General features: G+C 47.2%; 1 protein-coding gene and 2 long non-coding RNA genes across 12 annotated transcripts in view; 1 reads left to right on the top strand and 2 right to left on the bottom strand.

Annotated features, from left to right (window-relative positions):
* Positions 1-18087: 18087 nt before the first annotated feature.
* On the bottom strand, positions 18088-80428 carry GPAM (glycerol-3-phosphate acyltransferase, mitochondrial). 8 transcript variants are annotated; one of them, XM_008270506.3, is made up of 22 exons: positions 53076-53236; positions 52316-52417; positions 51241-51371; positions 49975-50097; positions 47111-47184; positions 44455-44568; positions 42602-42748; positions 41829-41925; positions 41094-41230; positions 37803-37902; positions 36954-37166; positions 34100-34213; positions 33696-33781; positions 32480-32595; positions 30169-30239; positions 28989-29253; positions 28299-28441; positions 26629-26706; positions 25900-26040; positions 23729-23918; positions 22413-22471; positions 18088-21712 (listed from the first exon to the last, which is right to left on the bottom strand). In XM_008270506.3, exons 3-22 carry the CDS (start codon positions 51340-51342, stop codon positions 21596-21598), a joined length of 2487 nt encoding a protein of 828 aa, XP_008268728.2. In that variant the 5' UTR covers positions 51343-51371; positions 52316-52417; positions 53076-53236; the 3' UTR covers positions 18088-21595. The 8 variants fall into 8 exon arrangements, 6 of the variants coding, with proteins under 6 accessions (XP_008268728.2, XP_008268726.2, XP_051680138.1 ...); XM_008270504.4 differs by lacking the exons at positions 52316-52417; positions 53076-53236 and adding an exon at positions 80289-80428; XM_051824178.2 differs by lacking the exons at positions 52316-52417; positions 53076-53236 and adding an exon at positions 57886-58013.
* On the top strand, positions 53229-55270 carry LOC138845303 (uncharacterized). The gene is made up of 3 exons (XR_011382263.1): positions 53229-53343; positions 53938-53987; positions 54777-55270. It is a non-coding gene; the product is annotated as an uncharacterized lncRNA (long non-coding RNA).
* A 6390-nt stretch (positions 80429-86818) lies between the features above and the next one.
* The window catches only part of LOC138845302 (uncharacterized), a 67960-nt gene continuing 15331 nt past the window's right edge, over positions 86819-139447 (bottom strand). Inside the window, exons 2-5 of one of the 3 annotated variants that reach the window (XR_011382260.1) lie at positions 107886-107957; positions 90629-90683; positions 89236-89374; positions 86819-87643 (exon numbers count right to left, since the gene is read on the bottom strand). This is a non-coding gene — a long non-coding RNA (uncharacterized lncRNA). Of the gene's footprint in view, positions 87644-89235; positions 90153-90628; positions 90684-107885; positions 108217-139447 lie in introns of those variants that run through there. The other 2 variants (XR_011382259.1, XR_011382258.1) reach the window with 2 other exon arrangements.

Below are 139447 nucleotides of genomic sequence, written 5' to 3'. Positions count from 1 at the left end.
AATGCAAGGCAGGGCCCCCCCCCCCCCGAGGAAAAAAGAGGTAATGCCAATGGCAAAATTCAGTTCATAGTTACAAAATACAATCCTCTCTCTAGCTGAGCACCTGGGGCTCAGAGACAGCTGGCATCCAGGCCAAGGACACAGAGCTTGTGAAACAACAGGAACCAGAAACTAGCATCAGGAATCGGAGATACAGGAGAGAACGTGGAGAATTTCTGGTCCATGGGGGCTCATGGTGAGTCACGTCACCTGGTCTTCCACGGGAATCTGCCTTTAACAAGAGCCCCAGGAAATTGTGCAAGGGGTCATTCTTGGCTCTTTGGAAGCAATTTTCCAGATGGAGTCACAAAGGCGTGGAGAGAATGTGCTCTCACAAGTTATAATTTCTAGTCTGCCTGCTTACAATGAAACTGAGACCATTTGTAACTACCCCGCGGCAGCAAGACCAGAGCACAATGCCCCACAAGGGTTCCCAGTTCTAGGAACCACTCTGTGGTCCGCCTTCCATCCTGGCCTCCCTCCCTCCAAAGGAAACATTTTGTCCACTATTTTACCACCCGGAACCCATCCAGGCTCTAAAAATCATGCAGGAAGCCAAGACGGTGGGGAGGGAAACCCAAGTAGAAGAGCCTGTGCCTAGGTGTGACTGCCATGGACGAGAAGCAATGGGAACACCTGGCTTATTCTGGCCGAGCATAAATAATCCAAAGATCCTGATCTGACCAGTAAGGACTCTTTTAGTCCCAGCAAACTATCAGGTGAAACCTGAATGTTGTGGTTTGTTTAACAAATAATGACCAGGTGCCTCCGGTATTCCCACCGCCTTCCTCCCACTGCAGACACAGGTAGAAATGTCTCGAACAACCCTGCCCTTACTGAAGACAGGAACAAAAGGAGAAAACAAAAAAATATATAAAATAATGTTTACTGCCCGTGAAAAAAGGCCACAAAGAATGCTAACAAGAGGCTGAGCTTGCACACGGATTGGCAGACCTTGTGGACCATACGGTCTCTGTCGCAGCTTCCCAGCTCTGCCACTATAACCCAGAGACAGCCAAAGCCAGTGGGAAAGGGGACGGCTGTGGCCGTGGCCCCAGTCAACTTGACTTAGCAAAGCAAGCTGTGGTCAGAGGTGGCCATGGAGTGTGCAGACCCCTGAGCACAGCAAAGAGGACCACAGTCCATGGGTGGTCACAGAGGACTTCCCTGGGGCGGTGATGGGGCAGTGAGGACAGGAGGAGGCACCGCCCCACGAGAGAAGGGAGGGGTGAGCTTGGTGCAAGTGCAAGGGTAAGTCACTGAAGTGATGAGCTGGCATCATTTGAGTGACTTTTTTTTTTTTTTTGACAGGCAGAGTGGACAGTGAGACAGAGAGAAAGGTCTTCATTTGCCGTTGGTTCACCCTCCAATGGCCATCGCGGCCGGCGCACCGCGCTGATCCGATGGCAGGAGCAAGGTACTTATCCTGGTCTCCCATGGGGTACAGGGCCCAAGAACTTGGGCCATCCTCCACTGTACTTCCCTGGCCACAGCAGAGAGCTGGCCTGGAAGAGGGGCAACCAGGACAGAATCCGGCGCCCCAACCAGGACTAGAACCCGGTGTGCCGGCGCCGCAAGGTGGAGGATTAGCCTAGTGAGCTGTGGCGCCGGCTTTGAGTGACTTTCATCTTGGAAGTATCATGCCTTTGAAAGCTGCTTTGTCAAATATGGGTCTGATGTGGGAGACACGGAGGCAGCTGGCACAGGTTCTCAAGCTTCTTCATTGGGCAGCTGGGTGTGGCAGTCGGTACCAGGACAGGGAAAAGCGACATCTGAGATGGGCTAGAGGCAAAGGATGGAGTTGGAAGGGGAAGGAAAACGAGGCTCAAGGACCACAGCCAGGTGATCTGCTGAGCAGATGAGCAGGGGCAGGGACTCCAAGGTCCCCAAAACCTGCCACACTGCAGTTCTCTGAAAGGGGGGAGGGGGCAACGGTGCCACAGCAGGTAGAAGAAGCCATGGAAAGGATCAGCTGAGCCTCAGGCTGTTCGCTGCTTCGGTGAGCTTTAATTAAGCACCAGCTGTGTGCCTGGCACAGAGCTGGAGCGTACAACCCCAGCCTTGATGGCATGGGCAGGGTAATGAGGAGCAGGACAGGTAAGCCAGATGGCACGTCTCCTCTCTGCCTGGCCCCCACAAGCATGTCTCAGGTTCCCAGACATCACAAGGGCAGTAGAGGCTGGGGAAGCCTAGCAGCGACCTCTCCAGGTGTTGGAAAGAGCCAGAAAGCTTCTACAAGTTCACTGTTACCCTTATGTGCCTTAAAGAAAAGCTGGGCTGGATCAGGTTATTTAAATGTCAGCCTGGCACAGAGCACAGAGCATGTGGGTTGGTGGGGGGGGTTGGGTTGTCTCTGCTTGGATGTCACTGTTTTTCTAAAAGGAAAGTCCTCCGAGGAGACCTGGACAGCCCAAGGAGATCTAGGCTTTGGTCCTGTGCCACCTCAGAGACAACACCCATGGGTGACCTTGGGAAAGCCACATGCCCCTTCCTGGCCTTGGGGACCAATCTGTAAACTTGGAGTGGGATCGGGTGCTCCCAAGGCCCATGTTACCCTGACCCATGATGCCTGGAGTCCTGCCTTTACTGTGAATTTTCTGCACTGAGCAATGTCATTCCCCAGTGTCGCTGGCCCCGAGGGTCGGTGGCACCTGACTCATGATCACTGCCGCCCTGTGTGGGATCTGTGGAACACAGGCCAGAGAACGGGGAGCCCTTCTCACCAGAGGTCAGAGCCAAGTTTAACCTCTGTTAAACTTGTTTACACATGGTGATGACACGGAGCACCCCTAAGTTTGCAGTGAAACACAGCCGGCACCGACCCTCCCTCACCACGGGCCTCGCGGGGACCTGCATGGAGCCATTTCTGATCTCCCCGAACTGACCACCACCCCACACCCCAACTCTGCATCTGACCTTCTGCACAGCCTCATCCCATGGGTTCTGTCACTTTGCGCATGTTGAGGTCACTGACTCAGCAACTGTGTAGGAAGCACCCACTCCGTGGCAGACGCAGCACGGAGAGCTACAGACACAGGACAAGCAAGACAGACCCAGGCGCACCCAGAGAGCCCTGCATCTGCTGGAGGAGTGAGCCTCGCAAGTGAGTCAGAACCCTAACTGTACTGAGCGCGCCACAGAAGGGAAAAGCAGAGTGATGTGACAGAGCGGGGCAGGGGCCTGACTCCACTTAGATGGGGTTAGGGGTGCATGGGGTGGTCAGGGAAGGCCCCTCTGTGGAGAGCTCTTTTTCTTTTTCAAAGATTTATTTATTTATTTGGGGCAGTGTTACAGAGAGGCAGAGGCCGAGGCAGAGAGAGAGAGAGAATCTTCCATCCGCTGGTTCACTCCCCAATTGGCTGCAACGGCCAGAGCTGCACCGATCAGAAGCCAGGAGCCTACTCCAGGTCTCCCACATGGGTGCAGGTGCCCAAGGACTTGGGCCATCCTCCACTGCTTTACCAGGCCATAGCAGAGAGTTGGATTGGAAGTGGAGCAGCTGGGACTTGAACTGGCACCCATATGGGATGCCAGCACTGCAGGCAGCAGCTTTACCTGCTACACCACAGCACTGGCCCCAAAGCTGAGTTTAAAAGGGATATCTATGGAAGGGTTAGGAGGAGTACCTGTGAGGCATGGAGAGAACATAGACCCCAGGTCACAGGGCAGAAGGAACCAGACTGTTCCAGGCCTGGCAGGCCATGTGAATGGAGTTGGATGTTTTTTTCCAGATGTAACATTCAGGGTCTCTGTTGGATTCCTAGAGCTATCATAACAAAGTATCAACTAGGTTTCTCAAAGCAGCAAAAATTTAGGGCCAATGTTGTGATGCCAGCATCTGATATGAGCACCAATCTGAGTTCTGGCTGCGCTGCTTCTGATCCAGCTCCCAGCTAATGGGCCTGAGAAAGTAGCAGAGGATGGCCCAAGTCCTTTGGTTCCTGCCACCCATGTGGGAGGACCTGGATGGAGTGCCAGGCTCCAAGCTTGAGCCTGCTCCAACTCCAGCTGCTATGGCCATTTATCTGGGGAGTGAACCAGCGGATGGAAAACATTCTCTCTCGCTCTCTCACTCTGCCTTTCAATTAAATAAATATTTTCTAAAAGGCAACAGAAATTTATCCCCTCACAGCTCTGAAGGGTGCAAGTCAGACATCAGGAAGCTGGCAGGCTGGTGGGCATTTGGCCCAGTGGTTAAGGGGCAGACTCCAATGCCCACGCCCCCTGCCATTAAAATGCCTGGGCTCAAGTCCCAGCTCCAGCCCCCAACTCCAGCTTCCTGCTGAGGCAGATCCTGGGAGGAACCATGATGGCTGCAGTAACTAGGTCCCTGATACCCACGCGGGAGACATGGATTGATTGAGTTCCCAGCTCCTGGCTTCAGGCCAGCCCACTCCTAGCTGTTGCAGGTACCTGGGGAGTAGCCCAGAAAATGAGAGATCTCCTTGTCTGTTGATCAGTTTCTCTGTGTCTCTCTGCCTCTCTGCCCCTCAAACAAATAATCTATAAGAATAAAATGTGTCTGCATCACCACACTCCCAACATAAGCTCAAGGGAAGACTCCTTCCACATCTCTTCCTGGCTGCCGGCACAGCCCATCACTGCTGGCATTCTTTGGCTTGTAGACACATGGCTCAGACCTCTGCCTCTGTCTTCCTCTGGGCTTCTACTCTCTGTGTCTCTGTATCATCTTCTTTTCTTGGGATACCAGTCATTGGATTTAAGACCCACCCTAACCCAGCATGACTTCATCTTAACTTAATGATGTCTGTAAAGACTCTTATTCCAAATAAGGTCACATTCAAGGTTCTGGGTAAACATGGATCCTGGGGAGGCACAATTCAACCCATTGAAAGATTTCAGTCAGCAGGGGGATCTGATGGGATTTATGTCTCAGAAATAGGACCCTGGCTGCCATGTGAAAAATGGATCAGAGTGAGCATGGGAGAAAGCAGGCGCCAGTGAGGGGCCGAGGGGAGATGGAGAGGAGGGGATGGATCTGAGATCTGTTAGGAGGTTCAGTGGACACCACAGGCCATGGGCCGGAAGTGAGGGATCAAAGAGAGGGGCTAAGACAGGCGCCCAGTGGCTTGGACACCAGATGTGCTTTGCAGGATGAGACAAGCCCCTTTTTCCTCCTGCTGAGATGTTGCCTCCTGCTGAATGAGGCACTCAGTAATGCCAGCACACTGACGGGTGGCTCAGAGCATCCTTGTGCCAGGGCAGGCATCTGCTGGATGCACAGCTCTTTCTCCACTTTGCAGCTGATGCCTCCAAGCTCAGTCTCTGGTTTGGACAGCATTTTCCTACCTGAATTCCTGATCTTCCCCCACCCCCATTCTGTTTCCAGGGCACTTGGTGAATTGCTGCCATTGCTATTTGCTCATCAACCTCTCATCAGGCCACAGGGCCTTTGCAGGAGACGCAGAGCTCACACCTAATTTCTCTAATGCAGCACAGCCAGCCTGTGGCTGTGTCATCATTAAGTGGGTACCAAGGGACAGGATGGAGGAGGATGAAAATGCTGGTTCTCAACCCTCCTACAGTTCCCAGCAGGAATGACCCCAATGTCAAAATACAGGCAACAGAGGGAGGCTGCTGGACGAAACTGCAGTGCAGACAACACCAGGAACTCTGTCTCCACCAATGGCTTCCACAAGCAGCATCCTAGGCACTGGCTCTGACCAAGGGCAAAGCTTTTGATTTGCACCTTGCCTGCTTTTTGACAAGGAACCTGGAAGCAGTTCTGTAAGCTTGAGAGGAGCCTGTGACCACTGGAGGACAAAGATGTCTGCAAAGTGGTCAGACATAGAAGAGAATATCCCATGGGCACATGCATGGGCATGCACATGTGTGCATGCACACAGGCACACACATGCAAACATACATACATAGGTATGTATGCATAAGTGTACACACACTGAGACATGTGTATGCACACACACATGGACACAGGTGTGCGTACACAGAGGCATGTACGTGCACACACATCTGGACACACATGTGTGCATAAACACATGGGCACACACAGGCACTGGTATGTGTGCAGATGTGGACACGCATGCACATACTGTTCAGCGGGCCGTCTTTTTATTTGTGCTTTAAAAATGCTGGCACTACAAAAATATGAATCTGACTCTGATCAAGCCTCCAGATTCAAGTTGCAGGCTAAACAGAGGACAGAGGAACATGTTATACAGGCCCCCAGGGATGCAACAGTAAGCACCAGGTATGGGAAACAAAGAAAAGACAACCAGATTTCTTCATAAATATGTCACAAGGGGAAAAGAGGAAGAGAGAAACAACAGCTCAAAAGAAAGTTAAAAGACTTAATTCTTAATTGCATGCAATGTGTGGATCTTGAGCAAATGAATTGCAAATCTAAGACCCTATAACATCAAAATACTAGAGAACATTGGAGAAACTCTGAAAGACAAAGATTTCTTGGAAATGACTCCAGAAGCACAGGCAATCAAAGCCAAAATTGACAAATGGGAATTATATCAAGCTGAGAAGCTTCTGCACTGCAAAAGAAACACTCAGCAAAGTGAAGAGGCAACTGACAGAATGGGAGAAAATATTTGCAATCTACACAACTGATAAAGGGCTAACATCCAGAATCTATAAAAAGCTCAAGAAATTAAACAATACAAGCAATCCAGTTAAGAAATGGCCAAAGGACTTGAACGCATTTTTCAAGAGAGGAAATCCAAATGGCCAACAGACACTAGAAAAAAAATGCTCAAGATCACTAGCCAGCAGAGAAATCTAAATCAAAACCACAATGAGGTTTCACTTCACTCCAGTTAGAATGGCTCTCATCAACAAACAATAAATGCTGGTCAGGATGTGGGGGAAAAGGTACCCTATTCCACTGTTAGTGGGAATGCCAACTGGTACAGCCACTGTGGAAGACAGTATGGAGATATCTCAAAAAGCTGAATGTAGACTTCCCATGATACAGCCATCCCACTCCTGGGAATTTACCCAAACCAAAAGAAATCATCTGAAAAAGTTATCTGTACCCCTATGTTCATTGCAGCATAATTCACAAAAGTGAAGAAATGGAATCAACCCAGCTGTTCATCAACTGTTCACTGGATAAAGAAATTATGGTACATAAACACTATGGACTACTACTCAGCAGAAAGAAGGAAGAAGGAGGAAGGAGGAAGGAAGAAGGAGGAAGGAGGAAGGAAGGGAGGGAGGGAAAAAATCCTGTCTTTCCCAACAAGATGGATGCAGCTGGAAACAATTATACAATTATATAAGCAATATATATAATATATAAACAATTATATAAGCCAGTCCCAAAAAGACAGATATCACATGTTTCCCCTGATCCAGGGTAACTAAGAGAGTACCTAGAATGTAATGTATTGGAGTGAAATAGACGTCGTGCGATTGTTCACAGCCCTTGTCTCTTCCATTGAGGAACAGTGGGTTTTTTTTTTTTTTCTTCATACTATTTGTTGAACTCTTTTACTTGGTGTAGAGTTATCTATGCAATCATTAGTAAACTGAAAATAGATCTCTGTAAAAATTAAGTGTGGGGGCGGCGCTGTGGCTCACTTGGTTAATCCTCCGCCTGCGGCACCGGTATCCCATATGGGTGCCAGTTCTAGTCCCAGCTGCTCCTCTTCCAGTCCAGCTCTCTGCTGTGGCCCAGGAAGGCAGTGGAGGATGGCCCAAGTGCTTGGGCCCTGCACCCGCATGGGAGACCAGGAGGAAGCACCTGGCTCCTGGCTTCAGATTGGTGCAGCACACCGGCCGTGGCGGCCATTTGGGGGTGAACCAACAGAAGGAACACCTTTGTCTCTGTCTCTCTCGCTCTCTGTCTATAACTCTACCTGTCAAATAAAAAAAAAAATTTAAAGTGGGAATGTGAGAAAGAGGAGGAAGAAGGGTTGGAGCGTGAGTAGAAGGGAGGGTGGGGGGAAGTGTCACTATGTTCCTAAATCTGTATATACGAAATACATGAAACATGTATAACTTAAATAAATTTTTTAAACATTTTTAAAAAAGAAAAAAAACAAGTTGAGGCCATTGAACATGGACTGGAATTACTGCTGATGTTTTTAGGTGTTAAAATGGGATGGTGGTTACACTTTTTGAAAGAGCCCTGGAGCCACCATTGAGGTGTAGTAGGCCAAGTCTCCACTTGCAACGGCAACATCCCATATGAGCACCAGTTTGTGTCCTGGCTGCTCCACTTCCAACCCAGCTCCCTGCTAATGCACCAGGGAAAGCAGTAGAAGATGGCCCAAATCCCCTGCACCCACATGGGAGACCTGGAAGAAGCTCCTGGCTTTGGATTGGCTCAGCTCTGGCCATTGCAGCCATCTGGGGAGCGAACCAGCAGATGGAAGACCTCTCTGTCTCTCTCTGTGTCTATAACTATGCCTCTAAAATAAATAAATGAAATCCAAGGAAGGAAGGAAGAAAAGAAAATAAAGACTCCTTGTGCTTTAGGGCTGCCTAGTGAAGCACTTATGGTTGAAATGGCCTGACCCAAGAGAGCTGCTCTGACATAGTCCGGTGGTGCAGGGGCGTGTTGGACGGAGCTGGAACAGAGTCAACCCCGTGTTGGCAGTTGTTGAGCTGGACGATGGGAATGCAGGTCTTTATGATTCTGCTTTTCTGCAAGTCTGGGAATCTCCTCTGTGACTAGAAAAAATTTTAAGGGAAGGAAAATAAAGACTTCTGTCTAGGAGACTCTCCTCTTCACCCCTGGCCAACTGCGACCCTCCAGAACATTCTGGATTCTCCCCAAGGCCCACCTTCCCCTGGGGTGAGCATCCCTACCCTACATAGAGACTCTTTGGTGTTAGTTACCTCCCTTCTCCTGGGACATTTCAACAAGGCATCAGATTGATGGGCTGTCCAACCATGGGACCCATATATATATATATATATATATATATATATATATATATATATATATATATTTTGCTCCCCCAAGGAGGATTGCTTGAAACCCCAGCTGGCTACAGGGGGCCTCTCCTCTGGGTCACGCTGACAGTCAGGGCTGACCACGCTGCCTGGGCATCCCTCATGAGACTCCGAGCCGTCCTCAGACCTCGCACGCAGTAAATGTGCAGGGACTACGATCAGGCCGACTCAAGGAGCGAGCTCTGGGTCCCAGCCCTTCGGGGCCCTTTCTTCAGAGAGCTCTCTGACGCACCGGCATGGGGGTGCAGCAGGCTAAGCCAGGGCTTGCAACAATGGCACCGTGTCAGAGTGCATTTTCCAGACCCGGCTGCTCCACTTCTGATTGAGCTCCCTGCTAACGAGCCTGGGCAGGCAGCAGAAGGTGGCCCAAGTCCTTGGGTTCCTGGCATGCACATGGGAGACCCAGATGGAGCTCCTGGCTCCTGACTTCAGCCTGGCTCAGCCTTGGCAGTGGGGGGCATTTAGAGAATGAACCAGCAGATGGAAGAACTCTGTGTGTGTGTGTGTGTGTGTGTGTGTGTGTCTTTCCCTCTTTGTCAGTCTGCATTTTAAATAAATAAATGTCAAAACAAAAGACTCAAAGTTACAATGCAGAAGCCTCCTTTGAAAGCTTGCTCTGTCTCTGCTCTGCAGTGGGGCCCTGGGCAGCAGTCTCAGCCTTTTTGAGCTTCCCCCTCTATACACAATAGTGATGGCTCAGGTGGTACAGAAAGGGTGGCCACTGCCCACCGCCTACCGGCTTCAAAGCCAGCTCCGTGACACCACTCTTCAGTTGAGAGCTGCACTGATGGGAATGCCCCAAAGCTCCAGCCCAAAGCAGTTCCCCCAGCAGTCCTGGCAGCCCATGGCCTGGTGACATCACCACGTGCACCCCACCAGTGTCCCCACGTCATCCCCTCCAGCACTGCACAGAGTCCTCAGACTCTGCCCGACCTTCACCTCCAAGGCGCTCATCACGATGGAGGTCTTCACCCAGATCCCTGACCAACGAATACCCTAGCCTTTCAGACAAGCCCGTGGCTGGACGACCCCAGCAGGTGGCTCTTTTCAGATGGGAGGAATGGTTGCTGGGACAGGAGCATCCCCACGAGGAGAAGACCAACAGGGCAAGCAGGCCCAGCACTCAGTGAGTGAGGCTGAAACCCCGACAAGAACTCTGCACCCAGCCCTGTCTAGCAAGTCCAGAGATATGGGAGGGATCAGTGGCACCAACCGCCACTTCCACCAAACTGACACCTCCGCCTGGGGACGCTGTGGGCACACAAGCTGCAGCAGGACCCACAGGAGAAGCCTGGCCCAAGGCCATGCCTGAACGCACCTGCCCCGGGGCCACATGACACTCGCTGGCTCCTCCTGTGGGCGGTGGGAGCCCAGCCCAAAGCCAGAGTGGGATGTGGAGATAGTCCCCCCAGAAACCTGGCCCAGAAGCACCTAGAGGAGGGAGCCAGGCCTAGAGCCAGCCTCCTGGGTGGCTTTGCTGCTCCTGGAGCACACACGCCCTGTGGTTTAAGTGAGCTCCAACTGCGCGCAGGGCCACGCCAGCCCCCCACATCCCCTGGGGGGGGGGGCGGAGGTGCGGGGAGGGGGACAAGGACAAGAGCAAACGCACGGAGAAACCCACCCTGTAGGGAGGGTGCCAAGGCGACCCGAGGTGCCTGTGCAGGCAGACACACGCTGGGGCCGCTAGACGGGTCCCCCAGGGCTCACACTGGCAACAGCTGGGGCAACAGTTGGTCTGCGAGTACCCAAGCAAACAGCGGCCACACCTGAGGGGCGGCGCAGAACAGGGGGCTGCAGGGGTCCAGGCTGCGGGAAGCTCAGGCTCGCAGCAGCCTGGGAAGCCCGCACCCGCGACTGGCGGCCGTTTGCGGGGTGCTGGCGCCCTCTAGTGGACGACACGGCTGCCAGCTCCCACCCGACTCCGCCCGACTCCACCCTGCACAAAGTTTGCAGGGCCCAGTTGTGCGGCCAAGCCAGCACGGTAGCGTGTAGGATGCCTGTCTTCCCATAGACCCCAGACACAAGGCGACCCTCTCCCCGGCTTGCCCCGCTGGTCCGTTTTACAGGTGTGGAGCCGGCGTCTTGAGCAACCATCAGACCCGGTGCGCGGCCTCCCTGGGAGCAAGCGAGCCTAGAGTCGGCGAAATGGGCCGAAAAGCCCTGGCCGGACACCCCGCCGTCCGCGGCCACGGCCAGTATCCCTGCGCGCTCCGCAGACGCCTGGCCACACCCACTCCGACCCCTTCTGCCCTCTGTCCGTTCCGTCATAGGTCCCGTCCCGGGGATGAAGTCCCGGCGCCCCCTGGTGGACGCAGCCAGAATGCCCTGCTGCCTGGTGCGGGCATAGCCTGGGTTCCGCTCTGGAAGACAGAGCGGGCTGGCGGGTGCCAAGGCATTCGTCCGTAGGCTCCTGTCCCTGCTTACAGGGTGGCTCGAGAGGCCATCCGGAAAGGGGCAGACCCCTTGGCGGAGCCCACATCTAAAAAGCATTTCCGCTGCCCCAGGCTGGAGCAGACGCTTGGTGCATGTCCCTTACCCCATTGCACAATCCCTGTTCGGGAGGGCGGTTAAGGCAGACGCAAGCACAGGTCGCACAGCTGGGAGGGGCAGAGCCGCAGGCAACCTCAGCCAGATCCCAGGCACAGAATCAGGGAGCTACAAAAACCCTGGGCCACATGCGCAGACAATGCAATTGTACCGGAGCAGCCCCAGGCCAGGCCCTGCCTTGGCTGTTCAGGGCTCCGCAGAGAGAAAGTTGCGAAATGGCCTCGCAGGTCACAGCCTTCTTTCCTGCGTCACCCGAGGCAGGGCGGTGAGCCTGGCCAGTCCGCCACTACCAGCGCATCCCCGCCCCGCCCCCCGCCTCTCCCCCGCCTCCCCCGTCCTGGCCTGGGGGACTGGGGGGAGGGGGCCACTCCTGAAGCTGACAAGGGGCCTGGGAAAGGCTTGACCTGTTTTTTGGCAATGATTAAATCCCCTGCCTAGTACAAGCCTCCCTTCTATCTCCCCTCACTCATCCCCGACGCCACCCCCACACGTGGTGACAGCAGGGACTCAGCACATCCAAGGTCAAGGAAACCCGGGACTCTCCCGGCCAGGCCTGGGTTTGAGCACCTGCTGCTCACCCTGCCCTGACCCTTGGGCGGCTGGCAAGACTTTCCGCACGCCCACCTGCTCACCTGCTCAGGAGCCAGCAGCGGCGTGGCCACCTGTGAGGCCGACAGCTCCGCCCCTGCGCTCAGGCGTTTCTCCCCTGAAACAAATCAGTCTGCCCACTGCGAGCTCAAATGGCTGCTGCTTTTCCGTTTTAAAGAAACACATGTGTGTAGAGCCATTGCGTTCCATGGTGTGTAAGAAGGGGGGAGACGTGCACCCCATGATTACATGACCCTTGACCCTTGACCTCTGCGCCAGGGGATCATCCAGGAGGCCTGAGCATGGCAAACAGCCAGGCGGGCTGTCCGAATGCTCCCCCTCCATTGCTGCCTCCTCGCTCTGTGCAGGGGCGCAGGTCCACTGCTGCCAGCCCTTCCAACGGCTCTAGCAAAAGCTGGCACTGTGCAGAAAAAAAAACTGCTGACATCTTTCATATGAACTCCATTTCTCAGGCAAACTTAACCAAACTGGGCAGGTTACAGGCCGCAAACTGAGTGGCCAAACGAGGCAGGCCTGCCTGTGGCGGCCCAGGCGGGTCTCACCTGCGAACACTCCCCTGGTTTGGTTGAACTGAATCGCCAGATGAGACGTCAGATTCCTGTCCCCGCCACCTGCTCCTGCCCCACTTTCGAGGCTCAGGGAGACTGTGCCGTGAGACTCCCCCACTCAGCCACCACCCGGCTGTCCCCCTGCAGGCCCCAGATGGGCCCCAACGGAGCACAGCCTAGGGAAGGAGCTTCCTGGATACAACTCAGTCCCCTGGTGCTGGAGGGGGCCGAGTGCCTGGGCTCTGTCCACGTGGGTTATCCAGAGCTGTCACGTTCCCTGGGTACCAACAGGGCCGAGACTGACCTTTCTCCTCCAAACCTGCAAGTGGCCGGCCAGTGTGCCGGATCTGACCTCGTCCCCCTCCTCCTCCTCTCCTAAGGCGTTGTCAAACGGAGTCACTAGTGTTGAGTCCTTTTGGCTGCAGGAGCACGGACAGGTCCCCCACGTGAGCGTGCCTGGCACATTGTTTTGCTGGAGCTAACATATTCCCCTCCAGTTCCACACCTCCATGCAGTTTGCCAAGTCCCTCTCAAGTTCACGCACGGTCTCCACTTCCCCGGAGAGACGCTGGGTCATTTTGCTCACGTGTGCCCATTCTGTTTGCCTGCTGGTGTTCACAGGACTGAGATAGGACAGCGCTTTGACCTAGATTCTTTCAACCTGGGGTTGAAGCTTGGGCAACCTGGCTGCAAGATGTGGGCCTGAATATGAGAGAATGCCAGGTTGCCTTTCCAGAACTAGAGTTTCTGCCTCGTGATGTCTTCAGCCTCTTAAGAAACCTTCCTGGGAAGAAACTGCCCCTCCCAGGGCTGACCACCTCTCAGCCAGCCTGGAGCACACCTGTGGCATGCAAACCAAGCCATCCAGAGCCCACCTCCTCCGCCTGGCCTGTTCACTCAGGAGCCAACATTCCACCACCTTCATCAACCCAGAGCACAGCGCCAGATGGCTAGGGGTCACCCCATGGTGTAGATCCCCCAAAATGACCCAGACTCTGCAGCCCTGAGCTCTTTACCACGCCTTGTCCTGCCTTTCCCATAGAAACCAAAAAAAAAAAAAAAAAAAAAAAGCTTCTGGCCTAAACCTATGTCGTGCTCCTGTTGTCTCCTGGCCACTCCTGTGGCCTCCCTGTGGCTCTGCACAGCAGCTCCCAACCCCCATCTCCACCTGTGCTGTACCCCGTGCTGCAGGCTGGGCACAGCTGACGGACATCACATGAACACAAACAACCCCCAGCTGCATAGTGCTTTCCTCTGCACTCACCACAGCTGATTTCATCCTCAGACATCCACTGTGACAGGTGAGGGTTTGTCCCAGCACTCAAACATGGCCGGCCCCGCCCATGCCCCAGGTGGACGTGCCTGGGCTGTGTCCCCTGTTCCAGCTTCCTGCTCTGCTCACCCTGGGAGGCAGCAGGTGATGGATCTCATCGTTGGGTCTCTGTGACCCCCATGGGAGGCCTGGATTGAATTCTGGGTTCCTGACTTCAGCTTCCGCCCAGCCCCGAATGTTGTGGGCATCTGGGGAGTGATCCTCTGCTCTCCCCTGTTCTCTCTCTCTCTCTCTCTCTCTCTCTCTCTGCCTAATAAATATAAAAAACATATTGTTTTGAAAAGAAAAAAAGAGGACTATTTAAATTAAAAAATCCTGGGAGACTGCCCCTGTGCTATACTGGGGACACCCATGCTCACCGCAGCAACTGTGCAGAGGCCAGAGCTCAGTCCCAGACTGGCTGGCTGCTCCCCAACTCCAGACCCTTTCTGCCATCTTCATTATCTCAGAAACAACAAAAACTGATGGAGGGGCTGCATGAAACACACTCCAAGCTGCCCTTGGGCAAGCCTTGATTTCTGACCGAGGGCTGAGAGGCACCCGCCCGCCATGCGTGGTGATGCCCGAGCACCTACAGAACTAAGCAGCCACGAGGCCCGATGCAGAAGCACCTGACATGCCCCCGTGCCCAGTTCTGCCGAGTTTATTCAATGGCCTCCCACCTCTCGTAGGAGAAGCCATTCTGGAAAGCGGGGTACTATCCTCCCCCAGCCCTGCTCCTTGTTGTCACGACCTGACCACCCCGTGCAAATCCCTGGGAAGCGGAGTTTTGTGTAAACCATGTGTCTAGAGCAGGGGCCTCAGAGTCCCCTTGCAGCAGAAACCTGGGTGGGATTTTGCACCAAGGTGTGTTTGCATTCCCAACAAGCTGGGTGTCCGGCAACCACCCATGACACAGCTGGTGTAGACAGAGCAGCCACACCTCCTGCTGTTCAACTTTGTCCTAGCCAGGGAAATGGAGTCGGCAGCTGTCCTCCCCGTCGGCCCAGCGATGGAGGGAAAGTCGAGCACGTGAACTGGGCTTGAAATCCTTCCAAGAAAGCAGAGGTGGGCTGCGTGGGGTCCTGGAGAGCGACTGGAGATTACGTGGGGACGTCTGGGCTATTTCTCTGCTCTCTCCAAGTGCCAAGATTGGCTCCAGAGGCAGCTGTTAGATATTCATCACTGCAGTACAGGTAGACTCAAGATCATTAAAACTCTCAGGTAATACAAACCTGAGCCTATTGAAAAAAAAAAAAAGGCTCTCAGCTTCTTTCTCCAACACAGCAGTGTCCCTGTAACTGGCAAATGCCATGTTCCATAGACACGATGGTCATAACCTCTATCATTCCCACCAAGACTCTTCTGAGGGCAAGCAGAGGCCTTATTAATGATTATAAAGAGAACATTGGAGCCGGCGCTGTGGCTCACGTGGTTAATCCTCCTCCTGCAGTGCCGCCATCCCATATGGGCCCCGGGTTCTAGTCCTGGTTGCTCCTCTTCCAGTCCAGCTCTCTGCTGTGGCCCAGGAGGGCAGTGGAGGATGGCCCAAGTGCTTGGGCCCCTGCACCTGGATGGGAGACCAGGAAGAAGCACCTGGCTCCTGGCTTCAGATTGGTGGAGTGCACCAGCCGTAGCAGCCATTTGGGAGGTGAACCAATTTCTCTGTCTCTCTCTCTAACTCTGCCTGTCAAATAAATTTAAAAAAAAAAAAAAGAACATTGGAGGCAAAGAAGGTGGTGGAGAATCCCACCAATAAGGGACAAGAAGCAAGGACAAAGGTATATTGGAGACGCCACACCTGCTCTTGCCTTTTCTAACCACCTCAATTCAAGGAAGTTCTGCATGTTGGCTGTGACAGTTGGGAACTTCCAGCCAGCATTTCAGAGTGTGTGTGTTTCTTTTCCCTCCACGTCTCAACCAAGCTGCGAGCCACACCTGCTCTTGCCTTTTCTAACCACCTCAATTCAAGGAAGTTCTGCATGTTGGCTGTGACAGTTGGGAACTTCCAGCCAGCATTTCAGAGTGTGTGTGTTTCTTTTCCCTCCACGTCTCAACCAAGCTGCGAGACAAGGGGGCAAGATGTTTCCTCAGAAGTCTGGAAACCGAGTTTGTCCCAGTCGCCTCGGGTCGTAGGAGGCCTCCGCACCAGCACCAGGCTCAGGGACAGCAACACACACTGCTCAGCTCCGAGCACAACAGTCAGTTAGACACCCAGGTAGACGAAGACGTTCAAGGCCTCGTTAAGCATCGCCTGGGCCTCATCAAAGGCTTGTCCATGGCTGCTTAATGCACATGACCCAGGGCGGCCTCCTCTGCCCTGGGACTTGCTTCGCAAGCGGTTCCTCAGACTGCCACTTTCAGGGCCATTTTTCCTAGGCCAGAAGACACAGGCCAGCAGCTAGTGAGTGGGGAATGGCCCAAAGGGGCAATTTACTTGATCCACAGAGCTGGCTGCACCAACACAGAAAAACTGAGTGCTTTCACATGAAGAAATAATACAAATTACAGGCCAGCGCAGCAGCTCACTAGGCTAATCTTCCACCTGTGGCACCGGCACACGGGGTTCTAGTCCTGGTCAGGGTGCCGGATTCCGTCCCAGTTGCTCCTCTTCCTGTCCAGCTCTCTGCTGTGGCCCGGGAGTGCAGTGGAGGATGGCCCAAGTACTTGGGCCGTGCACCTGCGTGGGAGACCAGGAAGAAGCACCTGGCTCCTGGCTTCGGATCAGCGCAGTGCGCCAGCCGCAGCGGCCATTTGGGGGGTGAACCAACAGAAAAGGAAGACCTTTCTCCCTGTCTCTCTCATTATCCACTCTTTCTGTCAAAAAAAAAAAAAGAAGAAAAAAGAAAAAAAAAAGAAAAAGAAAAAAAGAAAAGAAATAATACGAATTACAGATAAAATGGATTTTTTTTTTTTTTAAATCAGAGGTTTCAGCCACAGCACACAGGGTGGGAGTTTACCGGCCAGACGTGTAAAAGACTCCAGGGCTACAGAAGGGCACGTGCAGGACTACAGTCCGTCCATCAACTAAGCATCAGGAGAACATTTCCAACATTCACAGCCCCCGAGAGGCCCAGTGGCTGGGAAGGCAGCAGTGAGCCGTGACGCAGGGCGAGCCACATGCCCCGGCCTCCAGGGAGTTGCTACTGCAAAGGAAAATGAACGTACCAGAGCCAGGGCACGGCCGCGGCAGCCTCCTGGCCTCCGAGGTCGGCAGGGAAAGCACAGTGCTCAGAGGGCGGGGTGGCCCTGCTGTCCATCACACACCCCTGGGGTGCAGACCAAGGCTTTCCCACTGTTTCCAGAGGCCACGCTGGATCAAGGCTTTCACAGGGCCCACAAAACATAGCATACCTGTGTTCTGATAAAAGAAATGCTGCTCTTATCTTAAACAACTATTGCAAAACAGGCAGGAAAACCCAGTACCTCAGTGCATGCGTTTTGTGAGCTCGAGTACATAAATACATACCAGAACAGACCCGAGACTCCTCGCAAGCAATCTTCACGGGGGCACCTACCCGCGGTTACGTCACCCGCACCCCGCGCTGGAGCACCTGGGTCAGAGGCAGCCTCCGGCCCCAGTCAGCCTCCCACAGGCTCAGACCCTAAGAGGCAGCAGTGAGCCCTCGAAGCACTGGGTCCCAGCCAGACCTGGGTGGAATTCCCCCCTCCCCACTCCAGCCGTGGCTCCATCTGGCCATTGTAGGCCTTCGGGGAGAGAGCAGCAGACGGGAGAGCCCTCTCCCCACCACCCCCACTACCTAACTAAACTTTTTACACGCCAAGCATCAATACATAAAACTGAAAAGGAATCTTTAGAGAAACCCAAAGACTATCTCTATGATGTGAATATTCACTGAAGGACAACAACTGCTGAAATGCAGGTATCGGATTTCCAAATGCTTGATCAAACCTGAAGTGATGTGTGTCTGTCATAAAAGCCTTACCTGTAGGTTCATAAGCTGATCTAAGACTCTATCAAGAATTTTAATAAAATTGTATGCAAAATCAAACAAGACAATTGTTTGCATAATGAATTACATAAGGAAAGTTTTAACTACAAATCAAAGGCAACAAGTATCTGTTCACTTTCTGGTTTATTAAAACAAAACTACAGTTCTGTGCTTCTCACAATACATTATCAGGCATAAAAATCAACCGGCACTTCCAAGAAAGTTTTGCTCACAAAATCACGCAGTGTTATTTTACAGTACTTTAGAGTAATTCTTTTTACAAGTTCACATTGCTTCGTAACAGGCGAGCGCTTTCACCCCTCCCACTATGACATTTCAGAACTCCAGCTGTTTAGATGAAGTCAAGCCCCTCTCGAATGCAATCACTCGTCTGTGTTAAATGACCGTGCAAAGGCCAACTCTCAGGTCCCTAAAAAGAGTGTTTTAAAAAACAGGTTGACATCCCATAGTAAGTCTTATAAGTGTCAATGATAGGGCAGATTTCTAAGTGTGAGAACTATCTGTGGCTAAAAATCTGCATTCAATCGACCAACATTTTCCTCTAGATCTGAATGAAAACCCTAATTACATACCCCAATTAATCCTTGTATTAATTCTGCTACTTTCAGCGAAAAGGCCAGGATCACGGGTGACTGGCCCTTCCATCAAAGAAAAGAGCCCTGACCACCTCCAGTACAGTCTTCTGCACTCATGCTGCCCAGAAGAGGAACAGCCACCCATCCAGTGCAGCACTGGGCGCCCCAGCACGCACGCAAGCCCTGCCTTGGTGCCCGCTGCCGCTGCTGTCTTCTCAGACAACCATCGCGTGTAGGGTCGCCCAGAGTGGCCTCCGGGAGACCCCAGTGAGAGCCCCAGGGGTGCCCCCAGGGAAAAAGGATACTAGTGTCCACAGTGTGGGGGATGCTGGGTCAAACAGGCTTTTCTGCAGGACGCTGGGCCTCACTGCCCAGTGCACTGGGTCCTTCCACAGGCAAACGGAGTTCCCTGACAAGGAAGCAGCGAGCATCGCAGAGCACCGGACTACCCAGAGCACTGTGGGAGCAGCTCTGCCATCCCGGCTGCCGAAGGTTCCAGTCAGAGCTCCCGCCGGTGCGGGCTCAGATGTACGGCATTTCTTCCCTCCCCCGTCACTTGCGTAGCTCTGAGAAGGAAGACAGTGCGTTCCTGGTTCTTTGTTCTCCGCACCTCACATCAGTTTTTGCCTTTTTTTTTTTCCTTGACATCCTGAGAGCGCCAAATGCCTTCTCTTCTGAGTGACACAGGACAGTCTCATTTTCAAAACCAAGTGCAGTGTCGTATTGCTGATGGCTGTTGGTGTGGTCTACGCGGACTCACAGTCTCCCCGGAAGGGCATGCATTTCGGTTTCACAGAAATGCAAGAGTAAACGGTAAGAAATTAGGTACAAGCACCTAGTTTGTCTAACCTTCCAAGGATGCCATTCACTGATGGGAAACAATGAGAACAATCTGGAAGCCTTCGTGGGATGAGTTTTTTTTTCCAGTAATGAGGCACTGAAGAATGAGTTGTGCTAAAATTAACTCAAGGGTCAGCTTGTCTGGATGAGCGTAACTTTGGTTGAGATTTTTCTTCCGTAGAAAAGGTTTTTAAAGCACCAGTTAATTACCAGAAGCATGCGCATTCATCCTCACAGTGAGTGAAGTGGCAACACGGCCAGCAAATCACACTCTGCGTTCCCCAAAGCATCCGATCCGTTGCTGGGAAGCAGATCAGCCCGAGGGGAAGGGCAAGCCAAAGCTGCTGCCGCTCCGCTCGGCTGGCCAAGCGGCAGGCAGGGCCGCGGCCTGCACGGGGCGGGCGTCCCCACCCCAGCTTTCCAGCCGGCTCTCAGAGCGCGTAAACAAGCCTTGACTTGCAGTCTAGAGGAAGACAAAAGAGACACGAGGGAAATGAGGGGCTCCCCAGACAAGGACCATCCAGAGGGATAAATAAATAGACTCCCAGGGTTCTTCTACCCGGGAGTAACGGGGAAGGCCGAGTTAAGGTGAGCATCGCATTCCAGAGAGCAGCCGCAGCTGATGATGAGTTCCGGTAAGGAAAACGCGTTTCAAACACAGACCGTGAGAAGAGTGAAGAGGGGGCCACACAGCACAGCGCCACTGCTACATGTGTCGAACAAGACATTTCACACAAGCCAAACACCAAGCAGTCTCCCTCCCTCTCCCAACACACACAGAAAATTCACGAGATTCTAGTAGTGTCAAAAATCCAAGCTTAGCAAAGTACAAACAGAATTCTTGTTACTTTTATATTAAATTCAAAAGAATCTATGCAACATTTATCAGGAAAAAAACTTGATTCCATAATATTCATAATACTGTGGAGCTAGGGGACAATAAATTCTTAGAAAAACTTTCAACATTACATGATCTTTAAGAAATCATCATAATTACCACAACTAACAATTATGTTCCCTGTCACAAAAAGGCACCTACCCATTAGGAACAATCTGTCATAGTATGGTCACTACGTGGCATCGGGGCTTAGGCAGACAACCTACATAAATCTCTAAAGAACCATGGTTTTCTTCTTGAAGCTAACAATCCATCAATGCTTCTGACTATTTACCACTGGGTAGGGCCGGCACATTTGTTGCACAGGTTGTACACTGCGCAACTGGCTGGACGCTCTTGACCTTGACTAGGGTGCAGTGTCGAATCCGTGTGCCATCCAAAGGAGCCCTGGGTCTGCGGCGTACAGGCCAGGCCAACCTGACCACATTAGGACAGCAGCTATGTGGTTTCAGGAGCTCCAACAAACAGCTACAAACTGTGGGGCAGATTCCCCATCGTGGACCAGGAAGGGACACAGACATAAACCTGGAGTCTCTAAATACTTGCTGGTCTTTTAAAATGAAATGGCACTTCTTTTCATGACCAAGTTTCCCGATTTTCTGGCCAGGGTTACCTTGAGTTCTACCAGCCAAATTTACCTCCCGCTGTTCGCTGTATGAGCCCAACACCTCGACTCCTGACCTCCACTAACTAGTGTCTGCTTCCTAACTCTGACGGCACAGGACAGCACGGGGGTTCCTGGGTGTGCGGGATGTCGGCCCATTCTTCGTAGCACACTCGGGGAAGAAAGGTGCCCCACTGGAAACACAGCTGCTAGCGACACAGCCCAGACGAGGGGCTGGGTGAGTCGGGGAGGTTTAAAGAAAGCACTACCCATCAACTCGAAAGCGTACCAGGGAACAACCCGACGGCATCACAGTTCTCACACACAATTCAGTTCTAGAGCACAACTACATTTCTGTATGCATCACAGGAATTAGTCCTTAAAAGTTGTAATGAAAATGTAAATCTTTAATAAATTCCGAAATAAGTTACTGAGATTTCATCTAGCCGTCTACTGAGCAGGAGTCGCAGGTGGAGGCCAAGGGCCGCCAAGTGCCACCTGCAGGCCGCCGTGCTGCACCAGCGTGGGGCAGGTCGCGGGTGCTCGGAGGAGAAGGCACTTGTCTTCCGGGAGGCCACCATGGGACGGGCAGGCCTGACCACGCGCCGGCGCCCGCAGCTCTGCAGTCCTCGAGTCGGGGCTGGAGCCTACCGTGAACTCGTGCTGTGCCCTTCACCGGCCAGAGGAGCCGCGCTGCCTACAGCACCACGAAACTCAGGATGTACTCTAGGAGTTTTTGCCGGTTGCCTTGAGGTAGAAACGTGCTGCTCAGCTCCAAAACAGACACTCTCTTTTGTTTGGTCTCTTTGAAAACCTGAAGAGAAAGTTTCGATTAAATTAAAGGTTTAAGGGTTGGGGGGGGGGGGGGGCGAGGGAGAGCATTTCCGTCTACAACCCAGACCTGCGGGTCCCAGGACCCTGGAAAGGCGTGGGAAACCACATCCTTAACTAAGTCCATCTCTGTGCGGGGTGTGCACAAGGTAGGGGTTGGGGGGAAGGCCTGGTGTTGTCTGGAGAGAACTCAGCCAGTGTACTGCACGTTCAGATTTATGTTCCAGGAAAATCACAAACAGTCCCTTGCAAAGAGGCCACGGAACTCACATTCTACGGACTCTACAGGAAGGTAAAGGGACCTGAGGATATTTCTAGCAAGACTGGCAAAAATACCCCAAAAAAGACCCAAGAAACACAGCCTTCCGCACAAATTGAAAATCAAGCGGAATGAAGTAAAGCCGGAAGTGTAGCAGCATCGTGACACACGCTGGCACCTACTGCCTGTCACCAGCTGGGGAATGAGTGTGCAACAGGCAACATCCCAGAACGTTCAACTAACTGCCCTGCGTGGCCTCGCCTTCATCCTGCCACTACCCTCACCCCACTCCCAGAAACGCCTTCACGGGTCACCGCTCAAAACTGCTTCCCTTGGGGCCCGGCCAGCTGCCAAGCTCAAGTGGACGAGGTGTAGAAACAAGACACTGACAGGGGCCTCTGTCCCGGAGACGGCGGGCACCTACCCCGATGTCCTTGAACATCTTCACGGCATTCTTCACGAGACAGAACGTGGCACTCTCAGCTGCAGAGACAGAACAGGGCCCCATCAGATGCCCAGGCCCAGCCAGATGGGAAAGCCCCCGCCACAAACGAGGAAGAAAGCACGGGAGGTGGGGGAGAGGGTGTGACAAGTCCCTGGACCTGGGCAGGTCCACTTCTGCTGCTGGCAACCTAGGGGGTCGCTAATGACGTGCTGGTTTTCAACTGACCTTGTCAACAGTTAAATGAAGAAAGAGGGTCGGGAGAGACAGAAGGGAGGGGAGAGAAGAGGAAGGGAGAAGAAACAAAACACCCATCTTGCAGGGCTTTTACGAGAACTAAATGACACAGTGAATGAATATTCTTTTAAACTACACAATGGGGGCCAGCACAGTGGTGCAGTAGGTTAATCCTCCGCCTTCAGTGCCCCTGCACCTGCATGGGAGACTGGGAAGAAGCTCCTGGCTCCTGGCTTCGGATCGGCACAGCTCTGGCCGTTGTGGCCATTTTGCGAGTGAACCAACGGAAGGAAGACCTTTCTCTCTGTCTCTCCCTCTCACTATCTGTAACTCTACCTCTCAAATAAATAGATAAAATCTTTTTAAAAAAATAAATAAATTGCACAGTGACATGCATCCTGGGAACCAGAAAGCGCACAGGCTCAGGGACCAGAAGGAAGCGTTCTGACTCCAGGTTCGCCGTTACAGAAGCTACTCCACCCCAATCACCTCTTATTAAAAGATGGGTTAGCAGACAACACCAGGTGCTGGTCAGGATGCGGAGCAACTGCGATCACACCATTGGTGGGAGTGCAAATGGGTTCAACCACCTGGACTCTGCTGGGCAGGGTCCACTAGAGCTGAACAGACCCACAGCCCATGACTGGGCAGTTCCATCTCTACAGATACCCACGCACGGGAACACAGACGTTCACCCCAAGACATTCCAACGTGTTCACAGCAGCACTGTGCCAGGTTGCTCTGAAGGGCAAACCCCCTCCACATCCGTCAGTGGCAGCCGAATCAGTAAATGTGGAACAGTACACAGCAACCAGAACAACTACATGCAACACGCATGAGTCTTACAAACACCAGTAAGTGAAAAGAGCCAGACACAACAGTATATGAGTAGGCTACCATTCCATTTACATAACATACCAAAGCAGATAATAGCAATAATCTATGGAGTTAGAGGTCATGATAATTTTGCCTTTTTCCAATTTTCCACAATTAGCAGATTTCTGTAATCAAAAAAAAAAAAAAAAACTCTTTAAAGAAATCAAAATGGTGACTTGACATACCATACACTGCAACATTTCTTTCTGTTCTGGTTATTAGGTATTTGTGCAACTTTTGCAGGTATTCAGGCTCCGAAACAGGGCCACTGAAGTTGTGAACAAAGATGGCGGCAGAGCTGTAGGCCTCCAGCAGAGGCCCCAGGAGTCTCTGTAAGAAGCTGATGAACTGCTGGTGCTCCTTGGACTGGCTCACCTGAGTGCAAGAGCAGGAGAGGAAGTCACGCGGCAGTCACGGGCAAGGACAGCAAAGCAAGCTCCTGAGGCTTCCTTTGGAGGCCAGGAACTTGGGGGATGGGCACTCCCAGCAGCACAGCATAAAACGTGGCCTAGTACTCCTCGTGCAGACTCCCTACTGGAAACAGCCGGCTCAGAAACACGCCCTTTATTCTAATCATGCCCTTCTACAGTATGTGAGACTTGCATTCACAGAACAGCTGCCTGGGAGAGATTTTCATGGCTCAATGACACATAATCACCACCAGAAATAGCAGGTCCTCGGGCTGCACCCTTCAGGGCTTGCAGTGTGGGCTTAAGTGAGCAAAAAGGCTGTAGGCTGGACTGCATGGATCAGCTCTGTCCTCCCTCAGCTCCTCCCGGATCAGCTCTGTCCTCCCTCAGCTCCTCCCGGATCAGCTCTGTCCTCCCTCAGCTCCTCCTGGATCAGCTCTGTCCTCCCTCAGCTCCTCCTGGATCAGCTCAGTCCTCCCTCAGCTCCTCCTGGATCAGCTCAGTCCTCCCTCAGCTCCTCCTGAATCAGCTCAGTCCTCCCTTCTGGATCAGCTCCATCCTCACTCAGCTCCTCCAGGATCAGCTCAGTCCTCCCTCAGCTCCTCCAGGATCAGCTCAGTCCTCCCTCAGCTCCTCCTGGATCAGCTCCGTCCTCCCTCAGCTCCTCCTGGATCAGCTCCATCCTCCCTCAGCTCCTCCTGAATCAGCTCAGTCCTCCCTCCTGGATCAGCTCCATCTTCCCTCAGCTCCTCCTGGATCAGCTCAGTCCTCCCTCAGCTCCTCCTGGATCAGCTCAGTCCTCCCTCAGCTCCTCCTGGATCAGCTCCATCCTCCCTCAGCTCCTCCTGGATCAGCTCCGTCCTCCCTCAGCCCCTCCTGGATCAGCTCTGTCCTCCCTCAGCTCCTCCTGGATCAGCTCCATCCTCCCTCAGCTCCTCCTGGATCAGCTCAGTCCTCCCTCAGCTCCTCCTGGATCAGCTCTGTCCTCCCTCAGCTCCTCCTGGATTAGCTTTATCCTCCCTCAGCCCCTCCTGGATCAGCTCAGTCCTCCCTCATCTCCCTCCTGGATCAGCTCAGTCCTCCATCAGCTCCTCCCGGATCGGCTCGGTCCTCCCTAAGCTCCCACACTCTGCCTCCCTGACCTGGCCTTCACCCTTGGCCCAACACTGTGAGGAATGACGGCCACACTACACCACCTATAACCTGCAGGTTCGTGTAAGTACCTGTGCCATGGGGAAGCAAGATGACACCCAATCTCAATGCTAGTAACTTCCAAATGGAAACAGGAATCTCAAAGTCACTGGAATCTCTAGCGACCACACCCTCTAACTGGCTGACCGTGAGTGTAACCCGGATGTGCTAGCCATTGTGAGCAGAGCCATCCACCCACAGTCTTCAGAACAGATGGGGCATCATTACTAATTTCTAAAACTACAATTAGACAAAATTGATTTTTCTATGAGTTAATGACAACTGATCTTTGGACAATCAGAATTTTCTCCTATAACAGGATGTTTTAGTTTAAGGCAGAGGGTTCGATGTATCAAATTTTGGGAGCGGTGGCAAGGCTGAGAATGACTCAGCAAGAATAACCAGGGCCAGTGGCTGACACTACAGAGAGACTGCCTCATAGGCGGAGGTCCAGCGGAGGGGAGGCACCTGTGAATCCCATGAGAGCACGCTGCGAGACGCCACCAATGACACACCAATGAAGTCCACCTGCCTGACTTGCTACTTCCATTTCCTTTTCCATTTGCCCATCCCCAAAGGGGACAGTTTAGAGGCATCACCATAACCCAAATAGTCTGAGCATCCTTCCCCCACAGAAGGTACCAGAGCTGGCTGGTGGGTTATTTAGATATGCGTCACCAGTCCCAGATTAGCTATTTGTGACATACATCTCAGCTGAGCATTATAATGTCCACCAGAATTCTGCACCGAAGTACCTTCAAGTAGCAATCTCGCTGCTCCTCACCAAAATCACTGTCTTCATCTTCTTCATCACTTCTCCATGACAAAGGTTCTGGAAGTTTCTTATCCCACTGTTGCTCACCAAGACCGGGACTGATATCTTCCTGTTCATCTTGCTATCCCAAGGAAATGACCAGTAATGAATAAATAACACATAAACACTTGCCCAACTGGCCCTAAGACAGAGCAGCCCTCTTCCCAGCGTCTCTCCGACTCGCCCACCTAGCCATTCATGGGGCAGTCCACTTCCCTCTCGAAACTCACATTTAGATGCAGGGAAGGAACAGGGCACAGCTGCCAGGTAGATTAAGTCAGACTGGCCTCGCATCTTCTCAATTGCTCTCTGCTCTCAAAGTCACACCCCACACACACACAGCAGATCCACCAAAATCAAAACAAGATCTCAAGAGAAAGACGAATGTGTACGAATGCCAAGGACACTGACATAGGAAACGGTGCCCTCTTAGAACGCAAACTTACGGATGCCACAGACCGAAGTCAAGGTATGACTTACAAACCACTGAGACAAAAGGAAGAAAACAAGGCACTCATTCTCCCCATTCTTGCTTTTCTGCTCTCTTCATCTGGACATGATTAAGCAGCAAACGTCACTGCTTGCTAACATAAATGATACTCATAGAAATACAGGAACTGAAGAGCAAGAAACTAAACGAGGACAAGCACAGGCAAGGGCTTGCTCTTACCTCCGCCACAGTGAGAATGCCGTACTGGATGAACTTTCCCACTGTCTCATGGCAAACTTGGTAAAACGTCTGGCAGGGCTGAAAAGAGAAGTTACTCAGCTGTAAATGTCACTCTTCAGTATTTCATTTTTTAAAAACAAAAAGGAAAAAAAGCTGTGCAAGGGACCTGCTAAAAACAAGGAGACTTTAAAAGACTCATGGAGAAAGGAAACGTAAGTCTACTTTAATACAAAGTGTCTAGGCAGAGTGCTTTCATAATACACATTTTCCATGAATTCTCTTGAAGATCCCTTGTATTTATTCCCCTGGGCAAGCCCTAGGATTGCCGACATCCACCTTCTTGATAAGTACTCAGTCACAGGCACAGCCCAAGAGCAGACCTCTCTCCATGACTGCCCAGGGAGTGCTGGGGCTCCATTCTGTCCCCACGCAGAGCAAGCCCACTGAAGAGCTGTGTGTCAAGCCCCAACCACCTGTTCCTTTTTCTTTGTAAGACAATTCCTAGGGGCCAGGGCTGTGGTGCAGCGGGTTAACGCCCAGGCCTGAAGCGCCAGCATCCCATATGGGCGCTGGTTCTAGTTCTGGCTGCTCCACTTCCGATCTGGCTGTCTGCTATGGCCTGAGAAAGCAGTAGAGGATGGCCCAAGTCCTTGGGCCCCCGCACCCACATGGGAGACCTGGAAGAAGCTCCTGGCTCCTGGTTTCGGATAGGTGCAGCTCTGACCGTTGAGGCCAGTTGGGGTGTGAACCATCGGATGGAAGACCTCTCTCTCTCTTTTTCTTTCTCTCTCTCTCTCTCCTCTCTCTGTGTAACTCTTTCAAATAAATAAATAAATCTTTTTTTAAAAAAAAAGACAATTCCTAGGCAAAAGCGATCTTACAGTACTTACCATACAAAAAGTGGTGAATGAGAAGCACAACATTCAAATAACTCAAAAAAGACCCAGGGAAAGGATGAGGTCCACGTGAGGAGCCGTGTCAGCCCCCATCCGGCCCACCCAGGCAGCCAAGGCTCATGCAGAACAGACTCTCCAACGGGACCACCAGCAAACCAGAATCAAGGAAGCCCCGGAGGAGGGCTAGACTCACACACATTCATAAACATCCCAAACACATTCACAAGGATGGGAAGAGAATATCAGAATCCACAGAAAATACCAATTCTACAGGGGAGGGGAAATCAATTACATAATGCATATGCCTCATTATAAATATCTAAAAGTCTGGGATGTAATATAAAGGCTCGCTAGCACTCCTGGGCTTTAGTCTCCTCATTTATAGATTAACAGGAGGCTGAAGTAGTGATTTTCCCATCAGTAGTTCCATCCTCCACAGGCTGGACTGTTGATTATTTACAAGCTACTGACCCAGTGCTTTCTGCACAGTGAAAGCTCTGTGACTCTGGCTCTGACCTCTGGGAACACTGGGCGATTGGTCCTGTCACACCTCATGGCTGCAGGTGGGACTCACTGGTACAGCGAGCCAGAAAGCAAAGCGAGGTAGGAAATGGCACGTGGCTTTGGTAGTCACAGAAACCTACAGAACTTTATGTTCAGTAGGAGTAGAACCTGAAGCTTCAGTAACAGACCAGTGATTCTTAGACAGATACACGAGCAGTTTCCATCTTCACTCAGGGGAGAGAACGCACACAGGGAAGAGCCTCCACTCACGAGAGAGATGCTGCCCTCATTGGAGAGCAGGTAGCACAGGCTGGCGGCCTTCCGCACCAGCTGCTCCTGGCTGACCAGGCCGGCAGGGACGCCCACAGGCCCTCCAGAGCCCCTCTTGTTCAGGACCGCGTAAAGACTGCAGGCTGCGGATGCAAGCAACAAAGAGTCACCAGCTATGGTCTCCAGGGAATGCTTCCTCTGGCTCAGATAACTCGTATTACCTGGTCGTTGATACACCAGAACCAGTGCTCTGTGGATGCTGGGGAAATTTCAGTAAAGCCCAACAGGATCCAATTCTCATGAGACCACGTGACCCAAACTCCCTCAAAGTTGCCAAGAATTTTAGTCCCTTCTGCCTCCTTCATCTGCATTCTCTTAACTACAAGATAATTGGTTCTCTTTACTGCCCTGCCTATGTTTCACCTCAACTAAGTTTTCAGCTCCCGCATAGCAAGGCATAGCAAGGCATAGCAAGGCACAACAAGGCATTGTCTCTCAGGAAGTGTAACACTAGGCAACAGTAACCCATTAACTATTCCTTGTAGATGTAACTAGTGACAAAGCAGATTGCATTTCCGTCAGAAAGCTAAAAATATAGCAATGTGTTCCATCCATGGAGGCACTACCATCCAAAGTGAAGTAGCCACCACTATGGGCTGCCACCCTTGTATTCTCCAGGGCCCGACGTACCTATGATGGCCTCCATGATAAAAACATGGAGGACACCGTTGCTGTAGAAGTTGAGCTCAAAGACGGAGGGGATAGTTGTGCTGGGAGTGATAAAGAACTCATCGTTCCTGCTGGTGGGGGTGATGGCAACACAATTTCCCAGCAGCTGGATGGCATGCATGACGACGTCTTCGGAATTTCCTGAGAACCCCAGGTCAAAATCACGGGCCAGAACTTCCTCCTTCATCACAAAGAAGTCTTCCACCAACGTGGAGAGATCAATTCCCTGAAGAAGAGACACGAGTGATCTGCGACAGCAGAGCACCTATTTCCTCAAGGCCGAGAGGCCAGAATCCCAAGGATTTTCTTCTTGCCTTGGTTTCCTGCAGCTCGATGTTGGCACTTACAGAAACAGGGCCTGAGCACTCATGCAGAACAAGCCAGAAAACATCTTACAAGGCTGGTCCTACCGGAATGTCAAAATATTCCACACTCCAAAGACCACTCAAGCCAGGACACATGACATGAGCATGGAAGACCAAAAGAGGGGAAAAGACAGCTCACAGCAAGAAGTGCTAGGTTTTAGCAAGACATTCCTGTATTTTAAATATTTATCTGACAAATATTTACTCGGTGCCTACAAATACTGGCACTATGTTTGGTGTTGAGAACATGACTATGCACCAGATATGGTGTCCCCCATCACATACATTAGACAAGTGGATTGTGGGAGGGTAGACAACGGGTTCTAAAACATACACCAATCACTTAGAAATGGGTTCCTCGTGGGGAACCTGGCGCTAAACCAATCGTAGAGGACCTGCTTCTGGGTCGGGGTTTCGTATGTAGCAGAGCAGCTCCCTCACTGCGATCTATTGAAAGTCAGCCCTCGACACAAGGGTTAAAAAAAAAAAAAAAAAGAAAGAAAGAAAGAAATGGGTTCCTATCACGACACATACCTCAAGTCAGAAATATACTTTATTTACATTAATCAAAGAATGTCTTATTACTATATTTATAAAGCAGTCGCATTTGTTTTTCATGCAGATTCCCTCCTCCATCAGACCTACAAGCTCCTCTGAGCAGGGTCCTTAGCTTATTTTGTGGTTTATCTCACAGTACTAATCAGGAGGGGCCAAACTGCTCCCTGAATAAGTCTTGAACAGCCAGCACTGAACTTCAGGGGACACTGTAGACGTACCTGCCTGTGTCGGTAGAGCAGCAGGCAGGCCACGATGTGGGTGGACATGATGGCACAGGACTTGCTAGCAGCTGCAAGGCAAACACACAGCTTTATTTGCATGTTCTCTTAATACAGCTCACACTTCTAAGCTAGTTACTTGAAACACAGTATAATAACTATAGAATTCCTTTGCCACAGTTCCCAAAACCTAGATTCACCAAAAGGCAGTGATAACATCACAGAGCTCCGGTCTAATGGAACCTCATCAGAGATCACGGTTCATTATGTCACAGTCTAAGACTGGTCCACCTTCACTCCGGGCTGAGATTAACAGAACGAACATCCAAGAGACACCTTCATTAAAAAACCAGCATCCAAAGAGGGAGGCTGTTCTGGGAATGTGCTCCAGGCTACCCATTTTCGTGTGTCTGAACTTGTTCCTGTCTGCAGCTGATACCTGCAACACTGCCTCACTCTTCTAGTAGCTACTCATCCCATTAAAATGAAGGTGTAAAAGTCAGAAAAAAGGCAGATCTGAAGTCAGCCAAGTCTGGGCTCAAATCCTAATCTCTACACTAATTAATTTCATGACTTGGGCAAATGACTTAAATTTCTGAGGTTTGGTTTCCTCATGGGTACAATGAAAACACCAGCCAGCTCAGTGAGCTGAGAGGGAAATGATGGCCTGGCACAAAGCTTCTAGGACTAGGTGCTCAATATATTTGCAGTTCCTCTTTCCAACCTGGCCCAGAGGTAAGGAAAGACAGGGAAAAACATATTTAAGAATGATGGTAGGGCATAATGCAACACTTTGAATTCACAGAAAATGATAATCGTAGAAATCAAGTATGAGCTCATCCATGGAATAATCGGAATTAAAGGTATTGTTTGTGACTTTACTGAGAGATGACAATGAATCCATGAAAACTGCACTCTTTTTTCTTTTTTTAACTTATTTGACAGGTAGAGTTATAGACAGTGAGAGAGAGACAGAGAGAAAGGTCTCCGTTCCGTTGGTTCACTCCCCAGATGACCACTACAGCCAATCCGAAGCTAGGAGCCACATGCTTCTTCCTGGTCTCCCATGCGGGTGCAGGGCCCAAGGACTTGGACCATCCTCCACTGCCCTCCCAGGCCACAGTACAGAGATGGACTGGAAGAGGAGCAATCGGGACTAGAACCTGGCACCCATATGGATGCCAGTGCTGCAGGCGGAGGATTAACCAAGTGAGCCACAGCACCGGCCCGAAAACTGCACTCTTAACTGAAGTTGTCTTCAGCGTACTAAAAAAAATCCAGGACTGTATTTATAACCATTAAAAGGAAATGTTATATTTAGTTTCTTAAAGCATTTGTGTTATAAGTGGAACACACTTATAAAACTGTATAAAATGTTTTTGGAGACCAGGGAGCAATGATGCTGGTTATTTAAGTACTTGCTACCTGTTTCATCTTTTGACAATCAGGAAGTATTATTTTTCACATCCAGATTTTAGGCCGGGGAGAGACACAAACAGATGTGATAGGAAAGAATCTTCCAGTCTAGAGGCAGGAGGGAGAGGGAGCAGCCAGAGCAGAAGCAGCAAGAAGAGGGAAGGAAGCCCACACCACAGCATGGGCAGGAAGTGGGAAATCTGACCACGACCGGGGCCCAGGGGCCTGGAAGAGACCCCCATCCCCTGCAGCTGACCGCCAAGGGACCACGGTGCTGCCTCAGCATCTTACAGCAACCTCTCCCACAGGACACACGGCTGCGACTTGGAACTCAATGAAGGTTAGCCTTGCATTCAACCCCACTTGGCGCTGGGCCTCTCCCACTTGAGTCATTTGTGTACGACTACTTCACTAAGAACAGAAGCTCTTGGCGTGCAGAACCACTCATATCCAATCTGCAGTCCCAACAGCTAAAACAAAGCTTTACCCATAAGAGCCACTCAATATTTGCTGAATAAAAGCACTCCTGGCGTCAAAGGAGAAAGGAATATGCAACTGTAAATCTAGATATTGTAGCACAAATTAGCTCAAAACACATCTTCATTAGCAAAAGAGGCCATGAGGCATTTTGATAATAATAGTTTACAAAACACAAGAAACACAAGAATATTGGCACCTTCTAATGAGCAGAAACCAGGTAAGATATTTTATGAATATCCTCTCAAATCCTCACAATATCCCCTTCTGTCTAATATCCTAAGTATCACCACTGGGGAATATTGGTAATAGAACTGGGCGTGGAAAGCAACCTCAGCGGATTCCAAAAGCTGTGTGGGGTGGACTGCACCGCTCTGCCCACGAGCTGTGAGATCACAGGATGGGGTCCTCCACTCACTGAACAGAATGTGCTCGGCCAGATTTGCAATCAGCCTCCTGCGGAAGGACTCATCGGCGACGTTTCTGGACTCACTCACGGACCCATCGACACCTTCATCGGCAGCATCGTTGGGTCTGAAAAGGTTTTGGAAATTAGCCTTGAACAATTCCACTCTATTACACAGTAAATCATGTGGGATTAATCCACAAAGGTATGAGGTACTGCCAATTAGGAGATTTTAAATCTGAACAATAAATAAATTATTCCTATAGACTGTTCTCCTCCATAACATACTTTATTATGCTTGAAACACTCTCCTGGCCAAATTATGCTCTTTAGTTGTGAATAAATTAACTGTTGGTGTATCACTTCCAAAATCTACAGGCAGAAAGAATGCATAAAGGATGATGCCTCCTTTTATAGCACATCCAAAATGTCACCACTTTCATGGAGCCGGCATTGTGGCCCAGGAGGTGGGACCCATTGCCTATGACCCCAGCATCCCATATGTCAGTGCCAGTTCCCAGTCTGGCAGCTCTACCTCTGATCCAGCTTCATGCTAATGCAACTGTAAAAGCAGCATATGAGGCCCTAAGTGCTTGACCCCTGCCACCCCTGTGGGACGCCTAGATGGAGTTCTAGCAATCAGCCTGGGCCAGCCCTGGCCATTGCAGCCATCTAGGGAATGAACCACCAGATCGAAGACCTCTCTCTCTCATTCTCTCTCTCTCTCTCTCTCTCTGTATATGTGTGTCTTTCTCTCCCTTTTTCTTTCACTCTGCCTTTCAAATATATCTTTAAAAAAAAAAGTTAACATTTCCACACATTAAAAGAAAAGCTTCATATTGAACTTCTCTAGATGATGATTCAATTTGAATTATGGAAAATTCAAATAGCAAAACTCTTTTATGTTCCATTTATGTACAATTTGTATAACCTAAGCTACCACCAAAAATAATTCAACTCAAACACTCAGAAGCATAAATCAAATAAGAACTCCTACATGAGCCATAAAAATGATAAAGATTTCACATGTGAATAGTGAAAAGTTTCCAAACTCATACAAAAACAGATCATTTCAATATCCTTGATCAAATCAAGAGAAAAGTTACTCCCATGAGGAAGGGAATGAGAAGATGCATATTCTTCATAAAGTTAACCACGCTTTGGTGCAGTGAAACAATAATAAGATATTTGATAGCTTAGTTGGTATAAAAATTTCTGCAAATCTTACCTGGAAGGAAGTATAGCTGGTAGCAGGGCTTGTTCCAGAGAAAGTGGAGCCGTCACAGGTTTCAGACTTTGGCTTTCTAAATACTCCTGGAAAAACAATATATAACATGATCAGTACTCTCACTGTCTGTTGCTAAATATGACATTCAAGAACTGAACACATAAAGAATAGAATGATGCTTAAACAAAATTACTGAAGCCTCCATAACATACATTATTATGCTTAAAACACTCGCCCCGGTCTAGAGCCGTGTGTTGGTGGGAGACTCAGGGAGCCCCACTTTGGGCTCAGGCCTCTTTGGCAGGGCAGGAAACAGAGGCCCCAAGTCACACAAAGAGGTGGCGCTTGAGCCACCTGACTGCAGGCTGAGTTTGGGATGCAGCTGCATGCCTGCAAACACTCACCTTTAAGGAAAACGGCTGTGCAAAATCCACACGGACGTAGCCGTAGTTTTTCCGTAACATCCTAATGACACCTCTGGCTACACTCCAAAGGCTCTCGTTCTTCTTAGGTTTGCCCTAAATACCAACGTGAAAAAAATAACAGTGACAAACAAAGCTAACATACACAAACACTCTGCTATCCAAGAATAATTTTTTTCCAATTTTATTAATTTTGAGAGGCAGAGAGACAGAGACAGAGAGAGAGATCTCCCATCCACTGGTTTATTCCCAGTACCCACAGCAGTGGGGATTCAGCAAGGCAAAGCCAGGAGCTGGGAATTCAATCAGGTCTCCCACATGAAGACTAGGAACCCAAGGACTGGAAGACCTCATCTCTGTCTCCTAGGGTACCCATTAGCAGGAAACTGGAATCAAGAACCAAGTTGGGCCTGAAACCCAGACACACTGATATAGGATGTGTCCCAAGCACCATCTTACACCACCATGCCAATGGCCCACCCCCTAACTTTTTTTTAATGAAAACTGAGGGTTCATTGAGAAAAAGACAAGAGTGAATGAAAGGGGAAAAGAAGTGTTAGTAACTGAGGCTGTCAGGCAATGTCCAGTATTCAGAGATGCTAGGAAATGTAACGTCATTATGAGCGGTAATTCAGTCAAGATGCATGTGGCACTAGTGCATCAGTATAATGTTCACATAATTTTAAAAAATGCAACTGTAACTGGTGAACAGCCTGGAAAACTGTTCTGCAGTTCTCAGACAAAAACAAGATGTCAAATGGGTCCCTTATCTGAGATCTGATCATCAACATAAAGCAACTAATTCAACGCCAAATCCAAGCTCACAGTGGACTTTGTGTGAATTACCCATCCCAGAAACGTGACTGAGCACTGGTTATGCTACACATGCAGCATGATGACAGGCTACAGAATGGACACAAGGTCTCAGACATGACCTCATGAGACAGGATGGACTGGGTACACAAGACCAATCCTCCAACAGAAGAGAGTGCCAGCTGGCGCCGCGGCTCACTAGGCTAATCCTCCGCCTTGTGGCACCGGCACACCGGGTTCTAGTCCTGGTGGGATGCCGGATTCTGTCGCGGTTGCCCCTCTTCCAGGCCAGCTCTCTGCTGTGGCCAGGGAGTGCAGTGGAGGATGGCCCAAGTGCTTGGGCCCTGCACCCCATAGGAGACCAAGAGAAGCACCTGGCTCCTGGCTTCGGATCAGCGCAGTGCGCCGGCTGCAGCGCACTGGCTGCGGCAGCCATTGGAGGGTGAACCAACGGCAAAAGGAAGACTTTCTGTCTCTCTCACTGTCCACTCTGCCTGTCAAAAATAAATAAATAAATAAAAAATAAAAAAAAAAAAAAGAGGAGAATGCCTGCAGAAAACAGCCCTCATCCATCACATCCATCACTTGGGTTTTAAAGGCTCTCGTTGTCAGAGCAGGTGTTTAGCCTAGTGGTTAAGGGACCTGCATCCCACATGGGAGTACCTGGGTTCAATTCCTGCTCTGGCTCCTGACTCCAGCTTCCTTTAATGCAGATACTGGGGACAACATTGATAGCTCAACTTAACTGGATTCCTGAGACCTGGATTGTGCTCCTGGCTCCCAGCTTCAGTTCTGGCCCTGCCTCAGCCATTGTAAGCATCTGGGGAGTAAACCAGAGGATGGGACCTCCATCTGTGTCTCTGTTTCTGTTTCTCTACCTTCCCGCATAACTATCTATACTCCTCAAATAATTTTTTTTAAGTTTCCAATTGTTATGTATTCTTGAACTTGTGACACATTTTAACAGTAAGCTTCAAACAAGTATCTTGCCCAAGACTTCCTCTTAAATAAGAACAGAACTAAATTTCACTAGAAGTCTCATGCTGCTGGTAAGTGGTAAGTTGGTAAGACCATTTTGGTAAAGCGTTCGACAGTGTTTACTAAAGCTGAGCGCACATATACTTTGTGACTCGCTAGTTCCACTCCTAGGCACATACCAACAAAATGTGGTATGTGGCCATTAAGAGAGAAACACGTCCCACTGCTCATGGCCAAACTTGTTTTCAAACAGCATGAAAAGCAGATTGAGACATACTCAAGCACTGGAATACTGTGCTGCTGCAGAGTAAGTGAACCACAACCACACATAACAACATGGGTGACAGCTCAAAAAAATCTCCTTGAGCAAAGGAAATCGGACACAGAGAGACCATACTGCACATATTCCATTTATAGAAAGTTCAAAAATTGGCAAAATTAGTCCAATAAGTGGCTCTCTATGAGGGACTGCTGATAGAAGCAGAGAGGTTTGCTAGGCTCCTAGGACTATTGCTTCATCTGGGTGCTGGTTACACAGGGACCGTCACACCGTAACCACTCAAGCTCCATGCAAGGGATCTGCACGCTCCTGTTACTACTATACATCCATCCAAAGTTTACTGGAAAAAAAACACTGCCACTTTAAAAATTACTCTAGCGGCTGTAATGATATAACCCACCAGTTCTTCAGGTTTCACTCAAAATTTGCACAGAAATAATAAGCTCTGGGGAGAAAGACTCAAGGATAATCCCCACAATAGACACGGAAACTCAGGAGCAAGCGTTCCTTCATTCCCAGCCCCATGACCGAGGCTGGCATGGATTAATCCAATCACACCGCTCTCTCCAAGCACAGGGAAAACCAGCAGAGCACTGAGCACCTCACCGTGCCCACCGACCACATCCCATGCAGCGCTTTCAAACTAGACGCTACCAAAACCAGCAAGCCTTAGTGGATTCTAAAAGCAAATGCAAACTACAAAAGCTAAATTGAAACCTAAGGCTGGAAAAGAGAAGCGGACTTCCGTGTAGGCAGTGCCCTTACCAGTTGTTCCCCGTTGTAATGACCTTCAATGATGCGATCGTAGGAGATCCCCACAGGGATTATCAGGATATCTGGGATGGTATTGGTAGACAGAGTGTCAACCACAACTGACAGAAGTCCTGCCCGAGCACAGGATGTTTTTCCACTCCGGGAGCGTGTGCCTTCCAGAAAAATCTCCAGGAACTGCTGCTGGCGGAGTAGTTCTACTATATGCTGGGAGACAAGGAGAAAGTGAAATACGAATTTGAACCTGAAACAAGACTGTCCAAACTAAAATGAGCTCTGGGAAATTAAATCTTAAAACCCTGTTCACTATGGACAGAATATTTTCTCTTCACCCATAACTGCAAAGCATCTTGTCCTACACTATGTTTTGATAAAAAAAAAAAAAAAAAAAACCTCATGGGATCTGGCACTGTGGTGTGGCAGGTGAGGCCATGCCTGCAGTGCCAGCATCCCATGTGGACACTGGTTCAAGACCCGGCTGCTCCACTTCTGATCCAGCTCTCTGTTGTGGCCTGGGAAGGCAGTAGAAGATGGCCCAAGTCCTTGGGCTCCTGAACCCAAGCCAGGGACCTGGAGGAGGCTCCTGGCTTTGAACCAGTGCAGCTCCAGCAGTTGAGGCCAACTGGGGAGTAAACCAGCAGATGAAAGACCTCTCTTTCTCTCTCTATGTAACTCTGACTTTCAAATAAATCAATAAATCTTTCAAAAAAAAAAAAAAAAAAAAAAACAAAAACTCATGACTCATGAAACAGTCACTTAGAAATCTCAACTCCACTGAGTCTCCGTTTCCTTCCATTGTGACAACCAACACGATGGCCATGGGGTTGTAGGGACCATACGTACCCCGTGCAGCAGGGCTCTGTAAAGGATATCTTTCCGTCCGTCTGGTGTTTCATCTAGCCTCCGGCGTATGAAAAAACCCCCGAGCTTATGGATCAAAGTACTAGAAATTCAAGAATGCATGAATTATTCACAAAGAAAAATGTAAAAAGGATGCTCAAATTCCAAGGTACTCCAAAACATCTGTCATTCGAATATAAACCATATGTGTCATTTGAGATGCTGACAGTGAAAACAGATATTTTTCCATTTTCCACACTATTGAACTATTTTACCCATTTACATTATTCATAAGCTTTTGGAAAATGGCTGCACATAAATAAGTTCTATTTCATCTCTTCCAAGTCAAAAGGAATTGGCATGATGTACTACCCCACAGGGATGACGATACAGATTCCAAAAGGATTAGGAGATACTTCTAGATTTTAAAACCCTGGAGTGTCAAGACACCAGCTCTTAGACCAGCTGAAGAGTGTCCCCAGCATGTGTACCACAAAATGAACATGCTACAAAAGCTCCTTGGAGGAAATCTTCCCAAAGAATTGCTTAGAGAAGGCCCCTGTGAAATAAGGATGATCCTGTCAAACTGAAACCAAGAATAACCATCTTTCCAGACCACAAACTCAAAATCTGCTTCATCTACCCAAACACAGCAATAAATTAATTCTTTTCACAACCCCATGCCTCTTTTTACAACACTGATGAATTTTTATTTCAGATTGAGATTTTCTAAGTCAACTTTAACAAACTCACAACCTCTTCCTATTCTTTTCAAATACAGGGATATTAACATAAAGCTTAATTTATAATTTTGGTTTCCTCTACAGTCAGTTTAAGGAAACCTCAGTAAGACATGCACAAAACTTAAGAGCACTCTGTCAGTAAAATGCTGCAGAATAAATTCACAGTGCATGAGAGGCGCCATCCACAAAAATAGCACACCCTGAGAAGTGGAGAGTGTGTGGACCAGAAAGGAAGCTCCTGAACAGGCCAGGTACCTACAGCGGGCTGTGTCTGAAGGAAAGGAGCTACGCAATCACTGCACAGAGTTCACAGGAGAGAACCTGGATCACGGGAAGATGCTGGTATTTACTATGCACTTCCAAGAGATCCTAGCCGTGGGGAGAATGAGTAATGGGGTATTCTGATGACGAGGGGCCAGCTTCTCCAGAGCCTCTGCTCTTCTCTCCAGAGCACTGCTCCTCACTTGAAGTCTACCAGCGACTTACTGATGAACCTGTAATTCAGCTTCCCAGGCTCCCTGAAGAGGTTTCTTAGGAGGAGGTGACTTGGAGAGTAAACAAAGATATTCTAACCCCTAGAAAGCACTTCTACCCTGTATATTCATGTCACTTTGTAGTATCACGATACTCCATTAGATTCTGCGCTATTTGAAGGCAGGTATGATGTATATTTTCCATTCTTATCTACATCACAGTTGGATAAGTATCATTGACTATGGTGGCAGCATTGTGGCACAGCAGGTAAAGCCACCACCTGCAATGCTAGCATCCCATATGGGTGCTGGTTCGAGACCCAGCTGCTCCACTTCTGATCCAGTTCTCTGTATATGGCCTGGGAAAGCAGCAAGGACTGCCCAAGTGTTTAGGCCCCTGCACCCATGTGGGAGACCTGGAAGAAGCTCTGGGCTCCTGGCTTTGGCTTCACTCAACCCTGGCTGTTGTGGCCATTTGAGAAGTGAACCAGCAGATGGAAGATCTCTCTCACTGTGTCTCTCCCTCTTGCTCTGTAACTATGCCTTCCAAATAAATAAATAAATCTTAAAGAAAAAAAAAATCACTGACTGCACAAACGGTTTCCCTGAAGCTGGCTGGCACACACTCTGAAATCCTACAGAACCCTGAGCCAAGAGATTTGCAAGGAGCTTCTTGGATTGCGAGGCTGGGGGCCAGTCTTTGCAAAGGTGATGAGCGCCACCCTGTGAGGCCTACCTGAATAACCTGCCAGCCCACTGCCCTCTCAATCTCTCTCCAGATTCATGCTGCTTATTGCCTCTCTATTTGAAGATCTGACCTTAAAGGTGACTTTTGCTTTTAAGTCTGAAATGTCAGTTTCCAAAGCCAACTCAACCTACTTCTCACCAACCCCTTGTTGGGGATCAGATCCACTACTTACCCTGTTTCCTATACGGTGAGCATCTGGGTGTCTTCCCTACACCTCTCCCCATCTTGTGAGCCTCACAAGACTAGCACTGCATCTTACAAGTTCAACTTATCAAACACATTTCAAATCTACAACCTCCTCTCCAACAGTATTACTATACTTTTAACTGAAGACCTATACTCTTGAGGAACAGTGATTTTTCTACTTACTACTTAGTGAATTCTTTATGTAATAGAGTATTAAGCTTGTGATTATAAAGAAAATTCCAAGTGTGTCATTGCAAAAATTAAAAGAAAAATAATAAAAGAAGCAAGAGGGAGGGTAGGATGGGAAGTATCACTATATTCTTAAAACTGTACTATGAAATACATGAGATTTGCTCCTTTTATATAAATTTTTGAAAGGAAAAAAAAAGACCTCATTAGCCTTTTCCTGGACTTCTGTAACAGAATCAGAATTAATCCAGCATCTTCTGAAATGATCATTCATAATGGAAATCTGAACCTGTCATTTCTCAAGCACAGGGCAGACTAAACTCTTGGCTTAGCAAGTGCTTTGTTCTGCTGCTCCCCACCAATGTAGCAACCCCTGTGACCTCTGACCCTTCCCAATGCTCTCCACATTCTGACTGCCTAACTTCTCCCCACTTCCTAACCATACTGCGCTCCTGAAGCTGTGCCTTTGCCCTTACTATTTCCTCTGAATGGAATGCGCTGCATTTTCCTGAAAACTGCTAAGAACCCTTCATGTTATAGCGTGGTTTTTACTTGCTTCTAGCTCTAGGAAAGGTGAGACGGTTACTCTGAATTTCCTTTATACCACCACCACCACACCCCTCACCCTCATCATGCCTCCCTCCTGCCAAGCTTAGTAATTTGCTATCTTTCCTTTCCAACTGCCTTTTATCCACTTGATAGATACTCATCATGCCCATACAGTTCACAAACTCATAGTTTACCAAGAATTCCACATAAAATACATAGATAAGGATGATAGTCTTAATGCTCTTCTTACTTTCCAAATTGTATACAATAAACATTCATTGCTTTTATAACAAAAGAAAAAAAGGCTAACAGTAATAGCATATATCACAGGGTGTATATTAAAAAAAACAAAAATTCAAAGCACAATCTTTCTCATACCTTAAATTTCAAAATAAGCTGATCTTACCTGAAGATTGGAATGTTGAGATTATTGCCCGAGGCAATGTATGGTGCTTTGATGTTATGGCAGAAGAGGATGAAAGTGAGCAGCAGATAGTCAATATGGGATCTATGGACCGGCAGAAATATAAGCGGCAAATTCGTCTAGCAAAGAGAAGAGCACCAAACTTAACATTCCAGTGTAAAGTTCAATCACGCTTTGCAACTGTCTGTTTGGTTTGAATCACTCAGACTGCTAGCCCATCGGTTACTAACGCTTTAAAAAACACAGTATTATGAATTCATTTCAATGTAATACTTATCTACCTAAAGACAAGAACTCTAACAACAAAAGTGAGTGGAGGAAGGAGAAGGGTGACCGAGAGTTCAAGCCGATCCCATGCCTCCCCTGAGGGGCAGCCCTGACTATATGAAAGACTCTGAACTCAGCCTGGTCTGCTTTGGAATCCTGGTGACTTGGGACCATTTCTCCATCTGTCTGCGCCTCTATGTCATTACCAATAAAGTGGAGATTGTTCTACTTGATTTTCAAGGTTGTTACAAGGTAATTTACACCAGGAATCCTGCCTGAGGCCTTCCTTATCTCACTCCTCCTCCCCAAGTACACACTGCAAAAGGGGGAGCCTCCCCAGCTGGCCGAAATGCACAACAGTGTGTGTACAAGAGAACATCTGCGAAAGAACTCTCAAAACCACGCTGCAGACGTGGGGGAACGGAAAGGCAGGTTCACAGAAATTCTTGCCTCAGTCGCAGCTTTCACCATCTCCAGCTGGCCCTTGTGAATCTGAATGTTCCAGAAGAAGCTGTTGAACAGTTTTAGCAGCACCCACCCAGTCAGTCTGGAAGGAAATAAAAACAAGAGAACAGTATGATACACATATAATGCAGGCTTATGTGTATATGTAAATACAAGTAGTTAACTTGTGTCTACTGAAGCTTCTGAGCTTAACCCAAGAGTACCTGTAGACGACTTCGTGTGTGTGTGTGTGTGTGCACACATGTATAGGTAAATGACTTGTGTGTGTACACGCATGGGCATATCTCAATTGTGGAATCACACAGCTAACCTTATATAGTGACTCATATATGCCACACACAGAAGTATCTACTTCTGATGGACTCACACTTCACTCAGGTAACACTTCATACGTCAGAAGTGAACGTCCAGGCAAACATCTAGGGAACAGAATGACCCTTCTGGTGCACACAGGCCAGTCCTTTCAAGACAGGGACACGTGAAACCTGACTCACAGCAGTCTAGGAGGACAAACGTTAGCAGGAAGCCAGTGGCTGCTACCAACCAGCAGAGCCTGAAGCACCTCAAAGCCTACCCCAGGGCTACTGCACATGGGTGCTGAATAATAACAGAAGGAAGATCGGAACTTAACATCGAGTACATCAACACAAGTGTGGAACAGAGGGCGTCGTGCTAGGAGAAGGCAGTCCAGTGAGTCGGTCCTGCTTGCTCAAGACAGGAAGGTGCTTGCCAACCGTCTTGCGCCTCACTTTTAATACCTGATCATCCCGGGCGAGACAGTGGCAACCATTTCTTGAAGAATCTTTTTGGCCTTCTTTTTCACCTTATTGACGGCTTTTGATTGCTGCTGGGCAGAACCGTCAGGGTTTAATTCAGCAGCCACTTCTGCAATTGCTTCTTGTACTCTGATTTGAACACAGAAAGACAAAGGAACTGGCTTTACACTACATTTTGTATTCAGCATTTTCTAAACGGCACTGTAAGTCACAAAACAAAATGTACGTTCTCTTTAATACGTGGTAATACGAGAGAATAAACTCAAGCTGGAAGCACTCTTTCTGGCTGTCCATGAAATATCCAGAGATGCTAACTGATTTGGGAGCATTCCTAAATCAATGGCTCTCTGAGGCATCTGGAAGGTAGACTGAAGAATTTGACCCAATTCACTGGGGGACAACTGCATGCATTTAAAATTTCTGGCTGTGATGGGAGAGTCACAAAGAGGAATTCCACAAAGGAAAAAAAGATTATTCCTTTAGTCATATAATTCAGAAGCATTCAAACATCCACTGCCAAAGTAATTTATGATTTCTCTTTCTAAAGACCTAAATTACTATTGATGTATATCATGACCCCATTAAAACTATATGCAAATCTCTCTGGGAAGGATCAAAGGGGGACATAAATATTTATCACGCTTTCATTTTTTTCCCAAATCAATCCAGTAATTAAAAAAAATGGTTCAAGATAAAAATAGCACAAAGCAATAAGCAGTGAGGAAAAATGCAAATTTTATTATGCTTTTGTTAACTTTTTAACTTTCATTAACTTAGGAGAGAAACCTAAGTAGGGTTTAACCACTTCTAACACTGCAGTTAGCACTCAAAACTGGATGGAATGAAACACACTTGCAGATTTGACTAGAAAATAGAATACATAATAATCCAATAGAGCTTCAAGTTTTCTCCCACTAGTGCTACTAATTTTAGACTAATGAAGTCTGGCAAAACTCCACATGGTCCTCTAATTCACTAATATGAAAAGACTCATTCCATAGGACAGGGGTACACCCAAGTGTACTCCCTGAGAGATGTTTCCCACATTCCGGCCAGGAATCTTTTCACAAGGAATTGACGCTTTAATTGTTACATTTCCATTATCAACTATTCACTTGTTCTTTCAATAAACATTTCTTGAGTACCTACTATGCACCCTCTCCCAGCACTGTTCAAGCCTTAACAACTACCCACCTACAAAAAACCCTTGTGTATTCAAAGCAGCCTTTCAATTCGTCCTCATCTCCCTCTCCCCAATGAAGCAAATCTCTGAAGCGGGCCCCAGCAATGAGACAGAACAGAACAACTCCTGCTCAGGAGTATCTATTGCAGCATCCCATCTGGGCTAAAGTCAGTTGCTGTCCCCAGCAAGCAAGCGCCTCTGAGAGCAAGGTCAGAATCTTACCAAGATTGTTCTGACAACTTTCTAGCACCAGAGTATGTACGGGGGCACTCAGTAACTATCTGACAGACAGCAAAGCCACATCCCTTGTGGCTATAAAATAGGAAGTGCAGTGTCTCCAACATTGGTATCACAGAAAACTGGAAATATGTGCATCTCTAAACCTTCCTTTCATGTGGGATTAGAAACCCATCCAATTGCTAATCCATAAAACAAGTGTGTGACTCCCACATGGCACTGTTCACCAAAACCATCTGTTCTGCCCTTCTGCAGTTTCCTTCAGAGCTTAACATTTAATGTTTGGGAATACAAACCCTTCTTGAAATAGTGTTCCCGAGACACCGCGGATTAACAGAGGGGATTACTGGCCCACCCCCACTCCTGCCACTCCCTCCTGCCTCTCCCCACCTTGGCAACCGTGCTCCCGCCTTACCTAGTACTGTTCAGCACATTCTCGCTCACGTTGGTGGCAAACATGCCATTATGGACATCTCGCTCTTGAACAAAAAGAACATAGGAAAGCCGTCTTGCCAGCCATCCTCGGTGCCTGCAACATGAAGGTGAGTTAGCAGGGAAGAGAAAGGTCTGAAACCAGTGGCTTCATCTATGCAGTGGCTTCCTCCTGTGAAAACAAGCCTGATGGCATCTGCTCCCAAGACCCAGAGGATCTCCTACAGCAGCCAATTCTCCTTAGGAGTACAGGATGCTGGGCAGCCCACTTTAGTCAGTTTTTCTCCTGTTCTCAGCTACAACGGAAACTTGGAAACTTTGCTAAATAATAACCCTTCTACAGTAACAAAAGAACAAAAATGTCTTACTTTGTTAATGCCATTAAGAAGGCAACTATGTTAAATGTTGTATTATATGTAGGATATACATAACATACATGTATCATATATGTGTGTGTGAGCATGCATGCACACGGAGTCATCCCTTAGCATCTGAAGGGACTGATTCCAGAACTCCCACAGGCAACAAAATGTGGGGGTGCTCACGCCCCTTATGTAAACTGGTATAGTAGCAGCATGTAATCTACTGCACAGCCTCCTACACACTTTAATTGTCTCTGGATTACATGTAAGACCTCTTACAAGGTAAACTGACTTAATCGTTGTTGTAATATGCTTTTTAGGAAATAATAAAAATCAAAATTATACATTTTCAGTTCAGGTGCAATTTTTTTTCCCAAAAATATTTGATCTACTGTTGGTCAAATCCATAGATGTGGAACCAAGGAACAAGGAGCACTAACTGTATACAGATAAGCTATGCAGCTTACAATCATAGCTATGGGCCATAAAAAGATAAATTTGAAAATATTCTTAGCTAATATTAAGCCAGCTCTTAGCTACTCCTTTATTATCACAGTACTTCTTTCAAGGCAATCACTGGCTTTCCAGTTGAATCCATAAGGATGCTCAGTTGAGAGAGTCAAGTAGAACAGGCCAATGAACTGAATATCTGGATTCTGGATTCATGAAGCCCCTTTGCTTAGGCTGTTTCTTTAAAATGTTTTATTTTATATTTTATTTTAATGCAAACCCACAGTCACCTTACCTAAGAGATAGGGCGTGGTCCCAGCAGTGACAGTGACGTGTGGTGTTTACATGGGGGGATGGGGAGACTGATGTTGTAACCAGAATGCCAAACCTTCCTTAGGTAACCACTTGACATCATTTCTAATGATTATACAATGCTTTGCTACTATTTCCTTTTAATGACAGAGACAGGGGAAGAGTTTAAGCATAAGTTCACTCACTCTGAAAGGATCCAGAAGGCACCACCCTGAGGAACGTAACTCGAGAAAGCACTGTGCACGAACCACTTGCTCCTCCATCTCTCCTTCCTGCCCCCTTTGCCTCAATCGCTTGAAAATGTGTCCCATTATGTCACAGGTTCCCCCTAAACTCTTCAGTGAATGTTTTCAGAGCTACTACTGTAATATACAAAGTCTACGCTCCCTATGAAACCCCTTGGCGGCTGACTAGAAGCATTGTACATGTCAATATAGTAAATGTTATCTTTCCTAATTGCTTCCTAGGGCAACAAGAGCAACTTTTGGCTTTACTCATAAAATGTCTAGTTATGTAAAGAATAAAAGGCTTTCTCTTTTCTTAGGATTTTAATCATGTCAACCATGAGTAAAAAGGACAACAACAATTAAAAAAAAAAAAAAAAAAAAAAAAAAAAAAAACCTCAATGGACCACACAGCCCCTCCCTGTTTTAAATTTAGAGAGAGAGGGAAAAGAATAGCCTGGCAGTAGGAAACAATACATCCCTTGACTTTGACTGCAGTTCTATTAAAAAAAAAAAATGAAAACTTTAGTACATGCAGAATTATGCTTGTGTGTGACCTCATTATCCATTATGAATACTAACATCAGAAAGCCTTCAAATTTAAGTATGCAACTTCTTGGGTCAATTTTTCATACAATTGCACCCCAGTTACCTACCGCAGGCATCTACTTCTGGAACTGGGAGCCTGTCTGGCCACTGCTTCTCTTGCATCAATGACACTAACACAACCTGCCAACCCTCCTTCCTTAGCCATTGGCCTGGATGCCTATCAAACAAAGGCCCCTTACTCGTACTGCAATGCTTACTAGCCCATCCCCATATGCCTGGAACTTGTAAGAATTCTAAGAAAAGTATTAGACAAATAATAAGTCAAAGAAAGTTTCCTTAATAGCAGAAAATATCTACTAAAACCCTATAGATGGGGCAGATTTTAGGCACTTGGACATTTTTGAATAATAAAATAGCCATAACAGACTACAAGACATCCAAACCTATACTAGTCATCAAATATTTCTTACATTTTGGCACCCTTTATATGCAAAACCATTATATGGATAAAGTACCATCCGTAACATCTGCACTATCACAGACTTAAGTCTAGCACTGGTGACAGTAAGAAGTTTCTGTCGTATCTGTACTGCTTCTAATCTTTAGATTAAAACTCTCATGTCAGACGCCCATGCTCTATTAACTCTCAAAAAACATAAAGAGATCCACCTTTAAGTGTATTAATTGGCTATCATGAATTTTTTTTTGACATTTATTAGAAGTGTAAGAAGTTTCTTTTTACCTTGTGTGAGTTTCATTGATATAAATAACATTCCGCAAACCCAAAGACGGGATACTGGGGTTGAAAAACTTTTCCTATACAAAACAAAATAAACGGAAACATAAATACACAACTGGATGGTGGCCAAGAGCTCAGATTAAGAATTCTTGATGACTCTGAAAATTCAAGCACGATGTAAAGGCATAGCCCCAAAACTCTGTGTGATGAAGATCAGCTATGCCTTACTGAAAAGAACTTTCAGGTCACAAACTCCAAATTAATCCTTAAAACCAAAGGAAACCCTGTCTCGCTCTTCATGCCCCACAAGGCTATCACCAAATTAAAACTACAGGTAGCATGAAACACTGAGAGAGTTCCCAGAATACAGCAATACTGTGCTAAGTAAGCACCATGCAGCTATTGTTAGATCACTAAATCTCTCAATAATCCTCACACATAAGAATTGTGAGAAAATGGAGACTGGTGAGGGTTTAGGAGTCAGTCTCAGAATCTGCTCCAAAGAGCATGGTCTTTCTCTCCCTGTATAATGACTGCCCACTTAATGAGAAAATGTGCAGCCTCAAGCCACCCTCTTTGTAGGTAGCCTCGAAAGATAATCCAGAGAGCCGTGCTGAAAAGACCAAGTCTACAGCTTTACCAGTCTGGGCTGAAAGAGAAATGTTCCACAAATAAAGGACCAAAAAGCATTGCCTACCCTCAAAAAAGATGTAAAACATATAGAAGTGAAATCTTTTTTCAGAAAAGAAAAATAATATTTCAGCCAAATAAAAAAATCACTACCAACATATTTTCAAACAATTTTTTTTTTAAAGAACATGCCATGGGAGAAATTTAAGACTAAGTTCAGTTCCATCAGGTTCTGCATGTAGGCAAAATATCATTATGTGATATCATCTATCCCCACTCCAAACCATCACCACTACCAATAATTTCTTATATTCTCTTCCAACTTAAGAATACACTGTAACATTACATTTAAGATACTGTTTTGGCTTGATATTGTAGCTAAAGTATTGTTTTGAGGTAAAAGACCAGATCAAAAAGGAAAAGCCACACAGCCTTCTGTTTACATCTTTATTTCTTTTGGCCTGTTCTGAGCTGGCCTACTCCCAGCCCAGAACTTTCCATATCTTTCAATTCCACCAAATTCTTGCAGTAAGGCACCTGTGGTTTCAAAGAAGCAATATTTATGACAAAGCACCTTTAAGCAGACCTGAACAGTTCGTGGAAATAGCTCGGGCTCCACAAAAATCTATCTCGGGTTAGTAAATCACTTTATTTTAGACTCAGAATTCTACTTCCTGCCAAGACAACCGAAATAGAAAATTCACACAGCACAGTTACCTATTCACACAGGTTATAAGGAACCTCTATAAATGGCAGATCTCCTACATCCTAACAACTGGCTCACCCCTCACAGAGCTTAACATCAAGAAAAATATTTTAAAAAGTGAATCAGCTGGGTTGGCACTGTGGCACAGCAGGTAGAGCTGCTGCCTGTGGTGCCAGCATCCTATCTGGGCACGAGTTCATGTCCCAACTGCTCCTCTTCCAATCCAGCTCTCTGTTATGGCCTAGGACAGCAGCAGAAGAGGGCCCAAGTCCTTGGGCCCCTGCACCCATGTGGGAGACCCGGAAGAATCTCCTGGCTCTTGGCTTCAGATCAGCTCAGTTCCGGCTGTTGCAGCCATTTGGGGAGTGAACCAGCAGATGGAAGACCTCTCTCTGTCTCTCCCTCTCTCTGTAACTCTACCTCTCAAATAAATAAATCCATATAAAAAAAAATGCATCAGCTATTTCAGGACACAGCCACAAGAAATCCTACGTTTCTGTGCTAATGTGGCCCACGCCAGCTGCCCTAAGCAGCACCTCTCACCCAGTCGAGTCTTCTAAACCACTGCACTGGACAGTGGAAGACACTGCATAGCTTCGTTTTATATCAAAATACAAACAAACCTACCCACGTTCTTTCATCAACTTTTCCCCTAACGTTTTAGTGACTTTTCTTCAATATCGCAGCAACAGACAATCCGGGAACAGAAATGTGACACAAGCTAAGAGTGAAGTCACAGCTTTAACTCTTCTTCCGTCCCACTGTCTTCCTCCCATCGGTCTAGGATTCGAACGTTAAGTGCCGATGTCCAGCATCTGGGGTGGGCATTGTGGTGCAGCCGATCAAGCTGCTGCTTGGAAGGCCTGCATCCCACAGTGGAGTGCCGGCTGCAGTCCCAGGGCCTCTGTTTCCAACTGCGCATTGCTGATAACGCATCTTGGAAGGCAGCAGAAGGTGACGCAAGTGCCTGGGTCCCTGTCACCCACACGGGAGACCCAGATGGCTTCCAGGCTCTTTGCCTTAGGCTGGTCCAGCCCTGACTGTTCTGGGCATTTGGGAAGTGAAGCAGCAGATGAATGATCTCTCTCTCTCTCTCTCTCTCTATCCTTCCTTCCTCTCTTCTGCTCTCTCTCCCTCCCTCTCAGGCTCTGCCTTTTAAGTAGACAAAAATAAATATTTTTTAAATATGAGGGTTTACAGACATAAAACAATAAAATTCAACATCTAGAAGTTACATGAAGGTTCCCAGTAACTCTCTAGAAGAGAAACTGAAAATAAGATCTATTCTAAAAAAAAGAAAATCACACTAAAACTACAAAAGAATCAGAATATTATCAAGTATTGATTATGAGACTAATATTTGTTGTTGAATAAAACAACAGAAAGAAAAATCAAATCAACACTTTTACGGGGGATACTGGCTAAATTTATAAATGTGGGTCTCAGAAAATATGAACTCACACAAAGTGAGAACCCTGGGTCACATATTTCACCCTGGGCACTAAAGATCCCCACGCAGCACCATGCTTACCCAGCTCTGGGGGGTGCAGGAATAGCAACATCTTCCGACAAACGGCCTCTTGCGGCTCATCAGGCTTTCTTTCCATTTTAAGGTTGCAGATCTGAAGACGGTAGGTCTGAAACCATATTCACCCTAATAAATATTAAGCAAGAAAAACTGCCTAAGTGGCAAGAAAATGATACTTGTCCATTTGATCTCTACAAGGAAGACATTTCTGTAGCAGAGAATTCTGCGGACGTGTTTGTCTTCGGTGGTACAACCACGTCTGTTTCACAGGGTGGGTTTTTACTGGCCAGCCACCTCCACGATCAACACTCAGACACAAGCTTGGGACATAAACAAGAAGTCAATGCCTGAGAACAGCAATCACTAATAACAACTGCAGCACACGCAAGGCGGGGTTCAAAGCCTAGTGAGTTGTGGAAGTCAAATGGGCTTCTACGGAGGAAGAATTTCCAAATCCTGGACCCCAAGGCTGACTGTTAACCTTTCCTCCTTTCAAGCCACTCCCACGACAGAACTACAAAGACCTTAGGTGGTAAGAAGTTGTCAGGCTACAGCTAAAAATATTTAACTTTGTATGAAAACAAAGTAAACTCATGTAACATTCCTGTATCTTTTCAAGAAATTTTAAAAGCTGGACTTTAAATTATATTATAGTTGTAGTGTTCAATTAGGGTCAAACCCAGCTCTTCTGCTCTAACAATTTTTCTTTTGACTTTGATCGAAGTAGCTGTTCAAATCTCACAGAAATAACAATCTCAAAATAAGCAAAGAAAAAATATTTACATAAAGCAGAGAGTGTTTGAGATAAGATTTAAAACATGTCATGTTCTGCTGAAATAAGGAAAACAAGACAAGCAAAGCCATGTCCTTTGTAATGGATCCACACTAGAGTTTTCTGTTTGAAGCTCACGTCCATTATAAAATCTGTGCTTATTAAATACAACTATGGGAAGTACATGATGAGAGAAAGGAAAAAAGGAAATTCCGCCCAAAACAACGACGAGGGTTTCTTGTTTCCCATGCAAGAGTTCTGCTTTTTGACATAATCACTGCACTTACATTTTCCACCAGATTGCTTTTTTCCCAATTAATGCTAATACCAAAAAATTTTAAATATTGTGAGACTTCATGAACACACGCAACACTTGGAGACTTTTTCCACAGCTGTCAACCTACATTATGCCCACTGCTGCCAACCTCTCCACCCCCGCCAGAACACTGAAACGGACAGTCTCGACTGAATTCTTTTAATTCTTATCTGACACTTACCCACTCCTCACTGGCGTGCTTGCATCGACCAAGGCTGTAGTCCGAGGAATTCGGAAGATAAGAAACATCTATTGTGCCAAGGGTCAGTGCAGATTCATCCATGTCACAAAGTGTAACTCCCAAATCATGTGCTATAAAAAATATATACATGTATCAGGCCGATGAAGAACCCAGACAGTAAATATCAGAACTCAAAATCCTGACTTCTCTATTATTTTGCTCTATAATAGGATAGCAATTGAACTAACTGTATACTTTACCATATTAAGTCATAATGTAAAAACAGGCTTTATGTGTTTAGATAAACTCAAACTGCCCTTATTCAAAAAATAAAAATGAGCATTTGTATCAGAAATCTCCCTGAATATATAAGGATATACTTGTATCCTTAGATCTCCTGAAAAAAAAAAATTCCTATGAAAAGTTATTTGCAAACGTGAGAGTTTGTTTCAGATAGGCAAAAAAGGCTTATTTCATTTTTGTTAATAACTGAATAGTTTGAAGGAGGATGAAGACATGTGTCTATTTAATTAAACATTTGTATGCCCACAAATGACTATTTTTTTAAGATACTGGGAATTTTCCCTCGTACATATTTATGCAAGGCAAAATACCGAAAAGCGAATAGAGTACTTCTAAAGTTTCCCACTGAAACTGATTTAAGCTTGATTTTCTCATGATACCTTAAAAGAAACAATGTTTGCACTCTTACCTACAAAGACGGAAAAGAAAAACACATTATTACGCAGCATGAGTTTTATCCACTTGCACCTTTCTCCAGGAGCCTTTCCTACTCTGAGGTTAGAGTGCACTCCCAGAATACACGGAAATTACCCTAAAATACAAACGCTTCTTAACAGAATCGCCATCCTCAAATTATTTTAGCTTTTGGCCCTTTCTCACTTGGCTTTCAAGGATTGCTTTCAAATCGGAGCGGCCGGGGGCAGGGCGCTCCTGTGGGGCTATCCTGATGTCTGCACAACCCCCGCAGGCGCCAGCCTCTGCCCGCTGACACGGGTCCTCCACCACGCAGCACCCGTAGCAATGGGACAGTAACTGAGGGCAGGCGATGCACCTGGCAGGAAGGGCGTTCCTCCGAATTCTAAAGCAAAGATTCAGCACCCGGCTCTCCGCTCCGGGTGGAGGACGGCCATTCAACACGGGGAGCCGCTGCCGCCTGGGAAAGAGGAGACCAAAGGGAGACTCGCGCCAATAGGAAGTCCGCGCTGTGCTCCTCCTCCCTCCGCGCAGGGTTTACCCAAGGTCAAGGGGTGGGGGGAACCCCATCCCGCAGGCTCCACGTGGGCCGAGAGGAGCGGACCGCGAGCTCCGACAGGGGCAGAGGCAGGGGCCGCTCTGAAGTCTAAATCCTCCACCGTGATAACTGTGCCTCGGCTTCCCCGTCTGGAAAATGGGCACACGACCGATCTCACCTCCCGGATGGGCGCGGGGACTGACCGAGGGGTACAAGGCGTCCAGCGCAGCGCGGAACACGCAGTGAGCGCCCAGTGCAACCCACGGCGGCCGCTGTCACCGGATTATCCCCAGCACCAGCTGCTCTGAGAGCCCCCGCGGCACGAACCGGCCGGCAGCGCCCTCGCCCCTTCGGGCGCTGGGGGCACTGCGTCCACAGGACACCCCCTCCTCCGCAGGGGAACCCATCCCGCCGCCTGGTCTCCCCGGCGAGAGAACAAGGCTGGCTCCCACGCCAGCACGAGCCCGGCCCATTTCTCAGGGGGAACCCCCGGGCTCGGGGGAGGGGGCCAGGGGGACACGGACAGCCCGGCAACTTGCAGGAGTCGCGCCAGGTCCGGGGACGAGGGGCGACGACGCACCTGCCGCGGCGCTCGCCTGTGCCGCCTCCCGCAGCCTGCAACAGCCCTCGCGTCTCCGCCCGGCAGCTCCGGCTTCGGCTGCAGCCGCTGCCAGCGCTTCACGTCTCAGCCAGCGCCTGCTGCAGTGTCGCGCCCTGATGACGCCATGGGCGCGCTGGAGTGATGAGGCGGGGGCGGGGCCCTGCGCGGGACGCCGGCCGGGTGGCCTGCGTGTCGTGCGTGGGCCCGACAGCGGTGGGCGTGCACGCGCGTGGAGGAGGGTGCTGAGGTTGGTTTGTGCGTGCTGTCCACACGGAGGGCTGCGCTGCCTGGGCCGTGCGAGTGGGCGTCTGTGTGTGTGTGTGTGTGTGTAAGTCCGCACCGTGGGGATGTGGGTCCGGCCGGGCCGTGGTGCGCGTGCGTGGGCTGTCGGTAGATGTGTAGACGTGTGCTGTTTTACGGGCTTTGTAAGACCGCGTAGAAGGCACTCAGGACGGGAGAGGCGGGGCTTGCGGATGGTCCTGCTGTGTGATTTTTCAAAGACTGGCTGAGTGCGTTTTTTGTTTAAGGAGGAAAATGCACCCTATAAAGTGCAACTACGATTTATGAGAAAAAATAAAATTCTGTAAAAAGCCTGAAGGAGGCTGAGTCCAGATTAGCCCTTCACACCAAATAATACGGTGCGAGGAGGTTCTTTCACGATGCTTGTCAATAGCATGAATTTGCAATGTCTCTTCTAAACCCATCCCAAAATGTAAACATACTTTTCTTTTGAAACAACCAAAAATAATAGGAGTGGGTATTCATAAATGTCTAAGAAAATGCTCTCCTTTGAGTTCAAAGGTCCTGTGTTGATTCAACCTCACACATACTTTCCCAACAGGCACGCACACGGACGGATGGACTCGGGGACTATATGCTGACTAGAACCAAGTGAGCTCTGATCCCAAACACCCTGAAAACGTTTAGAGGCCCCTGCCAAAGATGGTCATCAAAAGCATTAGTGAATTAGAAGGAAAAGGATCATTAAGACATGATCCCTGCCCTTAAGTCCCTGGTTCCAGTCCTTGTCCCTTCTACACACAGTAACCCTAATCCCCTGAGACATTCATGCATGTCCACACAGCTCCTCAAAATCTGAACTCCCAAGTCTGGCACAGGAGATCCCCACCCAGTCTTGTTCAGGAGTGTCTGTCTGTCTCTCTCTCTCTCTCTCCCCCTTGGTCTGGACAGCTCACGGGCACTCACATCCCTAATTCTGTTCACGCCATCCTCTGTGAAATTCTATAATTCTATAGCTCCTTCCTAAACTAGTTCTACAACCTTTCCCAAAATGGCTCCAGCCCTGGATAATCACACTCTCCTGTGAAATCGTGACCGATCTATCAAGGTGCCACACTCAGAGTGTTTAATCAGCTCGTGTCCGTCTTCCACATGATTGCAAACTCATCCCATCAGGGGCTTGCTTCATCTGCTAAACACCACAATGCCTTGTTATAGTAAACAATAATATTTGCTGAAGGGAAGAAACAAGAAAAGCAAGAATCCTTTCTCCTGAATTTGCAATGTCTCTTTCTAAACCCATCCCAAAATGTAAACATACTTTTCTTTTGAAACAACCAAAAATAATAGGAGTGAGTATTCATAAATGTTTAAGAAAATGCTCTCCTTTGAGTTCAAAGGTCCTGTGTTGATTCAACCTCACACATACTTTCCCAACAGGCACACACACAGACGGATGGACTCCGGGACTATATGCTGACTAGAACCAAGTGAGCTCTGATCCCAAACACCCTGAAAACGTTTAGAGGCCCCTGCCAAAGATAAAGACAGAGAGGAGAAAACAGAGAAACCTCAGGATCTAAAGTCACTGCTGAAGTCACTGGAAGAAATGGAGTTAGGGACAGTGTCACAGGAAGCTTATGATGTGAGCCCGAGTGGGCAATCAGAGTGTCTTACGCTGAGTTCATTGGTAGGCAGGTCTTCTGTAACAGTCATTGTGTAAGGGTTACTGCACTTTTGGAGGAGGTGGATTACAATGGCAGATGTTTCAGGTTCCTCCATTGTTTTGGAAACAGATGACACCCTCAGCATGAGAATTACTAATTTATAGTAATCCAATCTAGCCCGCCAAGATGGGAGAGACAGAACTGAATTCACTCTCCTGCCCAAAAACAACTAAAAGCAAAATGCAAATAAACAGGCAAATATAAAAATGGCTTTCACGTATTGGACATGGGGGCCGGCACTGTGGCATAGCAGAAAAAGCCAGGAAGTCCATCCAGGACTCCCTTGTGGGTGGCAGGGACAAGCAGAGCAACGGAGACTAGAACCAGCATGCTAATAGGGGATGCCGGCGTTGGCGTCGCAAGCAGTGGCTTAACCTGGCCCTTCTGGGTCCCATCTTAAACTGGAATCGTTAGCACATTCATGTGAGAAAGCTAAGCAAAGCCAGAGAAAAAAAAACACATGTAAAGAGAAGTTCGAACAAGGGCTTGAGCTCGCACAGGCCAGGAAATTATTCCTATTTCAACAAGGCAGAGTGGAAGGCACTCAATGACATAGATGACCAAGGAGTAGTGCCTGATCCAGGCACCCAGACAGGAAACTTCCTACTTCATGACGAGAACAGTCTTGCCTCAGTGGTGGGGCAAAATTAGTCTTAGAGAAAATGCTACTGCATTTGCTAACAGATCTTATGAGCCAACCCCACAAGAATAAAAGTGTTTCCAAGAACAAAATAGCCCAAACAAAGCATAGAAATACTTACATCAAAAATGTCCAGCACTTAATGAGGTAAATGCACAATGTCTAAGATCTAATCAAAATTACCAGGCATGAGAAAAGAAGCAGGAGAAAATGACTCATAGAGAGGGGAAAACAAAAATCAATTGAAAGGGGCCAACATTGTGGCACACAAGGTTAGGCTGCCACTGGCAATGACAGCATCCCCTGTGAGTGTCAGTTCAAGACCTGGCTGCTCCACTTTTGATCCACCTCCCCAGTAAAGTGCCTGGGAAAGCAGCAGGAGATGTCTCAGGTACCTGGGCCCTTGACACACACACGCGGGACCCTTACAAAATTCCTGGCTTCTCCCTGGCCTAGCCCCAGCCCTTGCAGCCATCTGGGAAATGAACCAATGGATGGACGATCAATTGATCTCTCTCTCTCTCTCTCTCCAACTGCCTTTCAACTAAGTAAATCTTTTTAAGAAAATCTATTGACAAAATCCTAGAAATGACAAAGGTCATAGTAGAAAATGACATTAAGAAAGTAATCATAACTATATTCAATATGTCTAGAGAAGAAATTGAGCACGTTAAATAGGGATGTGGAAAATCTTCAGAAAAAATATCAGACCAAACAATGGATTATATGATCATTGAGTTTTCACTTGAGTACCTGCACACACACACACACTCACACACACACACACTCCTCTATAGGAACAGCAGATTCAACATTAACAAAAAATAGTCAAGAACCTTAACACGTTGTGATAGAAATTACCTAACATGAAACACTGAGTGGAAAAAGAAATCCTGCAAATCCAAATGAGCAGAGGACCGGGGAGCTCAGTAAACAGGTCATTGCAGTCCCTGACATGACAAGGAGAAACAGTGGCAGGAGAGGCTCAAGGAGGGCAGAAAACTAATTGTACAAATGCTGGATGGAAACTTCCAAATCTGATGACAACTATCAACTCCCAAATCCAAGAGCTCCAACAAACTCAGCAGAAGTGTGACAAAAACTATGCCAAAGAATATCACAATAAAACTGCCCGAAATCAGTAATGAAGGTAGAACCTTAAAAACAATTGGGATAAAACAGACATGACTGTACAGAGGGACAGAAATAGAAATGACAGTCAACTTCTCATCAGAGAGGAAGCAGCTTAAAGTAGTGAATGAAAATACTTTCAGAATTCGTTCTCTTAATCCTCATATGTATAATTGTAAAAAAAAAAAAACCTTTTGCACCAAAATAAATTTTTAATTCAATTTTTCATGAATTTTTTAAAGTCCCCCTGTATTTCAGCATAAGATAAGATAAAGATATTCTGACACGTAAGTGCTGAAAGAATTCATCACCAGTAGACTTGCACTACAATAGATAGTTATTCTTCAGGCAAAAAGAAAATGCTACCAAATAGAAATCTGAAGCTACACAAAGACATTAAGGGCTTAAAAAACCATAAATATGAGTACAGTGGTAAATAATTATTTTCTTTTTTTAAAAAAGAAAAGCCTTTAGAAAGCAGCTTATGGCAAAATTAAGAACAATACTTGTAGAGATGAAGTGTATCACAACGGCACAGAGTCCCCAGGAAGGACAGACGCAAGGTAGAGGGGCAGGGACTTGCATCTAAGCCACACAATCCCCACACTCCTGCCAATAACTCACACCGCCTTCCTGGTAGTCCCTGTTCAGTAGGCTTCCTTCCAGGGTGATCCACATTCATTAACCGAAACTTACCTGACAAACTGCTGTAGACACACCTAAGTAAACTAGTAATTCTCTGCATGAATATTGTGAGAACATTGCTAACTGACCCTCCAAAATCCAACGACCAAAATGCCTATGATATGCCCGATATAAAAATATAACAGTTACTCTATCCAAAACTTTTAAAGGGAATAGTTTGTTATGCCTTATTCCTTGTGCACCCATGCTGTTCTTTTATCTCCTTTTCTCCAGGCTCCTTGTGTTTATCTATTCAGTTAATATTTGTAGAACATCTACTTCATGCCAAATACTCTGTTGTAGTTCCAGCTTTGGACACCATAGCACAATACTTCTTCCCTTAGAGCTTACAGTCGAGTATACTTACTCTACTTCTGCTTAATTGTGAATCAGCATCAAGTTCATTGGTGTGTAGCTTCTAGGATTCTCTTGGTTGATTCGCAGCAGGCACTGAGACCTACCTGTCTTAGTATCTATTTGCTCTCTCTTACTCTGTTCAGAGTGATCTCTTGCTTAGCTCCGAGACAAGAATGAATCAAGGTATCTAAGTCAATTATGATAATCATGTTCCTTAACATGGCACTGCCCCTGCAGCCAGGTCAGTCGCATGACCCAGTTCTGGGCAGTGTGACCTGAGAGAGAGGGAAACTGAAGATTTCTGGAGCATGGCTTTCCCAATCCAAGAGAATGGATACAGCCCCACCCCTCCCATTTTCAGTGTAAAGTGTCCCAAGCCAGCACTGCCAATCACAGACCTCTGGATTTTGTCAACTCTTTTCCTGTTGAAACCACTGTAATCCTGTCTTCTGTGACTCTCAGGCAAATGGATTCCTGATGCATATTTAATTTTGAGTGCAGATCTCACTGCTAGAATGACTCAAGCATATGACAAAGTAAATAAATGAGAGAGTTTGGAAATAGCCTCTGCCAGGGTATCATGCTGAGAGATGGCAGTGGAGTTGACTTCAGAGTCTGCTTTTTAGAAAGGACCTTAGACGAGAAGAGAATGGAGACTTTTCAACATTGGTGTGACCGTGGGGCTGAAAACAGCTTCGTCAGGAAATCAATCAGCACACTAAACTTCAAATAAGAGACACCAAAGGATGGTTGGAATACTAAGTATGGTGATGATGGAAACAATCTAGAACTGCCCCTCACACCTGAACTGCGAATTGTACTGCCCATCACACGTGTGTGGGTTTATGGAGTTCATAATTCACAGTTGAATTTGGAGCAGCAAATGATGAATAGCCCACCAGTTTCTAGAGAAAGCAGGGTTCTCTCCACACTGCCGCACCAAGAAGAGTTAGGTGGTTTCAATCTGTTGCTCCCCAGCTAAAATATTATGATTTTTTTTAGTTTTTTAAAATTAAATTATTTATTTGAAAGTCAGAGTTACATAGAGAGAGGAGAGAGAGACAGACAGAGAGAGAGAGAGAGAGAGAGAGAGAGAGAGAGAGAAGGGGAGTTATCCATCCAATGGTTCACTCCCCAATTGGCCGCAGCGGCCAGAGCTGCACCGGTCCAAAGCCAGGCACCAGAAGCTTCCTCCGGGTCTCCCACACAGGTGCAGGGTCCCAAGGACTTGGACCTTCTTCCACTGCTTTACCAGGCCACAGCAGAGAGCTGGATCGGAAGTGGAGCAGCAGGGACTAGAATTGGCACCCATATGGGATGTCAGCGCTTCAGACCAGGGCATTAACCCATGACACCACAGTGCCGGCCCCTGTTTGCTCTTACATATAGAATTTTTTTGCCAAATTTTTTATTTATTTGTTTGTTTTGTTTTGTTTGTTTGCTTTTTCATTCACTGGTTCACTCTCCAAATGTGAACAACAGCTAGGGCCAGGCCAGGCTAGGAATCTAGAATTCCAGCTGCATTTCTTATGTGGGTGGCAGGAACCCAAGGACTTGAGCCATCACCATGCCTCCCAATGGGCACTGGGAGTAGGGGGGAGGGGTGGTGTTGTGGTGGCACAGCAAGTTAAGGCACAGCCTACCATACCAGCATCCCATATGACTGCCTGTTTGAATCCCAGCTGCTTCCCTTGTGACCCAGCTCCCCCCTAATGCACCTAGGAAAGTAGTGGAAGATTACCCAAGTACTTGGGCCCCTGCCACCCACATGGGAGACCCTGATGGAATTTCAGGCTCCTGGCTTTGGCCTAGCCCCAGGCTGTTGCAGTTGTTTGGAGAGTGAACCAGCGGATGAAAGATCTCTCTCTCTCTCTGTCTCTTGTGTCTCCCTCTCTCTCTGTAACCCTGCCTTTCAAATAAATAAAATAAATCTAAAGAAAAAAAAATAACAGAGCAGGGAATTGAACCCAAGCACTCCAATATGAGATGAAGGAAGTATACTAGGATTTCAGCCTGGGGAGGAGGGCAGAAACAAACAGAACGGAAAATGAAAAAATTTTTCCAAAGACCAAAGTCAGTTATAGTGAGACATAGTGTCTAAAGAAAGCAGGAAGCCCAGGTCCAAGTCAGACACCCACTGGGACTTGGGAGGTCCATGTGACAAAGACATTCAGGGCAATAGTCCCTCAGGACAGTCATTAACCATACCTGAGTCTGCACTCAGGCTTCTTGGAAGTCCATCGTGGAATCTCCTTGTGGATAGAGTGCATGACAAGGCTCAGCCCCCCAGGAAAGGGGCATGGCAGGAACTCGGATACTGGGCTTCAAGCCGCTGTGTCTCTGGGCTGGGCACCAGTTCTACAGGGCAACTGGGACTCAGAGAGAGTAACTAGCCGAGCAGGATAGTTAAGAAATTAGTTTGTATTTTTTTTAACAACTGTTGGCTTGTTCTCAAAGAATGGAAGGTATCTCCCAGCTCTCTCTAGGGTGTAGGCAGGTTCTGTGGTTTAAGTTCTCCAAGCCCTTGAGGGAGATGAGCAGTGGCAATTAGCAGCCTTTTTGTGATGGAAAGCCAAATGCCAGAAGCTGCATGGCTGGAGTTGGTAACCAAGTAGATAAAACCTAATGGGCATTTGCTTTTACCCTGCAGACCAGGTTATCTGAGAAGGGAGTTGGGGCCAGGATGGTCCAGGCAGGGAGAAGAGACAAGAGCTGAGGGGGATAAGTGTGAGGCGGCTCTGATGCAAGATGCTAGAGGTACAGGTCTTGGTGAAGGAGGGCCGAGTGTGACTAGTGAATGTACAGTCTTAGGATCCTCGGTGTGGGGCCCTGTGGCTGAGCAGACCACCAAGAAAATGGAGCTCCATGGACCTCGCAGAACCAGACCACAAGCAATGATGAAGGAGACCAGTCCAAACCAAACCCAGGCCTCCACTCACAACACAAACACTAGGCTGGGGGGTAAGGCGCAGAATCCCTGAAATGATCACCATCTGGCATCTGTGGAACCTTGAAATAAGCTTTGTAAAGACAGATTCGTTTGACATCTGTTCATTCCCTACACACTGACCGAGAGAGCCTGTCTACTGCTGGTATCTTGCTGAGTGTTGAAGATACACAGATGCCAATGTCACCCATAGACCCTACCATCTGGAATTAATAGTCTAAAGGGCTAGGGCAGGTGGGAGTGGGAATAGTAGGGGAAGCGATAATCAACAAATAGACAAAATAAGAAAAGTGCAATAAAAATCCAAACAGCATCTGTCACACAGAATAGCAGAGGTGATGGACGTTAGATGAGGGGGGTGATGGGGCCCTGGAAGGGAAGAGCAGCTACACGGAGATGGGGGTGTGCAGAGGACGTGACCATGATGGGAGTCTGGAGAAGACCTCTCCACCGAGAGGGGGCCAGGCACTCGGAAGCCTGGGGAGGACAGAGCAGAGCCCCAGTGTGGCCGGAGTGGAATCCAGGGAAAGGCCTGGATGGGCGAGGGTGGACCATCAGAGGGCCCTGGGAGAGCAGGGCCTTTTAGGCCACAGGGATAGGTTTGGGGCATTGAAATAAAGTTGTGACACAAAGTCCCTCATGAAGGTCATAGGGAATTCACATACCTTTTACCTTGTTAGCTAAAAGAAGGGTGACTCAAAATCAAAGCCCAGACCTCTGAACTTGATTAATTTGGAGACGAGCAGCAGGCAGTGTGTGACTCTGGAATCGTGGTGGATGCAGGAGCCTGCCTCGGGGGACAGGCTGGACATAGCATCTAGGCAAAGTACATCTTTTCAAGGTTTGCTTATTTGATAGGTAGAGTGACAGAGTCAGAAACAGAGACCAATCTTCCATCCTTTGCTTCACCCTCCAAATACCCACAACAGCTGAGGCTGGGCCAGGGACTCCATCTGGGTCTCTCATATGTGTGGCAGGGTCCCAAGGACTTGGCCCATCATCTGCTGCCTCCCAGGTGCATAAGCAGGAAGCTGGATTGGAAGTGCAGAGTAGCCAAGACTCAAACCCCTACTCTGATACAGGATGCGGGTGTCCCAAGTGGCTTAATCTGCTCTACCACAATGCTCATCCCAAGGTAGCGTCCATTTTGTAATCTGTCCTTTATTGAGCACTTACTATGTGCCAGGCACTGTTGTGAGTACTCTATAGGCATTGTCTCAAGCAGTTCTCTGTGGCACCTCTGGCACCAACAGGAAAACAGAACCCAGTTTAGTGGAACTTAACTATTGAGAGTGACTTAGAAAGGCCTGGGGGTTGCTGAAAGAATGAAAGAGCGTGGTGAGCAATCACACAGGTTGGCTGGGGTGGCAAAGCAAGGTGTTAACAGAGCCAGGAGCTGGAGCCACCTGGGGAACCACTGGGACAAAGAGAGGATGCCCGGGAGTGTGAGAAGCCCAAAGCTGTCACAACTGGGGAGTCCATCTGAGAAAGAGGGCAATACTTTGGTGTTGACTCCCTTTCTGCTCTCCTGGCACCTGCCAGCACCACCTGGTGTTAGAATCAAGCTGCAAGGGAGCCTGGGAAATGAGTTTGCAGAGGAGTCCCCTCAGGGACACAGCAGAGCTGGGAAGAATGGGGAATGGGTCTCAAGGCACAGAGGCAAAAGAGGGGCCCCATGGGATAGGAAGCATCGTTGTCCCATTTTTCAGACAAGGAAGCTGAGGCACAAGGAAATGTCAAGTGAAACTGCCAAGGAGCAGAACTCCAATTTGTATTCTGATCTATCTGATTCTAGACCCCGAGCCTGGAACTAAGATATTAATTAGCCAGCCTAGGTAGGAGCCTGGTAACCAGGGCTGGGGTACCACCTCTTGGGCTTGGGGGGAAAATCACATGTTAGGGATAAGGCTACTCTGCGGCAGAGCTGAGGGAGCTGATGCTCAGAGCGGGTTGCTTCTAAGCCGGGCTGCTAGTTGGGACATCAGAGGACTGACCCCAAGTCCTTCTGCCCCAGTGTCTGAGAGCTCTGCGAAGGCCACGCAGCCAGCCTGGTTTCCTGGCCTGAGTCTGCTCCTCCCTGGCTGGGTGGGCAAGCTCTGTAACCTCACCAAGCCCCAGTTTCCTCATTTTGAAAATGGGTTTATTGCCAGCACTGGGGCGCCTGTGATGCCCATATGCCATTTTAGGGTACCAGTTCAACTCCTGGCTGCTCTGCTTCCAATCCAGCTCCCTGCTAATGTACCTGGGAAATCAGTAGAAGATGGGCCAATCCTGGAGACCCTGCCAACCATGTGAGAGACCCGGATGGAGTTCTAGACTCATGGCTCATGGCTTCAGCCTGGTCCAGCCCTGGCTGGTGTGGCCATGTGGGGTGTGAACCAGCCTCAGTCTCTCTCTCTCTCTCTCTTTCTCTCTCCCTCTCTCCCTCTCTTTTTCTATCACTTCATCTTTCAAATAAATCAATCTTTAAAAAATAGGTTTACTAATGTCCATTTACATTTTGATTTATTTTGAAATAAAATTCAATCGTGTATATAAGATAGCACAGAGCCTGGAACATGGTAAGATGTCCTAAATTGTAGCTATCATTATCATTGGTGTAAGGATTTTCTGTGGAAGTGGCTGAAGTTGTTTGGCAGCCCTCATCTCGGGCCTGGGCCACCAAGATCTTGTGCTTGGAAAACATACATCTTGCAGAAATGATAGTTTGCAAATAAAAATGGGAACCCTGTTCCTCTGAGATTGAACCCTGGCAAAGAATCTTCTCCAAAACCTCTCAGACTCGTCTGAACCCTTCGGGTTACTTTGTCCTGGAAAGAGTGTCTATCAGTCAGGAGGGGCTAGGTTATGGTTCAGCAGCAAATGTCTCCCAGTTTTAAGACAGCAAAGCTTCTTTCTTATCTGTGCTCCATATAAAGGGCAGGTCGGTCAAGGGGCTCTGCTCTAATGGCCACGGGAGGCCGGGCATCATAGTGACACACACATCAGTGATTGCAGAGGCTAGGCAAGAGACGGTAGTGAGCTACTCGCTCACTCTGAATCCCACATGGCTTCTGTACACATTCCATAGCTAACGTAAGTCATGTGAAGCAAGTAGATAAAGACGTGCACTCCTACCCCAAGTCTGAAACCAGAGAATTAAACATTTGTGAACAACGAACTAACCTCAGTGACGCTTCTGTTTGACCTGAGATAAGGCAAACATCCTAGGAATGGAAGGAAGTGGTTAAGGAAGTTCTAAATAAGACAAAACACCTGAAAGGACATCATGAAAGGCCATCTTTGCTGTGCCGAGAGTTGCAGCTCTGAAGACAGCTTGTCTTTTTAGGAAAAGCCTTTGTTTCTAAATATTGCTGAAGACCACTTTCCTGGTTCTTGGAAGATATCATCAAGGTTTATGGAGCTGAGATGGTAGCAGGAATGATGTGTGAGAACGACGTGTCTTGTCTTGTGCAAAAGGAATCCTAGCGTGGTCTAGATGTGCATGCCCGGACTCACCCAGAACTTTCCAAATGTTGTATAACCTGATGTCAGATGACTGGGTACCGATGGCCTGTTGAGCAAGGTAAGCCTCGGGTGAAGGAGCAAGGTCTGTCCTCAGCTTTCACAACGCCAAGCTCAGCTGTATTTCTACCTGCCTAGATGGCTTTTACTGGCACACCTTGCTGGCTCCAGTACCTCCTCTGTTTTCATTCCATACTCCTTCCTTAGCATACCAGGAATGTAGGAATCGTTCTTAATGCCTTCCCACGTTCGACGCAGGACTAACTCCTAGCAATTATGCCTCCTAACTAGTTTTAAACCCATCACTCTCTTAACTCCCTGCCTACCTGCACCATCCTGATCCAAAACACCACCATCTCCCCTGGGAACGCTCCCAGTTTATTCCTGGGCTCCTCATCCTACTTCTGCCACCCACTACCCTTCTGTTTTTTGTTTGTTTGTTTGTTTGTTTGTTTGTTTTTTGACAGGCAGAGTGGACAGTGAGAGAGAGAGAGAGAGAAAGGTCTTCCTTTACCGTTGGTTCACCCTCCAAGGGCCGCCGCAGCCGGCACGCTGAGGCCGGATCACCACGCTGATCTGATGGCAGGAGCCAGGTGCTTCTCCTGGTCTCCCATAGGGTGCAGGGCCCAAGCACCTGGGCCATCCTCCACTGCACTCCCGGGCCACAGCAGAGAGCTGACCTGGAAGAGGGGCAACCGGGACAGAATCCGGCGCCCTGACCGGGACGAGAACCCGGTGTGCTGGCGCCGCAAGGCGGAGGATTAGCCTAGTGAGTCGTGGTGCCGGCACCCCACTACCCTTCTGAACGCCAATCCCATATCAGCCCAAGGGAACATTTGAAAGTGCAACACTGACCATATCAAATACCCTCGATGTCCTGCTCAACCGCACTCCAGCTGATTATAAACTTCTCCATTATTCCTCAAAAGTTTTAGAACAAAAACTAGTCTTCAATGTGCCGTAAAAGCCTAGTACATCCACTCTTGCTGATTGTATCAGCCTCATCTCCTCTCCCTTACTGCAGCCACCCTGGTTTACTTTCAGTTCCTCGACAAAGATAGGCTTAGCCCTTCACTGGTACGAGCTGCTTCCTCCGACTGATGGGGTCTCCCCCACGACCCTGCTTCTCTCCAATGCACACTTCATATGCAGCTCAAATCTCACCTCCTCATGCAAACATTTAAGTCAAGTCCCTTGGCATATACCGCTTTCCTATGAGACTTAGCAGAATTATAACTCAATCCTTCATCAAAGGTGCTTAGTATCTGCTTCATTCTTGACCTCTCCCATTTCTTTCCCCTGCACTCACAGATCCCATAGTACTTTGCACAAAACAGTTGCTCAGTACCTATTTGTTGAGTGTCTAAATACAAGGCAAGATTAAATATTTAATAAAGGAGAGCAGGAAAGGCTACTACAACTGTCAACAAGACAAGGACAGCCCTTGGACTGGAGATATTCAAGAAGAAATATGTGTGCCACAGTGTAGGGGCTCACCCCAGGGCTTCATGGGTCTTGGGCAAGAAGCCGATTTCCCATCTCACCCCAGCCCACTTCACTCTCTGGGTGATGTGGAGAAGAGAGGCTCAGGGTTCTAGCAGTGATCAGCAACACAGGCGGCTGGGGACAGGGGGTGAGGGTGGGGAGGCAGGTGTGCCCCACAGGACAGAGTGACACAAAGAAAGGCACAGTGGGGCTAGTAGGGAACCACACATATGCCCAATGCCCGTGAAGGAAGGATTTGAAAAGGCTATAAGGGGAGACCTGGCCGTGGCTGGAGATGGATTTATCATCATCTCTCCTCCCTAGGAATCAGTCTTTGCCCAAAAGGGAAGAATTTTCAAAGAGAGAAGAAGCAGAACTACTTTTTATTTGGATAATTATTTTCCTAATTAGTTCAAAGTAAGCTAGAACCTCACTCATTAAGTCTAATTGGGAGGAAGATCAATCGAAGTTCAACTAAGGCTCATTTTTAGAATACTTCCAAAGAAACTCAATGTTATTACTTTCAAGGACATAAAACAGCTCAAAGATTTTCTTTTGGGAAATTTATTCTCGCAGGTATTCTAAACATACTTTGTAACTGGCTTTAGATTTTGATCTACAGATTTCCCAAAAGAAAAGTTTTCCAAAGTAAAGGATTTTAACAACCCAGTTTCCAATTATCTAAATTGCCTAATAGAAAGCAAGCCCTGCATCAGTATTACACAGTTGACTATTTTTTTTTTCCTAGCTGGCAGTCATCATATTACTCAATAAAATATTTGAAGTTTAGTACAGAGATGATCTCCAACATAAAAAGAAGCTGCTAGAAAATAACTTTCCATAATCCAGAATCCCAGGTACAGTTTTCTCTTCCAGCTCATTTTGTTAGATTACTGGTCAGAGGATCGTGAAAGCCGACACTTCACTCACTCAAGGTGAATTATGTCTTGCCTCAACCCCATTATATGTCCAATTCTGCTTATGAGATGGCAAAACATTTTCCCTCCTTCTCAATAATATAGTTTTTCCTTCAAAGGTTCTCAGTTCCAATCCAGTGCTCCTAAATCACTTTATAAATCACTGGAGACATATGTAAATTAAGCATGCATTCTTGAATTGTCAAATTCCAAGTAACCACTGGACATAATGAAGAAGCTAAATAAATCTTGATTTCAATAGTGTTCATATTTCTCTATTTTATTTATAAATGATATTCTTGGAGGATAGTCATCTAAACTTCTAGGTCACCTGGTCATTAACTGTTGAATTAATACAATCTAGGTAAAGAGGGAATTATAGCTAAAGCCTCATCAATTTATCAAATATTGGGATGAAAGCAATTTTACCCTCCCAGAGATAAAGTTTAATTAACTTTAAGCTCTTTACAGTTGTGGCATACCTTATGTACATATGTGATTTTTTTTAGTAGTGATAATAATTATAAAAATAGAATTACCTGCTTGGTTAGAAATCCTATTTTATAAACCGCAGTGACTTTTTTTTTTTTTTTTTTTTTTTTTTTTTTTTTTTTTGCCAAATTCTAAGCAGAGCAATCAACTGGTTCTCCTCTCCATGTGATCTGGTGAGATTCTCATCCACAAACCAGAGGTGGCATGTATAGGAAGCCTGTTATTAATTAGGAATGTGCTCTCAAGATTACAACATGACCACCATCAGACAGGTCCCAAATGGCAATTATTCTGAACCATTAATTACAACTCAATAATCTGTATTACCCACTATTATGAAGGGTCTTGGAATGTTGAATTCAAACTCAATGTGTGGTTCTTATACCTCTGCTTCTCTTTTTCCCTTACCTATAAAACACGGCCAGTAATAGTCCCTATGTTAAAGTGTTGTCAGGATTAGAAGCTAAAATATGTAAGGCCCGAGATAGTGCCTGGAACACAGTGAGTATGAAAGAATGCCTACACTTATCCTAAGAGTGCCTAGGAAACTGGCCAGTCCTGTAAAATGCAGACTCACTTGATCTGAATGTTGCTCCACTTGCCTTTGCAGATCAAAATTGATAAATGGGGCTGGCGCCGCAGCTCACTAGGCTAATCCTCCGCCTTGCGGCGCCGGCACACCAGGTTCTAGTCCTGGTCTGGGCGCCGGATTCTGTCCCGGTTGCCCCTCTTCCAGGCCAGCTCTCTGCTGTGGCCAGGGAGTGCAGTGGAGGATGGCCCAAGTCCTTGGGCCCTGCACCCCATGGGAGACCAGGAGAAGCACCTGGCTCCTGCCTTCAGATCAGCGTGGTGCGCCGGCTGCAGCGCCCCGGCCGCGGCAGCCATTGGAGGGTGAACCAACGGCAAAGGAAGACCTTTCTCTCTGTCTCTCTCTCTCACTGTCCACTCTGCCTGTCAAAAAAATTAAAAAAAAATGAATAAATGGGGTCTTGTAGAATCACAGGCTCCCCACCTCTGGGAATTTCACCACATTTTCCTTTTTCAGTTGCAAACATGCACAGAGATTTCCTTTGATAACAGTACTGTTGATTAGGTCAGTGAAGTCTTGAAAGCAGGAGTATTTAACTTTTGGGCATCAAGAAAGACTTTGAGAATCTGATTCAACTCCATACTCTTTCCCCAGAAAAACAACAAAGTTTGCTCTGCATTGTCATGGGTCCATAACTCTCCCCCAAGGTCATTCAAGGACCTCAGATTGAGAATCAGTATTTGAGAACTGGTATGGCTCCTGGCCCCTGCTTGGCCCAGCCCTGGCCGTTGCAGCCATCTAGGGAGTGAACCAGTGGATGGAAGATCTCTCTCTGTCTCTCCTTCTCTTTCTGTAACTCTGCCTTTCAAATTATATTTTTTTTTATTTATTTATTTTTTTTTTTTGACAGGCAGGAGTGGACAGTGAGAGAGAGAGACAGAGAGAAAGGTCTTCTTTTGCCGTTGGTTCACCCTCCAATGGCCGCCACAGGCGCGCTGCAGCCGGCACACCGCGCTGATCCGAAGCCAGGAGCCAGGAGCCAGGTGCTTTTCCTGGTCTCCCATGGGGTGCAGGGCCCAAGCACCTGGGCCATCCGCCACTGCACTCCCTGGCCACAGCAGAGAGCTGGCCTGGAAGAGGGGCAACCGGGACAGAATCCGGCGCCCCGACCGGGACTAGAACCCGGTGTGCCGGCGCCGCTAGGCGGAGGATTAGCCTAGTGAGCCGCAGCGCCGGCCTGCCTTTCAAATTAAATAGATAAATATTTTAAAAAAGAAAGATGCCGGGGCCAGTGCTGTGGCATGGCAGGTGGAGCCATCGCCTTCAGTGTCAGCACCCTATATGGGCGCCGGTTCAAGTTCCAGCTGTTCCACTTCTGATCCAGCTCTCTGCTATGGACTAGGAAAGTGGTGGAGGATGGCCCAAGTCCTTGGGTCCCTGCAACCACATGGGAGAACCAGAGAAAGCTCCTGGCTCCTGGCTCCTGGCTCCTGGCTTCAGATAGGGCCAGCTCCGGCCACTGTGGCCATTTAGGGAATGAATTGGTGGGTGTAAAACCTCTGTCTCTTTCTCTCTCTCTCTGCCTCTGCCTCTCTGTAATTCCATCTTTCAAATAAATAAATAAATAAATATCTTAAAAAAAAGAAAGATGTAAAAAAAAAAAAGAATCCATATTTGAAATATAGCTGTAATGGAAAAAGGTCTGAAGAATTCTCCAAAAAATTAAAAATAAAACAACAATATGACCCAACAACCCTACTACTGGGTGTATATCCAAAGAAATGAAATTAATATGAGTAAGAGACATCTGTACTCCTATGTTTTTGTAGCACTATTCACAATAACCAAGACATGGACTCAACCCATGAGCCCATCCATGGCTGAAGGGAGAAAGAAAAAGCAGTACATACACACAAATGGAATGCTATTTAGCCAAACAGAAGGATGAAATCCTGTCTTTTGCAACAGCATAAGTGAATCTGGAGGACATTATGCTAAGTGAAATAAGCCAGGTGCAGAAAGACAAACATTGCATCATCTCACAAATGGAATTTAGAACTCTGCAACTCAGAGAAGTAGAGAGTAGAGTGGTGGTTATGATGGGATGGGGAGGGGGCAGCTATAGGAGCAGATGCTGATCAAAAGGCACAAACTTTCAGTTGGATGAGGCAATAAAATCTGGAATTCCATCATACAGCATTTGACTATAATTAAGAATAATGGATGTACACTTAAAAATTGCTAGGACAGTACTTACCACATGCACAAAAAAGTGAAGCATGTGAGGTGGATGTGTTAAGTAGCTTGATTAAATTGTATCATAATGTATACATGCATCAAAGCATCCCACTATATGCCATAAATATAAACAAAATTTTTGTCAATTAAAAAAAACAGTGTTTGAAAACATGGCTTGGAAGACAGCCATGTTTGGATCTTGCACTTTTAACAAGGGGTAAAGCAAGACAAGATAGAAACACAAACACACTGGGAGGGAAGTATTAACTACTATTAGTGACCTAAGGACTTTCAGCAAAGGGATCTGAGGATGCCGAAGACAACGAGTGGGGAGAGTGAAGAGAACAAGAGAAGTCATTGAAAATGGATGAAAGTAAACCAAAGGTGTACTTTTCCCTCTAAGTGAGCTGGGTGTACAGCGTGGCTTTGCGACTTTGATGTGCTTTGTGACAAGCACTAGCACCTCTGGAGACAGCTGCGTCTAAGACTTGCTTTTAAGCCTCAAACAAGTAAAATATTATCACCAAGGCTCTTCACGCCTGTTCAATGATTCAGACATAAAAGAAATGCTAATTATGGGAACTGAGCTGTGAATTCTGAATGACCCTAGGGACACAGTGCTTATCTGGTGGTCTTATGTTGCTGGAAATTTATTAGAGGGTTTTAAGATTACATTAACTGATTTTTACCTTAAGTGCTCTACCTGGAGAAGCATTCAAAGCCCCTGATAAGGAACCATTTCAAAGAGGTAATGGCATTGGCCAGAAGATCTGTCAGGTGAGTCAGAGGCATTGTGAGGAGAAAAGCCCACATGAGGCGGCTGGGTCCAGCTGGGCAGTCTGATGGGTTCACCGTGACCAAGAGTTGCTACCTTAACCAGAGCTCACAAGGGCCCTCACTCATTTCTGTTTCTAACAGCGGCCAATGCCAGAGACTGATGAGGAGAAGTAATAATACTATATGAAAGATCACAAAAGGAAGCCAGCCAACCATTTTCCAGAGTCTACAAGCATTGACATGCTTTTACCTTGCCTACCTCTGCTCTCTGGTCCTCAACCATTCTCCCTCCCTCCCTCTGCCCCAGTCCCCAAGACCATCTCACTGTTCCTGGACCATCCCAAGCTCATCCCTGGCTCAATGCCTCTGTGTTTGCGGTCTCTTTGCCAGGAACATTCCTTCTCTAGATGTTAGCTTGGGTGATTCATTCCTATTTTTAGCTCTTAGTTCAGTTAGCAACTTTCTGTCCCCTGCCTTGTCATTTTCCTCTGTATCACTCTATTTTGTTTTATTTATAGTATGTATCACTCTCTGCCAATAACCTGTCAATTCGGTTTCCTGATCATTGTCTATCTTGCCCATTAGAATGTAAACTCCATGACAATGGGGACTTTCTGCTGTCCCCCAACCCCCAGGCCTAGCACAGAGAAGTCACCAGATGTACACCTGCTGGAGAAAAGAATGGATGATCATCATTACAGGTCCCACTGAGCATTTACCCTGTGCCAGGCCCAGGGCTGTATATTTTTTTTTACAAATTCTCACTGAATTTCCACAGTACCCTTACAAGGTGGGTGTCTATCTATTATTCTTGAGGTAATACAATGTTCCCAGTGTCACGGCTAATGGGAAGCCAAACTTGATTTGACCTCAGACATGTTTGACTCCAACCCTCATACTCTAAGCCAGGAATCAGCCTTTTTGTTTTCCTGTAAAAGGTCAAATAGTAAAGATTTCAGATTTTGCAGGCCACTAGGTCACCTACTCAATCCCATTGTAGGGAGAAAGAGGCCATAGATGATACAGAACAAATCGCCGTTCCTATGTGCCAGTACAACTTGATTAGCCAAACAGGTTGTGGCCAGGATCTGGTCCAGGGGTCCCTGCTTACTGATCACTCCTCTAATTCATCATCCTATGACTGCTATACAAGAATGGGGCTAAAAATGGGGATGAGGGGATAAAAGAAAAGTATTAAAATGTGTGCTCTATGCATGATGAGCCCCTCTAATTAAGGAAGATAGCCAGAAAATAAACCATTAAATTAAAAAGGGCAAAACAAGGGGTATGATTCTGGTATAAATTGTGACTACCAGTTCAGCCTCTTGATTGAATTGTATCATTACCCAAGACTAGAGTAGAGTTTAATTGAAATAACTTATTTCTTTTAAACCAAGGTTCTGTTTGTGCTGTAATTATATGTGATTTCACATGCCAACACTCTAATAAACTTGCATCAACCTCCATCCCCAACAGGGCCCAAATACTCAGTCGTGAAGGAACGGTGTACCAAGTCACTGTGCAACTTTATTTTCCTCAACTTTGTGCAATTTTCTAAACATGGGCTTTCAAGTGTTGAGCAGGAAGGCAGCCCTAGCACTGGAACTAGTCTGAAGGTGACTTCAGAGATGTAACATCTCTCCCAGCTCTTCCCTTCCATAGTATCTAGGGCTTGGGGGCCATTTCTAAGCTTGTTTCCTTATCAGTAACAGAATGAACCAACCTCATACCTCTTCACCTACCCAACTTGCACTTGTCATCTGCTGTGCAACATCGGTTGTACTTATCATTACTATTGAAGGTGATGTCTAGGACTAGAACCATGCCTCGGTACTGAGCACTCCCATGTGCTTTCCATGCCTTCTGTTATTTAGCTGTCACAACTGCCTCCCAAGGGAGGGACTCTTGCAACCCAGGCTTCTCAGATGCAATGGACAGCTGAGGTTCAGAGAGGTGACAGAAGTTCCACTAGGTCCCCCAGAAGTAAGTGGGAGAACTGGGATTTGAGCCGGAGCCTTATTTTTTCAAGGACGACACTGTCTTCATGTGCCAATGTTCCTAGCCGGTGTTCAAACACAGAGGAAAGTCCAGCTGCAAACTCCCTCACCCTAAACTTCTCACCGTGTCATGCTGCCTCTCACCATGCCAGGCTATTAAATACCAAGAGGTTTTCCATGGAGGAGACGGTGCAGCAACTGCTGTGGCTCTCTAAGGGCTGATCTTTGCCCTTGAGATACTGAGAACTCAGAGGAGGTGATAAACCCATGGTTCAACCTGTGTTCCAGGAGGAGCAGTGTTGATAGCACACAGAGCAGCAGCTCTTTCATCCCTGACTCCTTATTGTCCGTGCATGTGCAAGAAGAGAGACGCTTTAATGGGGTCTACAAATCTCTAGTTGCTGCAGATTTTTTTTTTATTTGATGGGGAAGCATCACCTTCAAGGATGACCCAAACACCAATACTCGTGCTAAGACAGATGTGGCTCACAAAAAAAAAAAAAAAAAAAAAAAAAAAAAAAAAAAAAAAGAAGAGGGGTCGGTCCTGGGGAATTGTAAGATGATCTGCCGGGGAAGGAGTGGAGTGAAGTGTGGATTTCCAGTAACAGCAGGGCAAGACTGGCAAAGTTCATGGTTTTCACACATCCCATTCCTTCAGGAGTGGGAGGGAGAAAAGAGCAACCAATTTTATTTTATGAACTCTCTACTATGCTCTGGTTGCTTTCCTATATACTGAGCATTAGGTCCTGCCACCAATGTATAAAGCTCATGTTTTACAGATAAGGAAACTGAGATGAGTGACTGGAAAGCAGCCCAGAAGGGAATCTATCTTTCCTCCACTCCACCTCCATGCCTGTTCAGGTCTCCAGTTCAGATTTGCATCACATAGATGGCACTTTATCAATGGGTTATCTAGAAATACATATTAATCTGCAAAGCCTAACACAGTGCCTCACACATACTTGAAGCTCAATAACATAAGATGCATTCATACTTCTTAATGTGGTTTCTCAAATTGAGGTAGATATCAGATCCAATCATTCTCAACTCGGGGTGATTTTGCTCACCAAGGGACATTTGGAAATGTCTGGAGATATTTTTGGTTGAAGGGGGATATGCTATTGGCATCGAAGGGATAGAGACAAGAATACCACCAAACATTCTATAACGCACAGGACAGTCCCCACGGTGAAGAATTATCTGACCCAAAATATCCATAGTGCCAGAGAGATTCTGATCTAATTCAACGCACTGTACACAGGAGAAAAACAAGACCTAGAGAGAGAGAGTTATGCGCAAGGCTGCACAACCTGTTACTGGCAGAGCTGTGATGGTAAACACACCCTGAAGCCTTCTACAATGTTTTTGCCAGGACCTCAAACTACTGCCAGCCAGAGGGCTGTCTGCTACCAAAGGGCCAAGTGCAGCTGCTGTAAGCCTCAGACAGGTGAAGCATGATGATGTCAAGTTCAAGTGGACAGTGCCTGTCGCTCTTGGGTCTGGACCAGGCCCTGAATAAGCAGCCAGGACTAGTTGTAGATGAGGTGACCAAGCCTCAGAACACAGGGGCTGTTGCCACCGACAGCTTCATACTCCTGCCTTTTCTTAGGGTTGCAAACCCAACAAGTGATCAACTCAAAGTTTCCTTTTAATAGCTGAATAACTAAGTAGGCAAGTTAAGGATATTAACAATTGGCTGGTCATTGTAGGTCGAAATAGAAACTTCCAGACACTGATTCTCTATGAAATTTAGAGTCATTTGCATTATCACTGTCACCAACAACTAGTTTTTGTCTTCCCATGTGCCCAAGGGAGAATGAGAGAGAGAGAAGTTCCATCAGTATCAGACACAAGGCACACCCTTGACCTCAAAAAGCACTCAGTCCAAGCATGAGTTTCCTTTGCCGTTGCCATTACAGTGTGAAGCCAGCCTTGCAAACATGAGCACTACAAACCCTTGTTGCAGCTAAATATCTAAACTTAGCACGACTTGCTTATTTTAAACAACCTTTAACACAGAAACATTCGACTCCAGCCCAAGAACTTGTGCTCTACCACTTGGATTACTGGGATGTGGCCTGCCTGAATTTCTCCTATCCATCAAGTTTCTCCCCCATCACTCCACGCTCCCTCCCCCTCAATATATCCCAGACCACAATGGAAATGTCAGTTACCAGATGCAGTATCAGACAACATGAAACCAGAGCAGATCCTATGACTGCAAAATCCTCTAACCTGAGCATGTGAATACAGGGCCTGTAAAATCTGGCTACCCCAAACTAGGGGCCTGGCATCTTTTGTAACTGTCTCCAAGCTGTGTCTAAGGAGAAGCTGGTGACCTGGGTTAACACAACTCGGAAGATTAACTTTTATCTTTCAGTATCAATGAAAAATTAAACATCCTGATAACGCCGAGTACTAACGGCTTTTATTTCCACAGCAACTGCTCTCTGAGACAGATAATTCCCCTTTAGATTTTCATGAGTTTGGCCCAGAAAGCAGATACTTGAAGCATTAAACATACAAGAGCTTGAGACGCCAAGCAAACAAAAGTTTCTATTTAAGGATTCAGCTGCCGCAACTAGCTAAGTGTCCTGGGGGTGAGTGAGTGGAATTTGAATATATCAGTCTGGGTATTCTGCTACAGACTGGGACATCAGAAACTAAGAGAAACACCCCAGGGGCTCCTGCCGGGGTTTGGGCATGGGTGTTTGTCTCGGTTATAACTAGTTGATTGGACAATGCTTCCTAGACTTTGAACTACCATATTAAAATTAAACTGAACATAAATTGCTTACTGACAAATACCATCATTTAATAAAAGAAGCTTTTCACATCTCAACAAGCAGAAAGAACCACAGAAAGTCCCTCAAATTGAATATATATAGTTTTATTAAAGATCAGCAACTTTAGGTTTTTTTAAAGATTCTATTTTATTTATTTTAAAGGCAGAGTTGAAGAGAGAGAGAGAGGAGGGAGGGAGGGAGGGAGAGAGGGAGGGAGAAAGAAAGAGAGAGAGAGAATCTTCCATCTGCTGGTTCACTCCCCAAATGGTTGCAACAGCTGGAGCTTGGCCAGGCTGAAACCAGGAGCCAGGCGCTTCTTCTGGGTCTCCCACATGGGTACAGGAGCCCAAAGACTTGGGCCATCTTCCACTGCTCTCCTAGGCACATTAGTAGGGAGCTGGATCAGAAGTAGAGCAGCCATGACTCGAACCAGTGCCCATATGGGATGCTGGCATCGCAGGAGGTAGCTTTACCTGCTACGCCACAATGCTGGCACCTTGCCCTTAGTTTTTATGTCACCCTAGACTGTTAAATGCATCATAGATCAACATCCATCTGCAGTCAAGAATATGGGGCCCACGAGCAACAAGGAACCAATGGAGCTGACTGCAGAAGAGTTAGAGTGAAGCCAAATTGGAATGGAAAGGGTGTTGTCCAGTGAGGGTAGGAAGGGCAAGGTAGGCCTAGGGGTTGCCCTGTGGCCACACTGCCCTGCTGTAGGGTTGCACTCTCCACTCTGCAAGGCTGCACTCTGGTTCCTGTTTAACTCCCTATCTTTTCCACTGGGCTATGGGCTCCGTGAGAGCAGCCACTGTGCTCTGTTGCCCTGAGTCACAGAGCTAATTAGATGTGAGGCAGGGAAGCTGGCGTGGCATGTGGGCACTGAAGGAGCAGTGGCGAGGCACCAGGGACACACAGTGCCGCTTCACAGCCCTGTGTGCACTGAGCGTTGGAGGGCACACCCTCTGTTACCCACCAGTGCGTGCTGTTCTGCCTGCTACAGCAGACAGGCCACCCCCACCTCGCCAACAGCCTCAGCCTGAGCAGTATCCCACAAGATAATTAAAATGCACCCCAAGGGGAGCTTGATGGGAGGGTCAGGACCGTGGCTGCCCTGGAGAGGTGCCTGGGGACTCTGATCAAAAACTCAGCTTCTCCCTGGTCCATGGTCCCTGCGGCAGTACTGGGGGGGTGGGGGGAGACAAGGCTGAGGCTGGGGAGAAGCCAGTCCCTTGACTGCTGCTGCTGCCACCTGGTCCTGTGGCCTTCCCACTGCCAAGTCCTAGAGAGCTTTCCATCGCAGAATTCCCCATTTTCCCAGGCCCTGTTCCTCACAGTTACTGTCTTGGAGTTGACTCAAAAGTGAAGCAAAACAAAACCCAACACAGTTACCAGCAGCCCTCAGGGTCAAGTTCCACAGCAACGGCCCCTTCCCTGTAGAGAAAAGTCCAGCCCTTGGGGACGCGGTTGCTGCTTGCTTTCGAGACTCATTTTGGGTGCCTGTTTCATTTTGTTTTTCTGATTCCTGGTGCGACACTCAAGGCCAAGGCTCAGCCACACTTCCGGCCAGCCCTGGACAGCTGAAAAATACAGTCGGCAAGAGCACTGGGACAAGGGGGGGTGGCAACGGGGCGGCAGGCTGCCTGCTTCCTGCTGCTGGCATGCCCACGGTACTGATGGAGTGTTTTAATTAGCACTAGCTCTGCCTGACACCAGGGAGTCCATTCTATATCTGAAATGCCGCCAGCAGTTACAGACCCTGGTCCCACCATGGTGGTGAAATTAACAAGGCTGAGGGTTCCGGGAGAGGAGTTGTGAAGCTAAACTTTGCACTGCAGCTCTGCTGTCGCATTCCTCACCTGACCTGTGTCATGGCAGGGTTGTGCCTCGGGCTACACGCTGCCACTCAAAGTCTCTCTAGGACTGGGGTTTGATGCCAGAAGATCTCTGGTGCTCTCTCAAGCCCCCAAACCTCTGCAACCGCCCCATCAATCAGGGAGTTTTCAAATTCAGAATTCCCATGTTGAAGGGAGGTGCATCAGGAAGTCCCACTGCCACTGCCTGCTCCAACACTGATGCCCTGGGAAGTCCCACTAGGCCCTGAGAGCCATGAGCCACGGGCAGGGATTGATTCCCAGATGCTGACGGCAAGAGCAAGGCACCAGGCAGAGAAGAGGAGAGGGACAGAGACTTGTTATGACCCTGAAGGTCAAAGGGGCAAAGTCTCCCTCTGCCCACCCCACAGCAGGAAGGCAGGGCAGAATTACAGACGCTAGCATCACCACCCTCTCAGGAGCAGGGGCCTTACATCATTCTCTGAAGACATAGCCTTCCTACCACCTCCCAGGCTGCTAGCTTTGTCTGGAAAAAATGCTAACCAATTCTTACAAGAGCTGTCCCTCAGGCCCTGGCCAGAGAACCACAAAAAGACACTGTGTGCAGCGCAAAAGAGCATGATGCTCCTGGCGGGGGTGGGGGTGAGTGGGCAGCCTTGAGATCAAGAACCGACAGCCAGAAACAGCCTGTGAGCCATCTCCGAATCCTCAGCTCCCCTCCCACTCTCCCTGCACTCAGAATTTCACCTTCGGAGAGCAGCGTCCAGGGGGGTTAAGTGCCCAGGCTGGGCACGTACGTGCTTGGGGAGGCAGGATACAGCTCCTGCAAAGAGGATCAAGGAGGTGAGGAGTCCGGCCTCCAGCTTGGGGAAGGTGCAAGGTGCTGAGAGAAGAGGGGGTCCAGGGTACAGAACAGTCTGAGTCTTCCTCCCGCTCCCTGGCCTTTCTTGGGTGTGGGCCCAACCTGTCTCCATCAGCAGAGGCAGCTGGGGCAGAGCACTGGACAGGAGTCAAGGTGGCCCACACGGAGCACCCACTGTGCTCAGGTCAAGGTCATCAACTGCTATGGTTCATCAAGGATTCCTTTCTTGACAGCTCCATGGAGCCCTTGATTCTTTTTTTCATCACAGATGGGAATGACACAGTTGAGTGAATTTCCCAGGCCTGGAGCTCCCATTCAGCTGTAACTCCCACAAGGGCAGCCAGCTTTCCTTGCCTTCCCGGCTACTCTCCTGGCCTCACACACACACCATCGGCACACAGCTGGCACTGACGGAACACAGAATCTCTGTAGCCAAGTAACACCATGGGAAAAGTCCTTACAGATGAGGAAACCAGGGCTTAGACAACCTAAGTAGCAGCAGCAGAAGCAAGATTGTGTTATGATCTGAACGGCTCTTTTCCCACACTGGATGATTTGCTAACACAAGGCTAATGAGAGGCCCTTAAACGGGGGGCCTTAGGTTAGGTCTTCCTGAGTGGGAGGTCCTGGGACCAGAACATCTCCTGAGAGAGGAGAAGGGGAGGAGTTACCTTAGCGACCACAGTGGATGCAAAGAACTGAAAGACAGACAGAGAAGGGTGAGGGAGGAGGTCAAAGCAGCAAGCAGGCCCCTGCCCATGCAGAGGATGGCCAAGGGAACTGCCCCTTGGAAGAGCAGAGAGGAGTCAGGTCCAGGAGACAAAACCCCCTGCATAGTCTTGGCATTCCCCTTAAAATGAACGGAGAGCATCATTCACTATGACAAGTTTGTCAGACCAATTACTCCGAGTAGTCCCAGGAAACCCACTGGGCCCACAGCAGAGCCAGCTCCTGGGGGAACCACAGAGGGGTCAGCTGGAAGAAGACTCCTCCATCTACGGAGAACCTTTGTGGGGACACGGCCGTGGTATGGTCCCACTGCAGATGACAAGGCAGGCACAACCTGGATACAAACGTGTGAGGACTAAAGCAACATGATGGACACAACTGAGACCAGTGTCAGCCACCAAGAGGAAATGCCATTGGCATGGTTATTTCTTAGCCTACAATGCATTAGAAAGAAATCAGGTTTAAGGACATGGATGTGCCATGAAAGCATTCTTCTCTACTCAACACTAGAATTACATTATTGCTTTCCTTGTTTGTGCATCCCATCCTCCCCTCCTCAGCCACCCCAAGCCAAACCTAACAATTGGAGCAGACAGTCTGTCATTTCTTCGGCCTTTCTTCTTCATTCCAGGTGGTTAAATCTCTGCTGGCCCCAAGCAGAGCCCAGCGTCCATCTGCAGCAAGGAAGTCCTTTGACATGAGCTCTGACAGATTTCAGACCGATCTCTCTCTGCTCAACCCGAACTCAGAAAAACACCATTGAGTTGGGAATGTGGCCGGATGAGAACAGACATCATGCATCAAACACAGATCTCAAGCAAAGAAGGAAGCAAACTCTCATAAATGTGGTGCTCAGTGCTACTCTTCTCTGTAGCCAACATCACCAGGATTTGTGCCACTCAGCCAAGCCCTTGCTGGCCACATCCCATGTACAGATCAGAATTGATGGACACACTTGGATTTATTATAAAGTATCCAAAACCCTCTCAGGATCTGGGGGCTCTGAGGCATGGTGAAGGATTACGTGCAGGCCAAGAGTAGCTAGACCTTGGGGAAGACTCCCTGGGGAGCAAAGGCATGCAGATGTGAATATTGCATCTCAGATGTGCTGGCACCTCTTTCCAGATGCAAACCATTCATGCCAAGACCCTTGGCGTGAATTCTAAGATTCCAAGTTCTTCAGCTTCCTCTGCTGTGTTTGCCTCTCGTGCATTGCACTTTGCATCCGCAACACATCCCATCCCACTCCCATCCATTCTACCCCTATGTCATGACAGCCTAGAAAATTACATCCCCTACCAAAACGTTCAAATACCTGGACCGGTGACTCTGTGGTGTTCGTCGGAGTATTTCCAATCAGTTGATCAGCAGAGCTGTCTGAGACACTGCAGAAGGTGGCCCCAGGCTGTGGATGAATAAAAAACCAGGTCGGACTCCGCTGGGTTCCTGTTTGTATGGCCAGAGGCCTAAGGACTTTGGGTGCTCAGCAAAAACCTCAGAAAAAGTCCCCGGGGAAGCATCCAGCTCTCCCAGTGCAGTTTTGCAACACCCCAGGAGGAGGAAGGCTCTTTAATCAAATAATAACCAGCCAGAGATAAGGCCTGGTAGGCTGAGCTTGGCCAGCCAATCACATGCTTGCTGCCGACCACAAGGACAGGCAGGCCCAGGCTTCTGGAGTGAGTTTCAGGGCTTGTTATAATTTAATGATGCAGTGGGTGGTGTCTTCTCGGCTTTGCCAAGTGGGGGTTTTCTAACTGGGGAGTGAAGCTCTGAGCTCAATAACCTCATGCGCTGTGGAGGTGCCTGGTGCAAGGCTGCAGCTGAGCACCCTGAGTCGTCATATGGAGCCCTAGGCTCCTAGTTCTTGCAGGTATCAGAGAAGAGAGGCTGGAATGGACTGAGCAGGCCTGGGGTCACTGTCAGGAGTGTATTTGACACGAGATGTGCAGCTCCAGGATGGAGCCCCTGCGGCCGTTGTGGACACCCTGGTGACTGCTCTCACACATCGGATACGATTCCCATGCTTTTGCTATCAGACCACTATCAGTAGTGACCCAGGGTTTTTCTAATGTTCTCCAGTCACCCTCCACTCCCAAAGTTACCATTGCTTTTGTAGGCTAGAAGAGGCACTGCAAAGGGGGAGGGGCTTAGCAAGCCTGGGGGTGAATAATGGCCCTGTGTCGCTGGACACATCTGTGGTTCCTTTCCTAGCTGAATTGCTGCAAAGACTAGAAGCAGAGGAACTTGCCCAGCTCCCTGTCGGGCTCATACAGGCCCTGAGGAGTTGCGAACAATTCTTAAATGATATTGACCTATTAGAGCTCAACATTGAAGGAATGCTTTTGCTATGTGAATAACCATTATTTAGCAAAGATTTGTTTTGCATCGACTCTATTGAAAACTGTGCTAACCCCTGGGAGCCTAGCAGGGCTCCCTACCCTCAAGAAAGATGGTGTCGCATGGAGAAAGGAGGGAATCAAAGAGGTCCTTAGAACCAGTGGCAGGCTCCAGAAAGGGACTTGTCACAAGGGGACGGGCTGTCCAAAGGGAACAAGGGACAAACCCTCAGAGGAGGACGGGAAGCATCCCTATGCCAGGGGGTAGAATACAGCCAAACTGTTTCCTGGGGAGCTCCCTGTAGGACCCTACTGGCAAGAAAAAGTCACCCGTGTAATCCTCCCACAACCCCAGGCAAGAGGAAGATACCGTTTTCATTGCCGTTTCAAAGGTGAGGTTTGGAGAATCAGAAAGTGTGAGTAGCTTATGCAAAGCTACCCAGTCAGGAACCAAAGCCAGTGCTGTGTTTGTCCTACTCCAGCTCTTTATTGTTCCGCACATTCAGTCTTGGCTTCCGGGGCAGGCGGGAGGGCGGGCGGGGGTGGGGGTTGGAGAAGAGTGAAGAAGGAGGTTTTATCATTATTTATGGAAAAAATGAATGACAATTAAGCCAACAAATAGTTATTGTTGGGTTGCTTTTTTTTTTTTTTGGAACAATTTTGGTTAACACCCAGAAAGATGGAATAGATACCCGATTCCCAAGCACAGGCTAGATCAGCTTGCTTCCTTCCTAATAGCTAACTGAGGGCAGTGCTGCTGCAGATGCCTGGTTGTTCAGGTGAGAGGAAGGGGATCTTTCGGTGGGGGCAGTACAGGGTGAGGATAGCACCATACATAGAAAGGGGGTGCACAAGGGATTAGAGAAGATGAAAGTCAGAAGTTATAGGGAAAGATGGCTGTTCAGAACAGAAGCAGCAGAGAAAACAGAACGTGGGGAGGGTTCCAGTGGATGACCAGCCTCGTTCCCAGCTTGACCCGTGGGGAGAATGTATCATCTGGGTGTTTGAGATCACCTGATCCACAGTCTAAGCAGATGTGAAGGGTGGGATGGTGTGGGACAGCGAGTGTGCTGAGAGTGAGAGTGCACCCAGACTCTCGTCACCTGTCTGGTCTCCAGCCTTAACCAAAGTCCACCGCCCTGGCAAAGCCCCAGAGAGAGGAGCCATCCCAGCTAGCAGGAGGGAAGGTTCTCCATGGGGAGAGAGTGCCCGGTGAGCACAGGCGAGGACAGGCCTGACCACAGGTCACCTGAGACAGAGATTCCAATGCAAAGTGTAAGAGGAAGAATGATGGCATGGACTAGGAGCGGTGAGAGCGCTCAGATCCGGGAAGTGGATTCACTGCACCAAGATCAGACTGCCTCCGTTTATTTTCCATTTTATCCAGTTGGGCCCATGATTTGCAAAATTCAGTAGACAGAATTCAGAAAAATTTGGTCAGAAAAGCTCTCTATGGGTAGGCAGTGGTCTCAGACCGGCTCCAAGGCACATGGTTTCCTGGACTGGCTACAAGATCCACTCGTGGGAAATTAAAGGGCCTCGAAGTCTGCTCCTTCCTCAAGCACCAGGGAGTCTGGGGCATCGGAGCGCAGAGCGAGGCGGGCAGCTACCAGTGGTTCCGTCTGGGGAGAGGAAGCAACACTGACTGGCACCCATTATCTCCTCACAAACACCACCCCAGCATAAGGAAGAGTCACACTATGGAAGGAGGAGTGCTCGGAGAGGTGGACTGCCTCGGAGAAGTTGAGCTCAGTTTGGTGGAGCTGGGACTTGAACCTTAAGGCCATCTGACTCCAAGGCCCATGACCTTCCCATTATTTCTGCTGCTACTCACAGAGAGGTCTTAGATTCCTTCTTTTGTGTGATTTTTCTAGCACCACCAGCATCATTTGTGTGCATGTGTGCTAATACATGACATACACATCTACATCCATACTCATACAGATGTCGGTCTGTGCACACGTAGTCATATGTGTGTCTCTTTGCTTTTAGTCACATACCTTCTGTTGCCTCCAGAGAGGGGGATCAGTGGCTTTAATTTAATTTCTGTGAGGCTGTGTTGAAGTCTGTGCTTGGAAACTTGCCTTCTGATGGTCTTCCTGTTGTACATCAGCCCCTGCACCTGCACGGAGAAATCAGTCCCTTTGACCAGGAAAATAACCATACTGCAAACAGCTTTGGAATTCCTCTTCTTGGGATGGTTCTTTCATCCAAGAATCTTTGTCTAAACTTGGGCTAATGTGGGTATCCAACAATTATATCATTAAAGTACATGTAATGACAAAAAAAAAAAAAAAAAAAAACAAAACCTCTTTGATTTGAGCTTAAACTACACTGAGGACAGATCTTGCACACATAAACACACACATTTTTTAATCACATGGGGAAACTGTCTAATATATGACAGAGGCAAAACTATCTTAGCACCTGTCAGCTAATGTAAATGAGAAAAATGGGTCAGAGGCAATCAGTGGGGAATGGAGGGGCCTGGGTGATGTGAGGATTATACACCTCATCTCAGGGCTTCTGCCAACTCCAGACAAAGAAAGCTATGGAAAATGGAGGCCTAGGGTCGTGGGATCTTTTTAACTTTAAGGGAGGCTGGAACAGTGGATTTTAAGATGAAATTTCTAACATTTTTTTAACTGGCAACTGTTTAAGTAAATTAAATGCTGTTCAAATCTAAAAGCCTACACAGATTTGCAAGACAAATTCAGCCTGTGGACTGCCGATTTTTACCTCTAATGTGGACAACATCTGCAACCGCATACTTGTACTTGCCAACCCTTGCATGGTGACCAAATGTTCTACAGAGGCAGAGAGTCAGTCCTGGAGGCTGTGGATGTGTCTGTCTTGCTCCTCCTGGTCAGGAGCCATCAAGGTGTGGTCAGAGGGCCCCTGCACCAGGAGTCTCCAGATGCTTAATAAACACACAGACCCCAAGACACCTTCCTGGAACTCCAGGGACAGAACCCAGGAATCTTCACGTAAACAAAATCCATCTCATTCTGCTGCTAAAATTTGAGAATCACTGGCTCTACATTCCAAAGAGCCTTGAATGTTAAGATCAAGCCTTGAGTGTGTCTTGAAAGGTCTGTGAAGCTACCAATGATGACCTGATTTAACTGATGGTTTTAAATGATGGCTCTCGTTATCACTGTATCCACCAGAACAGAGAGTCTCAGCACGTGGTCTAGGCCCCACCTGTGTCAGAATTGCTTTAAAAAAAAAAAAAGGATTAATTTATTTATTTGAAAGGTGGGGGGGCGGGGTGGAGAGAGAGAGAGAGAAAGAGAAATCTTCCATTTGCTGGTTCATTCCCCAAATGGCCACAATGGCCAGAGCTGGACAAATCTGAAGGCAGGAACTTCCTTCTGGTTCTCCCACGTGAGTGCAGGGGCCCAAGTATTAGGGCCATCTTCTGCTGCTTTCCCAGGTGCATTAGCAGGGAGCCAGATAGGAAGAGGAGCAGCTGGGACTCAAACCAGTGCCCACCACAGAACCAGCCCTGAGGGTTGCTTTGATATCCTGTTTAAGTGTGGATTTCTAGGCCCTTATGATTCACAATTTCTCAAGTATATCATCATCATAATAGAAAGCATGACTTGAACTAAATATATAAGGTATAGCTAATAATGCTACAAAATAGATACTGTTATGTCCATTTTACAGATAAGAAAATGAGACTTGGGAAAGTGAAATGTGTGATAACAGTATTGCAAATATGACTTAAAAGAAAAACAGCAAACTTATGTTTTAGACTTATGCACAATCTTCCAAAAGTTCACAGAGAACATTTATTATGAAAAAAATTAGCATGGGTTTCAAAATAATTTTGCACCAAAATAAACCTACCTTTTGATTTCATTTTCCAATGATGTTTTTGAAGTACCATGACAAAGAGGTCATATGTGAAGGCAAATGACATCCAGAGGGGGTTTGCCCCCAAATTATATAAGAGGTAGGATATGAGTGAGGTTAAAGATGAAACAAAATTTGCCACACTTTAATAACTGCCGAAGCTGGGTGATGGGTATGGTTGGAGTGCACTACATGATTCCCTAGTGTATAGTTTTCATACTTTCCTATAGGTAAATGTGTTCTATTGTTTCATTATAAAAGGAAAGAAAAGACTTCCTTCTTGCTACTGCACCGTGTGTTACACAGCTTGGCAAATAGATGGTTGCTTAAATGAATGGTTTTGTCTTCTGCTTGTGCCTCAACTGAATATTATCAGGATTCTACTCATTAAGAGTTGCTCACAAGCGCACATATATTTCTATAAATGGCTTAAATGACTCATCAGTATCCATAGTCCCTTCAGTATCATATATTAGATTTTATGACCAGAGAGCCACATACCCAAGGCACCTGGCACTAAGCCTTATACATAATAGGCACTCAATGGATGCCAAATAGATGGAGGCAACCTGTGGGCATGGGGCAGGCTGCAATGGCACAGAACACCCTGCACAGTCCATTCAAATGCCAAGGGATAACGTCACAAACTTCCCTCTCAGGGTCCCTCTTGGAACCAATGGCACGCACTGTCCCAGCAAACCCCGAGTACTCCCTCTCCTTCCTCCCCACTTTAATTACCACCTCTGCTGTTATTTCAGGCATATTTGCTTGTTCAAGTACGCATGCTGGATCTCTCCAATTAGGCTTGCGTGGCTTGGGCTTGGAAAGATGTTCCTTGGATCTCTGGGGCCTCCGGGCCTTGTGTGGAGACTTGCCAAGGGCATGTGGCTGAACAGTGCATGCCATGGTGGCCGCAGGGAGGCAGTGCCAAGATTCCCCTCCAAGAGAACCTGCTGAGGGAGCCTCACTGGCCCCTCCCTGCAGCCCCTTTGATCCACTATGGCACTTCCCCCAGGCTGCTCCTGCACCATGTCTGAGTGCAATGAGGTGCAAGGGTTGGCCTTTGCCTGCCCCATGTGGCATTCCTCCAGCAGCCCAGCAGACACTTCCTTGGGGAGTCCCTGTAGTCTGAGGCTCCTCCCACCAATCCTTTCTTCATAGGACTGAAACCTGCACCGTGGTCCAAGGCCTGCCTACTTCTCCCCCCACCTTTATCCTTGACAAGCATCTCCCAGCATCTGTTTCTCAGAGGACCCATCCTGTTGACCACTTCAAGAATTTGAACTTCACCAAAAACCAGAATTTCCCTTATTACACTTGGAAATAGTTCTATGCTCCTCCTACTTTAGGTTTAAAGACTTGGTGGGAAAATCTTACCCTAAAGCAAATAAAAATCGTTTCTTCTGCACCTAATGAGAATGTTCTGCTGTGAAGTCCATGCTGCAGTGGAGTGATCTGGAGGCTTGGGGGACCAGTACAGCTGTGCCTGGCCGTGTGACCTCGGGCAAGGCACTCGTCATGGCTCCTCACCTTTGTTATTCCTTAAAATGAGGTGAATAAGATCCTTGCTCCTTCATGGAGATGCTGGATGCAATTTTTTTGCATGGAGTGCAAAGGCCGCCAAAAACAACACATAAACAAGGAAGAGTAACCGACAAAACTTTATGTAAGCATGGTGGTGGCTGGGTTTGGTCCCTGAGCTGTAATTTGCTGACCTTTGCCCCTGAGTCATGGAATCTTGTGGAAGAAAGCGGGCATCGTAATTTTCCAAGCAACCATCTCCTTCCTCCTACATTCACGGCAGGCCTGACTAATCGATCAGGAAGCATCTTTCTGCAGAACTCAGAGGGGCTTCAGAATCCTTCTTAACACATGGTTACAGATGCAGCTGAGCTAACGTGTGTGGTGTGTCTATCATTTTCTCACAATCTTTTTCAGTTCCCACAGCTTCCACTGAGGCCAGTCATCCAGTGATAGTAAATATAGAAGTAGTTTACAATGTGCAAAGCATCTCTTCAATACAAAGTATGCTGTCTGGAGCTAAAACCCAATCCTTTCTATCACAATTTAAATAAGAAATCAAATCATTGTATAAAAGGTCATGAAGATTTTTCTGCAGCAGGAACAATTGGATCCAATGTGCTTTTTTTCCCATCTTCTGGATGGGAGAGATTCATTCCTTGGGAGGTACACAAAGATGTCCACTCTGTTTTCCCACTGGCCTTGGGCTGGAATTCAGAAGGCCATATCTGAATTTCCTCCTCTGCAGACCAACCCAGGTGCTGAGAGAGAGCTGCAAGCTGTAGTTAGTTCCATCCAACAGGTGTCTGTGCCCAGAGTGCACCACAGACGGGACACACAGTCCTCCTCTGGCCTCTCTTCCCCTTGGGTTGTGCTGTTGCTGCACTGTGGGAAGACATCCTTGACATTGCCTCTCGCTTCTCAACTTCTTCACCAGGGAGCTCAAAGCCTTCTGTAAAACAGACAAGTTCTCAGGACTGGACAAGGTGCTTCCCAGTTCCTAAGAAGCCAAGTTCCCTTCCAAATTATGAAAAGGTGACTGTTTGCCACGTGGGGGTCAACCATGCCCTTTGGAATCTGGTGACATGGGAGCTTCTCTGCAGGGAACTCATCTTCCACAGTCAGGGCGGGCACCCTTGAGTGAAGTCCTGGGAAGCCAAGGACCGAGCTCTCAGCTCCAGGGGCCGGAGCCACCTAGCCCAGTACCACTACCGAGCATTTCCTCCCCCTAGTTCCTCCTCCCACCTGTGCCAGCCATCCCTCCCGAGTTCACTGCCAGGATGCTCATGCAGGGAAACGGGATAAGAATGTCCTAGCGAGCTGTGGGTCAGGGGTACCTGAGGATGGATCCCCTGGCTTTGTGCTCCAACACAGAGCACAGTCACCGCCCTCCTCCACCAACAAAACCCTCCCCACCCTCTACTTATGAAGCGTCAACTCCCTCCCTGCTCCCCAACACCACCCAAGGTCTCTGTCCCCCAAACATCTTCATTTTCCCCCTTTCTGTGAAACTCCATGAATCACCCTGCACAACGACATAGAGTTCATTGTTAGTAGTTATCCCCGTATATTAGGATGCCAGCTTCTTAACGCAAGGTTTCTTTATTTGGTTCTCTACAGTGTGTCTGTTGTCTAGACGAATGCCTGGCACAGTGAGTATTAAGTCCATTGAATGAATGAACAAAGGAACTACAAGCAGCCATGTTTCTGAAGCCTGGTGCCGGCCGCACTCCCTCTGGGAGCCTACCCTGCCTGCTCTGAAGTGCATACTATTGCTCCTGTGATGCATCAACAAACTTGAACACCTACTATGTGCATGTCCCATGCTAGGCCCTGAGTTTATAGGGGAGACTAATCAAAGGCTTTCCCCTCAATTTGCTTGCAATGTAGTTTAGCACATAGAAAGACACCGGTTTGTGCTTCCAATTGCTTTCTGAGAACGTCTGTTTTCTCTCCAAGGAGCAAGGAAATGCTGAAGAAGGGAGGAGGTGGACGCTGCCTGAGCACCTACTATGATCCCCATGCCTGACGTGTGCTCATCTATAAGCAGGTGCAAGACCCCCCTATACAAAGGGAAACCTATCAGGGGGCAGAGCTAGGGGCTGGGGGAGGGGACAGGAGTTCAGGAGTTGGAATCCACGTGAGCCTGGACGTGTCACTCCCTCGCCCATGCGTTTCCTATCAGGAACAGGTGATTGGCAGCCAACATGGCCTCCAAGGCTCTTTATGTGCAAACATTTGTGACCTTTTCTACTACAAAGCACCCATCTCTTTCACCTGCTATGGACACTGCTGTGACAGCTCAGTGTAGAAAATGTGGTCTTTCCAAAAAGGGGTCCATTAAACCCGAGCTTCTTAGGCAAACTAGCAGGATGCAGCAGCCCTGGAGACCCCAGTGGCTTCTCTGCTCTGTTCCTTTCAGCTTACCCCAGAGCGCTCCCTCTCCCGCTCCTCCTGCCCTTGCTGTCCCTCCCCTCTGGGATCTCCCCATCCTGGAGCCCAGCCATTGGCTGTTCTGGTACTTCAGTTGCTCGGCTGGCTCACCTGATTAGCTGTGAAGTCCAAAGACCATTAGGGCCTCGCAGTCGCCAGGAGGCCTTGGCTTGTGGACCTCGGGCCTCCCACAGGGTGAAAGCCAAGGTGGGCTTCTTGAGCAATATCTCCCTGATTGCCAGCCCCTCTGCTGGAGAAGACGGATTGGACAAGGCAAATGAAGATAGACACTAAAGACACACATTGAAGCATTGGCTCTCAACCTGCAGCAGCAAATGGACAGGCAGAGGTCAAGGTTCCCGCCTCTACTCCCAACCATTGCCCAATTGCACACATGGAGAGTTGCATGCAAATTCCTGATGGCTTTTGGAACCACAAACATTCCAGATCAATTTGTTCTGAAGGTTCATTGGGCAACCGCACTGCCTTCTTTCCTTTCCTTTGTCCACCCTGCTGTGAGGCGCCCTGCTGACCCACAAATGACCCAGGCAAGCAAGAACAGCAGCTCCTCAATTACAAGGGTCTGGGATGCACAAAGCATCATTCAGCTGATTGACCATATTCCATCTGCAACCACAAGACAACATGAGAGAGTCACAGCCTCCATATTAACCATTTCCAGGCCTTTCCAAACACAATCTTTCTTGCAAAAGTGTTCCCTCACCACCAGATGATGTTGCTGATAACAATTCATCAATAGATGACAAGAAGATAATTTTGTAAAGAATATGACAGTGTCATTTTGACAGGTCTACTTAGCATCTTGAAGAATAAGTAACATTGTATTTATCTGTAAAGATGTCTAAATCAACAGTCCCCAAAAGTCTTATACATCCAATAACCAAGAAACCAAAGAGTTAAAAATAATCAAACCACTGATATTTATGAAGCATCTATCATTCATGGGGAACTTTGCTGTGGGTTGACAGACAGAAGTAGAAAACTCAGGCCTTGTCCTGGGGAAGGTATGTTGCCTACTGTATTAGTTTGTTTTCTATTGCAGTAACAAAATACCTGAGGCTGGGACTTCATTTTTAAAAAGAATGAGGGCTGGCGCCACGGCTCAATAGGCTAATCCTCCACCTTGCGGTGCCGGCACACAGGGTTCTAGTCCTGGTCGGGGCACTGGATTCTGTCCCAGTTGCCCCTCCTCCAGGCCAGCTCTCTGCTGTGGCCCGGGAGTGCAGTGGAGGATGGCCCAAGTCCTTGGGCCCTGCGCCTGCATGGGAGACCAGGAGAGGCACCTGGCTCCTGGCTTCGGATCAGCGCGGTGCGCTGGCCGCAGCACACCGGCCATGGCAGCCATTGGAGGGTGAACCAATGGCAAAGGAAGACCTTTCTCTCTGTCTCTCTCTCTCACTGTCCACTCTGCCTGTCAAAAAATTAAAAAAAATAAAAAATAAAAAAAAGAATGAGAAGGAGGAGGAGAAGAAGTTTGACTTACCTCCCAGTTTTGGAGGCTGCAAGCCCAAGATAGGGTGGTTCCATCTGTTTGGCCTCTTGGTTGTATCACAACATGGCAGAGAAATAGAACAAGAACCAGAAAAAAAAAATAAAAAGGTGCCAGGGGTGTGAGGTGGGGGTGGGTGGGATCCCTTTATAATAAATCACTCTCTTAAGAACTCACTCAGCAAAATCATAAAGAATCCCCAACAGAAATGAAATCAGAATATGAAAGAGTTATCTGTACCCTCATATCTATTGCAGCTCAATTCACAATAGCTAAGATATGGAATCAACCCAAATGTCTGTCAATGGAAGACTGAATAAAGAAATTATAGGATATGTACACCATGGAATACTATATAGCAATAAAAAATGAAATCCTGTTGTTTGCAACAAAATGATTCAAACTGGAAAACATCATACTTAGTGAAAGAAGCTAGTCCAAGAAGGACGAATCCTATGTGTTCTCCCTGATCTGTGATAACTTATAGAGTACCTAAAAGGTATAGAAGTGAAATTGACACTTTGAGATGCGATGACTTTGAACAACCCTTGTCTCGACTATTGAGGAACAGTTTTTTTTTTTTCATACCATTTGTTGAACTCTTTACTTAGTATAATCTCTTTTTTTGTTTTTTAATTTATTTTTTATTTAGTAAATATAAATTTCCAAAGTACAGTTAATGGATTACAATGGCTTCCCCCCCATAATTTCCCTCCCACTCACACCCCTCCCATCTCCCGCTCCCTCTCCCATTCCATTCACATCAAGATTCATTTTCAATTCTCTTTATATACAGAAGATCAATTCAGTATATATTAAGTAAAGATTTCATCAGTTTGCACCCACACAGAAACACAAAGTGTAAAACACTGTTTCAGTACTAGTTATAACATTACTTCACATTGGACAACACACTAAGGACAGATCCCACATGAGAAGTAAGTACACAGTGACTCCTGTTGTTGACTTAACAATTTGACACTCTTGTTTATGGCATCAGTAATCTCCCTAGGTGCTAGTCATGAGTTGCCAAGGCTATGGAAGCCTTTTGAGTTCACCGACTTCGATCTTATTCCGACAGGGTCATAGCAAAGTGGAAGTTCTCTCCTCCCTTCAGAGAAAGGTACCTCCTTCTTTGATGGCCCTGTTCTTTCCACTGGGATCTCACTCACAGAGATCTTCCATTTAGGTCTTCTTTTTTTTCCCCAGGGTGTCTTGGCTTTCCATGCCTAAAATACTCTCATGGGCTCTTCAGGCAGATCTGAATGCCTTAAGGACTGATTCTGAGCCCAGAGTGCTATTTAGGACATCTGCCATTTTATGAGTCTGCTGTGTATCCCGCTTCCCATGATGGATCGTTCTCTCCCTTTTTGATTCTATCAGCTAGTATTAGCAGACACCAGTCTTGTTTGTGTGATCCCTTTGACTTTTAGACCTATCAGTGTGATCAATTATGAACTGAAATTGATCACTTGGACTAGTGAGATGGCATTGTTACATGCCACCTTGATGGGATTGTATTGGGATCCCCTGGCATGATTCTAACTCCACCTTTTAGGGCAAGTCTGATTGAGCATGTCCCTGAATATAACCCTACCATTCAACCCAGCCATCCCACTCCTTGGAATTTACCCAAAGGAAATGAAATTGGCAAACAAAAAGCTGTCTGCACCTTAATGTGTATTGCAGCTCAATTCACAATAGCTAAGACCTGGAACCAACCCAAATGCCCATCAACAGTAGACTGGATAAAGAAATTATGGGACATGTACTCTATAGAATACTATACTGCAGTCAAAACCAATGAAATCCGGTCATTTGCAACAAAATGGAGGAATCTAGAAAACATCATGCTGAGTGAAATAAGCCAGTCCCAAATGGACAAATATCATATGTTCTCCCTGATTGGTGACAACTAACCGAGCAGCAAAAAGGAAACCTGTAGAAATGAAATGGACACTACGAGAAACAGTGACTTAATCAGCCCTTGTCGTGACTGTTGATGTACAATGTAATACTTTAACCATTTTAGTATTTTCTCTGTGTTTTGTTCTAGTACTATTGGTTGAACTCTGTGATTAACCCACAATTATTCTTAGGTGTTTAAATTTTAACTGAAAAGTGATCCCTGTTAAATATAAGAGTGGGAATAAGTGAGGGAGGAGATGTGCAATTTGGGACTTAGTATAATCTTATATGTATAATGTTAATTGAAAATAGATCTTAGTAAAAAATAAGAATGGGAATAGGAGAGGGAGAAGGAAGAAGGGTGGGAAGGAGGGTATGGTGGGAAGAATCACTGTGTTTCTAAAGTTATATTTACAAAATGCATGACGTTTATATTCCTTAAATAAAAGGTTTCTGAGGAAAAAAAAAAAAAGAATCCCTTCGAAGGCAGCATCCCCAATGACATTACCTCACACTAAGCCCCGCCTTTTAGAAGGGTTCAATTTCACTGAGGATCAAGCCCCCAGCACATAAAACATTTTGGACAAAACCCACAACTAAACTCTAGCAGTCACTGAAGGGGGTTTGAGGACAGAAAAGTTGTATAACAGACGTAAAATAGGTCAGTGAAACCCAGCCAGACAGGACTCCCACTGAAATGAATATCTGGAACAAGAAGCTTGCTGTGGAAGGCTTATTACTGTCAGTATGCCTCCACTCCAAGTTCTGTTCTGGGTTGGCCCTTCGGCGGGGGGCAGGAGAGCCAAAGGGCAGACATGAGTGAGGCTAGATTTGACAAAGCATCACAGATCTCAGCCCAGTCTGGAGCATATTGAGCCGCAAGTAACAGAACACCTGCAAACATGAGTAGCAGCTCATACAAGATGGGGTATACTTTTCTCACACATCAAGAATTCCAGAGGTAGACAGCTCGTGGCTGGAGGAGCTGTCATGAAATCACAAAGAAGTGTTAGCTATTTTTCTCTCACCCTGTCCCCTGTGGTAAGGGAGAAGGTGTTATAAACAGGTTTCCCCCAGCCAATAGCACCTGCTACATATTTATCGCATATTCATCAAGGAGTAGATGAACCTTACTTGACCTTGGTGGTCTCTTTGTAAGAGACTATTTCCCTGACCCCACTGGATATCCAACATAGCCCTATTTTGAGCTCTTCAAAGATAGACTTTTAAATATGTTTTTAAGAATAATTTTTAAGGAATAGGTGGGCATATAACTTGTAGTGACTGCCTGAGGGGTGACATGACAGGTATTTTTTATTTCCCATGCTATCTGGTTCTGCTTTGTTTTTTTAATTTTCCATCACCACAGAGTACTCTTTTGTAATCTGAAAGCAGAAAATGACCTGAAAAAGAATGTTCACAATTGTTTATGCTATATTGCCAAATACAAAAGCTGAGTTTCTAATTTTCACAAACATGCAGGAGAGGGGTGAATGCCTGAGAGTTGCCTTTGGATGTTGGAAATACAGGTCACTTTCGTCTTCTACTCTGCTGGTTGATATTTTCCAAATTGAGCACAGTAAATATATATATATATGTGTGTGTGTATATGTATATATGTGTGTACATATGTTTATGTATATATATATATATGTGTGTGTATATATATATGTGTGTGTATATGTGTATATATATGTGTGTGTGCATATGAAACAAGAGCCATCATGGGTTAAGCAGACTTCCACCTGACCTGGAAGAAACAGAAGCTTTCAGCATAACTGAAAAACAGGCTTTGGGAATGAAAATCACAGCAAGAAAAAAAAAGAAGGAAAGAAAACACATTCTGCTGAGGAACAAGCGTTGTCTGTTACAACCAGAAAGGATACAGTCAGAGGCTTGCCTCCCTCCCGGCTTCCTTTCTTCCAAGGTCGTTTCTGCAGAGAAACATTAAACCCCCTTAACATTCTTCAGGGGATTCTGAAATCCAAGGCCCAGAGCCGGGAGATAGAGGGCTGCTTGTTCCTTTCTGGTGAGTCAGCGGGGAGACGTGGCTCTTTGTTGGTGCAAACAGGGCCACGGAAGGGGCCCTCTTGTGGTCTCCCTGCTTTCCAGGAGGTGTGGGGGGGGGGGGGCTGAGGAGAAGGAAGATGGCCCCTCGACCTTTCCGAGGGCCCAGATCACGGACAAACCCAGCAGCCATTGCCTTTCACTGGTTTCTCTCTTCCCAGTAAACACTCGGCTTTCTCTGAGAAATCAGTGAGCCACCTGCAATCCTGAATTTGCAGAGCCAAAGGCCTGAGAAATTCACAGTGTAGGAAAAGGTCCTCCTACTAGATCCCTCTCCAAGGGAGACACCTGTTCCTTAGGTCTTCATTCCTTCATTCCCCCATCCAGGGGAGCACAGCAATAAGTCAAACACACTGTGGAGAACATGAGGCTGGGAAAGTTCAAGCGAGATGCAAAGGAGCAGACAGGCCTTAGAGGAGGTGGCAGGAGGGGGCCAGGAGCTTAGGCAGGGTGCAGAGTGCTGGAGGGGCGAGTGGCAGAGGTGAGTGCGAAGTGGCACAGAAGCGCAGGCACCCAGAGGAGACACTGTAGGAAGGAGCTCGGACTCAGAGCAGGTGGCCATCTATGCCCCGGGGAGCCAAAGCAAAGGGTGGCCAGCAGCCCTGCCTCTTTCACCAGCAACTGCTTTCCAGGTCTTCTAGATGGGAACACAGAGGATTAGATTAAAAGGCCCCTGTTTTCTCGGAACTTCCAGTCTGAGCCAAGAGACAACAAATAATGGCTAATGCAATTATGGAACATGCTGGGGCTAAGTCAGTGGCATTTGGAGACGGTGAAATCAGTTGAACAGAAGGACCTCAAGGCCTTCAGGGTGTGCAGGGATTGCATATTGCACCCAGGAGAAGAGAGGAACTGCATCAGTGATCGCAAAGTTTCACCTGCGCACACACAGCCGCTCCTCCTTCCACTGCAAACGTCTTTCACCATTGACAGCTTTCTTTCCCACTGGCCTGGGTCTCCTAAACCTCAAGCCAATGTTCCAGGCAGGTGCTTCTGGCTAGTCAGGGTTAGCACAGGAGGTCGGCGCCGTGGCTCAACAGGCTAATCCTCCGCCTAGCGGCGCCAGCACACTGGGTTCTAGTCCCGGTCGGGGTGCCGGATTCTGTCCCGGTTGCCCCTCTTTCAGGCCAGCTCTCTGCTGTGGCCAGGGAGTGCAGTGGAGGATGGCCCAAGTGTTTGGGCCCTGCACCCCAAGGGAGACCAGGAAAAGCGCCTGGCTCCTGCCTTTGGATCAGCGCGGTGCGCCGGCTGCAGCGGCCATTGGAGGGTGAACCAACGGCAAAGGAAGACCTTTCTCTCTGTCTCTCTCTCTCACTGTCCACTCTGCCTGTCCAAAAAAAAAAAAAAAAAAAAGAGAGAGAGAGCACAGAAGGAGAAATCTCAGCCTAAAGCAGACACGGTGGGTCAGGGGGACGTGGGAGAGAAAGTATCCCCCAAATAGAGAGACTTAAAGACAGAGTAGGGGTCGCCTAAGTGAGGATGGCAATGACAAAAGAATAGCAAATATGAAGGGCTCAAAGTAGGAACGGGAGGGAAATAATGCAGTGTGGCTGAGATTATGAGGGCAGGGGGCAGGCAGGGCTGGGGAGGTGATCAGAGGGCGGGAAGAGCAGGACTGCATGGACAGCAGCCGACAAGCTCGGAAGGACTCCAGCAGGAGCTAGGAGTGATCCAAGTCAGGCTGCCAGCACCCTTCTAGCTTCTCTGCACACCAGGGTGCATAACACAGGTGAGGAGGCTGTGGCAGGAGCCCCAGAGCCTGGACTAGGCTTGTGTCAGGGGACTGGACACGACAAGTGATACTGGAGGCGATTCAGGGGATGAAATTGCTCAAACTGGTGATTAGCTGTGAGGGTAGAGAGAATCAACATGAAATCCAGCTCCTCCCCAAGTCCCCCAGTGACAAGGAGGAAAAGGAAACTGAGAACCCAAGCAGCTGTGCTTGCTGATCTAAAATACCCGCCGGAAGCCAGCATTGCTTGATGCTTCACCAAATGACTCCCGCATCTCCAGAGAACGCAACACACCAGACACACAGCTGTTTCTCACTTCTGCTTTAGGTCTCAGGTGAAGGGTGCACAGAGCCTGGAAGCCCACCTGCGGCACAGAGCCGGAACCCAACCTTTGAAAGCCACTCAACATTTTGCTTCGCTGGTGGGTGTCCCATCTCTGCAGGGGATAATCCAAGAGCTCTGAGAGGTGGGGGCCATCACTCAAGGTCATCCAGCAAGTTGGAGGTGAACAGAGTCAGAACCAACAGCCCCAGCTTCTGAGGCCACTTGCTGCTCAAGCCCTGAACAAACCAAGCACTTTAAGTTATGCCATTGCCCACCTGAACACATTTAAACACAGGTGCTAAGATGGTGTCTCCCGGCTAAGTGGGAGGTCAGCACCTGCAGTTAACCCCTTCCACTGTGTAGACAAGACTCATGGCTGGGCTTTGGAAGAAGAGATGGGTGGGCTGGGATATATGTGATTCCAACTCCTCTCTGTTCCTACTGGGACCCCTTCCTTGACCAGCTTTGAACAGGTGGACTAAGGGGTCTTCAGATTCTGAAACACCACATTTGAAGAGCACCTCACTCCCGGCGAGTAGGGGCAAAAGGAGGTGACATCTCCGAATCGCAGCTGCCATCCTGGTTCCCTGCAGAGGGCACCTGAGCACCTGCCGTGTGCCAGGCACTGCTGTCAGCACTGCACATCTGCCAGCTATGTGTGCTTATGCTCAGGCCCCTGGCAAGTCTTCATACAACAGGGGAGTGAGGAGGTTTTTAATGCTGGCCTATTCCTGACTGCTAGGCCCATGTGGGCTGACCACCTCAAAGGAGCTGAATTGCTGTGTGAAACTAAATGATGACAGCTAGAGATATGGGGTGGGGGGTTGGGGGCCCAAGAAGGTAACTCACTGGGGCTGGGCCCAGAGGACAGAGTGGGAATACAGTGAGCTTGGCAATATAAGCCTTCGCCACCCCCACCCCTACATCTTCATTCTTTCAATCATTCAACATCATTCAACACATAGTTATTGAACCCCTTCTAGAGTGTTCCAGAGGCTGAGACTATAGCAGCAAACTCCACAGACCAATCTCTGTTCTTCTGTAGCTGTTGCAGCAGTGGGGAAGACAGATAGACAACAAGAATGTCACATGTTAGGTAGGGACACCTAGGTCAGGCAGGAGGTCTATGGAGTAGGTGGCATGGGAGAATGGAGAAGGGGACAGGAGTGGTGCCGGGGTGATCAAAAAAGGCTTCCTGGGGGAGGTGGGGTTTCATTAAGAATGGAAGGAAATGCGGGCACTGGCTCTGCAGACACCTGGAAGAAAAGGGTTCTAGGTGGAGGGACAGAATGCACTAAGTTGCCAGGACAGAGATGAGCTCAGAGAGTGAGAGAAGGAAGCATCCAGTCCATGGGGCAGGAGTGAGAGCAGGTGCTTGGTGATTGTGTGCTGAGGTCAGAGCAGGGGCAGCACGGGGTAGAACGGGTGTTGGGGAGGAACATGTATATTATACCTGGAGACACCATGACACTGTGGATGAAGCAAGTGAGGCTCAGGAGGGGCAAAGGAAATGTCCAAGATCACACGGTTAGGATGACAGAAACTGCGGTTTGGTCCTGCAGCTGTTGGAGCGAGCTCTGCTCTTCCAACTCCAGTCAGCTACAAAGTAGCAGGGAAGAGAAAGAGTAAAATGCAGAAGCGCCTGTGGCTAGCAGATGTGTGATGCTGAGGGCAGTGCCTGGCACAGAGTAGGTGCTCAGGTGCCCCCCTCAAGGAAGCAAGGTGGATGCTGAGATTTAGAGCCGCCACCTCACCTTCACGGCTCACTCCTGGGCTGAGGTGCTGCCTGCAGGCCGTGTTCCAGGATCCAGACATGCCCCACTGCACCATCGGGGGATACACTGATGTCTTGGATCCCAGCGCACACCCTTGAGGGCCAGACCCAGAGAATGCCTCTAACTGTGGGATCTGAGAATAGAGGGGACCTCTATCTAAAGCAGCCATGGATCCCTGCTGGCCTGGGACAGGCACAGTTTGTCACCCTGCAAAATCATGAGTCCCCATTTCATCTCTAACAAGACCCCATCTTGGATGGCAAATTACATGGTGATCCTATTGTGCCTCAAGCCATAGGTAGAGACCCACTATCATGCCCTCTGTAATTTACTTCAAAATACTCCTGCTGGGGCTGTCACTGTGCTGTAGTAGATAAAGCTGCATCTGTAGCACCAGCATCCCATATGGACACTGCTTTAAGTCCTGGATGCTCCACTTCTAATCCGGCTTCCTGCTAATGTGCCTGAGAAAGCAGCAGAAGATGAGCCAAGTGCTTGGGCCCCTGCACCTGCACATGGGAAACCCACATGGCGTTCCTGGCTCCTGGCTTCGGCCTGGCCCAGAGATGGCTGTGGCGGCCATCTAGGGAGTGAACCAGCAGATGGCAGATTTTCTCTCTCTCTCTCTCTCTCTCTCTCTGTAACTAACTTTCAAACAGATAAAATAAATCTTTAAAAAATATTCCTACTTAAATAGCAGGGTATGTGCTGTTTTTAGCTTAAGCCCTAGAAAGTGGTTGGTGACCGTCTGAAATAGAGCCATTGGGATCTTTCCCTCCCCTCCCCCACCTACCAGGTACTGGCAAACATTTTCGTGATGGACTCAAACACCAGCCCTTCAGTCAGAGGCTCTGTGAACAGTTATGGTGGATGGTGGAAGCAATGTCTCAGAGAGTAATCAAGACACATAGATTGACCAGGCAATGTGTGCCACACTCCTGCTCTTGCATGAATGGGACATGAGAACCTAGGAAGCCCAGTGTCCTCTATGCTCTTGAAATGCACCCCAGGTTAGGACTGTGTGTTAGCTAATGGGAGGGTCTCATCGGCTGATTCTGCATAGAGTGTCTGCTGCTTATCCAAAGAGAAGCTTCTATGGAAGATGCCGGGGCAGCTTCCAAGAGGGCAGAAAGCTTGGTCTCCACGCAGCCTGAGGAAGTGCATGCTGTGCGTCTGTGTGCTAGCAGGCAAGCATGTGAGTGGCAGGGCTCACCTGAGACTTGCCTTGTCTGTACCTGTACTGGCAGACGCTGCCCATGCCTGTTGGAGTGGAACTAAAGGATCTTGGGCAATCCAACCAACCCGGGTCAGTCACAACCCCTAGGAAGCCGGCGAGATCTCAGAGGAGAAGCAGCCAATTGGGCAGTGAACCAGCGAACAGAAGATTGATCTCTCTCTCTCTCTCTCTCTCCTTTCTCTGTGTAACTCTGACTTTCAAATAAATAAGTATTTAAAAAAAAACACTGATAGCTCTTTCACAGCTTGATTTGTGGACCAAGATTCATCCTTGCTCTGATGGCTATCACTGGTCACTTACTCATGTATTCAAGAGTAGTTACACAGGTGTTCTTCTAGATGTGAGGCATACTATAGTGAACACAGGTGATCAAAAACAGAGGGGTGGACATTTAGCCCAATGGCTAAAGAGCTGATTAAAATCCGCCCCCCATCTCACATGGGAGTACCGAGGTTCAGTTCCCAGCTCCAGCTCCTGACCCCGGCTTCCCCTGATGCAGACCCTGGGAGGCAGCAGCGATGGCTCAAGCACTTGGGTTCCTCCCACTTCTGTGAGAGACCCAGGCTGAGCACCCGGCTCCCAGGCATCTGGGGAGTGAACTGGTGGATTCGAGCTGCCTCTCTCTGCCTCTCAAACAATTTTTTTAAAAGTCATAGATACACAGTATAGTCATACAATAAAACATTTGGCTGAAGACCAACTGAAGACCTAATACTTGCTACAATATACTATACTTAGAAACTGAAGACCTAACACTTGCTACAAGGTGAAGAAAACCCAAAACCCTGCTAAGTGAAAAGCCAGACACAAAACACCACATATTGTGATTCCATTCCCATGAAATATTCAGAATAGGCAAATTAATGGGGACAGCAGATAAATTAGTGATTGCCAAGGGATAGGGAAAGCTGAGAATAACAGAACTGCTAATAATGACTGGGTTTCTTTTGGGGATAATGAAAATGTTATAAAATGGATTGTGGTGAGAGTGGAACAATGCTCTAAATTTACTAAAAACCACTGAATGGTATATTTGAAATGGATGAATTGTATGGCATATGAATTATATCTAAATAAAGTTAAAAATACTATTAAAGCCTACGTTTTAAAAATTAATTACATTGAAATCAACAGAAGTAGAAATGTAAAAACAGACACAGCCATCACTTACTAAATGACAACTGCTGGTGTTCCCACGTATTTGTTTCCATGCAATGAATACCTCTCCAGGGAATCCCCCAGGACGCAAAAGTAAGCGAGGGATCAGCCAGCCCAGGCTGAGTTGATGAGCTCAAGCTCAGAATGAGCAGGCTGTGCACACACACACAGGCACACAAACACACAGACACACACACAAGTGTGCACTTTCTCAGGAACTTTCATAGTCACCCTTTTCAGTTTCCATCAGTCTAGAGAAATGAGAGTCAGCAGGTTGGACATTTCCTTAATCCTGATTTGGTGGGAAAATCTTTCTAAGCCTGTTTGGATGCTGGCATGCCTTCATTTGGTTCCCTGGAAGCAGAGCCTAAAACAAGTACTCAGAAGCAGGGAGATAAAAAGGTTTCCAGGAAGAAGAGGAAAGTGTGTTGGCCGGCACCGTGGCTCAATAGGCTAATCCTCTGCCTAGCGGCACTGGCACACCGGGTTCTAGTCCCGGTCGGGGCGCTGGATTCTGTCCTGGTTGCCCCCCTTCCAGGCCAGCTCTCTGCTATGGCCAGGGAGTGCAGTGGAGGATGGCCCAGGTGCTTGGGCCCTGCACCCGATGGGAGACCAGGAGAAGCACCAAGCACCTGGCTCCTGGCTTTGGATCAGTGCGGTGTGCCGGCCGCAGCGCGCCTGCGGTGGCCATTGGAGGGTGAACCAACAGCAAAAAGGAAGACCTTTTTCTCTGTCTCTCTCTCTCTCACTGTCCACTCTGCCTGTCAAAAAAAAAAGGGGGGGGGGTGTCTTGGTCTGTTTTCTGAGCCTGGGTAATCAAAGAAAAGAGGCTTATGTGGGTGGGGTGGTGGTTCTAGAAACTGGCAAGTTCAAGAGCAATGCACTGTCCGCTACTCGGCTCCCAGTGAGGGCCTTGTGCTGCTTCATCTCTTGGCAGGAAGTGGAAGGGTAAGGGCATGTATCAGCGAGAGAGGACAGGAACTCCCAGTGTCACTGGGTTCATGAGGGCTCCACCCCCAGGACCCAAACACCTCCCATTGGGCCCTACTCCCAACTCCATCACATTAAGGAATCAAGTTTCCAACACATGAACTTCTGGGAGATGAACCCAAACCATAATAAAGTTGCTAGGCAGAGACTAGGATGGGAAAGCCATGAGAGGGAGCAAGATCAAGCTGACTCCCACCTTGGGAAACAGGGTCCAAACCCACTAAGGACTGTTGGAGGCTGTGTACACTGTGGCTCAGATATGTCCTGTGGAAGGCATTTTCCCCTCATGGCTGAGGGTTTCCCCAGATGTGTTCATTGGCTCCAGGTGCAGGCTACACTAACCTATGGGTCTCAGCACGTTCTCCCAGCTTCAGCAAAGGCTGTTGGGCAGAACCTGGTGCTGGAGGAGAGACTCCAGTAGTGGCTGACAACTGTCCTCCACTGATGCTCTGCAATTTGAGTGGCCCAAATGGTTGTGATATGGGTCCCCAAAAAAGTCTACTTCATGGGTGCTCACTGTCTAGGAAAGAGACAGGTGTGAGGAAAGTGGGTGTATGGGGGTCAGATTTAGCCAGGTAAGCATGCTCTGGGCATGACAAAGTCTTTGTGGGTGGCAGACAGCTTAGCAGCAACGTTCCCATGCATTACTTCATTCTCTGCTTGCACAATAACACAAGAAACACTCTTCTGTCAAAGGCAAGGGACAGCTTAGAGAAGTTATGTAAGGAGGAGTCAGTAGGCAAGACAGGGGCTCAACCTCATAACAACCTCATAACAAAAGTGCACCTAGCATTTCTCTAACTTGTTTGATGATGCATTATGAAATGTATTTTACATGGGGACTCAAATCACACAACACATTTATTTTTTAAGACTTATTTATTCATTTATTTGAAAGAAAGAGAGAGAGAAAGAGAGAATATCCTCCATCCACTGGTTTACTCTCCCACAACAGACAGGGCTGGGCCAGGCTGAAGCCAGGATCCAGGAGCTCCATCCTGATCTTCCAAATGGTTGTCAGGGACCCAAACACATGGGCCTTCCCAGGTGCATTAGCAGGAAGCTGGATTGGAAGTAGAGAGGCTGGGACTCAAATCAGCACTCGGACACGGGATGTTGGCACCACAATTGGCAGCTTAACCTGCTGCATCGCAATGCTAACTCCCCACACGCGTGCTTAACTAAAAGTTTCACAAAATCTTTATTCCCATAGGAAATACAATCTGATTTTTTTAAAAGATTTATTTATTTACTTGAAAGTCAGAGTTAGAGAGAGAAGGAGAGGCACAGAGAGAGAGAGAGAGAGGTCTTCCATCTGCTGGTTCACTCCCCAGATGGTCGCAACAGCCAGAGCTGGGCCAATCCAATGTCAGAGGCAGGAGCTTCTTCCGGGTCTCCCACGCAGGTGCAGGGCCCAAGCACTTGGCCCATCTTCTACTGCTTTCCCAGGCCATAGCAGAGAGCTGGATCGGAAGTGGAGCACCCAGGACTCAAACCGGCGCCCATATGGGATACTGGCACTGCAGGCAGCAGCTTTACCCACTATGCCACAGTGCCAGCCCTATGTCTGCTCTTTAAAGCCTTAGCAACACTGAATGCTGTTGATATTTTCTTCTGGTTTCAGCTGAGCTCACTTGTAAGCCCTTCCATTTTACCTGAAGGAAGTCAAGACTGTGCCATTTCTCAGGTACCCATCTTAGCCTCTTGATGAGTCCAATGCCACTTCAAACCACTGGATCTCTAACTGTGATGCGCGTGAGGATCAGCAGGGGCTTTTACCATGTCCCACACCCAGATGCACCAGAGACCAATTACATTAGGAGGTGTGGGCATGGGCCCCTGACTTCAGCATCTTCCCAGTGTCTCTGATGGGTCACCAGCTGACAAGCATCGCTCAATCCATGACCCACACCACCTCCAGACGACCTTCTGAGAAGACAGCTCACCTCTGCCTCTACCCTTTTGTAAAAGAGCAGTTCTCTCCATTCTTCCTTAATACTAAAGAACCTGCTTGCTTGGAAGATCTGTCCACCCCAGTGTTTTCAAGCCCCCTTTAAAAAATAAAGTTGTGGGGACTGGCCCTGTGGTGTAGCGGGTTAAAGCCCTGGCCTGAGGTGCCAGCATCCCATATGGGCACTAGTTCTAGTCCCGGCTGCTCCTTTTCTGATCCATCTCTCTGCTATGGCCTGGGAAATCAGTAGAAGATGCCCCAAGTCCTTGGGCCCCTGCACCCACATGGGAGACCCAGAAGAAGCTCCTGGCTCCTGGCTTTGGATCAGTGCAGCTCCGGCCATTGCGGCCATCTGGGGAGTGAACCAGAAGATGGACGATCTCTCTCTGGCTCTACCTCTCTCTGTAATTCTATCTTTCAAATAAATAAATAAATCTGTAAATATGTTAGAAGCTTTGTATTACCAGAATATATAGACTGACAAATAACTGTCATGAATTCAGTGAATATTTTGGAATGCCGATCATTTGCTAGTCATCACTGCAGACTCTCCTTGTGCTTAGAAAATGGCACATCCTGAGAGTTGCTGTGATTAGCTTATGCAGAGATTCATTGACTTCCAACAGCCCCACAAGTAACAGCCCACAGAAACCACTGATCACAGGCAAGGTGAGAACAGTATTAAATAGCAAGTTGAGAGTAGAGAAGAGGCATCCAGGGCCATACAAGTAGGGGTGGATCAGGGATCTCAGTGCCCTTTGGAAGGTACTCAAAGACTCTGTATCTATCCCAAGCCACCTCTTCCAAAGTGTGGCAGCACCATCTCCCCCCCTGCAGTACAGAAAGACCTAATAAAGTAGGTCACTCACACCATGGCCCCCAAAGACGTCCATGTCCTAACTGTTGGAACATGCGAATCTGTAACCTCAGATGGGAAAAGGGACTTTTCACATTTGGCCAAGTCAAGGATTTAAAACAGGAACGTTAGCCTGATTATCCGGTTGACTCAATATAATGATGGGGGTCCTTGCAAGAGGGAAAGAGAAAAGGCAGAGAAGGGGATGTGACCACAGAGGCAGAGCTCAGAGTGAGGCAAGGCTCAGATCCAAGGCATGTGGGCAGCCACTGGAATCTGGAAAAGATAAGAGAGAGAAAACGCAAGAGCCTCCACAATCATCACAGCCCTATTGATAGCTGGGTTTTAGCCCCCTGGGGCTGGCTTTGTACTTCTGATGTCTGGAGCTGGCAGATAACAAGTCTGTGTGGTTTCAGATCACCAATGAGTGATTACGTTGTTACAGCAGCAACAGAAAAGCAATACACCCTTGCAACCCCTTAGATTCCACATCTGTGTTTAAAAACGTTTTCTGCCTCTTCGCCAGGGCTCTCACATCTCCACTTGGTAAGACACTAACCCCCGCTCCACAGTGGAGATGAAAAATTTACAAAGGAAAAAGTACATACTTGTTCAATATATGTATACATATATACCATATCATTCACCATTCAAAAATGCAATTCAGGGGCTAGTGCTGTGGTACAGCAGGCTAAACCTCTGCTGGGACACCTGCTCCCACGTGCAAGTGCTGGTGCAAGTCCCAGTACTCTGCTTCTGTACGGCTTCCTGCTGATGGGCCAGCGAAGGCAGCAGAAGATGGCCCAAGCGCTTCACTTCAATCCCTGCCACCCACGTGGGAGGGGAGACCAGTGGAGTTCCTGGCTCCAGCCTGGTACGCAAAGCCCTGCTTGCAGACAAAAAAATTCTCTCTCTCTTTCTTTCTCTCTCTCTCTCCTATCTACCTCTTCCCACCTCTTCCTATCACTCTACCCTTCAAATAAATCAACAAATGAATCTTTAAAAAGAGAAGGGCAAACCACACTCAAAGAAGAGTGTAGTTGTTAATAACGAGACCTCTAATACCCGAGTTTCATTTTAGTCCCAGCTCGACCATTTGCACGGCTGTGTGGTTTGGGGGAAGTTACGGACGCTTCTCGAGTCTTTGTGATGGTCTTTCACGTGCCACGCTGGCTGCGAGGTAGTGATGTACTCCACAATCACTTGGGTTTAAGACAGGGAGATCTGCCTGCATAATCTTGGTGGGCGTCATCCAATCAGCTAAGAGCCTCGGAGAGGAGCCAAGGCTTCCCTGGGAGTGCAGGAAATCCCACCTGTGGGCTGTGACCCAGGCCTGGACCTGACATCCCCACCTGCCCTTCCAGACAGCCTGCCCTGCAGATTCTGGGCTTGCTAGGCCAGCCTTCAGGATGGCATGCAGCCAAGTCCCTGCAAGAAATGTCTTAATCTATGTCCCCTACTGCTCCTGCTTCATGACTGAACTCCAACTGACACAGTCCTCAACAGTCCTCTGACAGTCACAACAGCACCTAGTCCAAGGACAGTCATGAGGATTCAATGAGAGAATGTGCGAAGATGTCTGGCACACAATCATCGCTTGGCAGTGTTTGGTAGCATTCTATGTTGTCTGGAACAAATACAGTCTTTCCCTCGCCCTAGCCATATTCCTTGCCATGTGACTGAGCATGCTCCCATGCTGAGTCAGTTTAGTCATGTGACTTGATTTGGCCAATGGGATGTCAGCAAGAATGACACAAGCCAAGGCTTGAGGAGTGCTTATGCATTGGGTTTGTCCTTTCTTGCTGTGCCCAGAACCCACCCCCTCCCCCAAACCACGTGAAGAGGCCCAGGCCAGTTTGTTAGATGATGAGAGGAATATTATCCCATCACACATTTTCCTGCCCCAACTGAAAATAAGCAACAAAGTCCCCAAAAGTAGAGCCTGTTAGTGGGTGGCAGCTCATCACAGATATGTGATGGACCCTAGTCAAAACCAGCACTGAGTTCATCCCAAATCGCCTACCTACTGATTATTCACTAAACAAATAGTTGGATTTTTTTTTATTAATTTATTTGTTTGAAGGTCAGAGTTGCAAAACAAAGAGAGACAGAGAGAGAGAGAGAGCTCCTCCATCCACTGGCTCACTCCCCAGATGGCCACAATGGCCAATGCTGGGCCAAGCCAAAGCTAGGAGCCAGGAGCTTCATCCGGGTCTCCCACGTCAGTGGCAGGGGCCCAAGCACTTGGACCATCTTCTCCTGCTTTTCCCAGGCCATTAGCAGAGAGCTGGATTGGAAGTGGAGCAGCCAGGACACAAACTGGCACCCATATGGGTTGCCAGTATCACAAGTGGTGGGCTTTACCTGCTACACCACGGCACCAGCCCTCACAGATTTTTTTATGAGCTACTGTTTGAAGGAGGGGAAGTGATCTGTTACAGTGAAAGCTACCTGATACAGGAATAAAAGTGACATTTGTTTTAAACCTTCCAAACTGGAAATGACTTTTTAAAGAACAATGGCCATTATTAATTCAGGTATAGTGAAACCAGTCTGTCCCTAGATTTCTTTTGGGTACATATATGGTTGCGAACTTTTGAGACAATTGATTAATAGACTCAATACATTCAAAAACTTTATAACATAGCTTTGGATCTAGTAACTCTAGCTCAATCATTTATTATCAAGATACAAATAGAAATGTGGACAAAGATTTATGAAAAAGAATGCCCAATAAGGCGAGCCTTTTGAATGGCAATGTAGGGCTATGTAACAGTCAGTAAATAAAAACAATAAATTTTCAACAATGGAAGATTATTGAGTTGCTGCTAGTACAACATAATTGAATGCTAGGCAATAAAAAATTAGCATGTCAAAGATTTTACAATTTTAGAAAAAGTTCCAAGTTTGTTCAATGAAAAATGATAATGTAAACCAAACCATGAAACAGTGTGGTTCAAATTTTATGTAGTGTGCATCTGTGCATATAGGGGAAGGGAACTAGAAAAATACCAAAATACTGATTATATCAGGGAGTGGGATTATTGTTGGTCTTTTTATCTTTGTGTTGCTCTGTATCTTACATTTTTATAATAAACGTGTTATTTTTACTATCAGAACAATAAAAAGACTTCAGAAATCATATTCATTCTGAAAACCCATTTCCAACACCAAAGCAGCAAAGTCATTCACTCTAAGAGCTAGGACAAGAGGGACTTCCCCTGGGAATTTGCTCCCCTCTTGGGTACTCACCTGTCTCTGGCCTTGTTCGTTACTTATTGCTGTGTCGTCATGGTGAGTGCTTCAAAGTCGTGCTGTGTTTACCTGGAAGGCAGAGCACACACATCACACATTTGCTAAAACTGTGATGGAGGAGTTGTTGTGATGTCACCTTCAAACCACGTCTGGTATGAGACCACTTCTGCCTCAGCTCTGCTGCCCAGGACTGTGATGAGCTCCCCAGGACCATGAAGAGCTCATGTCCCACAACTTCTCTGAAACTCTCAGGTCCAGACACACTGGCCCCTGTGCCACTGTTCCCTCTCCCCAGGCAGACCCCTGCCTGTAGAATGTGGTGCTTCCAGTTCCCTCTGCCAGAAACAACTCCTCCTCCCTGGCTGGCTCTTTAACCTCCTTCAACTCTTTGCTCAAATGTCTTGTTCTCCCTTCCCCCCAACTAGAAAAAAAAAAAAAAAAAAAAAAAAAAAAAAAAAAAAAGAATCACAAATAAGTCCATTAGAAATGGGCAAAGGACTTGAAAAGGCATTTCTCCAAAGATGACCCATAACTGGCCAACAGGTATATGGAAAGGTATTCAACACAGTAAGCAAGAAAATGCCATCCAAAACTACAATGAGACATTGTCTAATGCTTGTTGGTATGACTCTTATCAAAAAAACAAAAGGTAAGTATTGGTGAAGATATGGAGAGATTGGGACCTTTGTCCATTGTTGGTGGGGTTGTTAATGGGGCTGTTGTTATGGAAACAACATGCAGATTTCTCAGAAAATTAAATGGAGAACTGCTACATGATTCAACAATCTCACTTCTAACTATTCATCCAAAACAATCGAAATCAGAATCTTAAAGAGATATCTGTATATCCATGTTCATCACATCATTATTCACAGTAGCTGAGATACACAAGCAACCCAGAAGTCTCTCAGTGGGTGAATGGATAAATAAACTACAGGACACACATATAACAGAATAGCATTCATCCTTAAACAGGAAGGAGCTTGTACCACACGCAACACATGGATGAACCTGCAGTACATTATGCTTAGTGAAATAAGCAGATCTGGAGGACGAACAATGCATGACTCCACTTCTATGAAGTATCTAAAATCATCAGACTTGTGGAAACAGAGTAGAACAAGAATTTCCAAGTTCTAGGGCAAGGGAACTGTTCAATGGGCATAAAGTTTCAAGTGTACAGAACTTAGTTCTAATTATGTACAATGTGCAGCATTGTGCCTACAGCCAATACTGCTTAAAACTTGTTATGAAGAGGGAGCTCATATTGTATGTGTTCATAGATAAAGAATGCTTCAAAAAGTTCATGGAAAGTAGAATTAAAAGAATTTATTTGGGTGTTAAAAAATGGAATCCAGGTATAGTTTTTTGATAATAAGCATTTTCCATGAACTTTTGCAGACCCCTTGTTTATCTTCTCAGTGGGGCCTACTCTGAACTCTGCTTCCCACCCTTGGAACTCACGGGGACATCCCACTGCTTTGCTTTTCTCTACAGTTCCTAATGTTGGGGTCCATCTCCCTCCAATAGGCGGGTCTCTGACAGAGCCCAGCCTGGAGGAAGAGGAGACACTGCACAGGTGTTCGCCGAATGAATACTTGGCATAACTCACTCCACAGCACCGTGTATGTGCACTGCACTTTACTCCCCTGACCTCTCAGGACACAGCTTCAGTTCCAAGTTTCACTCAGGCTCTGAGGGCTGGTGGCATCTGTCAAAACTGATGACACTCAAGTGGCAAAGTTCAGTTGCAGCAACACATCCTGGGCTCATGTGAAAATCAAGCTTTCTGTAGCTGGCCTGACTCAGTTCCCCAAGCACCACCCACGTCCTGGCAATTAAGGCAATCTATCAGTGTTACACAAAGATCATTCCAGAGACATTCAAAATTCCAGCATGTTTTCCGTGGCCTTTGAGCCTCTCAGCTGAGTGATGAACTCAAAAGTGATTTTCCTCTTTCCTTGTCAGACACACAGGCACACACAGTAACATGGATTTATGGTGTAAAAGGCCAGGCTAGCCTAGGACTCAGAGAGCTTGATCCTAGCCTGTCCCCTTCACTTTGTAGCCATGAGTTTAGTTGAGTCTTGGACTATAAAAGCCTCCATTTCTTCATTTTAAAAGAGAAATTAAAATTCTTTATTTATTTTCATTTTCATTTGAATAGCAGAGAGACAGAGAGAGATAGATGTTCCATCCATTGGTTTACTACTCAAAATTCCTGCAACTTCCTGGCTCCAGCCATGCTGAAGGTAAGAGCCAGGAACTCAATCTGGGTTTCCCACGTAGGTGGCAGGGACCCAAGCACTTGAGCTAACACCTGCTGTACCCAGGGTGTGCATGAGCAGGAAGTTAGATTGGAAGTGGAGGAGCTGAGACTTAAACCCTGGCACTCTTACGTGGGATGCAGGTATCCCAAGCAACAACTTCACTGCTGTATCAAACTCCCACCCACCCTGACAGAGAACCCAATCTAGACCGTCTCTGTGTACCCCTTTCTTGCTCTGGACTATCAGAGCTCCATGAAAGGCTAAGTCTGCAAGTAGGATGCCGGAATAGCCCCAAGCTGCCTTCTCTCCTCCACTTGACCTGCCTTCTCTGTCTACTTCCTGTATAAAGCCTCCTACTGTCACCTCCCAGGACAGACCTGACTGTGAGGGGCTGCGTGAGGATGAAACCAGCAGGCTCTGGGTCGACATTCACCTCCTCCCTTCACTCCAGTGAGCCCAGGGACAGAGACGATAGGAAATTGTCCACTCTGACCACCTCTTCTCACGTGCTATCTCCACCTTCAGAGAGGACCTCCAGGCTGCCTGGCCTTGCTCCACACGCTTCTGTCCAGCTCGGTCTGCCCACCGTGATGTCAACAGGCACATTGTGGATCACTCACAATGACTTTCTGTTTCTCAGTGTTTCACTATCCCCGTAGCTAACTTGTATATTCCCCCATCGTGCAGAGGAAACTGAGGAACAGGCGTTAAGTAGTTTGCTCAAGCTGATTCCTCTGCTGGTGAGGAAAAGGACAGTTCGCGTTTTCAGGTGCACTGCCCTTTCACCCTTCCAAGAATGGTTTGGTGCAATGGACTTGAAGGAATGAGTCACTGCCCTGAGCATGTGGGGCAGACATGGGCCAGACTGGAGGAGCTAACATTGCCCCGGCCTTTACCATATCTTCTCCTTAAAGAGGTAATCATTAGCAGGACTTAACTGTTGAGCACCCACATGTATCTCATCTTGTTTCTAACTTTTCTGACAGCTCTTTGGGGAAACAGGGGCCCAGGGAGATTAAGGAACTGACCTGAAGACAGCAAGGCAGTGACTGGTACAGCCAAGGTCCCTACCCAGGTCCCTACCCAGGTCCCTCTGCATCCCTACTCTGCAATTCCTTCCAGTGATGTTGGTTATTGGGTGCTAGGGGAGAGATTCAACTGCCTGTACCATACCCTGCTCAGGGTCCTGCTCACTCCATCTGAATCCTGGTCACAGAAGCCAACAGCAGGAAGTCAGCCTCAGCCCCCGCCTCTTTCCACCTGAGCACCCCCTGAGCCCACCAGGTGTCCTCCCTGCCCCAAATACCCATGATCCTCCTCAGCTATCCCACTCACAGGGGTCTTGAAATTGCCATATTTTGTATGATATCTGCACTTGCTCCTGGACAAAGGCCACAGGGGGGACCGAGCTTGTGCTAAGTGTATCTTTGAGACCCCTGCATTGTGCTAAGAAGTACACTGTATTTCACTAACACCTCTATCAGTCCTTAAATGAAAGGGGCTGTGACATGGAAGGGTTAAGCAGCAAGTAGGCTGTGAGCAACATGACAACAAGAGCTCCGCTGTATGCTTGGAGGCCCTTCCCTGGACCCGTGACTTCGATGATCACAATAGCCCAACAGCCCCTCAAGGTGCATGCAAGTGTTTTGGAGGCTGTTTGCTCATTTGTCTGCCACAGAGACCCTAGCGCTCAGCAGATTCTCAGTGTTAAGACCCAATCCCCAGCACATCGTAGAAGCTCACTCACACAGCAACCAGTGCTGAGTGAGCACCTCCTGGACAACCATCTGCTCCGTGGTTTTATGAAGGAAGGGAAGGAAGTGTGCTGGGTGCAGACTTTGAAGGCTGGGTCTACTCATCTCCTTGGTCTAACATCTTTGGGTTTTTCTTAGGGGCTCAAGTCCTTCTTCCCAGCTGGACTGCCCCTTGAATCAATACTCAAAAGGCCAGATCTTAAAAGTGGCAATGAGGCTGGCGCCACGGCTCAATAGGCTAATCCTCCACCTGCGGTGCCGGCACACTGGGTTCTAGTCCCGGTCAGGGCGCCGGATTCTGTCCCAGTTGCCCCTCTTCCAGGCCAGCTCTCTGTTGTGGACTGGGAGTGCAGTGGAGGATGGCCCAAGTGCTTGGGCCCTGCACCCCATGGGAGACCAGGAGAAGCACCTGGCTCCTGGCTTCTGATCATCGAGGTGCGGTGGCCGCAGTGCGCCGGCCGCAGCGGCCATTGGAGGGTGAACCAACGGCACAGGAAGACCTTTCTCTCTGTCTCTCTCTCTCACTGTCCACTCTGCCTGTCAAAAAAAAAAAAAGTGGCAATGATACACAATTTGGAATTGAAAACTGGGGGGTGGGGGGAGGACAGTGCTGTGGCATAGCAGGTAAAGCCACCGCCTGCAGTGCCAGCACCCCAAATGGGAGCCAGTTCGGGTCCTGGCTGCTCCACTTCTGATACAGCTCTCTGCTATGGCCTGGGAAAGCAGTAGAAGATGGCCCAAGTCCTTGGGCCCCTGTACCCATGTGGAAGACCTGGAGGAAGCTCCTGGCTCCTGGCTTCAGATGCGGACAGCTCCAGCAGTTTTGTGGCCGACTGGGGGAGTGAACCTGCAGATTGAAAGCTTTTCTCTCTCTGCCTCTCTTTCTCTTTCTGCATAACTCTGACTTTCAAATAAATAAAAGAATCTTTTTTTAAATTTTTTTGACAGGCAGAGTGGACAGTGAGAGAGAGAGACAGAGAGAAAGGTCTTCCTTTGACGTTGGTTCACCCTCCAATGGCTGCCACGGCTGGCGTGCTGCAGCCGGCGCACCGCGCTGATCCGATGGCAGGAGCCAGGTACTTAATTCTGGTCTCCCATGGGATGCAGGGCCCAAGCACTTGGGCCATCCTCCACTGCACTCCCTGGCCACAGCAGAGAGCTGGCCTGGAAGAGGGGCAACTGGGACAGAATCCGGTGCCCCAACCGGGACTAGAACCCAGTGTGCCAGCGCCGCAAGGTGGAGGATTAGCCTAGTGAGCCGCGGCACCGGCCAAATAAAAGAATCTTTAAAAAAAAAAAAAAAAAAAAACTGGGATATCAGAATTCTGATTCCACAGATGTTACTCATCTATCAGAATGGCCCTGGACAAGTTCTGGAAAGCAAGGTAATTTGTGGCTGTTCTCGAATTATATTCTGCCTGGAATGACAGAAGTCTTTCTCATGGGAGGATAGTTAGTTTTTTGTTTGTTTGTTTGTTTTTGTAATAGGTGGGAAAGTAGAATATGAAAATAATTCAAGTGCTATATTAACAAAATGCTCCAGAACACTGTCACACCGACACTCTCCCTCCCTCCAAGTCCCTATGCTTTTCACTCACCCATACTCCCCCTTTCATTTCCACCCAAGAAAGCATCTGAGCAGGTGAGCAAAAGCAATTCCTTCTCACTTAATTTACAAGGTCAGGGCCGGTGCCCTGGCTCACTTGGTTAATCCTCCGCCTGCAGCTCTGGCATCCCATATGGGTTTTGGGTTCTAGTCCCGGCTGCTCCTCTTCCAGTCCAGCTCTCTGCTGTGGCCCGGGAAGGCAGTGGAGGATGGCCCAAGTGCTTGGGCCCCTGCAGCCGCATGGGAGACCAGGAGGAAGCACCTGGCTCCTGGCTTCGGATAGGTACAGAGCACCGGCCGTAGCAGCCATTTGGGGGGTGAACCAACGGAAGGAAGACCTTTCTCTCTGTCTCTCTCTGTCTCTCACTGTCTAACTCTGCCTAATAAAAATAATTTTTTTTACAAGGTCATTGTTCCCAGGGTGAAGCACTTGGTACTACAAACGCCTATGTCCCAGATCCCGAGAAGTTGTGAGCCTATTGAAAGAACCACAATATGGAGGGAGAGATCCCTAGTTTATGGTCACGTTGAGCTCTGAGTGGGGAGCAAGTCTCAGCTCTGTTGACCGTGTGACTCTGGGAGCCTAAATGACTTCTCTGAGCCTCAATGCCTCATCTGAAACACAGAGAAGCTCCTCATTACGTCACAGGGCTGTAAGAATCAGGGCACAGGGTAGAAAGGCTGCACAGTACTGCACCCAGTCCAGGAGCACAACTCTTAGTGCCGGTCCTCCTAACGACTCTGTCTGGACCTCAGGTTTCCAGCCATTGGGATAGGAAGGACACCTGTGATTTGTGACAGCAGGACCAATACTGGCTTTCCTCACCTCCTAGCTCCTCGGAATACAGTCTTGAATAAGCTGGAGAAAAGAGAGAAACCCCGCTAGCAAACGCACCACGACTTGCTGCATAAGGAGTGGCTGATACTGTCCAGGGCAAACTTCTCTGGAGCTGCTTCTGTCTGAAGGATGGGAAAGGTCGGCCTTCACCCTCTCTGGCAAGCACACGGGGAAAGTGCAGGGCAAAGCCTATCCTGGCCTCCCAGACCCTGCACGTGGCATCAGCTAATCACAGACCTTTGCTTCTAGAACTGAGTGCTATGGGTTTCCTGTCAGGAGGGCAGGTCCCGTTTTGTAAGCTGAATTTTCTTTTTTTTTCTTTTCTTTTTTTTTTTTTTTTTTGCTGTTTCTTAAAGGATGATGTAAAACTTTCATTTTTCCTTTGATTGAAACAGAGTATTGTGATGATACACTTTTATGAATTTTAAGGTCAGTTTGGGGAGGGAGCATAACCCACTCCCACACCACGTGGTGGGGTAGATCTATCTAAGACTCTCGGGGCAGGGCCACTTTCCCAAAACCTCCTGTGGTTGTGCACCTGTGCCAGCTCTGGGCTTGCCTCTCCAGACAAGATTGTCAGGACCAAGAACAAATAACCGAATTAAAATACAAAACTAGGGGAGAACACTTGAGTTCACCTTGAAAATAATTAAATCAAAAAACAAGCAGGACAGGGCCAGCCGACAAACCGAGTACTCGCTGGCGCCAGGCTGCAGGGCCACATGGTCCTGGGAGAGCATTTCTACCTCGTGCCCAGGACAGAAGGACTTCAAGGACATTTCCAGGCCTGAGCAGGCACCCTTGTGACGGGGCTGGCAGATAGGGAACGGGCGTGTGAAAGGGAACTCAGAGCCATAAATGCCCCCATGGAAAATCAAGGAAACACCGGGTGAGACAAAACTCTTATTTCTAGGCACTGCTTACCTTTTGAAAGCATTCATTTATTGCAGAAAATTGGAGTTGTGAGGGAAAATAAAAACCAAAAGTAAAAACTACCCATAAATCTCTCTCCAGAAGATATTAACTGAATAATTATTAGTATTTTGATACAGTTTTAGATTGATAGATAGAAATGTATATGGGGGTGTAATTGAAATTTTGAATCATACTATCTATGATGTTTTGTGACCTATTTTTTCTCCAAATATTAAGTTATGAGCATTTTCCCATGTATTTATTCTGCCAAATTATGGTTTATAGCACCTTATTGTATTCATTGCATTACATCTTATATATAGTGTATATATAATGAGTTACAGCTATTTCAATTATGCAGTCATATATACATTTCAACACACATGTATGCCAGTGTATTCACATACGCTTGTTTATTTAACCAATGTCTTTTTAACCTCATTTCTATTTAACCTCATCTTTTAAAAAATTTATTTATTTGAAAAGTAAGAGGCAGAAACAGAGACAGAGACAGGTCTCCCATCTGCTGTCCACTCCCCAGATGCCCACAACTACCAGTATCGGCCGGGCCAAAGCCAGGAGCCAAGAACTCAACCTGAATCTTGCACAGATGTGGCAGGGACCCAACTACTTGAGCCACCATCACTGTCTCCCAAAGCCGGCACTAGCAGCAAGCTAGAACCTGGAGTGGAGTCGGGACTTTAACACGGGATACAGGCATCACAAGCAGCACCTTAACCCCTGGGCCGGATGCTCACTCCTGGAAATTTCTGATTTCTTACTATTATAAGCAATAACCACACAATAGCTAATGTTTATTGTGTTGCGCATTCTATAAGGACTATCTCATCTCAGTTTCACAAGAAGGCCACAGGGTGAATATTGTTATCATTCCTGTTTATAGCTGAGAAAACACAGGCAGAGAGACGTTAAGAAGCTTGCCTGTATTACTCAGCTTCTTGTTACTGTAACCAAAATGCCTGAGAGGAGCTCCTTAGGAGGGAGAAGGTTTATTTTGGCTCCCAGTTTGGAGGTTCACAGTCCAAGGTCAGAAGGCCCTGTGGGTTCAAGCGTTGGGCAAGGCTGCAGCATGGTGAAGGGAAGATAGTGGGTGAGCCAGGAAGCAGAGGGAGACAGGAAGCTTGCTAGGCTTACGTAACCACCCTCCCTGCAGAACAGTCTTCCCAGGGCAAAAACTCAGAGAAAGAAAGACCTCCCACTGCACCCACATCCCAGGTGCCTTAATTAGATCAAATAGCCACCTTTCATCCATTAACCATTAAGATAAGGCTTTGGGGAACAAGTTCCCAACGCCCAGGTCTTTGGGGGCATCCAGACTCCAACATTACCCAAAATCACTGAGCTAGCACCATTAGGACATGGATAGGGTCACTACCATCAGCGCCCCTCCATCTCCCTGAAGACGTAGAAGCAGCCAGTATGTAGCAGGGTCAAGACAGCCAACAGGGAATGCTCAGCTCTGCCATGATGCCCACTTCTGCCCCACGATGTCAGGATAGGGTGACCTCGTACCCACTGTGAAATCTGAGTCTCAGTTTCTTCACCAATAAAAACTAAAGTCCCTCCCAGCTCCACCTTCCAGTCAATTCCATTTCATTGCTAAGAAAGATACATGGCATCAAGGCAGAGGCGCTTAAGCTAGATTTCTCTAAGCTCCTAAACCTGATGCAACTACTTATCAGCCTGAACTCATGAGCCTTGTTTCCTCATCTGATAAACGGGGATGCTAGCATTGCCTGCTTCACAGGACTGCTTCAAGAAATAGCTGGTACGATGTTTGTCAAGTGCTCCAAACAATGCCCCACAGTTGGTAACACTTAGAAATGACTTTAAGCGGAAGCTTCTAACACTGAGAAGTGAATGTACTGGAAGCATTTTTGCCAGCTTAGCCTCAAAGTTTCCCTAGTGAGGCAGTGGAATAAGGCCCTTGACAGGGCCAGCGCTGTGGTGTAGCCAGTAAAGCCACCACCTGCAGTGCCGGCAAGCCATATGGGTGCTGGTTTGTGTCCCAGCTGCTCCACTTCTGATCCAGCTCCCTAATGGCCTAGGAAAAGCAACAGAAAATGGTCAGGGTGTTTGGGTCCCTGTACCCACATGGGAGACCCAGATGAAGTTCCTGGCTCCTGGCTTCAGTGTGACCAAGCCCTGACCTTTGCAGCCATTTAGGGAGATCTGTCTGTCCGTCTCTCTGTGTAACTCTGAATTTAATTAAAAAAAAAAAAAAGAAAATTCTGTTATTCTAGAAGGTGAGAATGAACTGTAGCACCATCCACGTCAAACCAGGAATCTCACATGCAGACCACCACTTACTGGTTGAGATCTCAGGATGGATTTGACAGGAAGCTTCAGGCCAAAGCTGACATCCAAGGGCTTCCTTCAGTACTGGTGCTGATGGGGTTGAGTTCCCTGAGCTCCATGAGCCCAGGCCTGCTCAGTAACACACCCAACAGAAGACCTGGCCTCTCCAGGCCAGATCCAAGGTGAAGGCTTCAGTCCTTGCATAGGGTCCTCAGAAGGCAAGGAGGCCAGGATGGCAATGTCACTTGCTCCTGGGGCAGGGGCATGGGGCTAGGGACAAGCAGGTGCCAATCATGATCCATGCCTTCTCAATGGTCCCCAAGAATATGCATCCGTATTCTGCTAGGAACGGTTTGACTTTCTTCCTAACCAGTAAGAGAAAGACAGACTTTTGTCTCTCTGTGTGTTTTCAAACCCTCAGAATTTACTATCCCAAAGGCTTCCATAGTCTCCACTAGGCAGCCACGGGGTTCAAGCAGATGGTGTCTCGGATGCGTCACATGTAAGAAATATGAGAAGGTTTCCTTCTTGCCACTCAACGGGGTGAACCGAGAAGACGAGGCACTGGTTGCTGAACCAACTCACTAACTTGCTGCTGCTTTGAATCCAGCACCCACACCTCCCTGAAGACATGGAAGCAGCCAGGACGCAGCAGGGTCTAAAACAGCCAATAGGAAATGATGCAACAGATGGTAGCCCAAGTATATGGGTTCTTGCAATCAGTATGGGAAACTCACAAGGAGTCCCGGACTCCTGGTTTTGGCCTGGCCCAGTCTCAACTGTTGTGGGCATTTGGGGAGTGAGCAACCCATGAAAGATCTGTCTTCTATCTATGTATCTATATATTTATCTACCTCTCTCTCCCCTGTTTGTCATTCAATAAATAAAATAATAATAATTTTTAAAGAAGTAAGATACAATGGCTTCAAGGAAATACTCAGCTCCCCGGCGATGCCTGCTTCTGCCCCCTGCCACCCTCCTACAGATCCGATAGAGGCTGCATTTTTCTCCCTTCCCATTTCTTGTATTTTCTTCCCACACAAGAGGCTGTTTCAGAAGTTGGAAAGCTGCCACTTGCACCATGAACTTCCCTTGCCCTCCCACCCAGCCCTGAAAGAGCTTTTCTGTCGGAAGCCAGAGCAGACCTTTCTCTCTGTGGGCCTTGAGAAGAGGGGAGAAGGATTGGCTGTGGAGAAACGGGGGACCTCAGGGACCTTTCCCGCTGAGCATTAAAGGGGGCTTTCTGAAAGGGAGAAGAGAGCCATGAAACGCCTCCAGGAACAAAGATTTCCCTGTTGCAAGATTCCTCTAACAATGGTGGGACAGGCGCCAGATGATACTGGAATGGAATGTTCCCTACGTTCTCACACATTTTCCTCCTAGAAGTGTATCCCTTCATAGGGGAAAAAAATTCCCAAGCGCATTATGGTTCAGTCTCCAGGCTACACTTCCTCTCCCTCCATCCACCAAGCTGGCAGATTAGACAGGCACAGAGGATTAATTGTTTCCCACGCAAAATGCTACAGCGTTTCTAGCTGGCATTTGATAGCTTCTTCAACAAGAAATAACACAGACTCCTGGACATAGAAATTATTTTTTTTAATGAAGCATCAACTCTATTTATAACATAATAAGATCAGCACTAAGACGTGCCCTTAGAGATCATTTATTCCACAATCTTCATTTGGCAAATGACACCCCTGAGACCCAGGTGAAGTGAAGCCCGGGTCAGGCATGGATACGGTGGTCAGGGAAGGCAGCTGGGCTCCTACAGTCAAGGAAGAAATTCCCTCACCGATCGCTGAGGAAGCCGGAGCTGTGACAATGACACCAGCAAAGCACAGGTGTCCCCACCACCACTCCATGCCCTAAGAAAGACAAAAAGAATGTTTAACTAGTTGCTATTTTTTATTTCCAAAAGAACATTACAAATCCAGAACTATGTTGGATTCCTGACACCCATGTTGCCACGTAGGGTTTGAAGTTTTGAATCAACAACAGGAGAGGAAGCAGCACAAGTTTCTTGGGGTTAGGACCCTGCAGCCTTGTTCCCCAACACTCCCAGGCCCCAACTCCTAAGTCAAACCTTCCCCCACCCCCAAACAGATTCACAACCCACTTGGCAGCATATTGACTTTCTGTACCTCTTCCTCCTTCAAGAGGCTTGACACTCCCACTGACTATCAACTGTGGAAAGTGCTGGAAGCTAGGGAACAGCAAGAGAAGAGGGAAATACATAGGGATTTCCCCTGGTGGCCCTGCTGGGAAAGGGTTAACAGTAATTCTACACACACACACACACACACACAGAGGTGGGGGGGAGGCAATGTCAAAATCACTTAGCACTGAGCAGGTGAGGGAACTGAATTCAAGACTCAAATTACCAGAGGACAGAGACAGGACTCAGATCTTGGATTTGAGTGTGGTGTCCACCTCCAATCCCAAGCATTTGGATAGAATACCTGCCCCCATGGACACGAATATCGTTGAAAGGGTAAGAACTGGAATGATTGTGAAGAAAGGACTCTGGGCAGAACTTTTGGACTCAAGAGAGAGAAATTAAAAGGCCTGGCAGCTGGGGAGCCCCTCCAGTCTCATCACTGAGCATGGGGGGTGGAGCCAGAGGGCGTCCCCCAAACTCACAGGGACTCTTCCCCACCCTCCCACTCTGAGCCTCTGACGTTCCAACACAGAAAACCCCTTCTCCCACGAGAAGACTCAGCAGTACACCCACCGCCTCATCCTTTCCTCCTCCCCTCCCTTCTCCTGGTGCCGTACCCAAGGCCTCTTGTAAACAAAACCACCAGCTAAACTCACCCAGGAGGATGACTGAAAAGCCCTCTTGAAGGTTGTCATGGTCATTAGCTGGTTACATTTGGCCAAGTCACAGCCTACTAATCCTCCAGCGCGACCCAAGCAAGACCACTGTTCAGGGTCTCAGCCAGAGCTGTCTTTGAGATGTCAAGAACTGGAGCCTTTGAACTTGAACTTTCATGAAGATGGGAGTGGATTCAGAGAAAGGGGAAAACATGAGAAGCTCAAAACACAGACAAGCTTTTGGCTGACACGGGTTGGAAAAAAGGGCAGTGATCTTTAAATGAAAACCAGCAACGTGCTGGCCTGAGAGAGAGGTGAGGAGGAGGGTCCAGCTACATAAGACACCTTGGCCACAGCCCTAGGTTCCTGATTCTTGTGTCAGTCATGCCCACCTCCAGGCACAGGCTTCCACCCTCAACAATCTGGCCAAGAGTAGTCTACAGGCTTCTCTTCAGTTTTTTTTGTTTTTTTTTTGTTTTTTTTTTTTTTTGTTTGTTTTTTGTTTTTTTTTTTTTTTGACAGGCAGAGTGGACAGTGAGAGAGAGAGACAGAGAGAAAGGTCTTCCTTTTGCCGTTGGTTCACCCTCCAATGGGCCACCGTGCAGCGGCCGGCGCACTGCACTGATCCAAAGGCAGGAGCCAGGTACTTATCCTGGTCTCCCATGGGGTGCAGGGCCCAAGTACTTGGGCCATCCTTCACTGCACTCCCTGGCCACAGCAGAGAGCTGGCCTGGAAGAGGGGCAACCGGGACAGAATCCGGTGCCCCAACCAGGACTAGAACCCGGTGTGCCGGTGCCACAAGGCGGAGGATTAGCCTAGTGAGCCGCGGCGCCGGCCTATTCAGTTCCTTTTAGCACAGCTAAGATAAGAAGCATGTCCCTTAAATTAACAGGGGCCAGCATTGTAGCATAGCAGGTTAAGCAGCCACTTAGGATACTCACATCCCATATCAGTACATGGTTTCAGTCCTGCCACTTCTTCCAACCCAGCTTCCTGCTAATGTGCCTGGGAGGCAACAGATGATGGTCCAAGTATATGAGTTCTTGCAATCAGTATGGGAAGCCCACAAGGAGTCCTGGACTCCTGGTTTTGGCCTGGCCCAGTCTCAACTGTTGTGGGCATTTGGGGAGTGAGCAACCCATGAAAGATCTGTCTTCTATCTATGTATCTATGTATTTATCTACCTCTCTCTCCCCTATTTGTCATTCAATAAATAAAATAATAATTTTTAAATAAAATAAACAAAAATCTATAGAATGCTGAAGAAAAACAACAAAAAGAAAGAATTACAAAATATGCAGAGGAATCACATTTCTACAGTAAAATGTTATGATCTTCATACAGGTCATGAAATGCTTTGCTGATAACCAAATGCACACACCTGAAGATACAAACATACGTTGTGTATTTTGCTACTCCATATTCACTGCTCACAGCAGACATCACTAATCAATCACAGTATTTTTTCCGCTAATCAGAGACTGATCTGAGAATCGTTCTCAACACAGTTTTCCAGACAATCACCCCAATTAGTCAGGGTCAGTACTGGAGATAAAGCCTATTTGCTATCTCTATTCTTGCCCCAGTGCTGGAAGAACAAGAGTGTGCCTTGCCTGGTTACTTCCCCTCTAATTTCATTTTTCTTTGTATCAATCACGAGACCCCATATCACCATTTGCATTTCTTGTTTCCCAGGCTATGATGTAAGAGCCACTTAGATCTAATTTCCCATGTCTCCCCCATTGAAGTGCAATGTTTTTCCATATTAGAACAAACCAGTGCCTAGGCCCCTGCACTAGTTCTCTTTCTTTCCAAACTGAATGAACGTTTTTTGTGCTGCTTGTATTACAGTGGTGATGGCCCTGTTAGAAAATTCCTCTCTGCTCAGACTGGTGTCTCTGTCATCTTTATGACAAGGTAAGGTTTTTCAAAAAAGATTTATTTATTTATTTGAGAGGCAGAGTTACAGGCAGAGAGAGAGAGAGGTCTTCCACCCACTGGTTCACTCCCCAAATGGCTGCAAACTGGGCCCATCCTAAGCCAGGAACCAGAAGCTTCTTCTGGGTCCCCCATGTGAGTGCAGGGGCCCAAGGACCTGAGCCATCCTCCACTGATTTCCTAGGCCATTAGCAAAGAGCTGGATTAGAAAAGGAGCAGCCGGCGCCGCGGCTCACTAGGCTAATCCTCCGCCTTGTGGCACCGGCACACCGGGTTCTAGTCCTGGTCGGGGCGCCGGATTCTGTCCCGGTTGCCCCTCTTCCAGGCCATCTCTCTGCTGTGGCCAGGGAGTGCAGTGGAGGATGGCCCAAGTGCTTGGGCCCTGCACCCCATAGGAGACCAGGATAAGTACCTGGCTCCTGCCTTTGGATCAGCACGGTGCGCCGGCCACGGCGGCCATTGGAGGGTGAACCAATGGCAAAAGGAAGACCTTTCTCTCTGTCTCTCTCTCTCACTGTCCACTCTGCCTGTCAAAAAATAATAAAAAGAAAAAAAAGAAAAGGAGCAGCCAGGACTAGTACCAGCTGCCCATATGGGATGCTGGTGCCACAGGCAGAGGCTTAGCCTACTTACCATAGCACTGACCTCCATCATTGTAAGTTCTGATGGACCTATAAATGATCTCCTCCTCCCCTAATTCATCTCAGTATCTGATTTCCACAGCTAGGGAGGCATTCTTCCCTTCCCAGGGGCCGTGAGCCATCAGGGAAGGCACGTCATGCAGTGGTTAAGAATCCAGGCTCGAAGCTCCCTCAGGCTGGCTCTTCCATCAATCAATCACATGGCAGCAGGCCTGGAAGTCAGTCTCCATGTGTGCTGGCTGGAAATCTGCTAGTCCTCCCAGGTCTTGTTCCATCCTGCTCTCTGCCCCAGAGTGTGACCTCTGAACCACATCCACAAGCTCTCTGATCCTCTGGCTTCCCACTGGGTCAACCAATGGAGAGACCACCACCCAACTGCAGGGAGGAGAGTGAGGCTGGGGTATTTATTTATTTATTTATTTATTTTTTTAATTTTTGACAGGCAGAGTGGACAGTGAGAGAGAGAGACAGAGAGAGAAAGGTCTTCCTTTTGCCATTGGTTCACCCTCCAATGGCCGCCGCTGCAGCCGGCGCACCGCGCTGATCCGATGGCAGGAGCCAGGAGCCAGGTGCTTTTCCTGGTCTCCCATGGGGTGCAGGGCCCAAGCACCTGGGCCATCCTCCACTGCACTCCCGGGCCACAGCAGAGAGCTGGCCTGGAAGAGGGGCAACCGGGACAGAATCCGGCGCCCCGACCGGGACTAGAACCCGGTGTGCCGGCGCCACAAGGTGGAGGATTAGCCTATTGAGCCACGGCGCCGGCCATGAGGCTGGGGTATTTAATTCTCCTGCTCATCTGGTCCCTCCATCCCTCCAGGCGCCACTGTAAGCTGGGTGTGTGCCACCTGTCAGGTCCTGCATTCCACTTTAAAGTTTCCCTACACTTGCTCACACTTGGAAAGCAGATCTTGTATTATTAATTCCTGTTCTGACTGTGCCCTCAAATTCAGAGCTCTTGACTGACACAATCGGGCATAAAAGTCTCATGTCTACCATGAAGAATAAAACAACAGACTTAACTCCAGATTTGCATATCCTAGATCATGTTCAACATTTGCACTTGGATGTTGCATTAGTCTCCTACAGCTGCGGTGACAAACTCTCACAAACTGTGTTGCTTAAAACAACAGATATTTACTTTCTTGCAGTTCTGAGGTCTGGAAGCCCAAGGTCAAGGTGTCGGCAGGGCTATGCTCCCTCTGAAACCTGCACGGCAGAGTCTTGCCTTGCCTCTTCAAGCTTCTGCTGGTTGCCTGCCGTCCTTGGAGTTCATGGGGTTGTAGCTGCATCATTCCAATCTCTGTTTCTGACATCACACGGCCATTTTCTCATATGTCTGTGTTTCCTCTTTTACGAGGACCCCAGTGCCTGCTGCAATGTGACCCCCACCTTATATCTTCCAGGACTGTATTTCCAAAGAAGATCACATTCTAAGGTACTGGGGATTAGCACTTCAACATATGCTGAAGCTGACTTCAACTCATAAACATATCTAATAGGAACATCAAACTTAACAGGCTTACAACTAAGGTATGAATTCCTTTTCAACCAGCCCATACCATTTTCCCTATACCAATAACTGGTAACTCCATTCTCCTAATTTCAGAATGAGAATGTGGGCATCACCCTTGTTTCCTCTCTTTCACACCCCTCATCTCATTCATAACTGTCAGCCCATGATGTCAACCAGGCAGGATATTTAGTTTTTTCTCTAGACGTTCACAGCTCAAACATCACTGCCCCTCAGCAGTGCCTTGCTGTAGGCAGCATTTCATTTCTTTTATGGATTTTTTAGAGGGGTTTGTGTGCATGAGTGCTTTAATTAGTAACTTACTATTCATAAAATACTACTTTGTGTAAAGCAGCAGTTGCAAACACAAATGCCTACAAAGTCGCAGCAGGAAGCATGAGTGTGAGAAGCTGAAGCAGGTGCAATCACACGCATCAGCTCTCAGAGAGGGAGGCACAGTGGGAACTGGGGATTTTGTGACCTGTGTGCAGAGATAGGAGCTGCCTGGCAACCACTGCTACTTCAATGCAGAAATGTGGGCACAGTCCTGGCGGATCTTTTCACCCTCCAGGTCAGCTTAATAATTAAGTTGCTCTGCAGGATTTCCCAATTTTTAAATATTGGCTCAAATACATAAAACCCTAAAATGGGATGAATCAACCCTTGACCTGCCAGTTCATGACCTCCAAGTTAAAGGAATGTGCTCTTGTAAACACTGACAAATTAGGTAAGTAGTGGGAAATGACCCTGAGAAGGAAGGAAGGAAGGAAGGAGGAAGTCATTACCAGCTGAGTGGAAACACTTGAGCACAAGTCAAAGGTGTTACTCAACAGAACACAATGGAGAGACGACCGTTATTCCAGTAAAAGGGTGGAAAGGAAAGAAATAACACTGGAAGCATAAACTAAGGAGCCCATTGGGAGATCCAGCTGCGAGGATCTGAGGATTTGATTTTATTCTGGAAATAATAGGGGATGGCTAATACTCAGCCGCAAATTGGTTGTGCAAAAGCAAGCCACCCCTAGAATATCTTTCCTAAAGTATGAGTGCCTCCTTCCTCTGTAATTAAACTGGCGGACATGCAGTCGGTGAAGAGCTGAAGAGGACTGCAGCCCTTTTTGATATTGGGTCAGCTGAAACCTGAGCCCACAGCATCTCAACTGATCTGCTGACTTGACTTTGTTCTTTTTTCCCAAAGCTATTCTTTTGTCATTCTCTCACTGGTAATGTGTAAGCTACCCCTAACGGGCCACCTTGAAGTCACTCAATGTAGGCTCCCAAAGTCCTGTGACAATGAATCCTACCCCATGGGGGACACTATCAGTCCCCTTGAAATCACAAGTGTAGAAAAATGGGGATTGCCCAAGAGGATAATGGTTTCTGAGTGCAGAAAAGGAGGCCCTGGCAGCAGGTCATGGGCTTGAGTGATGGGGAGGAGAAAATTCTGATTCCACTCAGGATAAGCTCAAGAACAGAGTGGAGAGGTCAATATTTGCATTTTTCCAGTGGCCATTTGATAGGAGACCTCTGCTCTGCCCTGATGAGACTCTTTCTGGTGGGTAGTTTATGCGTCATGTTGCTATAAACACCACCTGCATCCCTTTCACCAACTGAAAACAAAGCTTTTTGCTGTGGATAGAAATGAGGCCAAATAAGGTGATTCCCAGAGGCTCCAACTTCCCATGCCTGGGAGAGGATCAAGTAGAACAGGGGAGCCAATCCTGAACTCTCCATCCTACTCAACAGTGAGGAGGCCAGGGCACCCACACCCATCACAGTTGAATAATTGAGTCTTAATCTACTCACAAGTGATTCCAAAATCCTAAAACGTGGGTTATTCGTTCTTTCTAATCATGTGGATTTGACGTCCAAGCAGCCGAAGGTAAATTCTGGGATCCTGTTCCACAGTGGTGGGACCCAGTCAATGGGCCACCACACAGTTATCATCCACGTCCTAGATTGTGGGAAGTGATGAGAAGTGACCCTGAACAGTCAAATGAGTGAAAAGAAGTAGTAGAAGGAAGAGAAGATATATGGGGAGGAAATGACAACTCAATACCAGTATTTGCAAATATGGGGATTCAAGAAGTTCCTGAGCGCTATCCCCTGTACTCTGCTGTAACCAGAACTGATGGTGTAGAGGATTCCAAAACTGTACACGCAGCAGGCTACAGATGATGTCTTAGAAATGCAGAGTTAGGAATAGTAACAGCAACAACAAAAGGAAGGAACCAGGTCAAACTCTTAACAGAGGTTGCCTCAAGGATACAGAACCCTGTACTTTTCTCTATCCCTTTAATATTTTATATACTTTCTAAACATTTCTGGATTGATCAGAAATTGATTATTTCTACAATAAGAATAAAAACACAAAAGCTGATGGAAAATAAGGACAAGAAATGGGACTGTCAGAGACTGGTGGAGGGTGGTAACTGCATAAGGGAATAGCTCAGCCTAACCCTGGCCATGCAAACCACAGCTCAGAGTCACTACTCAAAGCCCATCTAATAAATTGTAGTCCACATAATAGTCAAGACAAAATCACTACCAGCCACCAGCCACAAGCCCGTCATCTCTACCACAAATGCTGATTTCTAATAATGCCTCACATGCATTTGACCTTCTGGTGAAAACACTTCAACAATTCAAACTGCCCTGTGTGTCTGTCCATCTCTGTACTTAACGACAAGAGGTGGCAGATAAAGAGTTGCATGATTCCTTGTATATAACACTCTGATATATAATTTCTAATTTTTAAAACAGTTTTTGAATGTCTCTTCTCTGACCTTCAGCACTATCTGACAGAATTTGCTGGAAGTGAATGCCCAAAGAAATGGGGCCATTTGCCCGAGATGGTGCAGTATGTTAAGGGCAGAAACAGAACTGGAAGAGATCTAGGAGCTTCCCAAGCCCACATCCTTTTTCAGAGGCTCCTCTGCCTCTCCCAGGGAAGAGCCTGCTGCACGTTGCTTATCTTGGAGGTGCGCACAGATCCCTGCTGGGCCTGAACCATCTTTTACATCCACGGAGGAGGATTAATTTCCATAGGATTTTAGTCCAACTGGAAGAGAATGGAGAGTTGGTTTCAAACCAGAAGCCAAAGTACTGTGAATGATATGAACTGCTGGGTAAAGTTCACAAACACAAAGGTCAGGCAGGAGACCACAGAACTACCCAGCATTTGCAATACTCAGAAAAATCACAGTCCTGATCATGAAGCTCTCCGGTTGTCCAAATTCAATGTACTGGGTTACTTTTTCCTTCTTTTTCTTTCAAAACAAAACAAAACACATTGCACGATGTTCTCCCACAAGGGATTCCACAGCTGTGCATACATGACCACAGTCTGGCTGATTCACAAATATCACTATCTTATTTGACCAACCTATTGACTCACTAGGTCACTGCCAGATAAAGCCCTTCAATGTGAATTGTTAATAAGAAGGGACATATTCGGTAAGCACAAAATCATCAAAAATAATCAGCTCTGTAAAGAGAGTCAATTAACATAAAAACAAATAAAATATAAACAATTAATATAAAAAGCAAATAAAACATAAAAGCAAGTGGGAGTGCAAGCATTAAAGACACCTCGCCCGCATCCCAATACTGCAGGTGATCCTGCAAGCTCCAGTCTTGTGTGTACTTCTAGTTTGACTTGATTTACCAATACATGAGTGAGCACAGGCTGATGAGACAGAGCTGGTTCCATAGGATATGTCTTAAAAGCTAAGTTAGTGTCAGAAAGACTGTGCCACAGGGCCAGAAACACCTTGAGATTCTTGAAGCACCCAGACTCTTGAAAGGAATAGTGTTGGCAGTGTGAAAATGTGAGACCCCAGCTCCCATGCACAGCGTGTCCCTGTCAGCCCACCTAGCAGAAATCTGAAGGGCTCAGGTGAAAGATGCCACTTAGATGGTTTTAATGTTGTTTAAAGGATAAATTCCTTATCCACAGACAAGTAGATGGTCGGTCACTCTCATGCCATGATTCATAGCCAAGGGAGACAAGAATCAAACAAGAATAATAATGTGACTGTCAACAGAAAGTTCATGGCCTCCAAGTGTTTAGAAAATGGTATTGCAAGAGGTTTAGTAAAATTAACTTGGACAAGCAATTCTCAAAATATGGTCTGCAGGTCTCTTTGTGACCTAAAGGTCCTTTCAGGAAGGATCAAAGATCAAAACCGTAATGATCAATAATCAATTCTATTTTATGAAATAAAGATATTGTTTGCCTTTTTGACTAGACTGCCATTGGCACTAACATGGCAAAAGCAGTGGTGGGTAAAATTGCTGGCACCTTAGCAGTGTCAAGATAGTGGCACCAAAGTGTAATAGTAATCAGGGATAGCACTGTAGCGCCATGGGTTAACCAGGTTAACCACCAGCTGTGATACTGACATCCCATATGAGCACTGGTTCAAGTTCCAACTGCTCCACTTCTGAACCAGGTCCTTGCTAATGCATCTGGGAAAGCAGTGAAAGATGACCCAAGTGCTTGAGCCCCTGCCACCTACACTGGAGACATGGATGGAGTTCTAGGATCCTGGCTACTGACTGGCGCACCCTGGCTATTGCAGCCATTTGGGGAATGAACCAGCAGATGGAAGATCTCTCTCTCTCTCTCTTTCTATCTCCCATCCAAGTACTAACCAGGCCCGACCCTGCTTAGCTTCCGAGATCAGATGAGATCGGGCGCGTTCAGGGTGGTATGGCCATAGACATCTCTCTCTTTCTATCTCTCTCTCTCTTTCTCTCTCTCTCTCTCTCTTTATCTGTCTCTCCCTGTCTCTCTCTAACTCTGCCTTTCAAATAAATAAAAAATCTCTAAAATAAAATAAACAAGGTGAGTTTGTCACTACAAAAAAGCAAATGATGACATCTGATGCTGATGATGAAAGTTGAGCTTCCACTAGAAAGGTGGAATTTCTGAAATCGAGGGCCCACCACCAAGATCTTTACAGTTTCTCAATACCCACTGAATTTTCCAATGAGATTTTGGCATTAAGGAATGTGAATTTTTAATATTTATAATGAAATCTGTCAACATTTGAAAAATCTGTGTAACTCAGCAAACTATTCCCGAAATACCAATGCTTGGTGTTATAAATCATGCATGAGTAAAAGATCCATTACAGCACAAGATAAAGCAACAAATTTTAGTGTTACATAGTACAAGAAGTTCTGATAGGGTTTCAGATTCCACACGGCTACTGATCTATGGGAAACTGCTTGCTGAGTTTTGATGTAGCCATCAAGAAAGACCACCTCTTTTCTAATTATAAGTTTGTTTAAGTCAGATTTTTTATATACTTTAACTGAAACAACATATCACAAAACAATGGTTGCAAAAGCAAATGTGAGAATCTAGCTACCACCTATTTTGCTAGATGTCATAGATATTAAAAATTTACAACTGTGGTACTCATGAAATTTTTTGTTGTTTCAGAAAATACAGTTTGCACCAAAAATACATTATTCATTTTAGCATTAAATAGATTTAGTGTTGTGTTCAAATAAATTAATTTTTTTAATTTCTCAACTTTCATTTCTAATAGGGTTAAATATCAGTGGACATATCCTACTAAATCAAAGCTCTTCAACAATGCTTAAGAGCATACAGCAACCCTGAGACTGAAAACTTAAACAAGTTCTACTAACTTAGATCTCGGGAATCTGTAACAAGGTTATTAGCGAGAGTGAATAATCACCCAAATACATAGGTATTGCCATTCCAAGATATCTATATTTTTGTTCATTTTTAAATTTCATTAATTAAGCAATTATTTACTATCTGCCAGATCCTTTACTAATATAAGTTTGTACTTCTACTAATAAGACCTAAAAAACCATTTGTTTCTCTTTTCACTTTGCAAATTGCATTGAATCAATAATGGCTTGAATTAAGGCTGACCTAGAGCCACACACACAGCTTGGGGTCACAGTTAGGGTTCCATTTACTAGTGAAGTGATATAAGCAAGATTCTTTACCCTTCTATGTCTCAATGCCCTCAACTGTATTTTGAAGATAATCATACATACTCACCTTGTAGGGCTGCTGCAAAGAATAAATTTGTCAACACATAAAAAGTACTTATAGTAGTGTCAGCATAGCAAAGGTTGGGTAACAACCAGCCGGAATTGCAATATTGCAAAATAGCTTTCTATCCACAATAGCAATTCAACTTTGAAAATGCTTGTAAGATGGTATTTCACTTTGCAGGTGAGCAAATAAATCATTAAGCAGTGTGTCTGGATGTCTTGAGCATACCACTCTAAGGACCTGCCATACTTTCTTCTCTGAAGGAAGTGGAAATAAAAATTCTCTTGTTCCTGATCATCACACTTTATCCAACTTGAACTTGACTCTGACCTCAGCTGATTAGTCTACCATTGGTTGGTTAGCATCTCTCAAGGCAGCTAGCCTGGCAAAAGAGAACTACAAATAATGTGCTAGCTACTCAACCAGATTTTCTCTTGGAGTTGGAGGAGCAATCAACAAAAGAACTTGGCAAGTGGTAGAGTGGGCAGGATTTCTTCTGTGGCCACAAGGAGGGCATGCAGCAGCTTTGAACCAAGCAGCCCTGTTTCTGACTAGATCATCGCTCAAGTCCTGGCCAGTTTTGACAACCATTGACACATCTATCCCAGAATCCCAGGTTCTTCTGCATCCCCCTCACCCCCCAAATCTAGAGCCATGCATCCTGAGACCTGAGGTGGCCAGCATTGGGTCAGAAGGTCCAGTCACACTGCAATGTGAGCTTCAGTCCCCTTACTGGACCCTGCCCTCACTATCTGTCAGGGTGTACTGGGCAGTGGAGGAGGGGGAGGGAGGCTCTCTGGGCGCTAAGATTGATATTTTTCCCACACAGTCAGCTGCCACAAAGAAGCAATCGCATTCTCTGCTGAGCCCAGACCTAGCAGGTGGCTACCAGTGGATACATCTCCAGCAGCTGGGATTGAGAAGCAGATCAGCGGAAGCAGAGGTGGGGGCACCCAGTGATGCAAACGAGGCCCAGCCCCTCAGCTCTGCTAAGCAGTCCTTCCTGGCTCCCAGCTTCAGCCCCATACAGGGGCCACTGCAGGCATCTGGAGAGGTAACCAGCAGTCGGGAGCTCTCTATCCGCATCTTCATCTCTCTCAAACAGATAAATTAAAAAAAAATTTATAAAGCATGTGTAGAATTTAAAATAAAACAGTTTAGAAGTCCTTCCTGGACAGCAGATCAAGGAAGGGGGGGTGGGCTAGGGAAACCTCAGCTGTCAATAATCCACATGAACCATTTCAATCTTCGGGCTCAACAATTAAGATCAGTTTCAATCTTAGGTAAAGTGTCCTTAATCTCTAACGCCCCATTTTCTGACTAGATCGTTTTCTTAAAGCCTATTCATAGAGAACAGCTGCTACCACCACTGTACATAAACTAGTTTTTCCAGCTAAATCACTGGACATATTAATCAGAGACTTTATACCAGCTCAGGAATCCTCTGTGACCATTTCCTTGCCCAAAACTAGTGTAGAGGCTGTTACTCCACCAAGTCTGAGTTGGTTTCAGAACTGAGTGGCACTTCAAAAGACTGTTCTCTGTCTGCTGAAGACAGAAAGCCTGTATCACATATCCTACAGACTTCCCAAGGAACAAGACACCTACCCATTCCTAGAATGAATCAGGAAAGAAGTCATTCTTTAACAACCAGGATTAGAGTTTCTGACCGTAGAGGCTGATGCCAAGGCAGACCAGGTGAAGCCTCTGCTTGCAAACCAACATGCCATATGGGAGTGCTGCTTTGGGTCCTGATTGCTCCACTTAAGCTCCAGCTCCAGCTCCATGCTAATGTGCCAGGAAAGACAGCAGAGGATGGCCCAAGCACTTGAGACCACCCTGCTCCCTACATGAGACACCAGGATGGAGTTCCTGGCACAGACCTAGCTGTTCCACACATTTGGGAAATGAAAACAACAGATGGAAGATCTCTCTCTATCTCTGTCTCTGTCTCTCTCCCCCGCCCCCGTCTCTCTCTCCTGCTCTGCCTTTCAAATAAACAAATAAATAAATCTTTTTTAACAAAGCAAAGTTTCTGAGTACAGTCTTCTAGAGGGATAAACCAGAGTGTTAGGATATGTGAGGACCCAGTGTATAATGTCATTCTGTTTCCAGATAATTCTCTCTCTGGTCCTTGAATGCAGGCCAGGATCTTTATTTTCTATTCATTAGAGGGTCAAACATTTCCTGTGCACCTACTAAAGGTTTTCAGGCTGTGAATTAATAAGGTCAGAGCTGTCTTTCAATAAGATTGATTTGTCAACAATTTGTCTGGTCAACTGACACAAAGGAGAGCAAGCTGGGGATACTGCAGCAGACAAGTAAGGACAATGTGAGGTCTGAATAAGAATGGTGACAGGAAAAACCCCAAATAATGCAATAGTGTGAAGAAGCCAAGTTAATACGCAAACACTGTGTGGTAGCTTTAGAACCAGACAACCATCCAACTCGAGCACTAGCACCCCAGCAAGTGACTAAATTTTCCAAGTTTCAGTTTTATTGTCTGTAAAATGGGAATAATAAAACCCACTGTCAATAGATAGATGGATATATAGTTGAGAAAGAAAGAAAGAAAGAAAGAAAGAAAGAAAGAAAGAAAGAAAGAAAGAAAGAAAGAAAGAAAGAAAGAAGGGAGGGAAGGAAGGACGGAAGGAAGGAAGGAAGGGAAAAGAGAGAGAGCGAAAGAAAGAAAGAAAGAAAGAAAGAAAGAAAGAAAGAAAGAAAGAAAGAAAGAAAGAAAGAAAGAAAGAAAGAATTCCCCCCAAAAAATAGCCTTACGTATTAGACTGCCATCTGTTCACCAAAACCCAATTTTTCTTTTCAGTAAGCAGACAACTGAAGATAGATGTCACCCTGTAACTGAGTTCCAGCCAATGAACTCTGAGTGGAATTGATCTGTGCCACTTTTAAGTCTGGTCTTTTAAGAGTCCCCATTGGGAATACTTCCTGCTCTTTCCCAACCCACCAATTTGATACAGAAATCTCTGGGGACCCAGAGGAGAACAGAACCAAGAGATGCAAGAAGCTCAAGTCTCAGAGTGGCCACAAGATCACCTACAAATTGTGAGCACTTGTTTTCATCTTCGTATGTGTGAGAAATATTAACCTACTGAGATGACAGGCTTTATGTCTGTCTTCTATCTATCTACATTCATCCTTACAAAGAATCTGACATACTAATCCCTCAATAAATGATCACTGTAACATTTTTAGGGTCATGGGAAATGCAGAACCATACAAGTTCTTAGTTTAATTAAGAATACATATCCGTAGCAGCCATATACAAAGTACACCCAACAGAAATTTAAAAAATTTCAAAGTACCATAGCATAAGAGGATCTGAGGTGGCTTCCCACAGGAGATAGTCTTGAACTTGGCTTTGAAGAATGGATATGAATTGACACCACTGACTCATCAACATTTTAAAGCATTAACAGAAAGTACCCCCGTCATCTGGTATCCACCCCCATAGTCTGTAGAACAGTATGGCTCTTGCCCAATGGTTCTCCATTGCTCTTGTCTTCTGCCAATGATTTCCAACATGGTATGGTCACTGGCTTCTATGCAATGGCCTTTAAACATCTGCAACCTTTGGAAATCACCTGTTGTTTCTACTCCACATTTCCAGAATCTCTACCCCAAGAAAGGAAGAGCATTCAGCTTCAGAATTCTTTATATCTTTATATACTCCTTGGGTCCATTGCAGCCCTGTGTGTGTGGCTTTAAGAAAGCTGGTCCATAAGACTGTAAGTGTGTATTTATATTACTCCAGCATTTTCAGCCATTGATCAACTAACCTATTTAAATTACCATTTCCCTCTAACTAAACATCATGACAATATAAACAAAGGGCTTCATTTCAGAAATCAAAAGTCTGATCAATACGCCAGAAGGGATTTGTATTTTAATCATTACCATGGGAAAAATGCTTGTGACATAAGCTTGCTACTCCTATTTCCCTCCTCCAAATAATGTATTATAGATGATGTGACAAATTCAGCTATGATTTATAACTTGCTTTTCCATTCAATGATCTAAAAACTATTGCCCATTTGTCTTTCAGAAACAGCTGGAATGCCTGCTTTACAGGAATTGTATAATCTACTTTTGTAACTTCTCCAGTTTTCAACTTTCCCCAAAACGCTTCTCACAGGCATTATAATTCTCCAGGGTCAAAGCTGCACATGGGAGATAGACTTAAAAGGCCTCACATTATGCTGCCTGTTGTTAAACAAATCAAGTTTACCTATGCAGGGTTAGAATAGAAAAATAGGACTACTCAAGATTTGGCACATGAGACAACTTAAAAATCATCTAGTCACAGTGTCAAGAGTGTGTTTTGTAGGGAAAATATGGATGAAGCTGCAGGATTTTGAAGCTCCCATCTCTCAAGATGAAATCTGGTTCTTAGAGCAAAGGGTACTGCTGGCAGATATGTGCACCACAATTCTAGATGCCCTCTGATACAACGTGGAAATGACCTTCTTGTCAGAAGCATTTAAACAATGGGGCCCACAGAAAGTATAGTCATCAAAACTAGTCCTGATCATTAGTAGTCACTGCAAAGAGTTGACTGAAGAAGAATCAGAGCGACTTCAAATTGGGTCTTTCTGGGTGTTCACACATTAACTGGCCAAAATCTAATTGACTCGACTAAAAAATCCAGAATACCAAATACCCTTCACCAAAGCCTGTTGTCAGTGATGGTTGTGTCCCAGTTTGAAAATTACTTTGGTTTGTTTCAAAGAACAATTTTGTGTCATTCATGCACTCAGCAAATCGTTTGCTCAATCAACTGTGTGCTAGGCACTGTTTCAGGAGCTAAGGATTTGATGTTCAGCAAAGACCTAGATGCAATTCTTGCCTGGAAGGAGTTTTCAAACTAGTGGAGGAAAGTGCATGTAACAAAGTTACAACCAGCACAGCTACCATAAAAGCTATGAAGAAGAGGGTGGATGCTTCAAGGGTGTACTTAGCAGCTCTGGAAGCAGTCGAGTTGTTTATACTAGGGCTAGCAAGTGGGTTTCAATCCATATACTAATTCCAGTCGATTAGCAGTATCTGCAGTATAGGGATGAGAATGCTGCTGAAGTCCTGATGGAGATCAGAGAAGAATGTCTTGGTTAGTGATTGTGGCATGGACACAGAAAGGGGAAGTGCAATTGAAAACAAAGTCAAGAGGTGTGTGGCCAATTGTGCAGTCATTGAGAGGCAGTACACCTGGTGAATGTGTGGGCTCTTTGCTGCTGCTGCTTCTTCCTTCTGCCTGTCTCTAGCTATCTGTGTCCTAACCATAATCTGTAATACATTGGCATAGGCAATGAATTTAAAATCACCGCACGTCTGGCATAATTACAAAGGTATCTGAGTTGGTTCGACTTTGACAGCATGAGGAAGAAGCCAAGAGTAGCTCATTGGGTGAAAAACAGCTTCCCATGAAGTTCCCAGGGAGAAAAGCAGTCAACCAAAACAAATTTGAGTCTTAGAGGGCTAGTCTGTTATTTCTCATTTATACAGACCTATGAGACAATTGCTCTTATCTTGAATATAAATCTAGGGAGCAGGCGTGCAGCCTAACTGTATAAGATGTCTGTTTCCCAGAGCAGAGTGCCTGGGTTTCACTCACAGCTCCAGCTCCTGACCTTGGTTCCTGATAATGTAGACCCTGGAAGGCAGTGCTGATGACTCCGGTAACTGGTCCCTGGCACCCACATGAGAGATTCGGCTTGAGTTTCCAACTTCTGACTTCAGCCTCCGCCCAGACCCTACAATTGCAGGCATTTGGAAATGAATGAGTGGATGGGAGTGTTCGTTCACTCTATCAACCTCTCTCAAATAAATCAATAAATTTTTTAAAAAAATTATGTATCTAGGGACTGATATTGCAGCATAGTGGGTTAAGGCCTGCAATGCCAGCCTCCCATACGGGCTGCAGTTCAAGTCTGCACTCTACTTCCAATCCAGTTCCCTGCTAATGGCCTGGGACAAGCACCAGAAGATGGCCCAAGTACTCTGGTCCTGGCCTCCCATGTGGGAGACCCAGCAGAAGCTCCTGGCTCCTGGCATTGGCTTGGTCCAGCTCTGACCACTGCAGCCATTTAGAGAGTGAACCAGTAGATGGAAGATTCTCTTTCTCTTTTCTCTCTGCCTCTCCTTCTCTCTGTAATTCAATCTTTCAAAATAAATAAATCTTTAAAAAAATAAAAAATATACATCTATAACCAAAGTGGCCCTAACATGCCAAAAAGTAAAAGAAAACCCAGAATGGCATTGTCCATAAACGATGGGAATCCTCATGGTACAGAAGGACAAGTAGAAAGCTGTGTGCTTCAGTTCAAACAGGAAAAACTGTCGGACTGTATGGAAAACTGAACACTGAGAAGAGCTTTTCAACAAACTGGTATGAGAGTGTTTGTGGATACAAGTATCCATCCTACGCCAGAAAGCCCTTGAATGCCATATCACGTCCCTGAAGTGTTCCGTCTCTACACACCCGTCCCCACGCATTCTCACACAAACACCCGCATATATACACATACACAGAGTACTCTCACCCTTCAGGACCCATCAGAAGTTTCTCTCCCAAGAGCTTGTCTCGACCAGGCTCTCTCAAGTAGATGCTTCTTCTCACTTCTTTTATTCTAAAATCTTGTTCTGCCTTTTCACCCTCAACGGCTTTACATTTATCTCACATTGAAAATAATACATGGGAACTTCAAAAAGTTTATGAAAAATGGAATGTCAAGTATAAGTTTATTTTATTATAAATTTTTTCCCAATATGTGGAAAATTTGTTTTGTAGGAAAACTATGTGGGATTGGTGCTGTGGCATAGCAGGTAAAGCTACCACCTGCAGTGCCGGCATCCCATATGGGCACCGGTTCGAGGCCCAGCTGCTCCACTTCCAATCCAGCTCTCTGCTATGGCCTTGGAAAGCAGAAGATGGTCCAAGTCCTTGGGCCCCTGCACCTATGTGGGAGACCTGGAAGAAGCTCCTGGCTCTTGGCTTTGGATCAGCACAGCTCTGGCTGTTGCAGCCAGTTGGGGAGTGAACCAGCAGAGGGAACACCTCTTTCTCTCTCTGCCTCTCCTTCTCTCTCTGTGTAACTTTGACTTTCAAATAAATAAATAGATCTTTAAAAAAAACTATGCATTGATTTCAAAAGATTTTTGCACCAAAGCAACCTTAATTCCATTATCCACAAACCTTCAAATATCCTTGAATACATACAATAGATATAACTATAGATATAGAAATCAGATGGACAGGTATTTAATTGCTGCCTGGTACTTACTGACACTCATTACATATTAGGTGAATGAATGAAGGAATACATGAATGAGTTGCTGGGAAATGTTGAATATAGAATAACTTATTTGCCTGGGGTATATTAGACCAGCAGTGAGATCTCTGATCTGTTTTTTTCATCTGCTGGTTCATTCCTCAAATGGCCACAACACCCAGGGCTGAGCCAGGCTGAACCAGGAGCTAGGAGCTTCATCTAGGTGTGCCATGTGTTTGCAGGGGCACAAGTATGTGGGCCATCTTCTGCTGCTTTCTCAGGTCATTTGCAGGGAGCTAAATCAGAAGTAAAGTAGTTGACACACATACCAGATGCCAGTATATCAGGTGGTGGTTTAGCCTGCCACGCCGCAATACTGGCCCAAGATCTCTGATCTTGGTATTTGAAGAAGCCATTTTTAGTCCTCCAATCTTATGATTGCCAGTGGAGGTGAGGATGGAGGTGAGGGTCCAGGTAAGGGATTGATAGGATAGTAAGACACAGGACTATGGGTCCTACACTTCCAGGAAAAAGCAAGAATTGCCTAGAGAGGAGCCAGGGAAGTCTCCTGAAGGAGCCGATTCACTTGCCTAGGCCAGTGTCCGTCTGGGGCTGACGCCTTCAAGGGTCAGCTGCGGGGTGGGGGAGGCTGGGCCACTCTTGAATTTCTGATGCACTAAGGGCCGAGGATCAGTTCTCCCTCCTCTATTCTCCTTTCTAAGGTGTGTATTCTACCACTTTCTCTGGAGAATTGTTAATTGCTAGAGAGTACTCTGAGCCATTGAAACTGGATGGCGACACCCACTCATTTGCAACTTGGCCAACAGAGCCTCCCACAAAGTGGAAGAGGCCTTGATTCAGAGCTTACAGGAGACAATAGAGTCCAGTTACCAAATCCAATAGTTCGTGAACTAAACCCAGCGTGCTTTAGAAAGTAAGTTAATAAGGCAGCTGCGTACCCTTTACTGCATACTTACCAGCTTCTCTCTGAAAGTCCTACCTGTTACCTGACCTGGCATTCATTATCACATGATTCATTATCTATATGATTTCTGAGTTAGAAATGAAACTGTTTATGGGACTTTTGCAAATGGCAGCCTCTGTGTCTAGGCCAGTGTTCACAAATTGTTCACAAATTGTTTAGGACTCCCCATTGTCTGGCAGTAGAACAGGTGCCTTCTACTGCCTAGCAATTCACAAAATCAAGCTGCACAAGTGACAAGCTCATCTTTCATAGGAGCCTGCCATAACACCCGCTTTATTGAGCTCTTTCAAGATCTTGGGAGTGTTCAGGCCTTCCCATCAGTTTTATGCCACTGTGTGTTGGAGGAAACAGCCATGGTCTCAAAGGAAGAATTTGCTTTTGTTTCTCATCCCCCAGTGATGCTACCTCTACTTGGTCTTCATCTCAGGAAGAGAGAGGAGTGTTGGAAAGCAGAGAGGGGGAGGGGCATCAGAATGTTGGGTAATTAGCAGAAAAAATAGGAGACTCCTGCCTGTTATCAGAGCAAGTATCAAATACTGTTTGGTGCAAGTACATTTGTCCAATTCTGTTTCTTATGCAAATTAAACATCTAGAGACCAGCCTGCCACAAAAGTTGAATCCACTTCCCCCACTTCA

Source organism: Oryctolagus cuniculus, chromosome 15 (genome assembly GCF_964237555.1).
Source record: "Oryctolagus cuniculus chromosome 15, mOryCun1.1, whole genome shotgun sequence".
Classification (NCBI taxonomy): Eukaryota; Metazoa; Chordata; class Mammalia; order Lagomorpha; family Leporidae; genus Oryctolagus; species Oryctolagus cuniculus.
The sequence above is the reverse complement of the archived record's forward strand: the minus strand, read 5'-3'. Positions and strand labels throughout refer to the sequence as shown.

Bases quoted from the DNA above. Each gene is read 5' to 3' on its own strand.
- GPAM (XM_070057225.1), bottom strand. From the start codon at position 51,992: ATGCTGCGTAATAATGTGTTTTTCTTTTCCGTCTTTGTAG. The intron at 42,749-44,454 runs GTAAGGCGGGAG...TGTTCAAATCAG, and splicing joins AATGTGCTGAACAGTACTAG to AGTACAAGAAGCAATTGCAG. The intron at 37,903-41,093 runs GTAAGATCAGCT...TTGAATTTCTAG, and splicing joins CTCAACATTCCAATCTTCAG to TACTTTGATCCATAAGCTCG.